Source organism: Astatotilapia calliptera, chromosome 19 (genome assembly GCF_900246225.1).
Source record: "Astatotilapia calliptera chromosome 19, fAstCal1.2, whole genome shotgun sequence".
Lineage (NCBI taxonomy): Eukaryota > Metazoa > Chordata > Actinopteri > Cichliformes > Cichlidae > Astatotilapia > Astatotilapia calliptera.
The window spans coordinates 20878857-21020636 of NC_039320.1; the positions used below are offsets into that span (position 1 = coordinate 20878857).

The 141780-nt window shown below is 40.3% G+C and overlaps 10 protein-coding genes and 3 long non-coding RNA genes across 18 annotated transcripts in view; 4 read left to right on the forward strand and 9 right to left on the reverse strand.

Moving 5' to 3' along the window:
- The first annotated feature begins 6086 nt into the window (after positions 1-6086).
- On the forward strand, positions 6087-42809 carry spred1 (sprouty related EVH1 domain containing 1). Its single transcript, XM_026151827.1, has 6 exons — positions 6087-7211; positions 25566-25830; positions 30861-31029; positions 34723-34769; positions 39884-40039; positions 40180-42809. Exons 1-6 carry the CDS (start codon positions 7180-7182, stop codon positions 40864-40866), a joined length of 1356 nt encoding a protein of 451 aa, XP_026007612.1. The 5' UTR covers positions 6087-7179; the 3' UTR covers positions 40867-42809.
- A 3816-nt stretch (positions 42810-46625) lies between these two features.
- LOC113011798 (uncharacterized) lies at positions 46626-47655 on the reverse strand. The gene is made up of 2 exons (XR_003270614.1): positions 47593-47655; positions 46626-47226 (listed from the first exon to the last, which is right to left on the reverse strand). It is a non-coding gene; the product is annotated as an uncharacterized LOC113011798 (long non-coding RNA).
- A 31-nt stretch (positions 47656-47686) lies between these two features.
- fam98b (family with sequence similarity 98 member B) lies at positions 47687-50991 on the forward strand. The gene is made up of 8 exons (XM_026151548.1): positions 47687-47837; positions 47973-48121; positions 48214-48336; positions 48421-48593; positions 49179-49259; positions 49347-49463; positions 49570-49737; positions 49824-50991. Exons 1-8 carry the CDS (start codon positions 47800-47802, stop codon positions 50136-50138), a joined length of 1164 nt encoding a protein of 387 aa, XP_026007333.1. The 5' UTR covers positions 47687-47799; the 3' UTR covers positions 50139-50991.
- Positions 50992-52443: 1452 nt separating this feature from the next.
- Positions 52444-73804, reverse strand: ptpn21 (protein tyrosine phosphatase non-receptor type 21). Of its 2 annotated transcripts, XM_026151546.1 has the most exons (20): positions 73478-73804; positions 72503-72804; positions 70858-71027; positions 70401-70498; positions 66907-66974; positions 66747-66817; positions 65768-65855; positions 65593-65681; positions 65035-65122; positions 64728-64807; positions 64498-64605; positions 63702-63762; positions 63266-63347; positions 61651-63173; positions 55356-55496; positions 54040-54255; positions 53643-53771; positions 53318-53552; positions 53035-53195; positions 52444-52913 (listed from the first exon to the last, which is right to left on the reverse strand). In XM_026151546.1, exons 2-20 carry the CDS (start codon positions 72680-72682, stop codon positions 52785-52787), a joined length of 3717 nt encoding a protein of 1238 aa, XP_026007331.1. In that variant the 5' UTR covers positions 72683-72804; positions 73478-73804; the 3' UTR covers positions 52444-52784. The 2 variants fall into 2 exon arrangements, with proteins under 2 accessions (XP_026007331.1, XP_026007332.1); XM_026151547.1 differs by lacking the exon at positions 64498-64605 and having other exon boundaries at positions 73478-73801.
- A 635-nt stretch (positions 73805-74439) lies between these two features.
- spata7 (spermatogenesis associated 7) lies at positions 74440-80586 on the reverse strand. The gene is made up of 12 exons (XM_026152912.1): positions 80441-80586; positions 79572-79634; positions 79394-79483; positions 78192-78239; positions 77446-77543; positions 76838-77292; positions 76680-76725; positions 76145-76263; positions 76004-76054; positions 75824-75901; positions 75586-75643; positions 74440-75487 (listed from the first exon to the last, which is right to left on the reverse strand). The coding sequence occupies exons 1-12, from the start codon at positions 80454-80456 to the stop codon at positions 74882-74884; spliced, it is 1728 nt and encodes a 575-aa protein (XP_026008697.1). The 5' UTR covers positions 80457-80586; the 3' UTR covers positions 74440-74881.
- A 1673-nt stretch (positions 80587-82259) lies between these two features.
- kcnk10b (potassium channel, subfamily K, member 10b) lies at positions 82260-99553 on the forward strand. 2 transcript variants are annotated; one of them, XM_026152621.1, is made up of 7 exons: positions 82260-82330; positions 85919-86334; positions 93310-93427; positions 95077-95237; positions 95481-95673; positions 95769-95911; positions 97596-99553. In XM_026152621.1, coding segments are annotated over exons 1-7 (1680 nt in total). In that variant the 5' UTR covers positions 82260-82329; the 3' UTR covers positions 98244-99553. The 2 variants fall into 2 exon arrangements, with proteins under 2 accessions (XP_026008406.1, XP_026008405.1); XM_026152620.1 differs by lacking the exon at positions 82260-82330 and adding an exon at positions 82338-82931.
- Positions 99554-109504: 9951 nt separating this feature from the next.
- On the reverse strand, positions 109505-111740 carry gpr65 (G protein-coupled receptor 65). Its single transcript, XM_026152901.1, has 2 exons — positions 111648-111740; positions 109505-110656 (listed from the first exon to the last, which is right to left on the reverse strand). Exon 2 carries the CDS (start codon positions 110644-110646, stop codon positions 109681-109683), a length of 966 nt encoding a protein of 321 aa, XP_026008686.1. The 5' UTR covers positions 110647-110656; positions 111648-111740; the 3' UTR covers positions 109505-109680.
- A 590-nt stretch (positions 111741-112330) lies between these two features.
- LOC113012486 (G-protein coupled receptor 4-like) lies at positions 112331-113545 on the reverse strand. Its single transcript, XM_026152732.1, has one exon. The coding sequence runs from the start codon at positions 113372-113374 to the stop codon at positions 112433-112435; it is 942 nt and encodes a 313-aa protein (XP_026008517.1). The 5' UTR covers positions 113375-113545; the 3' UTR covers positions 112331-112432.
- A 5785-nt stretch (positions 113546-119330) lies between these two features.
- Positions 119331-122941, reverse strand: LOC113012573 (B2 bradykinin receptor-like). 2 transcript variants are annotated; one of them, XM_026152856.1, is made up of 3 exons: positions 122880-122939; positions 122579-122666; positions 119331-120977 (listed from the first exon to the last, which is right to left on the reverse strand). In XM_026152856.1, exon 3 carries the CDS (start codon positions 120947-120949, stop codon positions 119960-119962), a length of 990 nt encoding a protein of 329 aa, XP_026008641.1. In that variant the 5' UTR covers positions 120950-120977; positions 122579-122666; positions 122880-122939; the 3' UTR covers positions 119331-119959. The 2 variants fall into 2 exon arrangements, with proteins under 2 accessions (XP_026008641.1, XP_026008642.1); XM_026152857.1 differs by lacking the exon at positions 122579-122666 and having other exon boundaries at positions 122880-122941.
- LOC113012574 (katanin p60 ATPase-containing subunit A-like 2) lies at positions 122897-126353 on the forward strand. Of its 2 annotated transcripts, none has more exons than XM_026152859.1 (5): positions 122897-123186; positions 124429-124499; positions 125658-125820; positions 125964-126066; positions 126147-126353. In XM_026152859.1, exons 1-5 carry the CDS (start codon positions 123136-123138, stop codon positions 126284-126286), a joined length of 528 nt encoding a protein of 175 aa, XP_026008644.1. In that variant the 5' UTR covers positions 122897-123135; the 3' UTR covers positions 126287-126353. The 2 variants fall into 2 exon arrangements, with proteins under 2 accessions (XP_026008644.1, XP_026008643.1); XM_026152858.1 differs by lacking the exon at positions 122897-123186 and adding an exon at positions 123805-124076.
- A 5766-nt stretch (positions 126354-132119) lies between these two features.
- On the reverse strand, positions 132120-132779 carry LOC113012296 (uncharacterized). Its single transcript, XR_003270679.1, has 3 exons — positions 132532-132779; positions 132384-132449; positions 132120-132233 (listed from the first exon to the last, which is right to left on the reverse strand). It is a non-coding gene; the product is annotated as an uncharacterized LOC113012296 (long non-coding RNA).
- Positions 132780-133552: 773 nt separating this feature from the next.
- LOC113012350 (uncharacterized) lies at positions 133553-135592 on the reverse strand. The gene is made up of 4 exons (XR_003270687.1): positions 134778-135592; positions 134023-134475; positions 133806-133911; positions 133553-133656 (listed from the first exon to the last, which is right to left on the reverse strand). It is a non-coding gene; the product is annotated as an uncharacterized LOC113012350 (long non-coding RNA).
- Positions 135593-141159: 5567 nt separating this feature from the next.
- The window catches only part of LOC113012647 (B2 bradykinin receptor-like), a 3550-nt gene continuing 2929 nt past the window's right edge, over positions 141160-141780 (reverse strand). For both annotated transcript variants that reach the window (XM_026152949.1, XM_026152948.1), the window contains one exon: positions 141160-141780. This exon is cut by the window's right edge and continues 1025 nt beyond it. The gene's annotated coding sequence lies outside the window, so the exon portion shown is untranslated.

Genomic DNA, 141780 nt, shown 5'->3' on the forward strand with positions numbered 1-141780 from the left:
ATCATCAAATGTGAGATTTACAAGGAGGGAAAACAGTACACCTCTCTGAACAGTGTCTGGGAGGCTGTGGTTGCTGCTGCACGCAATGTTGATGGTGAACAGATCAAAACACTGACAGAATCCATGGATGGCAGGCTTTTGAGTGTCCTTGCAAAGAAAGGTGGCTATATTGGTCGCTGATTTGTTTTTGTTTTGTTTTTGAATGTCAGAAATGTATATTTGTGAATGTGGAGATGTTATATTGGTTTCACTGGTAAAAATAAATAATTGAAATGGGTATATATTTGTTTTTTGTTAAGTTGCCTAATAATTATGCACAGTAATAGTCACCTGCACACACAGATATCCCCCTAAAATAGCTAAAACTAAAAACAAACTAAAAACTACTTCCAAAAACATTCAGCTTTGATATTAATGAATTTTTTGGGTTCATTGAGAACATGGTTGTTGTTCAACAATAACATTATTCCTCAAAAATACAACTTGCCTAATAATTCTGCACTCCCTGTATACATACATATATTTACACATATATATACATCTGTATAACAAACAAAGGGATGAATAATAGATTACTCATTCACCAAACCATCAGCCTACATGGGTCATTCGTTGCCCTGAGTGTACTGGAGACTGTATGGCTACTAGGGGTGGGGGAAAAAATCGATACTGTGTAGTATCGTGATATTTTGTTTGCTAATAATGTATCGATACAGGGACAGCAGAAATCGATATTTTGTTACAAAAAAAGTTTTTGTGGACTGGAACATGCTCTGGTTTCAGAGCATGTTGATCAGCTCCTTTTTCTGAGCAAGAATCCTGACATTCCTTCACTGTCCAAAAGTCCAAACTTTTTTTTGGGCAGCAATAAACATGACAGTTTACTTATTTTAATTTAAGACATGTTTTATTTTAATTAAGTTTAAAACTTTTTTATTTAATGTAAAATTATATTTTGTTTTAATTTACTTTCAAATTCTTCAGTTGCTGAATGGGCTGCATACTTTTCATAAATTGCATAGTTCAGAATAGCTATAATTGTACCAGATGGTTGCATTCAGTTAAGTTGGACTAGACTGTAATACAAACCGTTCAGTTTGTCAACAATAAAACTGACTGAAATGAGAGAAAGACTGATTGTGAGACTTTGATATTAGATAAAATGAATATTGATAAAGTTTACCTTTATGTACAGAATCTGAATATCGCAAAAAAATTTTAAAAATTGCAATAATATTGTATCGTGCGTTAAGTATTGTGATAATATCGTATCGTGGGATGTATGGTGATTCCCACCTCTAATGGCTACACAGTTATAGTTCTCCATTTCTAGAAGCTGCTGTGCTTCTGAGATGATCAGAGCAATATGTTTGGGGATAGACATCTGATTCTCTCTCTTGGCCAGGCCAGAAACTATAGATCTGTGGTTTCCAACTCCAGGCCTCAAGGTCTGGTGTCCTGCAGGTTTTAGATATCACCCTGGATCAACACACGTGAATCAAATGATTAGTTCATTACCGGGCCGTGTTGAGGTGGTCATTTAGCCATTTAAAACAGCTGTGTTCGATCAAGGACACATCTAAAACCTGCAGGATGCCGGCCCTTAGGCCTGGAGTTGGAAACGCCTGCTATAGATGAATCTCCCATGCTCAGTGGTACAGTGCTTAGTATTGCTGGAGCCCTTTTTTTGTAGTGTTTTCAGGATTAGGTTAAGTGGCCATTCCAAAATTAGCTATATAGGTGCAAATGTGGGCCTATGTGTCTATCTACTTAGCCCTGTGAAGCATTAACAACTTGTCCAGGAAATGTCCAATCACTCGCCCAGTGTCAGATGGTCTCACTGTGAACCGGATGGATGGTACAGAATCACAGGTTCCCATGTGATCCTAGGTGCAGTTGATCACATTTTGCTGTCCAAATGCTTTCTGATGCTGCATTTTAAATAAAGGCATTCAAGGAGAGAAAATCTCTTTCATGTCATGAGCAAGTTTGTTTATCTACTGAAGTTTAGATTCTGATTTTTTGTGCAAACACGAAAATAATAAAAACGCAATGGAAACAAGTTTGTCTGGTAGTTTTATCATTTTTGTTCACATTGAATTATCACATTCTTTTCACATTACAAGATACATCAGACGCTTCAAGTAAATAAAAATTTGTGCTGCAAAGTCACTGAAAAATAAAGGAACATGATTTAACGGAAGTCACATCAGACTGCGGTATGTAAATCATTTCACTCCTCAGCTTAGATCTGATGAATGAGGATTGTATCGGGCTAAAAATATCATCCATTCTGTAGTTCCTTGTTGGCAATACAGGAACGTTATCTTGTTTACTGCCTTGAAGAATATTATGATGAGTCTGATTGCATTTAGTGAGTAAAGTTAAGGATGCTTCTATCAGCTAAACTTCCTGTTGGCCGGTTTAAATATGCTACATTGTGTGGTATGTTCAGTGTGAAAAACACAGGAAATGGACTAGGGTCATCCATATTTGTGAGATGAGAAAGAAGGCTGACTTCCTGAACTCTAAATACTCTAAAGGATAAAGGCATGCTAGTAGGAAAAATAAATCATGTTCATTGTTCTTTTCTGCTCTTTAAGAATCAAGGGACACTTCATTTGGACCTGATCATGGTAACTTAATCAGAAATAAGTGAAGAGGCCATGTTAAATAAAACAAAGATGCAGTATCCTAACCTGATTACCCCGTTTATAATACAGACTGCTTGTATAAACATTCATGTCAGCTTGAAATCTTTTTTTTTTTTTGAGAAAACACTCCCAAGAGAGCTTTTGCTCTCAGGCAGTCTGTTTTGGAATTATGGCCATTTTTCTAAATAAAATCCTTCATTTTCAGAGGCTCACTGGACAATTGACTGACAAGCAGTTTCATGACAAAGAGAAGCCTAGTCCACAAATTAAGCAGATAAAAGAGCTGATTCTGAATTTTGAACTAGAATTTCATAGCTCTCGACATGACATCTTATATGAGGTTCAAAGACATGCTCATGCAAGTGAATGAGGCCAACACAAGGCTGGAAAAAAAGACAAAATAAACCAATTGGAGAGATAGCAAAAATGTTGGGAGTAATCAGATTAATAATTGGAACAATATGTAAAACAATTCATTGGCCAATAGACCTGGAAGATCACAGAATTCATTTCTAGGTTAAGAGAACCTCTTCAAAACATCTAGAAAAGTTAAGCACATTCTTGAGGTTGTAGGTGTATCCTTGTCATAGTCTAAAATCAAATGGAGTCTTAATGGATGTAAATACAGACGGTTTATAACAAGGTGCAAAGCACTGGTTGGTTACACTCAAGAACAGCACAGCCAAATTAGACTTTGATAGAAAACTTTTAAACAAGACTGCCCAGCTCTGGTGCAACCAAGATTAACTTCTGCCAGAATAATGGTGAAAAAATAAAATAGCTCATGAAGTATTTCACGTCATCTATCAGACATGGCGGAGGCAATGTTATGCCATGGACGTGTATGGCTGCTCACTGAATCAGGTTACTAGTGTTTATTGGCGATATGACTGCTGATAGAAGTAGAAGGAAGAACTCTGAAGTGTATAGGGGTATACTCTGATCAGGCGGTATTTCAGGGTATAAATAGATAATGACCCAAAACATGCCGCAAAAGCAGTCTTTCCAGGCAAAGAAATGGGATATTCCTTAGTGGCCAAGTCAGTCACCTGATCTCAGCCCAATAGGGCATAATTTTAGTTACTGAAGACAAAACTGAAGGTGGCTGCAGTAAAAGCCTGGCAGAACATCTCAAGGGAAGAAACAGGATTTGATGTCCGTGGGTTCTTCAGTCTATTTCTACAGGATTTCAATTCAAGTATTAAAAACAATCCTTGTATCCTAGGTTATCTTTACTCTTTCCCACAGTTCAGTGACATACCTGGATTAGATTAACGGGTGAGTCTAAATTAGACATAGTTAACTATTCATGAATAGTTACCTGTCTCTCTGGTGTTAGCCTTGTCAAATACTACACGCCCCCAAATTGGATAAGCAGAAGAAAGTAGATGAATGGATGGATATTTAAATTTTTGTCAGCAAGTCCAATAACTTTTAAACCAATCTGCTAAGTGAAAAGAAATGATAGTCTATCATTACTTTAAGAAGCAAATCTCAGTCAGTCTGGAAAATTGCAAAAACTTTAAATTTGTCCCCGAATTGCAGTTGCAAAGAGCATTGCCGTGACAAAACTGACAAAAGCCCGAGTGTCACCACTTCTGCTGAGGATAAATTCATCCGAGTCACCAGCCTCAGAAATCGCCAGTTAAAAGCACCTCAGATTAGAGCCCAGATAAATGCCACATAGAGTTCCAGTAGCAGACACATCTCTACATCAACTGTTCAGAGGAGACTGCGCGAATCAGGCCTTAATGGTCAAATAGCTGCTAAAAAAACACTACTAAGGAAAAGCAACAAGCAGAAGAGATTTGTTTGGGCCAAGAAACACAAGAAATGGACATTAGACCAGTGGAAATCTGTCTTTGGGGTGATAAGTCCAAATTTGAGATTTTTGGTTCTACCTGCCGTGCCTTTGTGTGACATAGAAAAGGGTGAACGGATGATCTCTACATACATGGTTCCCACAGTGAAGCATGGAGGAGGAGATGTGATCGGGATTTATTCAAAACTGAAGGCATACTGAACCAGCACAACTACCACAACATCCTACAGTGGGATGGACCGCAGAGAGAATGCAAAAGGGCGACCGTGGCTCAGGGGGTTGGGAATTGCATCTGTAACCGGAAGGTCGCCGGTTCGATCCCTGGGCTCTCTGTCCTGGTCGTTGTGTCCTTGGGAAAGACACTTTACCCTACTTGCCTACTGGTGTTGGCCAGATGGCGCGATATGGCAGCCTCGCTTCTGTCAGTCTGCCCCAGGGCAGCTGTGGCTACAACTGTAGCTTGCCTCCACCAGTGTATGAATGTGAGAGTGAATGAATAGTGGTATTGTAAAGCTCTTCGGGTGCCTAGAAAAGCGCTATATAAATCCAATCTATTATTATTAACAAGTACTCAGAATCTCTGGGAACTCCTTCAAGACTGTCGGAAAACCATTTCGGGTGACGACCTCATGAAGCTCATCAAAAGAATGCCAAGATGGTCAAAAGCAGTAATCAAAGCAAAGGGTGGCTGTTTTGACCAATCTAAAATTTGAGTTATTTCAAATTTTTTTGGTTTACTACATAATTCCATGCGTTTTCATTCATAGTCTGGGTGTCTTCAGTGAGAATCTACAATGTAAATAGTCATGAAAATAAAGAAAAACCATTAAATGAGAAGGTGCGTCCAAACTTTTGACTGGTAGTGTATGTACAGTGACACAGAGGGATGTTTCATATGGCCGTCAGCATAATACTGTAGCACAAGCTGTATGAAAGCCAGAGAAATACAAAGAAACTTCTCACACAACATGTTGTCACTATGACAACCAGGCAGAATCATTTAGCCTGATCTCTTGCCTTTTCCACACAGCACAGAAATCCAATAGCATTTAAGTCTTATGCAACCAGGCTGCCAATTTGCTCTGAAAGGATTTTAACACATTTGCAACTAAGATTCATACTAGCACACATGGATTTTTCTGGCAACTTCTTTGACTGTTTTATTCTGGAGGGAGTTTTAGCTGCCTGGTACAGTTTTAGAAGCTAGGTAAGGCAGTTTTGGCAGCACAACTTTGAGCCATACGCAGTTGTTTTAGTGCCATACTCTCTAGTGATCACCCAAACCCCCTTTTTGTAGCTTATAGTGTAATCCTAATGCCTTTTATTTACATTTACGGCCAATTACAGTTCTCAAAAATCCCACACCGTGCCCTACTCAGATTTTTATTTCTACATTCCAGAGGAAAAAAATCCTCATTTTCTGAATTAGTCTTTACAGTCTTTCACTTTTCACTCTGCTATCACTGAATAATAAATAACCCTGGCCTACGCTCAGAGATAGAAATACCATCTTGATTTGAAACACTTAAATCGTGAAGAGGGTCTGATATAATTCCACGTGCTGCAGCACTCTCGGTTGTGTATATTTGCAGCACTTCCCCGCTATTTTGCATTGGGATTTTAAAAGCGGTTCGGAAGGGAGGTAGATCACAATAATACAACTGAAAAAAGAATATACCAGAAATTGTTAATGACCAAGTCTCCGTGTCAGCTCAGGTCCTTCCTCTAGGTTATTTTCTAGCCTACTTTGCGTGCTATCACACAGACGCTTCCCTCTTGTTTCAATGCGTGATTGAAGGGAAACTTCTTTTGGGAAGTGGGGGGACTACTTTAGGTCAACTTTAGAAAGAAATCTTACTAACTTATTGCATACGCTTACGGGGGAACGCGGTTTAGTATAATATACGCTACTCTTTAAGCATAAAGAGCAAAGTGTGAGCTGAGTTGGTATTTTTTCTATCACAAGTGTTATGTTTTTACTACGTCGCGGAAGGATCCTTTTTTCAAGCGAGGGTCGACATATCCGCCCATTTTTCCGATGTTTCATTCCCCCCCGAGTTGAAAATGGAGTTCGATTAAAGCAGATGTCCATCAAGTTCTCAAGGAAATTTCAAGTCTATGTATTTTTACTTTAACTGTCGGTGCTAATACTGAAAACAGTCGGACCATTTTGGGGGGCATTGGATGCCTTTACTGAAAATTACTCGGACACGTTGACGGAGCAACGCTGCACAGCGCTTTTTCAAGTGTTGTCCTGGACCTGAAGTTGGCGAATGGATGCTCGACAGCCAGCCATAAATAACCTGCCAAACGATACAACCTACAACGATTTCTACATTTTTTGAGGATCTATGCACCTTTTTGCAAGCCGGGGATTTGTGTCAGTTGAAGAGGATGCTCCAGATGGCCCATTTGTTGTGGTCGGATTTTACTTCCAGGGAGGATAAAATGAATCAACGATTGTCATTCCTCCTCGCGATTTAACGTTACAGCCCAGCCAGCAAAAGCTAACGTCCAGCTAGCTTCACTTGCTTTTCATAGGGACGCTGAGTTAGGCATGCCCCTTGTACGCCGTTTATTTACTATCCGAAATAGGGGTTATTTCTGTATGTGAAGGAAAATGGTGATATATGTGGTATTTTATCCCGCCGTCACTGCGTCGTCGATGCTATTGCTAGGATTTGGATCCCCGTGAGGAAAAAAATGAGTGAAGATTCAACAAATCCAAACAACGAGTGAGTCCTGTTTTACACACACATTATTTTATTATTATTTTATCATTTACATCTAAACACACAGCTAATCTTCAATATGTGCTTATATGTGTAGATATTAACACACCGAGCATCGAGCTACGTTAGTTCCCGGTGACATTTCTAACCGAGCAACGTTGCCATTACATCGTCTTGGTTTACTAATATCAACAATAAGAAACACGTTGTACTTTCCCCCCGTGTTTGTTTGTTTATCAAGCTAATAGAAAGGATTGCCTTGTGAGATTAAACAGAACCGTGCCGGGGAAACAGTGGCATCGATCCATAGTAAAATATTAATCTCGTTGCTACTTTTTTGCAGGCTTATGATACTGCTAACCAGTATATGCTGTGAGAATTCAAATTAAAGCCACAACATTGTACACAACATGTACTAATCTTTGCTCATTTACGAGGCACTTGCTTGGTGTATTATTATTTATGTTCGGGAAATGTATTCATTCACGAAGGATCGTTCGGAGCAGACGCATAGATGGCAGTAATCTAAATATAATTTTATGTGAGTGCTTTCTCAGTACATCACGATCTGAGTCCTCTGCATTGACAGCCCAGATCTGTGTCTAACTGCTGTCCGCCATGATTTCGGAACATAATCATCGATTAAAATATTGCGGATTGTATTTGTCTTTAAGTCTAGCCTTTCTTTAATGAAGGCTCTTCGCGGTTAATGCGGCAAAGTCGGCATTGAAAAGCCGAAGATGCCATTTTTTTTTCTCAATCATGCTCATTTACATATCACAATCCTCCATTCATAAAAACGCTTAAAAACGGCATCGCATTCACGTCCAGAGCCTCACAACCTACGGGCATCGATTATAATATGTGCAAGCTGTGTTTTTGTACACGTCGCGCCCATTTCAGGTCGCATTTTGGTATTGTTTTAATGGGCTGATCCCTTGTGTGCGCTTGTTGACAGTCAGTGAGAAATATCTGCTTCGGGAGGTGCTGCGGTCACATGATCCCCTCCATTCATAAAGTACCTGCCTGCCCATTCACAGCACTGTACACTGTTTCGCATTGCACCGACGGTCACACAGTGATCACATATTCTGCATTCGCGGTACAATACATCGCATATAAGCGCCTGTGCTCGTTTTCAAGTCGTTTATTTTACATGTTTTTTTTCTTAACCATCTCGACGTGATTTTTCTTTCACAATGCGTTTGTCATATGCTCTTTTCAGCCATTTACAGTGTCACTGTTTAATGTCTGAAACACACCCATGTTTTTTGTTGTTGTGGTTGTTTTTCCCCATTCAATCTTTCTGGCCTTTGTGAGACTGATTGATTTAATGCATGGAGGTTTTGTCCTTGAACTACACTGCTGTTTTGTTTTTATGTAACATGTGTCATGGATTTATTTATCTTTCCTCATGTCAAAGCACAGGAGCTCACACATGAATTCATTCCAGGCTATATTTGCTTTAAACCTTGATTCAGCTTGAATTGTGTGAATTTGTGAAACCTCATCTCCTAAATTTGATTCGGCTCCCTTCAATAATCTCGGGAACTCATCCATGCCCCAGATCCCCAATTTTTCAGAACTACTGCCACAGGCTAAAAAATAAAAATCCTCAGTTCCACTCAGCATGATGGCAGCAGCTAAAATGGCGAAGCGATCCAAACATTGTTGCTAAGATTTCACCACCTTTCCTCTTGTATGATTCATAGTAATGGAGTGAACGGAATACTGAGCGCTGCCTGAGCCATTTATTTTTGCTGAAAAGCATCAATTTAATGAAATATTTTTCATGACACGTCTATTGACCAAAAAAAAAGAAAAGATTTGGTGTGCCACTTATTTTATTTTATTTTTTTTAAAGAGTCAAGGATAATCATTCCCCCCTCATAGTAATCTTCACCATATTACATTGTGAAATAGAGCCACTTTCCACTGATGAATTAAATGTTGGTCTTTGAGCCTCTGAATCCTTAATCAAACTGCCTTTTTTCTCATATGTAGAACAAGCGTAGGATCATTTACAAATGTAACTAGGGATGTATTATTTATTTTATTATTAATTTCTTTTACATTTTGCTCTCACAGCCTCGATTTTTAAACATTTAATGTGAAAGTATCCACATGGTTTGTGAACAGATAGCCCTGAGGTGGTTTAGTCTAAATGATAGGTGGTAAGCCGAGCTGGTTTACACACAGCACGCCCTTTGCTGAGAACATGTTACTTGGCCTTGGTGCAACAATGTTCACATGGCTGAAATGACAAGAACGCACTTAAAGCCTTGTGAGATTTTGGTTTGCGTCTCGTCTGGGATGTGTGCTGTGATGTAAGGCTAATGTGAATTCTGTAGACGAGGACTGTGGTCTTCCTGGGAGACGTGGGAGATTTATGCAAGCACAGTATGTGCAAGCAGTCTCTTTGTGAATGTCACGTTTATCTAAAATATTCATCTCTACCAAAGCGGCTGCCTTTTGAGGTGTACTGTGCTTATATCTCTTGTTTTCCAAATTACCGTTTTTTATTATCCTCCTCCAGTTTTTAATAAACACATGCTAATATTGCTAATATAGTTTAGCTGGTCCAAGTATATAGTCTGATTCTTTCTTTTTTTTTTACTTAAAAAGGATGAAGGACTTTTTTTTTTTTTTTTTTTGTCTCATCAGTGAAGGTCAGTTGCCTCCGTACCTCACCAAACATGTCTAGGGTATAGGCTCATTGTTTTAGATTCCTGTAGTGCTGTGGTATTGTCTGTTGTCAGTGTGATCTTTTAGTGATTCCTCTCCCTGTGTCCTCTTCCCATCTGTGTGATTGATTTGACAGCTCAGCGTTTTATCTGCCATTGTTGTGATCTTATCACCTGTGGGCTGGTTTACACTCCCATTCCTGTTGCGGAGCCTTCCAAACACATTCCTCCCAAACAACCCCCATCATGTCCTGAAACGACAAAGGGAGACAGCTACTTCAGCTGTTAGGGCTAGTGCTTTATGGCCTGGGTAATTGCCTATATCCTGTGGCCCTCATGTTAAGCTAAACAATTTCCTGGACCTTTTTATAGATAGTATTATTTGGGGTTACTGCCAGTTGTTAGTTCTGACCTCCACCACCTACTCCTCCAAAACCTTTGTATTACTAGTCTAAGCTTGCAGACACACCTTACCTTTAACAAAGTCTGCTGAGCTAACCACGTCTTTGGTTTTGCTTCTGTATTCTTTTGAGGAAGTGATGGTTGTGGCTGCAGTAGTTAATAGGCTAATGAAATGGTGTTATTTGACAAATATGTGTATATATAGATATGTAAGGGCACTTATAAAAGTATTGTACTTGACTGGTTAATGGTTGCATTCTCATATTTCATTAGATGCATGGCAGATTTAGGACGTACATATATGTCTTATATGTTAGGCTATAATGGGAAGTTTACAATGTCTTTCTACAGACTTTGACACAGTGTCCACCTAATAAAATGTTTTGTAATCCTAAAACTTATCTTGTGTAGAGAGTATCAATGTCTGAACGTCTGCCTGTTTTATTAGAACCTGCTGCTTTGTCTCAATAATGACAATGAACCTTTGTACAGTCAGTGGGCTTTGGCTGTAACCGAGACATGTTAACATACGAACAGGCCTTGTATAGTGTTGGGCTGTTCCATTCCCATGGCCAGATTTGGTCCTGGATTCTGTGTATTTAAAACCCAAGCCACTTCCCTCTTTTAAGTTTTTCATTTCCTCTTGAAGTATTTTAGGAGCACACATACACTGCTGACATTTATGGCAGTTTATTTGGAGGCTATTTCAAACCAATTTACAGACTTTTAAGAGAAAGACCTGATGTGAATGTATGCCATGTGTAGATATATACATATTAGGGCTGCCACAAACGATTATTTTGATAGTCGACTAGTCACCGATTGTTTTTGCGATTAGTCGACTAATCAGATCATCATCCATTGGACGTACAGCGTACAACTTATTGCACCAGCAGCATCTGCTCTTATATAACTATCATTAGCTTACAGCTGTGTGTAAGGTATGTGCTAACTAAAAATAAAGACAAGATGATAGTTTATTAAATTGTAATGAAATTTGCAGATTGTTTCGGTGAAGTTTAATAAACTCCTTGCTATCTAAAATATAACAGGACACCGGAGTAAATTCTGGAGCATCTCACACTTCTGATAATCAGCTGTCTGCTTGACGTTTATTCAGCTGAGTAAAAACTATAACTTTAATCTCAGCCAAACCGATTTACTCCGGAACAAATAAAATAGTAAAAAAAGCCAAACAATAACATTGTTAAGTTATCTAAGTGACCTATATATGTTTAACCTGAGCAGCGAAAGACTGCGGTGGGTTTGAAAACGATTTGCCGGGAGTCCGGTGTTCTCACGGCTCTAGTGAGCCTAGCCCCCGGTTAGCTATCGAGCTAGTGGGTAACAGACGTCTCCGAAAACGTCGGAGCGCTTTTGAAAATATGTGGTGTCTTGATAAACTGAGCAGATATTTGAGGTTTACACAGCTACATTCTCGCCTGAAAATATCTTAAACGTTTATTTTGTGACCCAGAAAGAATAATAAGAGTAATATTAAAACTAACTAGCTGCCGCCATTGTTGGAAACTGAGCTGGGCTGCGCTATGAATTCTGGGACAGAGCTACTTCTTCTTCTTCGGGGTTTAACGGCAGCTGGCATCCTTGTACATGCAGTGCTGCCATCTTCTGTTTCAGTCTGTTATTACACTCTTAAATCCTACTACTTATTCCTGCGTCTTTTGTGATCTTACAAAGCTTCAAACCACGCGTCGACTATTAAATTAGTCGTCGACGATTTTGATAGTCGACGTAATCGTGACTAGTCGACTAATCGTGGCAGGCCTAATACATATACTGTTAAGCCACCAGAAGAGAGAGAGAGAGAGAGAGTGTGTCCGTCCGTCCGTCTGTCCGTCCGTCACAGCATCCACATAGCAGTGATTATCTTTATTTCTTTGTCAGGATGGTCCTCTGATGTTCACAGACCATATCCTAATGCCTCTAAGAAGTGCTTTTAGCACTAAGTGTCTGAATTGTGGATATTGTTTTTAGTTTAGTTATGCTGTATGCGGGAGCATGAAGGCTGAGCCTTGTAGTGAGCTCTCTGCTGCAGCTGGTCTAAGATGGTTCTTTCCTGTGAGGTCACAGACATAAAAGGGCACAGATGTAAATCCTAAACCTTGTGTCTTTGATTGAGTTTGCAAACGCTTTGAAAACAGGAAGGGGTTTCTGTGTGTGCGTCTGTGTAGACACACTGCAGTGTTTACGGTATTTCTCTGGAAACATTTGGCGTGTATATGGGTTTCTGGGAAAGATCGAGCCAGATCCTAGATGAGGGAATTTATGTGCACATAACGTGTTATCAAATAAATTGCTTAATGATTCACATTTTTAAATAGGATTAAAATGAGAGGCCTGTAAGGATATGTATTTTTATCTCCTCAGGAAAGTTTTGATCACATTTTGTGCTGTCTAGAGGCTATATTTAGAATTTGGAACAGACTTTTATTGAGAGGAAGAGGTTCATGTAAGAGCTGCTTGAAAAATGCACGATTCATAATGATGATAATGTTATAGTACTCCTAACAACTGGGCGTGCTGCGATGATGTACAACATGTCATTGCAGTTTCTCTTAACCTTCATGGGCCATCATCTTGGTTTGGTGGTTTGACCTTCCCAAGTTCCTCCTGAGATATATCAATAGTTTCTCCCACAGCTAGATGGCTGCCTTGTCCCCTTAGCTTCCTGTTTCCCCATTAGTTTCAAAGTAGCTATGACGAGTAGATGGTTGGTCTTTGGGGACTACTCTTACATCAAAGCAGCCCAGAGACGCTGCAGCAGTCGAAATTTGTGGTTCCTCTTTTTCCTCTTTTTGTTGTAATGGCAGGCACGAGGTTTTAATTTTCCAAATGCTTGTGGTTCAAATTAAGATCATCTCAATATGTGGCTTTGATTGATGTTTGAGAATAGTTTTTTTGGCTTTTGATACACATACGGGAATCTTTTGATTTATAGTGCCAGAGTGCAGCGGCACCTACAACATTGCTGTTGGGGTTGTGGGCCCAATCCAGTAATGGAGGGGTTGGTTTGAAAATCAGTGTTAGAAATGCCGTCTGAGTGAGTAGATCTGACATTCGTGCACTGGTTTGGTCTATCTTTGATTAGACTCCAGGGTAATCCGTGCCACTAACGGATGTATGTGACAGATAACAACAGACATGACAATGAGCGGTTAATTTGTCGTATGCATTAGGTATTTATTTATTTTTTGTATAAAAGAATGGTGAGACATTTTGAAGTCAAGATTCACTGTGTGGTGCAGCAGCAGAGTAAGCCTGTTTATTTTATTTTATTTTTTTTAATTTAAAAATTTTTTTTCTTTCTTTCTTTCTTTTTTTCCCCTGAGTCAGTTGGTAGCTAAGCTGAATGTTCTTGTGAGCGAGATGACTCACCAGCAGCCTGAGGTGTTGAGAGGAGATAGGGCAAATTTCTCTTTCACTTCTCTTTCTATAGCAAGCGTATTGGTTTTCACTGCAGTTAATGTAAGCAGGCTTGTGATGCTGGTGGTTCTCTAGGCATTGTCCTATTGTTACTTCTGTTAATGAGTAACAAGATGGGCTTTTTAAAAGTGTTTTGCTCTGACCTTATGTCATAATTTGCACTGCATCCATGTTTGGCCATGTTGGTGTTTGTTTTGGGGTAAGTCTGTGCCCTTGAGTTTGCCTCTGGTTATTTGGGAGATTTGAACCATCACTAATTGGCTAGCTAGTTTGCACCATTCAGATTAGATGCACTGTTGGAATCAATGGCTGAGTCCCAGATTGCATGTTATTTATTTCTTCAATGAGGCATGATCCTAGTGAAAGAATGTGTGCCATTAGTTTGTCTTTTCAGCCTTGGAATAACATACTCTTTTGTTTTATTGCATGTACGAACCTCTCATTCATGAAATGGTGAAGGAGATGTGTAAAATGTAGATTTTCATCAACTTTTAACACACTTTTGTGTCTTCAGTGAACCAAGAGATCCATGAAACATGAGAGATTCCCATCCTTTATTTTTTTTATTTATTTATTTTTTCCTTTTCTGCATGTATCAGAAAAGCGCTCTAAAAAGCCACTCAGATTTGCAGCCCCCTCTCACATTAAAAGGAGATAAGCGCAAACCCCTGTCTGGTGAACAGATTCGTCTGAGTAGCACAGACCTACCCTTATAAATTCTGAATGACTATCTGCAGTTGGCCATTGTTATATCCTTACAGGAGTCTCTTCTGCAAACTCCCAACTCTGAAATGTCTCATTTGTGAGCAAAGCAGACCAAGTGCCTGTTGTTAAAGCACATAAAAGAACCTTTAAATTGGCACATTACAAAGGTCATAAAGCAAATGTCACTCACTCATTTTGAATGTAAGGCCAAAAACTGGCCAGAATGTCTTTGAAATGCTAAAGAGCATAAATTGAGGAAGACCCAATTTCCAATGACTAAACAAGGACTAGGTGTGGTCTTAACTATGCTAGGTCTCTGTTCCATCTTTGTACCTCTCATATATTCTCAGTCCTCACATTTACTTTGTTTTAGTAAAGCTGAATTCTAATAAAGTTGTTACCATGTAAATATTTTTGTATTCCTGTTGTCAGACAGCAGAACGACAATGGCATGACAACAGAAACATAGCCCTTCAAGCCATTCCAGTTGCTTCTTGGCACGGCTCTAATTATTATTTCTATAACCATGTTGTTGTCTGACAGACAGAATCGCAATACACACTGCTTCAGTTTTATAACTGACATTGCAAATTCCTGTTATAATTACATGATTACACTTAGAGATGTTTGAAAAGAAGAAGATATCTTGTTCGTGTTTGTCGACTGCCATGCCTTCACCTAAGGCTACGTCCACATTAGCCCGGATAGATTTGAAAACTGCGTTTTCGTCTGAAAACGCGCCGCGTCCACACTAGCGTTTTCAGTCGTTTTCACAGAGTTGTGCGTCCACATTGAAATGGCCGAAAATGCTTATGTTCCAGTCCTGCGCATGCGCAAATGCGAGTGAGAATTAAAGAATTGGAAGAAAAGCTACGTGGAGCATGTACAAACTGATATTAATCTTTTTTAGGGCTGTCAAAATTGAGAGCAATCAAAACAACTGCTGTATAATGCACTCCGCTATCTTTGTTTAATTGGTCACGTGACTGCATCACATGACTAAAATGCGTCATCGTTTTAGAAAGTCTGCGTTTTCCAGTGTCCATACTGCGACGGGACAGCTCTGTTTTGAAATGGTTTTCGAGAGCGTTTTCAAAACGCTGCGTTTTCCCTTGACAAAAACGCCGTCTCAGTGTAGACGGGAGGACAAAACTGAAAGAAAACGATGCATTTTCAAACGAAATAGCATTAGTGTGGACGTAGCCTGAGTCGTGTTACTTCCACTGGCTGCTCTTCTTTCTCATTCAAACTCTTGCCGTGGCAGTAGGCCACCTGGTTTCAAAGATACAGGTACTGAATTGATCTTTAGTATGGCATTAGGTGGGGATATACTGGCATTTAGAGCAGGGCGATATGGCCAAAAATATTTATCACGATATATATTTGAAAATTTGCGATAACGATATAACTGACGATATAATTGATGCGAGACAAAATACAACTCCACAACATTACTAGCGCAAAAAGACAACCTTTCATTTATTTTCACTTAAACAAGAAGCTGGTTTTTATGTACATTAAAGCTTTATAAAAATGTAACAGTGCAAATGCAAATTCCTTGCTGAAAGTTTAACCAAAAGGCATTTCCAGTAGAAATGGGCTGACATATCCTGAGCATAACCATGTATAATATCCACTGAAGTTAAAAAGAGGTGCTTTGCAACATTAAACTGCAGTTTGCAGTACGTATTTTTCGGACCATAAGGTGCACGGGATTATAAGGCACATTAAGTGAAACAAAGCAGTCAGATAAATCAAACTTTATTAAACTCATTCTTCTTGCTTCCTCCACTTCTGTACCATTGATTCATTAATGTTGAATTCTCTGGCAGCTGCTCTATTCCCATGTTGTTGCAGTATCTTAATGACTAACCTCGTATTGTGGATGGATTATCTCAGTTGTTCTCCTGACTGAAGTTTGGTGTTTACAGCATCCTGCCATGCGATTGCATTTGTCTCTAACTATCAGGAACGTTAACTTTTATAAGTGGAAAAGTGTTAGTGTTCGTCCTCCAGCTTCACTGTTTGTTATGCTAACATAGCTGTGTCGCTAGCGATCACGTAGCACATGATTATATACCAGCTAGCCCAACTTTAGTAACCCTACAAACGTCACTGCTGTTTAGTTTCCTGTCTTCATTTATGTTGGAAGTGATAGCAGAGCTGTACGTTTGAATTTTTTCAGAAATCTCTCAGTCAGAACATGCAATATCATGCTTGGGTAACTAGCGAAACTAGCGAGCTAACTTCCGCTAGCTTCCTGCTAACTTCTAACTCTGTTAAATGTAATAAATTTAGTTTTCATGGATGCCTGGAAGTTAAACTTCATAGTTACACCTGGTAAAGCAGCAATGCTGATCGTTTTATTAAAGATGAAAGAATTTAGACAGTTTTTAACTCTCAGTGATGCTGCAGTGTTCGTTTGACCTGAAGCATACGGAGTTTAGGACCCAGATTACTCCCAGATTTAAGAGCATCTTAGTCCGACAAATACGACAATAATGACGGCCGCTTGCATCTTCTGCAAAAAAATGTGCTTTGTCATGTATCTGACGGACAAACACCAAACCAGTTCCACATCACTGAAGTTGCACCATTTTTACAAACCAATTCTGTTTTCAGTCAACAATCGGCCATGTGCGTATGAAAACAAAGGCACTGGGCATGCGCGTTTTACTCTTATTCTATCGCGATATTTCATTTTCCTATCGTTGCCTAACATTATACCGGTATTATCGTGAACGGTATGTAACCGAGGACAAGGGATGAGTAAACGGGGCAAAGAAATAATTGATCATTTATTTATTACATAAGTTAAACATACAAATTCCCAGTCGTTTCCAGACAGGACTTACAACACATCCTGCCGATATCCCAGCTGCGCATGAGACTTACCACACAAACTGTGCGAAATAACACTACAACCCGTCACACCCCGCTTAGTGACACTGCAATCGTGGCACACACTGCAAACAATTCGGGTCTCAGCGCAGCTGGGAATCAGTGCTATGTATGGCCTGTGATCTGAGAGATAAAGGGAAGTGGCACAAACAATTAAAATAAAAAAAACAAAAGAGAGGTTAGTCCGCCCTTACAAAACTTACTCTCAATCAATAACCGCCTCTACGGCTGGACGGACTAACCAAAACAAAATTACAAATCAATCAAAAGAACAAAAAAAAAAGGACAGCAGAGACAGCACAGCTGAAAAACAAACAACATTATCAATTAAAATATTACCCAATAAAATAGCAATTTTATAAAACCATTCAAAATCATGAAACTAAAACAAACACTCAATATACCTACAATATTGATCAGTTTCCCTGCGCGCAGTCGATCTAGGGCTTGATCAATTCTTCTATTAAAATTCGTGGTCACACTAAAAAAGTCCAATGACACATTAAAAAAATAGGCACATGCAATAGCAAAAGATCCAAACAAAAAATGGCAAAAGTCTCTTACCGACAGTATACCCACTGGCACCTGAGTGAATTAATTGCCTCTGGTTTTTTCCACAGAAGAGCGCTGACTTCACCCCACACACCCACTACCTTTTCACAGCTCTTCAGCCAATCACCTGGCAGCGAGCAACAAACTGCCAGGTGACACTTGTTACATCCATAATATGGCCCAGCCCTACTGGCATTGCAGAATGAATGATTTGTGAGGTATTTTTATTAGAAACTTGCAATATACACTCTGAAGACTCGCCTTAACTTGTTAAATAAAGGTAAAATATTTCCCCCTTCTTAATACTACTACACTTGGTATATTTTAGGTCAAGTACTTAAGGAAATGTCAAAATATCACAATTTTCCTGTGATAACAGCCTCTGAAGTAAAGCAAGCGACTCAAACGGCCAGAGTTCCTTTTTGCTAAATCTTCCATGTCCCACCCACTTTCCTAGCGATCACTTTCTTCTCAGAGGATAAGCTATGGAATCGGATTGGCATAAGTAGCTTGTGTTTATTTTCCCAATGGTATTTTAATGACCTCCCACCAAATAATATAAAAAGTCCTACAAGCCAAAGTGGTCTAGTGGAGCTTGACTGTGCTTGATAGCCTTCCTCCAGTTTTGATATGGAGGAGAGATGGTGAGGGAAAAGGGGTGATTGGGGGGAAAAAAATAAAAGAGGTGGTGTCGAGGGGGCTTTTCTCCCCTTTTCTGATGCTAATGAAAGGAGGAATGGTTTTCCAGCTTTTAGCTTGCAGAGTGTGTCTCCCCTGCAGCATGCTCCGCTGCTTGGACATTGTGGGAGGACAAAACTCCAGGCCCGGGATCCAATAACGTGAAATTTCAGCAGAGAAGCGGCCATTGTGTAGAGTGAGGCAGGCCAGGGAGGGGCTGGGCTGGAGGGGGAGACGGAGTGGAAAGGGAGGGCGACTTGGAGAGCACCCAGGGCTCAGGCCACATCCTTTCTCTCTCTCTCCCCTCGTCTCTTGCTTTCGTCTTCATTCTTCTCCTTCCCTTCTTCTCCCCCCTCCTGTCTTTCTTTCATGATCCCCCCCCACCAAAAAAAAATATCCCCAATCCTCCTGCTCTCTTCTCTACCACTCCCCTTTGGGGTGGGAGGCCCAAAGCTGAGACAGGAGCAAAGCATGATGGCATGCTGGAGTCCAGCGAGCCATGGGCCAGAGGAGCAGACAAACGGCCACTTTGTCCACTTAGGAAATGGTTGTCCCAAGATCCCCCTTCTCCACCACACTGGAGCAGCCGGCCTCGAGGCCCAGGCCTGCCCGCCTGCCTGCACTGCACATGCTCCCCTGTTCTGTTCTGTTCTGTTCTGTTCTGTTCTGTTCTGTTCTCTTCTCTGTGAGCAAGTGATATCTGTAATTTTGTACACAATGTATAAAGTATGTAAATAGCCATTTATCATGAGTGACATAGTTTTAACTCTGAGACATAGCAGATGAATAAAAAGTGCAATTATCGATATTCTAGTTCTCACAGCAAGTAGGAATCCAAGAGAGACATTTACTTGTTTTGGTCCAGACAGTTACAGTACTTGCTCTATTCTCTAATGGAGAGTAGGACGGCCAATCTGCCTGATTTGGTCTTTTGCATTGTCACATACAGATCGTGTCTAGAAAAGTTCAGAGGTGTATGCGGATGTGTGAAAACAGCTTTAGTTATTCCTTTATGTAGTAACAAAATACACTCACATTTACATATTCATGCACTAAAAAATAGGGCTGGACTGTATATCAACTCCTTTGCTCCTGACCGACTGATTCATTTTTAGTTGTTCAAATAGCCGACTAGTCTAAAAGTAAGAAAATAGTCAAAATTAAGGAAAATCAAAATATTTTGTGCATATTTGAAACTGTTAATTGTATTCTTCAGTAATCAAATCATTTTTCAAATGCCACTGCAGCGCTTGTCACGCGGACAGAAGTGGCTATCAGATTGTGATCATTAACAGTGTTAACACAAGTAGCCCTCTTCCTCACAAGCTAATGTCCACATGTCTGTGTTGTATGTGGTTCTTGCTTAATCTTGGTGTTTACATTCTGTTTTACTCTGACACAGTTGTTCATCTTCTACATCTGCAGAACTCTGTTGGTTTATGTGGCTATCTTCCGTCTTTGCTACACCTTGCTTGTGTAGGCCTTCCTGTCAAGTAGAAAGAGGTGTGCAGTTGTCTTCTCTCAAATAGTAGCAAGTGGTGCTGTAACTTTTCAAACAGCTAGCTGCTATTGTACGTTAATAAATATGAATAAGTAGTTTTGCACTATTAGTATTTCAGGTACTAGCTAGCAGGAGCAGCAACATTTCATTGTCTAGTCTACTAGTTATGCACATCCCTAGCAAACTGATTGGAGAAGATGTGGAAAAAGACTGTTTACATAGCCTTTTTTTTTTTTTATGTATTTTTTTTTTTTTATTTGTTTATTTATTTTTTTAAATCCTTCCCCTTTAGCTAAGTCTGTGCTATAGTATTTGGATCTCTTGAGTCTGTGCAGCCCCATCCACATTCCTATCTCACTCACTCTCACTCGAAAGATCTCCTTATTTTTTCCAGTTTTATTTATTTTTTTGTGATTTGTTTAGCATGCTTTTTGAAAAACCCTTGGCTGGCTAGTTTCAAAGAAGAGAGTTTCTAGTGCTGCGTCTCTCTATCTACTAGGTTCTGTGAGCAACAGGAGCACATTCATTGACTTCACTGTAGCAACATGCAAGCTAACTTAAGTTGCTGTTTCATGCTTATTATGCTTATAAACATGGAAAAAGCTACCACTAAAAATAATGCAAAATGTGATACAATTACATAACTGTATTGTCATTCAGCCAAAAAAAGGGTCTTTTTGTTGTTTTTGTATTGCCCATCTATTGTCGAATTACAAACACAGTACACATATGTATTTGAATACATTTTGTGTGCAGTGTTGTTACAGTACTGAAACTACAGTTTGCGTCAAGTGGAAGCTAAGTTATAATTTTAGACCTTCTGTGTGTTCTTTTCGCAAATGAGGTTTGATACAGTGAGATACTCGATTATGGCTTCCTCTTTATGTGTTGGTTGTGGGCTGTTTATTGTCACCTTGGTCTCCAGCAATCATGCTCATCACCCCCACCAGCAGTCCTCTGTTACACTCTCACCCCTCCCTCCTTTTTTTCCTCTCCTGCTTCGGTCGGAAATGAAGTCAGTCATCCAGCAGAACAACTTGGAATAATTCAGAATTGGGGGGCTCTTTTCTTTTGCCCCCTCCCCTGCAGGCCCAGGCCAGCTGATCTGCTTCCGCTCTCAATTGTGTGTCCAGTCGACTGTGTGCTCTCAGCAAGGGGCGTGGGGCTACTCTGAACTTTGTACGTGTGTGCACCTGCATATACGCATTATGTGTTGCAGCAAGTTGCAGTGACATTTGTTTTGGGGCTAGTGTTCCTCTTAAGAATGAGAGGGGTTGAAAGAATGAACAGAAACTGCTGTGAAAAACTGATCTAAAACTTGTTGGCTGAGTTTTGCTTTTTCTTTTTTTTTTCTTTTCTTTTTTCTTTTTTTTTCTTCTTGGTCTCCAGGATGTAGGTGTGTCTATTTGATTATAAATGTTAAGTAAGTGCAGTAATAACAATACTTCTTGTTCTGGAGTCTCTCTTGGGTGACATGGGTGTTTTAGACCAGATGCATAAATGCATGTATGCAGTTCAGTTAACTTCCTTTCTGAGCCTTGCCCCCCTCCCTGTGAGTGTCATGGTTGCTGGCATGTGTGTGATGGTAGGTCTGAAGGGTCAGGCCCTGGTCATTGTGCCCTGGTCATGGCTGAGCGACACCACCGCCTGCCTTCTGTTCACCCCAGGGACCCCTTCCTGACTGACAGTCCCTTCTGCACCCATCACCCATATCCTTTATTGGGGGCTGTAGAGAGGTATAACACCAGCAGCATATTCTTCTTACTGGCTGCTCAGAAGTACATTGTGTGTCTGTGTGTGTGGCATGGGTTCTCATGCACAAATTTAGTGACACTGCTGTTAAACTAAGGTTAAGCCAGAAAAGGGTGTTTGTAGCAGATTGCAAAGAGGAAATTAGTTGTGTTTGCGTTTTGTCACCCTGCATCCTCCCACGGCCAGTTACTGTCTAATAAGCCTGGGGTGGGCGTTAGGAACAGAACTGACAAGTGGTGTGTGTGAGTGTATATGCATATTTTATTCAAATATATCTAAATACACTTTTTTTTTTTTTGGCTTGGTTGAATCATCAGGTGAGGGGGAAAAAAATCACAAATTCACAAAGTAATATTCATAAACTTGACAAAATAATATTTAAAAATATCTTTGGAAATTAGATAACTTCAGTAAAACCTAAAAATCTTCCTGACATCAAGCTTTGCACCTTGATCTTGAATTATCAGGCCCCATGTTATCTTAAAGACCTCATAATACCATATCTCCCCCAATAGAGCACTTTGTTCACCGATAGCTGGCTTGCTAGGGTATTTTAAAAGTAGACTGGGAGATTCCAAGCCTTTCAGGCCTTTCTTCTGTGGAAGGAGCTCCCAGTTTGGATTCGAGAGACAGACATGTAGTTGTCTAATTTTAAGATTGGGCTTTAAAGTTTTCATTTTGATAAAGCATATAGTTAGGGCAAGATCAGGTGACCCTGTATCCTCCCTTAGTTTTTCTGCAGCAGACCTAGGCGGTGCTTCTTCATGCTCACCATTTTCACTCGCTGTGTGTTTATACACTGTCCATCCATCCATCCATTCGCTTCCGCTTATCCTTTTCAGGGTCGCGGGGGGCGCTGGAGCCTATCCCAGCTGTCATAGGGCGAGAGGCAGGGTACACCCTGGACAGGTCGCCAGTCTGTCGCAGGGCTAACAACCATTCACACTCACATTCACTCGCACATTCACACCTAGTGGCAATTTGGATTATCCAATTAACCTATCCCCACAAGTGTATGTTTATACACTGCTCTTCATTTAATCTTCCCTCAACCCCAACTGGTCGTAGCAGATGGCTGCCCCTTTTTGAACCTGGTTCTCCTGAAGGTTTCTTCCTGTTAAAAGGGAGTTTTCCCTTTCCACTGTCGCCAAGTGCTTGCTCATTGGGGATTTGTTTTGATTGTTGGGGTTTTCTCTGTATTATTGTAGAGCATTTACTTTACAATAAAAAGCACCTTGAGGTGACTGCTGTTGTGATTTAGTGCTATATAAATAAAATAAAATTGACGTCAGATACAGACAGAATGTGCTTAATTTAATATCACAGAAGAATTTGATGTAACTTTTTCAGTTTGATGGAGAGATTGTTTGTTTGAGTAGTAATTGAAAGGTCTATATTTGAAAAGCTAAGGATATAAAGGGCATTTGATAGATTATAACGTTAACAGGGCTAGAAATTAACACCTGCCAGATGCTGGTACATTTTCCTTTTGGCAAGTGAATATCAGGAAGCCATTGACCACACTGGCTAGTAAATGTTTGTACCACAATAGCAGTTTAAGTTAAAGCGCTTTGAGCCTGTTTAGGTTTAAAGCCTGTTCTGCTGCTTGTGGTCTACACCATGTGTTTGGAGTCTAACATGTCCGCACCAAGTTATTATTTTATTTATTTTTTCATTTTTGTTTTTACCCACCAGTATTCTGCAAAGTGAACCTCATTTTTCGTCTGATTGACTTTGACTGTGACATGTTTGTCCAAACAGAGAAGGAAGACAAATCCTTAGATTTGAAGCAGTAGTAGAAGACTCAGCTCGGCTCACACTGATGATGACGACCAACAATTATTGATTGCAGATGTCTCATCCCCTCATGCACTATGAGCTGTTGTAGAACCATAAAAGTGTAAAAGGAAGACAACTAATATTTGGCAGCTAATTCTGTTGTTTTTCTGCTAGTCAGAAATTTCTTTCTTTGGTTTTCTTTTTTATTTCTGATGGCAGACAGGCACTTATCTACACAACCAGCAGATTTAGAACACGCATGTTTTTGATCACCTCTTGAATGTATGCTCTTTATATAGCATTTATTTCTTTAAAGCCATTACCCCACTCTCAAATCACTTTCTGTATTTGTCTCTTGTTTTGAGTTTCTCTTATTTGACATACTCATCACTCTTTTGAGGAAACTTTGGTCAATTATTACATGGTGGCAGGTCAAAGCTTTCACATGAAGAAAAAGATGGCTTCAGATTTAATGCTCACTGGCTCTTAGATTAATTACTAACCAATATCCTGAACACTGAGATTTGCCAAGGGTGGGGAAGGAATGAGACCAAAGGTTGGCCTCATTGAGTTAGCCAAGAGGGAAGCCAGGATGATGCTATTCCTCTTTTAGAACAAGAGCTAAATGTTAACTGTTTTCATATTACATGTTCTTCATAGTGACATTTCTCTGCCTCTGTCAATGCTTGAGATTTGGCCGCTGATTGAAAAGACATTCTTTGCAAATGTTTCAGACTCTGATGTCATCTTTATTGGTTAACCCGGACGTTGGCCAGAGAGCAATGTGTCACAGGGAGACATCCGGCAGTTATATACTTCAGTTCTTTGACTATTTCTGGCTGCGCTCTGATCTTTCCAAGTCTTTAATATGTTACCAGTAGTTTGTGCAAAACGCTGCCCTCAACACCCCCTGACCTTTGTCATTTCCGGTGGCCCAGTGCTGTGTTATCTAATCACGGAACATCTGTCTCCAAGTGAGAGGACAGAAAAAGACATGGAATGAGAGGCGAGCAGATTTAAAGTTACATTATGTAATTGGGATAGTAATCTCTTATTACTTTATTACTGATACATTGGCACAAAATAGCAATTTGTTCTTGTGAGTTGTGTTTCTGATTTGAATTTCTTGTTAATTTAGAGTTTGTGACTTATTGATATTTCAAAGAAGATGATTTTTTTTTTTTTTTTTTAGGTACTTTTCAACCATCTGCTTCATGTTAATTCTCTATAAATTATCTGAAACTTCTATAATACAGTAAATGATCAACACCATGTTTTATTTCTGCTTCATTTAAAAAAAAAAACAAAAAAAAACTAAACTTTTTATTAGTGTGTTTGCCTTCTGTTACATACACAGTGTTAATTATCTTAAACGGCTATCTCATAATAGTCATTTAAAGGAAAGCGGATGATGTTGTTTGGAAACCAGGTCATGTGCTGTCTAGTTTAAAACCACCTGTTTCAAGAGAAAGGTTGGGAATCAGCTGTGGCCAGACTTAACTTGGCCACACGGTCAGTCACCCTCTGCCTGGGGTTAAACACACACACTGGGCGCTTCAGACAGTCTGTAGTTTTGCTGTGTACTAAAACCAAAAACGTATCTTTAATGCAAAATTTAATCTCTTATGTTCAGTTTTTTCGAGTAAGTAAATGGCAAATAAAGCAAAAGACAGACATTGGCCCAGAATTTCCTAATTGCCCCATCCCTAGTTTAAATTGTAATTTTCTCACGTTATCATTTGTGTATGTTCTCTTTGCTCAACATTTTGTTTGTGCTGCACTTAAACTGTATTACTGGTCAAGGCTGAGGCTGTGTAGTTCTGCTTTTGTAATAAAGGAGATTTAAGCAAAGAAAAGAACCCAGGAGACAACTGAAAATATGTTAATGATTCTAGATTATGTTCACTAACACCACTGGGTTTTCCTTCTTCTTTCTCTTCCTCCTTTTTTTCTCCACAGTGACAGTTATGCGCGTGTGAGAGCAGTGGTCATGACTCGGGATGACTCCAGTGGTGGGTGGCTTCCCCTGGGCGGTGGAGGACTTAGCTGTGTCACTGTCTATAAGGTCACCCGGGCGGAGGACACCAACAGCACCCACAGTGGAGGCAGTGGAGGAAGCAGCAGCAACCTTAGCCCCTGTAGCCCTAGTCCTAGTCCCAGTCCAAGCCCTAGTCCCACCGCTGTGGAGTTCCACATCAAAGGCGAAAGGCTCAAAGACAAATTGGTAAGAGAACCTCAAGTTCATAAATGCGATTAGCGTTTTATGCTACATGGCCAGACATCCAAAGTTGTTCTTTTTTTTTTTTTTTTTCTTCATCTGAATGAGATCACTGCAAACCCTGCTGTTCTGGACTCCACTCAAATGCTTTGTCATTCATACATGTACTCACACAGGAAGTGGTTATTAGGCTTTCCTCCGTGGCACAGGTATCGGAAAATGGGAGCAAACTGCGTATTTCTGTGATGAATCATCAGGAAGAACAGGAAATTATTATTTATTTATTTATTTTTTGCGCCTGTCCTGTTTGGTTCTTTAGCCATCAAAATTGTTGTCTGAAGGCCAACAAAGATGCCCAACGGATTTACTTTACCAAGTGGATCATCACGGCCTTGCCGTATTGGTCCATTTGATCGACCTTTGTTGTCCTTGTTATTTATTTATTTTATTTTTAGTTGTTACAGACGGGACCCTCCACTGCTTTGTCATTCATACATGTACTGACACAGGAAGTGGTTGTTAGGCTTTCCTCCATGGCACAGGTATCTGAAAATAGGAGCACACTGCGTGTTTCTGTGATGAATCATCAGGAAAAACAGGAAATTATTAAAGAGAATAGAATGTGAGAGATGGAAATGCACATTCACTCTGCTTTTCTATCAGTACTCAACTACTTGCCCCCCCCCCCCCCATGTTTTATTTTTTATTATTATTATTTTTTTTTTAGAATTCTCTTCCTGACTGTGATGTAAAGACTGTTTAAAGTTAATCTGTCCCTTTTTAACCCATAAATACTTCTTTGTACAACACACTCCGTAGTTAGTGTGGTAAAAATAAAAGTAGAATAATTTTTGAAAGTTCTGATAAATATTTCATTTCAGATATATGCAAAAATATTTATTTTTTCCCAATAAAACCATTTACAGTCAAGCTTCTCCTAACAATTACTTTTATATTTTCCTTTGTAGCCAGAAATGCTAGTTTTCTAATAGGGTTGTCAAACAAAAAATCAGATCTTAATTGATACAGTGGAATTAGCTACTCATTTCAACAGTATTGATACCAACAGTGCCGTTTCTGTCTCATGCAACTGACACAACTTCACATAACACCTCCCCTCACTAGTTACTGAACACATGAACATTCATCCAACACTATTGAGAGGTCAGTAAAGCTCCAGTTTCAACATCATGAAGTACTGAACAGTTATCATAAATGTTAACCTGGCTGGTGCGCACGTTACTGTTAGTTGCTTAACTATTAGCTATTATCCGATAGCCACACACCCTGCCTCACTGGGCATAAACTAGTATACTCTCAGTGCCGCTCCCAGGCTCGGATAAATGGGAGGGTTGCATCAGAAAGCACACGCTGTGGAAATAAGGTACATTTATCGGATAGCCACATCGGTTAAGTTATCATTAAAGTTGTGGCTAGCAGCTGGAGCTAATAATAAAACTATAACGTTAATGTTGGCGCAGGCAAACATTAGTTCTGCCTGTTTGTAATGTTATAGTATACAGAGTTGGATTAATAGGGTAGTACAATTACTTGTGTCTAAAAAGTATTCTCTTAAAGTCCCAGATTGAAGCTAAGAAAGTTGACCAGCAACAGTGGCACCCTACCTTAGCCACAGGATTCGTTTAACAATGAATATATGAAGCTGTGTCAGCAGGCATTGCCTAAGATGTTCACAGGAAATCGCTAGACCTGCATTCTACATGTATTGTCAGATTCTTCTTCTTTTTTTTTATTTTTTTATTTTTTTTACCTGACCCGTTTGGTTCTTTAGCCGTCAGAATTGTTGTCTGAAGGCCAGCAAAAATACCCAACGGATTTGCGTTACCAAGTGGATCATCATGGCCTTGCCGTATTGGTCCATTTGATCGACCTTTGTTGTTATTATTTAGTTATTTTATTTTTAGTTGGTATTGTCGGCTTCTTCGTAATGAAAGTAACAATGAGGCCCTAATATCAAGTGCTGTGTTGTGGCTTTAATCTGTTTGGCTTATGGAGTAGTTGCTGTAAAGCTCCTGAGACTCATTCTGTGCTGTAGATGTAAAACAGACCCAGTAGATGCACTGGGATAATCCTTGGTCTGTGGTAATCGGGAGTGTAAATCTATTTGTCTGTCAAATGCCAGATGACAAAAGGCGGCCACCATGATGCACAGAATCTGGTGCTTTCTGGCAGATGGTTATTAGAGCCTTCTTACAGCACTGTGCCTAAATGACCTTTTTTTTTTCTTTCTTTTTTTTTTTTCTTTCACTGAACACATTTTATGTATGTTTCGTATTTACAGTCCTTGTGTTTTGTGCGTTGGTAACCCAGGATGTGTGTGGCACAGAAAAAGGGTGTGATGGGAACAGCATTGCTCAGACAGGGTATAGACATGGTTCAGAGACCCCGACAACTGTTCTGGGATGTGGTAAAACACCCCTATCACCACCAGAATCCCCAGCCACCACAACAAACACCCAGACATATGTAGGTCTGTCAGGATACCACCCAGTGCCAGGGTGTTGGCATCAACCACTTTGCCACCGGCAGTGTGAGGGCATCAGAAGCAGCGTCCAAGAAGAAAACAGTGCCCCCCCCCCCCCCCCCCCCCCCCCCAAAAAAAAGGACATAAGAATATGAACTGTGTAATTATGTTGTATGAGTGACGTTTAGACTTAGTGATGAATATCACTAAGGCTCCTTGGTTTGGGTTATGTCTAACATACAAAATAGGACAGTGGTCTGCAAGGTTTTAGATGTATTTTTATTTAGACTTTTTTTTTTTTTTTTTGAAGGATACAATTTGGGTGTTTTAATCCAACCAGAAATAGACACAAAGGGAAAAAAGGCAGTGACATCACCGATCCCTGATAGAAACCTGTGAGGAAAATGAATCATAAATGCAGCTATTTTGAAATAAAAAAGACAAGGTTTTTTTTTTTTTTTTTTTTCCTGAGGTGACTGGAGATGTGGGGGGTGGGATTTAGAGGAATTCGGGAAGCCGAATGTAGTCAAAGAGCAGGAAATGGAGGTGGAGCCAGATAGATGGGAGACGGAAGAGGAGAGGTGGAGGGGGATCTGTCTATAAGCGCAGTGATGCGGCACAGAGTGTACTGGTGATGACTCAGCTGGCTCTCCATATAGCTACCAATCACTCTCCTCCTTGGCCCCCCACCTCCCCTCCGTCTCTCTTTCTCGTTCTCGCTGCTATTCGGTGACTCTCTTAAAACTACAGCTCTAATTGGTTGATGATTACTTACCATGCTGGCTCTCGGATTATGACAAATATCCAGTTAAGCTCTTTCACTCCACCTTGCTTCCTGTCATTCATAGTTTGCAACTCCCTGCAGATTGGTACAGCCGTGCATTCCAGGCTTACTCTAAATGGCATTGCCTTGGAGGCAAGGCCCTATTTGACTGTTTTTTGTTTTGTTTGTTTGTTTGTTTGTTTGTTATTTAAATAATTGTTAACACTGTTTGTTTGTTTTGACTTACCAGTAACATTTATAGCTTTAAGTCTTGGAGGGGGTGAGGGTGTGCTGGGTTATTTCACTATGAATCAATGCACCCTGTTGCATTATTCTTTACAATTTTTGTCTTAAAATAATAGCAAGGTTGGAATCATCATTCTGAAAGAAGCCTGATTTCTTGCATTCATGTGAGCATAGTCTCCATCTGTTCCTCTTTTCTTCTCTTACACACTGTCTTGACTGCTCTCTGTCTGTCTGTCTCTCTCTCTGACACTCTCCTCCATTAACATCACTTGCCTCTGTTCCCTTTCTGTCTCTTTTTCTGTCAGCAAGGCTCCTCCTCCTCTCTTTTCTCTAAGCACAATATGGAATGCGGTGTTAAGTATCAACCTTCCATGCAACTGTGATACTTCCTCCTCAGTCGGCCTTGCTGTGCGCTCACCTTACCTGCTCCGGCTCCATTCAGTCTCGCCTCCACAATCGCCCCCAGAGGCACAGCGGACCCCTCCTCCCTTCCCCTGTCCTTGTCACCCCAGCAGCCTCTCACATCCATCCTTCCCTTCTTCTGTGCACTCATCCAGTAGCTCTAGGGTAGTCACGCAGGCTTAACCCTCGCTGCCTCCTTTTCTTGTTAGAGACATGTATGAAACAATGATATGGAGACAGACGCTTGAATTATGTGCAGCACACTTGCAAAGCGACTCACACAGACAGAATGAAATTCAGACCTGAGCACCCCCCCTCTGACACACATACACACATATCATCAACCTCTTGTACAGCTGCCACGTATTAGCCTCTTGAAGTGTGCATGTTGACTGTTGTCCAGATCCACGGGGAACGGTGCCATCTGCTTTCAGCAATCGAGTACTTTGTTTGTGACCGTTATCCTCCGACAAGACATTTGAACCGCAAAGATGCACAGCGTAGCACTTGGGTCATTGAGCTTTTCATCGCACCAGCTCCTGCGCTCACGCATGCTCTCACGCAGATCGCGGTGCGCACAGTCACACATTCACACCCCATTAAGCCACCTCTCGTGCGCGTCAGTAAAAACCTCAAAGACTTTAATGGCCGTCTCTCATTTCATTTAATCTGCCTAGAGGCGGCCCAGTAGCCCTGATTAATAATAGGCTTTGGAAACGCAGCCTCTCTCTGCCATACACTTGGGCTCCCTGGCTCCAAAACACCTCCACACACTCCAACTCTCAGGCCACCACTGCTCTTCAAGTTTAACTTTAAACCCCACTATTTAGAATGTGTTTTACAAATTATCTAAGAAGTATGTTGAGTATTGGATTTGGGGGGATTTTCTTTTTTTCTTCTATTTTTGATTTTAGAAGCTCTGGAACTGCCCATATGTGTAGTTCAAATGGCAGAAATCTTCTATGTCTTTTCGTTATATTCCTGTTGTGTTGGAATAATTGAATTTGACACATTACAACAGCTTATGGGGTTGGATTAAACCACACAGGTCAAATTCTGTATCCAGCTATATTAAAACATCTCAAAGAGCACCAGCATGCCTTGGTTCACTTTCAAACTCTTCTGTTTGTTTCTTTTCAGGTGGTACTGGAGTGTGTGCTGCAGAAAGACCTAGTATACAACAAGGTCAACCCCATCTTCCACCACTGGAGGATCAACGACAAGAAGTTTGGACTGACCTTTCAGAGCCCTGCTGATGCTCGTGCTTTTGACCGGGGAATACGGAGGGCCATTGAGGACATTAACCAGGGTGTGTTTTGCCTTTTTGTCTGCATGCGTGTGTGTGTTTGTTTTCTTTTTGCTAGTTTAGAACAGGTCAAACCAGATAACAAAGCCAATAGAAAGCCAACAGAATGCACCTTAACTTAACAGTCCATCAGCCAGCATTGGCTATTGTTTCCATATCAAGAAATCAAGGCAGCCCACAGATTTTTTCCCCTCTACTACCCTCACCACCTTTCAAACTCTTACTCGATCGACAAAACATCACATTTGTTTAGAATTCCCACCTAGAGTTTGCACTGTGTGTCTTAGCAACCATTCAGTACATGTAAAAGTTGGATGTAGATGGATGTATGCACATGAATGTGGTGTGTATTCTACTGGTGTGCATTCACAGCCTGCATTCCTGCTTGTTTATCTTGGCTTGTAAAGGCTGACCTAGCATCTGTTCTAGAAGAGATGTGTGCCGTTGATTACCTTTGATGACTCCTCCGCCAATGCTACCTGCTCTCTCACCCAAGCTTGAACCCTCCTGTGTTATCTTATCAAGCCCAGCTGCCCAGATAAGCTTGCCACATCCGTAGAGACTGGCAATGCAATGCTTTGCTCAGACAGTGGGTGATAGAGGGCAGGAGAGGGTTGGTGGGAAAGACAAGAAACTCATAGAATGGATCGCAACCTGAGATATGGGCTGAGCTTCACTCAGAAGAAACTTGACCAGACTGGGCTTTTGTCCTTCTCTGTCTTGGCAAGATAGTTTGAGGACTGGCTAGACTAGTCTAACAAAATTTTGTATTTGGACTGAATGTGGCATTTATATATTTTAAAGCTAAGATAGGTATTTACTTTATGCGTGGAACTGAGTGGGCAGGTTTAGGTCCTAATAAGCATTATTTTTCAGCACAGTGCCAGAGGTTGCAAAGTCATCCAATTAGTAGGAGAATTGCCAACTCAGCAATCTGCTATCCAGCCCTGTGTTATACAAGATGCTGGTCGACCGGCTGGCTGGCTGGCTGAGGAGCTGTAATATCCTTTACACTCTAGACCCAGGAATCATGGGGAGCATAGAGGAGGTACAGCGGAACATTTGTAAAGGTTTATCGCCACTGAGCATCAGTTGCTTCTTGCCCACAGCCGTTTATCTGAGATTTGAACTTCCTGGGCACAAGTCCACACCATCTAGGTAAAAGGTAGTCATGTAGAACTTGCTTTGCAAGCTGCTTTTCCTGTAAATTTCACATGAAGATAACGAACCGGCAATAATAGCGTACTTCATTATCACAGGGTCATCTTCTAGGATGATTAGTGTCTCTTTTAAACAAACCAAAATTCGCTCCCAGTTTCTTAAATGTCTTCTATTTTGGTACGCTAAAATGATGTGTGGAAACCTGAGGGGTTTTGTTTTGAATGGGGTGTTGGCATTTGAAGATGTGAGCTGGGAAGCTGTTATGGTCTTTTGTCACAGTTTGACAACAAAATATCAGTAACATATCTGATATTCATGATTTGAGGCCGTTTCAGTACTGTTCACATAATCAGATGGCAAAGAGGCATGGATATCTCATGTAGCAGGGCCCGGGTGATTGTGAAGATTCTCATTCAGAGACTGTATAGTCTTGGTGTGCTAATAAATGCTTCGGCTTCTTCCTGTGAATGTCAGCTACAGCAGGTGATGGTGGGGTTTCATTCCCTTGCCTTTCTCTCTCTCTCTCCCCCCTCCCACCCCTGCTGTCCTCTCCTCCCTCCGTTCTCCTCTCTCTCCTGGCATCTTCTGTATTCTGCCAGTGTTGTGTAATGCCTCTCCTCAGTTCTTCTGTATTCCAGTTGCATCGTTCTGCTGCTGGACTGCTGCGTGAATGTGTGTGGGGGAGAGAAGAGGCAGGAAGGGTGTGTGCGTGTGTGTGTGTGTGTGTGTGTGTGTGTGTGTGCGCGCACGCGTATCTGCGTGCACGCACACGTGTGTATCAGTCTTGCAGTCCTCTGTTGCCATGGCAACGTCAGGCACATGGCTCAGGCAGCTTTGTGGCCCAGCGCTGCCAGAGTTGGGCTGCAGGAGGCCTCTTTCTCTCAGTAGTGGAGAAATGCATACACACACACACACACCTTTCTCCATGTGACTCAGCGACAGACAGACAGACTGATGGACAGACTGTGTCTAACACAAGCTCAGTGAATTCTTCTGTCCTCTCTGTGACAGAGATCACATTACTGTGTTTTTCTGCATTCTCTCTCTGAATGCAGACAGGAAGATTGATGCCTCAGTGCTTTAAATAAAGCCTCAGCCTCAGCCTAAATAAGTGAACCAAAGTTGAAAAAGAACCTATTTTTCCCCCTTGGGTGCAAATATATTCACCACCCCCCCCTCCCCACATTCAGATAGTTTTGTTCTTGCTTTCTACAGCATTGCCAAACTGAAATGTCCTTAAACATTGATTCTTTTTTTTATTTATTTTTTTCAATGTATAAGCTGGTGCTTTCATCAGTGGTTTTTATGTGTTAATTTAAGCTGACTGAAACCACAATAATTTGATTGGCACTGATATTTTTTAGTAAATGGCTGCATTTTATGTTAATTCTGACCATATGCTTGGAAGTGCATAGGTATAACTCATCGTTCTGAACTCAGCTTTTAGATTTTATACTTCTGATGATATTACCTGGTGAATATTATCAAATTATTAACTTTAAATGTGATTTAACAGTTCTTTATACAACGTTATGCACATATTAACTCAGATTTACTTCAATTATTGTTCTGTAAGAGTAAATGTCTGCTGTCTGTAAAGCAACACACACCTGCACGAATGAGTGGTTAACTGGTGGCATCTTTTAGTTGTGTAATGCTTTATTTTTGGTTATTTTTCTTGGATTTGGTTACATTAACAGCCATATATTACACATACTAAAAATGTAGGTTTATTCCAAGAAAAGTTTTTATCTTATGTCACAAAACGGTGGCGTTGCATTCTGCTTGTTGTGATCTGACAAACCTCAAGACTTCACTGGACTACGTGCAGGGAAATTGGCAGACTTTATTCAATTACACCTTCACCAAGCTTTAAAAAAAAAATTCAGACTGCATACATTAAACAAGTTATTTCACATTGTTGACATAAGCACCATTAAAATGTTTTCTTTTTAAAAGTGATGTTTGTGACAATAGTGTTCAGCAAAACACTATGAAAATATAAGTAGTGTACGTGTCTTTCTTAAGATTGACTTCTCCTGTAGATTGTGTAATGTGTGCAGTGATGAAAAACGTTAGCTCTTTCCTGCACCTTGGTAACTGAGGTGTTTGGGGTGCGAAAATGGCACGTGGGTTTTTAGCCGAGGTCACGGTTACATTATTCTCTGCATGCTTATTTTATTAACTTCTGTGAACCCCACTAACACAAAGCAGCTTTCATTTCCCCATTAGGCCACAGGCAGAAGAAAGCAGAAGTCTTGAACTATTCCGGCCCGACAAGAGTCAGCGTGGTAACTTTAAACCATGCTTAGGGGGGAACAGTTTGAGAAACAAACAAACAAATAGAAATATTTTGTTGGTAGAAGGAAGTTGCTGAAAGATTCAGACTGACGCAGGTTGTCGCCTGGGTTCTTTGAATTTTTACCCTCTAGTCTTCCCTTGCTTTTGTCAATCAAATTTAGCTATGAGAGTTTTGTGTTGTATACTTTGCCTCTTTGAGCTGTTGTTGAGTTCTCGTACCTTTCTCTCTTTCAGGTTGTCGACCGTTTGGGGAGGGCGATAATCCAGAGGATGGACTACCGGTGAGTGACATTAAGGTTTAGTAAAGAAAACCTGTGTTGCTATGACTGAAAAGAGTGAAGTTCTCTCTGCTTTGTCACCGACTCTGAAATGACATGATCCACATGTTTGGTTGGGGTCTGATCTGTCCCAGCCAGGTGCTGACACCTGCCTTTGTTGTCTCACAGTTGTTCTTAGAGATTTACAGATGTTTAACCAGTGTCAGCCAGACCCTGAGGTGAAGCTGGGTGTTGGCCAGCAAATGTGGTGTACTCTAACTCTGCAGCTGTCAGTCTTGTCGAGATTGAAGATGATATATTATCACCTGGAGCATTCATCTTTACTAGTCAAATAAGGCTTTAGGATGTTGATGTTGTCTTAGCTGAAAAAACAAGGTACTTTAAGGTGCTCAGTAGATAGTTGTGAACTCGCGTTTAGCCTGTTTAAGCTAATCTCTCCATGATGCTGACGTCAGGGTCGCATCTCGTAAGACTCTTTATTCTTCCTTTGCGTGAAGATAGGACTCTGACTTTAGCTAACTAAATTTGGGACCAACTAAACCTGTACACAATAACTGCATGCACCATGTATTGTACCAACAACAACACTCAGTGCCTTTGCACAGCGGTTGACTGTCACCATGTGTGTTTAAGAATGTCACGTTCTCTTTAGCAGAGAAAGGCAGCAGGTGTATAGTTCAAGGCAACACACCCTTGGTAATTTGTTTTAGATATCTGTCCTTTTACAGGAAAGCCAGCCACCCACCTGTTCTGCTTCTGATTGCAAATTTGATAAAGGCACATTAGTAGGAAGGGCAGCTCTTGTAGGACACATTTAGTGACAGTATAGAAGCCTCTGACACTGTTAAGCAATCCAATGCGCCAGTGCTGTAAAGAAACCCTACACATAATAATGATTAACTGTTGTGCAACACTGAGGTGTGTTGATTCACCTCTGATCATTTCCTCCACTCTGCACACTGTATATGGAATAGACAGAACCACGTTTGTGGTCTCTTGTTGACTTCATGCTGGACCTCATGTGCATTAAATTTTTAGCTATGAACCTCCCAGAGGCTTATACTTACCTCTGATCTGCTCTGTACTTGCCCATCTGCATGATGCAGACTAGAAGAGCAGTGATGGAGAAGAAAGTGGTGTTCCAGTTCTTGTGGCAAAGTTCCTCTTTAAGGAATCAGCCTGAACATACAGGAAATCCAATGGCACCGCTGTTGCTAGGCAGCGGGGGGGAAGGAGGGGTAAGGGGTGCAGCCAGAGAGGGGTAGAAAGGGGGTGTTCAGCAAGCCACCGAGGGTGTCACCATGGTGATTTGGCATCCGAATGTTGCGGTCAGAGACCTGGGCTACAGAAAAAGAGAAGTGAACCAGAGGCTGCGGCCAGAGAAGCAGCAAATACCACCACACAGCAAAGTGTTAGCCGAGCTGTGTGGCTCCAAGCTCCATCACGAAGTCACGTCAGTGTCTGTGCAGATAAATGATGACTTTCAAAAAAAAAAAAAAGTACAGAAGCTTTGCTGCATGTCACCCCCTCCCAACCTTTCTGTGGCTCCCTCCATCTGCCATGTGTGGGTGTGTAAAAGGCAAAATGCAAAAAAAGCATAAAAGAAAGAAAGAAATTGTTATGACCACTAGAGGTGGGAAATGGATAGTAATTTCATTCACTTCACACAGAGTCATGAAATAATCACTCTAGTAAGTCAGATTAGTTGCTGTATTTGGAGCACGTGCACTTTCTGCTAATATTTGGCACCAGAATGTTAATAATTGTATCACAAGAGGAAGCGGTGTGATGATGCATCAAGATTTCAAAATGTTGTCCCACCCCTGGTTGACCACACGTGTAGTTTTTATTAGTGGTAGGTCTTTTTAGAAGCAGTAGCAGCTCTCTATGGATTTGCTGTGACCTTGTGCCAAAAACAGATGCCAGAGGTTACCGGTACCATGAAGCCTTGTTTTTGTTCCTTGATTAAATGGCTCTAAAAATCGACGGGTATCAAAATTTGCTGGAATTCATCCTAGCCTTGCATTGTTACAAAGATTTGTGTGCGTCGTGTATGTGCACGCACACACGCGTGAACTGTCAGTGTTCGTGCGCTGAAGATGGTCTTCTCCACCCACATCCTGCCCACTGAGGCTGAGCACCCACATGTATGCCCTTCACAAGCTTACCACATTCTTCCTCTCACTCAAAAAACACACACACACACACACACTGAACATGCAACATATTTCACCCATAGAGAAAAGTGGTTGCACAACACCCTACTCAGCTGTGATGACCCACTGCCAGGAATTATGCTGTACTGCTACAGTCCTTCCGCTAGTACTAAGTAAAATATGTATGTGAGGGTTTTTTGTTCTTTTGTTTTTTTTCTTTTCTCGAATACCACAGGAAAACATCCACATCTAATTTAGAACTGGCAGGAAGTTTTCTCTTATCTGTTTTGTACACATGGGTTTTGTTGGCCAGTGAGTTTCACAGCCTCATTCTGACCGATGATGTCGTTTTCTATGAGACATCTCTAAGCTGTGAAGAAAAGTAATTTAAAGTAGCCATTTGACATTTTATGAAATATGCCTTTTATTCTCTTTTGCTGTGAATTTGACAAAAATCTACAAAAATGTATTTGTAGATTGATGTAACTCAGCAGGCCAGAAGTTGGTTACATACATCTCACCTCATTCTTACAAATAAAGACTCACTTCCGAAAACAGCCAACCACTCCTTTAGGACACATCAGGAGTGGGCTTTTTTAAAATGTTACATTTTTTTATTTTAAGCTGGCAGGACCCAGAGATGAGCACCCATCAGGCTTCTTTCTAGCCTGTGAGAAACAAGCTCATAGAGAAGTAAAGCATGTATTCATGTTTGCATTCAAATATCCAGGCACGCACACAAAACGTTCCTTTGCTTTGTTGAAGTGTGTGTCGTAAGCTTTTAGTATGTGGGCCAGCCTTCCCTGTCCTCAACCCCTGTGCCTTTGAGGGCGGAAGTGCATGGATCCCTGATGTTGGTGTGGAGCCAGGTTGCCCGTGGCTCCGCACCACCTACAACGCCCTCTCTGCATTCCTCCCCCTTCTCGTCTCCTCCCTCAAACAGCCACATCTCTAGGGTCAGATCAGCTCCAGATTGGCCCCCACGCATGCCTTTGAATAGTGGGGGCTTGGGCTAGCACTTTAAAAGGAAGCCCAAGTCTGTTTCCCATTTGCCCCGCCGCCCCTCGCTCCTTTCTCTCTTTCTCTCACATACACATACAGCTGTCATCTGGCTTTTTAAGTTCTCTGCTGCATTTCTCCAGCTGGAGCTGGTTTATGACATTCCCTCGGCAGACTCTTTGGCCTCTCGCTCCCTCTCCCCCCTCTCTCTCGCTCTAGCTCTCTCAGACGCGCACACACAAATACAACACAATCTCATTTTTTCCTGCTCTGTTCTTTCTCTTCCCTCTGCCTCCAATGTCTCCTGTTCCTCACATTCCCCTGCAGACGCTGTCGATGTGTGTTGCACCACTTGGTATGTTTGGAGGCAATGAAGGAACAAAGTCACACACACGCACACAGACCATGTGTTAGCAGTCTGTGGGGTGGGTGGGGTAGGGGGCTAGTGGAGGGAGGGGGGGGGGGGGGGGGGGTCAAAGGAAGCATCTCTTAGCAACCACAGGACAGTAATTACTGTAGCAGCAGCTGGGAGCAAACCAGATTTCCGCTGTGCGTTAAAGCACTGGCGTGGGCTACTTTACACACGGCACTGACTAACTACAGCCAGCACCACCTCCACACACAGAAAAGAGAGAGGGAGAGAAGGTGGGAGAAGGAGAAGAGAGGAGGACTAACCCTGCTTTGATGAGGTCGAGATGTGTGTGGGGGGGGGGGAAAAGAGGGTCAGCTAGCCAGTGCATACGAGGCTCGAATACGGTCCGATCGAACTCGAAGACGCCTCGGCATGCATCCATCTGTGTTTGTGTATTTTCGGTTGCGACACGCAGAGAGAAAGAACCTTCAGTTTAGCGGGGTCACTTTGAGACATCACAGGAGCGTTTAGAAATAGGCAGGCACGTCCGTGAATGTGAAGTTTAGCCTCGTTTTGAGGGCGACCGGTACACAGTTCTGCTTATTTTCCCGTATCTCGCGTGAACGTTTGAATAAGCTGGAAGTTGTGAACATAGTTGCACTGAAATCAAGCTCCACAAAATATCACAAGGCTCTTAACATAATAACTATCCTCCCCCAACTCTCATCACCTCTGCATGCATGAATCATGAAAATCACTGCTGCTTTTGATTTTTGTTGCCATGAGTACTTAAAGTATGAGGCTATTGCTGTTGGAGGCTCCTTTTTTAAATATAATTTCTGTAGATGTGTAAAAATATTTTTCCTGCATTTGATGTCCTCTGTGTCATTCACAAGATGTTATTTATAGGCCGATTGATGTCAACAGTGAGCTTTCTTCTTGTAATTGTTGGAAGGAATTAATTGTTCGCTTTCACGTTGCAGCGCATGGTTTCCAACATCTCTCTTTTTTTCGGCATTGTCAAGAGCCTTTTTAGGCCAGTGTTTGTAGATTTTTGCATCAGCTAAAATGTTTGTGGGAACACATGCAAGGCTGATGGGAACTCTGAGTTCTTAACAGAAGGGTCTTGAGTCATCTACACAGCTCAGTCATTTGGACAAGCGTGGGTGCAGGATGCCCCCTGGTGGTTAAAGTGGAACACACACACACACACACACACACACACACACACACACACACACACACACACACACACACACACACACACACACACACACACACACACACACAAACGACAGCCTACACACACTGAGTCAAAGCTGTTGTAATCATGAAAACTGAACTGATTGACCATTAGAGCTTTTAACAGTGAAGCAGTATCGTGAAAAGTGAGAATGGCTTTTTTCAGGGGGGATTAACAAAAAAAAATTGATAATTTGCAGATTTTTTTGGTAAGCAGAGTGACTAAAAATAATTACAAAAGTTGTTATTGCATCATCAGAGTGTTAATTCACTAGATTTTCTTTGTGACGTGTTACTAAGGAAGAAATTTGAACATGTTTTAAGTTTCATCCTGTTTCGCATACTTACCTGATTCTGTATACCTGTAGGTGTGTGATGAGCCTCCTTCCATCTGTACCCCGATGAAAGAGCCCTTCTCTCCTCTGAACAATGTCGTCTCCACCGAGCCATTCAGGGGCTGCTACGTTCGCGCCCAGCCCTTTGACGAGTTCCCCTCCAGCAACAGGCGCTACCTGCCTCCACAGGTTTGCCTTTGCCTTACTGGCTTATATCAATATATAATTCTTTAAATTAAGGTACTTTTTATGTAGTATTTTCCACAAAGTGTTGATTTCTAGTCTTTCTAGCAATCTGACTTATTCCTCTTTTGATTTTCTTCTTTAAGTCAACTCGCCGTGTCAGTTTTCGCATGGATGAAGAAGAGATCGTCCGCATCAACCCACGCAAAGACGTGCTCATCCGTGGCTACGAGGACTACCGTCACCCTGTCATGTGGAAACCTGAACCTGACCGTGAGGACCTGGATTTCCCCACTGCATTTCACAAACTGGACAGTAAGAAGTGCGAGTACCTCTTCCCCGATGGCCCCGGTGGAGACTCCCACTCAGGCCCCGGAATGGGTATAGGAACAGGTATAGGGCTTGGGCTGGGCAAGGACACGGCCATCAAGACTCAGCCGTCGCCCCTCATGAAGTCCAAAAAGAGCAGACGGCGGCGAGAGGACGGCGAGCGTTCACGGTGCATCTACTGTCGGGAGATGTTCAACCACGAAGACAACTGGCGGGGGCAGTGCCAGGATGCCCCCGACCCAATTAAACAGTGCATCTACAAAGTCAGCTGTATGCTATGCGCCGAGAGCATGCTGTATCACTGCATGTCTGACTCAGAGGGTGACTTCTCAGACCCCTGTTCATGTGACACTTCTGACGAGCAGTTCTGTCTGCGCTGGTTGGCCCTGGTGGCGCTCTCGTTTATCGCACCCTGCATGTGCTGCTACCTGCCTCTGCGCGCGTGCCACCACTGTGGCGAGGCCTGCCGCTGCTGTGGGGGCAAGCACAAGGCCGCGGGGTGACCCGACACCGGACACTGGGACGCCATCAAAGCTAGCAAACAAAGGAAGTGGATAAAAGCGGAAAATTATAAGCTGGCATCCTTTTTTCATTCCCCTCTCAGACGGGGTGATATGTTGTTGATCCCCACTTTGAGGGCTTTTGGAGATTTCAGTTTGTGTTTGTCGCCGACAAGCAGCAGCGGAGGACAAAACCATATGCTTTGTGGGGGGTAGGGGGGCTCTGAGCATCAAGCTAAGCTCAGGAGCTTAAGCTGAGGAGAAGAAGAGGAGGAGGAGAAGTCACGATTAATAGACTTGGAGATGTTACTACACACATCTGCACATGCAAACACACACCTCTCTCACATTCACACTCATAAGCCAGGCCACAAATATCAGACTTCTAGTACAAGTTATGTGTAACTTCATGAAGGAAAATTGTCTTTTGTACAGAGAGCGACGACTTCACGACAAAAAAAAGAAAAAGAAATCAAAACTATTCTGCGCTGAGGAAAAACCGTACTTGCTGTTTGGGTATGCTAAAAGGGATATGTTTTTGCTTGTTTGTGAATTTGCAGTTAGGTAACAGTGGCCTTTCCTTCATGGCTTAAGCATTCGCTGACAATGTAATTATTAGACAGAGAAAAGTGCACTATAAAATGATATTCCCCCCGAGTAAAGGTAATCCTCTGAAATTCTTGTGGTATATTAACCACCGTGTTCTATTGTAATTTTAATGCTTGAGAGTAGTTGCTGTGGTGGATGTCTGGCCATTTGATTTCCTTCTTTCCTTTCCATCACTTTTTTTAAGCAGAGTAACAGATTGATTTTGAAGGTCCACCTTGGCACAGCTTGCACAGTTCATTTAAAAGACGTTAAAATGACTAACTCGCCTTCCTGAGGTGATTTAGATCGTTTGATTGCATTCCAAAATAAAGGGATCGATTCTACGATTAGAAGGGAAAAATATGGTAACAACTTCACTACATTAAACACCCCCTCCCCCCCATATATTTTTAGTTCCTCATAAGAAAATTGCATTTTAGAACCATATAAATAGAAACCAACACACAACAGTTTCATTTACTTCAGTGAATCTCAGTTATAGTCCAGTTATTTACTGCTGTAGTGAAATTGGTGGGGTTTTTTGTTTGTTGTTATTTTCTTTTCTTATTTTCCTGCTCATTTTTACAATTAGTTCCTAATCGAGTGTTAAAATGTTGCTCAACCAGCAAGTTTTGTTTTGGTGAGGTAAGGGGTTACAGTGCTCCTTGGTTAAAATGACATGGCACTTAAATTAGACTATTCTTTGACTGATAAAACTCCAGATTTTGGAATTAGCCTGTTCAAATATTAAGTTAAAATCCTGTTTTTGTTTTGTTTTTTTAGTGGGTTAAAAATAAAAGAGACAAAACCAAAAAAACAACCCTCTTTTTAAAGCACTGCTCTCCAAGCTTTGGTTGCAGCACCCTCTTAAATTCCCTTGTTTGACCTCTGAATCTTTCTGTTTTTCCCCTTCAAATGTTGTGCAAATGTGGTTATTACATTGTTCCTTGAAAGTTAGTCCACTCCTTCCATGAATGAATGAATGAACGAACGAGTGAAGGAATGAATGCATTGTTTTGGGAACGCTGAGCATCTCAGCTATTAAACCCTGAGATGTTCTGTGTGTGTGTGCATAGGTCTGCATACGCAGAGGTGGTTTTATGTTACGTAACGTCACCAGTGACTACGTGATTCAGGCTTTGACTCATAACAGTACTGACCACCATCCTGCTTTTGGAAGCCCTGGCTTCAGAGTAAACAAAGTAATGAAATGCACTCATCGGCTTTCTTGCCAAGTTAGATTGAGAAGAGTGACGCTCGTTCTGTTAATATGAAGACCGAAAGCAGGTGGAAGCAGCTAACCGATATCTCTAAATTGCATGAATCCCTTTTCCCTTTAAATTAAAAAAAAAAAAAAGTAATCAAAAAGCGCATTTTTAAAAAAATGAATTACATATGGATGCACGGATGTTTAAAAATAAATTGGCCAACGCCAGCATGATATTTTTCCACATTTTAATGTGTTTTTTGTTGTTATTTATTTCCGTCTTTGTCCAGGGAAACAAAGAAATCTTCACCCTAAATAAGACTGTTAAAAATCTTCTTCATCACATTGGGGGGTTTTTTGTTTTGTTTTTAATACTCACAAGAAGAAGAAAAAAAGGCGGCGTGGAGACCAGGGATTATGGAATGTCAGTGAAATTCGGAGTCTTGTAGTGATGACAGATGGAATAACAGTTAGCGGTGCAAAATGGCTAGAAGCAACAATTTGAAACAACTACCAATGGGATGGCAAGGGATACTGCTGACTGACAAAAGATGGGGCAGGAAATAAGGTTTCCTATGCAACCAGTGTCTGAAAAGTCTGCTAGCAGCTGTCCGCTGCAAAGCGAGAGGTGGCAAGCGAAAATCACTTTATATATGGACAGGGCTATAGCCAAAATTAATGACCAGAAATATTGTCCAATTGGATTTCCTGGTAGGCCAATATCGGTTGACGAGGGCAGCATGTCGACATCTGTAGTCCACTGCACAAACATGGTATGACCTGTAAATTGGTAACCTCAGGAGATGGATTATGTTTGCCTCCGTTTCAGTCTTAACTACACTTCATATTTTGTAAACAGATGTGAATGATGATAATCTTCTGGTCTAACTCTTGGCAAGAAAGACACTATCCTGCACTCCTCACCCAAATGTCCAAATTTAAAACCCTTTGGGAAACAGTATCTACATGGACTGTTTGGCAGTCTGACCCAACAGAATATTCAAAATTGAACTTTGAATAAAAGTCACTACAAGAACAGCTTAGTTTGGACATCTGGCTGCAATAACCCAAATGCTCCCTAACTGCAAAGTGTAATCCACCTCAGTGGGGGTTTTTTTAAAATAGCAAATTTGGTACAACATCCAAATGCTGTTATTATCAGATATGCATGTTTTCCCACCTCCTGTCACTCAAAAAAGGAAAAAAAAAAAAAAAAAAAAAGAAGAAGAGAGAAACCACACCTCACTTAGTAGTACAAGAGAACAATTTATCTTCCAGATTCCTCCCTAACCAATGCTCCCTTTACTTTCTATGCAAACCTTCGAATGTGGGGAAACGCATTGACCTCTTGGCGGACTGAGTCAGTGACTAGACAGGACATTTTAAATACTATATATAGGTAGACGACAAACCCCTGGTACCAAACTCCAAACACCTGTAAATATGTAACACTATATTTAAGTACTGATAATAATCCCAGTTTTTTGTTTTTTCGTTTCTTCTTTTTTTTGTCTTTGAAATTTTAAAGATGGAGTTGTATTTATCGTTGCTGTCAGCATATACCGTAGCTTGAAATGACAGCATTTGTACATAGGTCACCTTTTAGTATTATTTCACATTGAAAAGTAGAGGGCGTTTGTGATGGAAATGACTATTGAGTTTCTAATAGAGTTCCTCTCTAGTTTTGTATGGTAGAAGGAAGGATAGTGCTAACACGGTACAGTAGTGGCAGTCCACTTGTTTTTTAAGTTTGAGATATATATATATATATATATATATATATATATATATATATATATATATATATATATATATATAATTAAAAAAAAAAAAAACACACATACGTATAAAGCTGCTAGATACAATCACTAATTTTATTGTGTTGACAGAGAAAATCAGCTATGAACGACTGTTAAACCTTAATTCTCCAACAGCATATAACGACAACGGTCAGTTTTGCAATGTTTGATTGCTCTGTGTGATGAAGTGGACACTTGTGCATGTGTGTGGGTGCGAGAGTGTTACTATATTGTGCCCACGGCTGTGTGTTTGTATGTGTGTGCGTGCTAGATTCCAGGTAGGTTGGCGATGTGCGTTGGTGTGTGTGTAACCAAATGTTTGGTTGGTTGTCTTTTTCTCCCATTGTAATCTGATTACCCTGCATTATTGCAAGCTGAACCAAGGTTTGATGAACCTGATTAAAACTTGCTGGCTGAGAAGCAAAATGTAGGACGTGCATTTATACAAAGTGTAGAGAATGCTGAAATAACACTTCTCATTCTGCATTAACCAGCACAGTGCAACTTCCTGTCATGTACTGTATTATATATGCAACATGTGTCTGTCCGCTTTAATATATATATATTTTTTTGACCTGCATTATATAAAGACTTCAGTTTTAACCACTTTGCTGCTAGTCTTTTATCCTCTTTCAATCTTGGAAACTGTGCATATCTTTGGGAATGCATACAAGTGTACATTCTTGACATTGTGTAGATTAAGAAAGATGAAAAAAAAGCTATATAAACCTGTTTCTCTTCAGTGTATTGTTTTAAAAACGGTTACTTTTTACAGCAGTTGAGTGGTTATGTTTCAATTCTCCGATGCTTTGGTGCACTGATGATACTATACGTAAGCTTTTTTTCATCTTACAGCGCTCGATGTAACATTTACGTGATTAGTTCTAAATAGTGGAAGACATTTGTGTTTTGAAACTTGCAGTATAAATGGTACTATTCTTAACTATTCTGTAAAACACTGCCTGTTTTCTTACTTTTCGTTCTTTCACTTTCTCTATTTGTGCACATTTCTTTTTCCTGTGCATCTTTTTTTTTTTTTTTTTTTTTTTGGTTTCCCTTTAGTGCCATCTGCTTTCACATCCTGACAACCTCAAAAAAGTGCCTCACGTCCATCCTAGTTTCCATCTTAACGTCTCTTGTTCTGGTTTTATTGGTTTCTACACGTCTAGGTATTATCATGGTTCGAGAATACCAAGTATCTGTTGTAAAATTTATAGTACCAATAACTCATGTCATAGTTGTATTTTCTTTATACAGATGTAGCTTGTTACTTTTCATAAATATAATGTAAATATGCATACATATGTTTGTAACTGTTTTTATGTTACATCATACACTTGTAATTTGACATATCAAATAACATTATCATAATAAAATGGTGAGTTTTAATCTTTTTGCCTGCGCTTGATTGATTTCTTGATCACAGCCAACATATACAATGTTGCATAGAGAAAGACAAAATATAAGAAGACATACATTTAGTGAACCGCAACATTAAATGGGTGGGGACCTCTGAAGATTGACAACCAAGACTTCAGCAACAGATCCTTTAGGTTCTATACGTTGTGAGGTGGGACCACAAAATGTAGAACTAGTTCAAGCCCAAAACCCATCTAGCCATCGATTCATCTGTCTTCTGTCACTTATCTGGGGCAGTGTTGATGGGTCAGCAGTCAAAGCAGAAATGTCCAGACCTCACTCTCTGCAGACATCTTCCCCAAGTCTTCCAGGAGGACACTGAAGCATTCCCAAGCAAGTTGAAAGATATAATCTCTCAAGCATGTCCTGGATCTCCTCCCAATGGGACATGGCCAGGAGGCATCCTAATCAGATGTCTGAACCACGTTAACTGGCTCTTTTCGATACAGAGGAGTAGCTGTTCTACTTTGAGTCGATGCCAGTGGTTGCAAAGGACGCTGCAGAAAAGACTTTATCAACAGCTGAGAGATCCAATGTGCTAAATTCTTACAAAATTCACAGCAACGTCTGCCGATAATGGTATGCAATAGAAATGTGAGCTGTTTCTCAGAAGCCATGAAGGCAGAATTTTCTGTCTATATAGAGGGCCTTTTAACATCGTGTTGTCTTCAAAAAGATTCCTGATTTTTTTTTTCTTTTTTTTTTTAAATCTTTAGAACTTGCTAAGATTTAAAAAGAATTATTCTCACTTAGATGGGCAGTAGTATAATTAACAGTGATGTTGATAGGATTACAGACTCATCATTATCCTGCAGAATAAGGTTTCCACTATCAGGAAAAGCAGTTGTCATAAGTGGTTGTTAGTGGTCTAGAACATTAGGTGGGGGGTAGCACCCACATGGAAGTCCGGACAAAGTTTCCCAGCAGAACATTCCCTAGAGCATCACACTGCCTCCATGATGTTGGCTGCTTCCTTTGGTGCATCCAGCCGTCATCACTTTCATCATACCAGTCGGCTGACAGTTCAGTTCTGATGCTGATGGCCCCATTATAGATGCTTTCATATGTTTATCTACACTTTAAAATAGAGGATTTAAGTGTTCACCTTATATAATTGGATAAATATCCTCAGCTTTAATAATAAACATCAATAAAAGTGACTCAGAAATGCACTCATTGTGAGCACAGCGATGAGAGGGCCCTGCAGCAGTCCCACCAGGACGTCGCCCGGGTGGTGTTTGTAGTCAGAGACGCGCGTGTATCCCACATACAGAACGACACCAGGAAGAACTGGATGGTGGTTCGAACCAGTCTCGTCCATTTCCCCTGCATCCGGGCCTGGACATAGAGCTTTACACACAAAAGTACAGATTCGAGCTAAACTTAAAGGTTACACGCACATAAAAGAACCAATTTTTGTGAAAAAAAAAAGAAAGAACAAGAAAACAAACAAGACAACCCCCAGGTTAAGATTGGAGCCATTTATCTATAGCTACAATCTTTTCGGACCATTCCCTGTAAACCCTAGACATGGGTTCAAAGTCCCTTAATTGACCTTTCTCTTCCATTCTGATGCGAAATTTGGTCATAGGTCTAAATGCCTAAATGAGCTGCTGCCATATAATTGGCTGATTAGATGTTAGCATTTGTATTTGTCATCTATTTTCCGACATCAATGCACAAAGTTTATTGTTTTAATAGACACGCTTTACTTACAGTTTTGCTAAAACTGGCGGAACCTAGGCGGAACCAAAGTTGCGGAACGTAGTTCTGAAATCCGCCCGTTTCATTCCGGGTCATTGTCTTGGTCGGACCACAGTGGAGGCGGATATCCACGATAACGGAATGAATGGATGCTAAAGCCCCCTGTGCCGTCATGTTTTTAGTTGATACACGCGCGTGAAACAGCTCGCGGCTTCAGCGATGGAGTGTGACATTTTGGACTCGTTAGAGCAGCTTGGGTAAGCGAAGTCATTGCTAGCATAACTGTTTAGCTTCCACATCCTGCGGCGTGTTTTCAATCAAAATAAAGCAGCCAAGACCCCCGTCTAACTCCTGGATGTGTTTGACTTTTGGTGGTGTGTGCTGGTCCGTAGCTATGACGGCCCTCTGCTTGAGGAGAAGGCGCTGCTCAGAGCCGCGGAAGGAGGCCTGCAGTCGCTTGAATATGTGGATCTCTGCAAGTGGCTGTCAGCCAGGTTAAAGCTCCTGTGTGACCTGGAGGAGAGCATCACCTCAGGCCCAGGTGAGCAGCATCCATTCTCACCTTAATCTGATCTAAAAAACAGTGTCTAATCTTTGCGCTCACATCTGTTTTGTTTGCTCTTCTCCTCCAAGACGATATGGACAGCCTCCAGCTGGAGATGAGTGGTCTGCTGAGGGAGCTGCACTGCCCCTGTGAAGTTTCAGGGATTCTCAAGGGCACTGGGCAGAAAACAAAAGACCATCTCAAGTTTGTCTGTATGTATCATTCTGTGTAATCCACTCTGTGGGCTGTAAACTGTAAGTAAGTAGGAAGATTAGATTTTTGTGTCTGTTTTTCAGTGTTTTTAAGCTCTGAGCTTCAGGCCGCCCAGATTGTGAGAAGCAGGCAAGTCTCTGATAAACAAGGCCAGAGTCCAGTGAACCAGGAGCTCACAGCAATCTGTGAAACTCTGAAACTACCTGTGCCAAAGGGACAGGAGGCCGCAGGAGTTTTCTCTCAACTTCAAAATAAGGTGAGGCTGTTTAAACTGCACGTGATTTCAGTTAGGATGAGCAAGAATAAGGCTCAATTTACTGATCAAAATGTATGTATAGTAGTAGCAGTGTGCGCAATTCTTTTACGGTAATTGCAAAACGATCAAACAAAAAAAGAAAATGAACAAAGATCTGCTCCTCCTTCTTTAACACAAGGCATGATGCAATCTTAAAAAAAGTATTCTATAAGCTGTAGATAAGAACCCACTCGGACACAGTGAGAACATGCAAACTCCACATAGAAAGGCCTTGGGGAGATGGTGTGGTCGAACCCAGGACCTTCTTGCTGTGAGGCAACTACCGTCCCACCCATTCCAAAATAATCAGAGTAACACATAAAAAAAACCTCTTGGCTGTGTAATTTAAATGTGTAGCACTCTCTGCTCATTATTATTAGGTGGCACAGACAGACATCGACACATTTTCTTCCTGCATTGCTTCATTAGCTGTCAATACTTGAGATAGCAAGTTAGGAGGAAATTGTTGTGTGTGATACATTAATCATTGTATTTTTACATCACTGTCTCTCTTTGATCGTTTTGTTGTTGTTGTTTGTTTAACAGGTTGAAAACTTGCTTAAAACCCTTCCTGGTGCCTCTGTTGGAAACCCAGTGCTGAAGAAATCACTCGGTAGTGAACAGTGGGTATGTATATGATCGGCTAGTAGCTACACTGTACTGTGTATGTATCTGGTTGTATTGTTGTTACAGGTCTCTTTTTAATGCTTGCAGGAAAAATTACAAAGCATCAACGCAACTCTATCGTCTGAGTACGAATGTCGCCGCAGGATGCTGATCAAACGGCTCGACGTCACTGTTCAGTCATTTGGGTGGTCAGACAGAGCCAAGGTATGTTTACAGTCACACTTCAAACTAACGTCTGCTTGTTTGAAGAATGTTTTGTGGTTATTTGCCGAATAGCGGGAAGCATTCAGATAGTTGTGTTGTGTTTTAGGTGAAGGTGGACAGCATGGCAGGAGCCTACCAGCCTAAGAGACACTCTCTGAGGCCTCAGTCCTTTGTGGACATAGCGGCGCTGCTGGCTGCCAGAGAAGATCTCTGCAATGTGATGAAGACCAGCAGCGGCTCGAGCAGGGAGAAGACCGCTTGTGCTGTCAACAAGGTGCAGCAAACGTTTCCCACGGTCAGAATAGTTGGGCCGATTTGGACGTTTTCTTCATAGACGTTCTGTTTAACCTGTTTTTGCAGATCTTGATGGGAAGAGTACCAGATCGAGGAGGACGTCCCTCAGAGATCGAAGCCCCGCCTCCTGAGATGCCCCCCTGGCAGAAAAGACAAGATGGCGGAGGTGGTGGCTGGGGAGGACGTGGCGGTGGTGGTGGGGGACGAGGTGGAGGAGCCTGGGGACAAGGAGGACGAGGTGGTGGAGGTGGATGGGGAGGAGGAGGAAGAGGAGGGGGTGGAGGTGGTTGGAGAGGAGGTGGGTGGAATCAAGGAGGACACGGCAGACACGGAGATTACGGAGGACACAGTGGGCACGGAGGGAAGCGAGGACGGTACTAGTATTAGCTTCCACTCATTGTCCTTTGCTGGGTTTTGTTGTTGTTTTTGTTTTCTTGCGACACTAGACGTAGTTTTTCACATGACCTCAACTGTTTGTTTGGTTTTTATGGATGAAAAGCTGATGGATGGTTGTCAGTATTGGGTGGAAAACCTTAAGCTTTTATCTGTGCTCATCGTTCCCCCCCCCTCACTATTGTCATCAGTGTTTTTAAAGTGAAAGTAGCACTCAGTACATGAGTTTTCACTCATACAAAAGTGGCAAACACAAACACTGTGGCCATAATATTGCAGTTACACTCCAAATGAAGACTGCATTCTAAACACTGGCAAAGTGACTTTAAATGATAAATCCAGCTGAGATCCTTTTATATACTACAAAAACAAAAACACATTCTGCAGCGTTCAGGTGTTAAGTATTTAGTGTTGCAGTAGTTGGACACAGCCTGTATCTTTAACATTGCTCAGCACATATACCATATCCATGCTTCAGAACAAAATGTAATGTCGTGCCTCTTGTGCATATTACTGTAAATTTGCACATCTGGAATATTAAGAGGCAGATGGATTGAAGGATTTTTAAAATGATGACTGCATTTTAAATGTGACCTTTATAAATGAATAGCTCCCTATGCTGCATGGACTCTGATGACTGAAACCACTACTATCTGAATAACCTGATTACAATGAGGACAACTACACTGTAGTTCCATTGATTGATACTTCAGTATGCCCCTTTAAGCACAGGAGACTGTTTTTATTTTTCCCCTTCCAGGATCCTGTAATAGTTATTTATATAATGGTGAGAAGCCTTTTCTTGTTGTTTTTAATTAATAAACCTCTTTCAATTCTACAATCATGTTGTATTGAAATGATTAAAAAACAGCAGAAGTGGTATAGCACATTTCTACCACAAGGTGGCAGCCTGGACTCACATAAATTGAAGCTACAGACGACAATTTATTTCCAAGTTTTTATTCTTGGCTGAAAATAATTTTTACACTTTTTTTGTTTTTGTCCAATGGCATACCAAGTTCAGTTCAATAGATACAGTTTGTACAACAACCAATATTCATCAAAGCAGACTTTTACATTGTGTACATTATGAACAACCTGTACATGGACAAAACGCTTACATCATATTTTCAGTCTCCAAACTAAGACTCCGTCTTTCTGCCAGAACCAAACAATCAGAAGGAAATTATGGTCATCCCCCACCCCCCAAAAAAGTTCCACTTAATAAATCTCAGCAACATTTCACCCCCTCCTGTTGAGTAACATGTTCCTTTGATGCAAAAAATCCCCCAAACATCAGGTCAGTAAAACTAGTATTACTTTGGCATCCAGAACAATTTTGTTCTGCACAGGGAAAAAAATGGATCTGGATGCAACTCACAGCTGCAGCAGAGCAGCTAAATCCAACTCCGGTTTAATATGACTGCACAAGTGTTCATTAACAGTCTGGCAGCCATTTGTGGAAGCAGGAAGTGTATCTACAGAGTGACATTTCTCATTGGAGTCGGGACAAGTGTGGCAGCCAGAATACTGAAACTAGAGATACACCATCCATACAAGTTTGCACTTCAAACCGAGCACCATGGCCATGGCCAACAGAGGTGATGCAAAACTCAACACACTGCATGCACTCTTATGGTAACACTGTTGCAACACCACCTCCTTGTTTTTTTGCCTTTCATTAAAACAAAGACGCTGCTGTCATGATATCAACCCTCGTGTTTCTGAAGGCATCACTGCACTCCTTCATATTTTACCAAGCTACGGCGGCCCGCCAGCATTACAGCGCAGAAACGTAACACTTCATCTTCAGTTTAAGATAAAAACAGACGAATGTATTAAAAAAAAGATTTTCCAATTTTACTCCAAACCCAGCATTTATTTTAGCTTTTTAAACCCATGCAGCAAATTTCTACTTTGATCAGTCCAGTGTGTGTTTTCTTTTTTCACCATTACTTCCCATGCCTCTTTCAGCAGGTGTATTGGTTCAGTAAACAAATATTGGGCAGGTATGGCGTCTTTAAAAAAAAAAGTACTATTAATAATACAGATGACTACACTAAATCACACAGCCATATCTGTGTTTATTGCATGAATTGTCATCCTTCTGTCTGCACCAGCAGAGGTCACTAAATAAAGTTTAAATCCATGGATTTCATATCAAACACATTTTCCAAGCTTTTCCAAACTTAAAAAAAATAAATCCTTCATTATCGGAATTAATAAAGCAACAGCAATTCAAAACATACTGACAATAAAAGTGTTCTTAGGCAAGTTAAAAATCAACCAATGATTTTTGATAGATATCTAAAAGAATTTAATGCAGCTTAATATTGGTTCTTTATGTACAGCATGGTACTCTGAAAGTGCTGGGCTTTATAAAGTAGCCAATATATGTAAGAAATAATATATAATACTGTTTAGAGACAGGTCACAAGTCTTTGTGCCCCTTCATGTGGCACAGCGTCTTGCACATCTCAACAATCGGCACCTCCCGGCTTGCCGGCTCTAATACACGGCCAGAACAGAATGTAAGCAGCCACCTTTCAGAACAGATTCAAACATCTGCATCACTGCAGTTTGGCACAACTGTGGAGCAAAATCCACTGCAATCATCTGTGCTGATGCCCGTGGTCAGATCAGCCGGGAGTTGCGGAGGTACTGGATGAGGACCCTGTACACGAAGGTGTACTGGGACAAGGTCTGAACCATCAGCATCCTCTGATTGCGTAGCGCCAACAGGTGCTTGGGAACATCCAATGGCTGAAAGAGAAAATATTCATTTTTGATAATACAAAGATAATACACAGAAACCCCCCCAAAAAAAATCACTTAAAAAAACCAAACAAAACAAAAAAAACCTTCATTAGGGTAAGAAAATTACCTCATTGTGCTCTAGACACGCTATCATGATCTCAGACAAGATGACAACTCCAGTCCGACCCACTCCTGCGCTGCAGTGCACCAGCACAGGCTGGTTGGAGTTCTTTGGGTCACTGATGCTATTTGTGTGTCTTCTCACAGACTGGATCTCCTCCAAGTAGGCTGGAGAAAGATGAGAACGCAAACTTTATATTTAACTACATTTCTGGAAACCTGAATGTAGCAGAGGTTATTAGGCTCAAAAAGGTAAAGATCTGATTATAAACTGATACTGATCCACTCACTGAGGAAGCCTTTGAAGTCCTCGGGACAGCCGTGGTCAGGCCAGTCTGTATACTGCAGGTGCCAGACAGTCCTCTCTTGTTGCGTCAGGAGGTGTTTGATCTTTAGCCCAGTGGTGGCGTAGCAGCCGGACTCTGTGCGGAACCGCGTGGTGATCTTGAAGCGCCCGTACGTCACTGTGTTGTGCCGGGAGCCAAGTCGGGGCCAGTATCTAAAGCTCTTTTCTCGACCGCTCTCCTGAACAAAGGAGATGATGCGCATATGTAAGTGCGCATAGAGACAAGGAGGGAAAAAAATATGAAAGGGTTTAAAATTAAATCAACGTACCTCTTCGGCAGTGACCATGGCAATGATGGAGACACCCTGTTCCCACACCATCTGCCAGAAATCCTGACACGTGTGCGACATGGGACCCTGCGAGGCAATGTAATTCCACTCCTGCCCACCTACTGTCATCTAATGAGAAATAAGACATAAGGAGCATTCTCAGTCATTTCTTTTAAAGAGGGAGAGCCAGTACAGCAGAAAATATTATTCATCTATGGAAGATGTTATGTTGTCATGCCTGAAACTCCAGAAAGAGGAAGTAAAGGTGACTAACACGCTGCCTTACCACAAACCATTAAGCACGACTGAAATTTAAGAGTCGCAGAAATCTATTTGCACAGTATTTCTAGTTATCTGGTTTGCAAATGTATGTACATACATCCCCAAAACAACTTACTCTAATGTGTGATGCATTGATGTAGCCCGTGTTGTTCTCTTTAGTGGGAACCAGCTCCACTCGGGTATCGTCATAAGGCAGGACGTCTTGGAAGCGGTTTCTGTCTCCGCTTTCTGGCAGCTGGGCGATCGTGTACTCCCCTCTCGGACGTTTTGGGATGCTCTCGTACTCCTTCAACACTTCACCCTTCTCCATGTGCTGCTCCAACACTTCGCACTGACAAATGCAAACGGAAAATATGTCACTGTCATGGACAATGCTGTCAAAGAAGATATTTTGCATGGAAGTGAAAATATATCAAATGCTTAAACTGAGAAAATGCATTCTTTTAACAAACAGGTCACAACAATGACTGTAAAATCAATACTGGATGTCTAATCTGCGGTTACACTCGTGTGGTGCTGCATGGGCTCAGGAACACATCCAGAAATTTTTGCCTGAACAGAGTTCACCGTGTCTCCCACAAATTCAAAGAAGTGATGTGTAATCATAATCCACAACCACCACTGTCTGTTCTGGGACAAAGCTCCTTTTCACAGACTAATTGGAAATGCAAAGTCTATTTTTCACATCATGTCCTCCAGACTAAAGAGGAAAGAAGCCATCATGCTTGTTATTAGCACTCAGTTCAAAAGTCTGCATCTTTGATGACAAGTAGCTGCATTAGTGCCTATAAAAATGGCATCTTGAATATTTCTAGAAAGCCAGCATGAATGCTGAAAGGCATATGCATACTGCATCTTTTACAGTAGCCTGGCTTCGTGGTAGAAGGAGCTGATCTAGCCTGCCTGTAAGTCCAGATATTTCACCAACTAAAAACATCTGACATCACAGCATCAATGAAAAATATGACAGAGAAGACCTGTTCAGCAGCTAGAAGATAAAAGACAACATTCGTCTCCCAAAAGTCCAGCAGCTGGTCTCCTCAGTTCTTCAGACACTTACAGACTGTTTTTGAAGAAGAGGAGATGCCCCTGTCCCTGCCTTTTTGACTCGCATTGCTGCCATCAAATTCAAAACATTTTCTTTTTCTCATTTGATGTTTTCTATGTTCCATTGTGAATAAAATATGGGTTTATGGGATATGCAAATCATTCCGCATTTATTTAGTGTCCCAACTTTTTGGGTTTACTTTCACTGTTAGCGCAACAACCATAAAGATTAGCAATCCTTACGAGTTCAGTTGTGTTTCAAAGCTCTGAACAAGAACACGTACCCTCTCCATAAAAAGTCCTCCAAGAGTCTAAACGAAGTTCAAACACATCCCATTCACACAGAAAATCACTCACGAATTCAAACATTTTTATATGCCATACCCTTTCATCATTCGAGGCTCGTTCAGGCTCATCCTTAATCTCGCTGTGGACTGGCTGCCTGGATATGGACAGGCCATTGAGGTGGGCAACTTTCAGAGGGCCCATCTTCTTCACCTCTGACTTGGCTCCTTTTTTCATGCCCTAGAAAGACGTTAAAGTGGTGACAGAGAAGAAGTGAGAATGACAGCGAACCCCAGAGAACAGACGGACAAGAGGCGGGGACAATGCAGCCTCGCTGGGCGTTTCTAGAGGAATGTCACCTATCTGGTTTACCAAGGTAGACCGACCGCATTCTTCTCAAATACGTTTGCGTCATTACATGCTGGCCACTGAAACTTCTTCTAATTCTTTCAGGATCTGGACTCATGTGATGTTGATGTAGGGCAGAGGCATCAGGTTACAGAGAAAGCAGTTTTTGTTTTCTGACATTAACAGTGCAGCAACCGGCCAAAACAGAAACAGACTTAGGCTTGTACTACTGGCAATAACACTGACGATTCAAGAAAGAAAATCTTGTATGTTTTTCCCTTATTGGTGATTATTGTTAATAAGCACAGGTGACTGCGTCTTCAATGTCATTACAGTCTTACATTACAGTCTGCTGCAACTGCACAACTCCAAACCACTTTGCTTTCAAATGTATTCACCATAAATACATAGTGTGCTTAGCGACAGTAACAAGTCATTAGGTATACAGTAAAACCAGTTTTATGTGTAGGTAATTATTATAGGAACACCAACACAGGAAAAAAACCCCAAAAGACAACAACCCTCGTCTCAGACAAACCAAGCTAGTGTCACGTAAAAAATAGTTTTCTTGTTAGTAATTTGTACATCATTGTGAAATTATGACAATGTTGTTAAAAATGAAGCAATACACAACAAAATTAAATGTCTAAAATAAATAACAAATAAACCTAAAATAACTGCATATTGTAGAAAATGATATTACCATGTCTTTGTTGATCATCAAGTGGGTCTAGGAGCTATTTAAATACCAAAAACACTTGATACAAAGAAATGCACACAGCCCATATTCAGGAACTTTGCCTGTAAACATGCCATCAGGGCTTATATAAGGCTGTGTGTCACAGCTATACAATTATGGCTATCCAGACACACCTTCCAACCTCAGGCAGCAGCCTTGCAGCCTGCCATTATTATCTTCTTGCAAAAGATGCTCTGCGAGCTCTAAAATGTCTGAGCTATGAGCAAATGCTCTGTTCTTTGTTGTAAGTGCGAACACAAGTATCTTTATGCGATTCTGCCATCTGAGGCACTGAAGACCCAGCAGATTACTTTGATTTTTTTGAGGGCAATGTCACCACAACAACAGTGAAACACTTGTGGCTAACATTACATTAGCTCCGATTGTACTCCCACAGGCCAGAGCTATGTCGTAATTATAACCCTGAGGGATAATCAGAAATTGTGGAAACTTTAAAACCGATCTGAATCCAATAAACAAGGACTGGGTTGGGTCACTGGTTTTCATGTCGCCTTTCATGCTTCAGAACAAGCCAAACTCAGCTGGCTTGTTTTCCCCGCGGCCCGTTAGATGTTTGTTTCTCTCCTGCTCTGTGCTCCTATTTGCTGTGTTTTAATGCAGTTGAGTTCCCAATAAAACTATGGGAAGAGTATAAAATGGGGACACAAACACAACCCATTAGCTGGGATCTGTTTAATTTTTAAACCAGCCACCTCTTACAAGCTATTTCCCAAGCCGTTTCTCTGCATTAAATTTATTTTATTTTTTTATAACTCTCTTGTTTGCTGACAAAATCAACATTTGGGTTAGTTCCAAACAACTACTGTAATTAGGGCTCTGTTTAAAAAAAAAAAGTTAGAATGTTTAATTCACGTCTTTTCTATCAATCAGGTCATATACATGTGCTGTACTCCCATTGGCCGCTCCTTTTGCTGAAAGATATGTGGCTTCAGCTTCAATACTTTTAAGGCTATCCGGTTGTTCAGTCTGACGTCACTAGCCGTGTCTGGGTCTAAACTCCGCTGCAGGTCCATATATCAAACGATCACTATGGCATTACTGAGAGTTGAAAAACTGTCTAAAGTCTTTCATCTTTAATAAAATGATCAGCGTTCTGCTCTACCAGGTGTAACAATTGAGTTTGGCATCAAGGCATCCATGAAAACGGAATTTATGACATTTAACGGAAATATGTCTGTGAAGGTTCTCAGTCATCCAGGTCATCGTAGTCAAAGGAGCTTGCAAAGAAGTACCCAGCCACTGGTACAGATATGTGGACGACACTTGGGTCAAAATCAAGACACAAGAAGTGGAATCCTTCACTGCGCACATTAACGCTGTGGATAAAAACATCAAGTTCACCAGGGAAGACACAAAGGACAACTGTTTGCCTTTCCTGGACTGCGCCGTGCACATTGAAGAGAACGGCAAACTCAACATCGAAGTTTACCGGAAGCCCACACACACGGACCAGTACCTCCTCTTCGACTCCCATCACCCTTTGGAACACAAACTTGGAGTAATTAGTAGAGCAGGGCGATATGGCCAAAAATATTTATCACGATATATATTTGAAAATTTGCGATAACGATATAACTGACGATATAATTGATGCGAGACAAAATACAACTCCACAACATTACTAGCGCAAAAAGACAACCTTCCATTTATTTTCACTTAAATAAGAAGCTGGTTTTTATGTACATTAAAGCTTTATAAAAATGTAACAGTGCAAATGCAAATTCCTTGCTGAAAGTTTAACCAAAAGGCATTTCCAGTAGAAATGGGCTGACATATCCTGAGCATTACCATGTATAATATCCACTGAAGTTAAAAAGAGGTGCTTTGCAACATTAAACTGCAGTGTGCAGTACGCATTTTTCGGACCATAAGGTGCACGGGATTATAAGGCACATTAAGCGAAACAAAGCAGTCAGATAAATCAAACTTTATTAAACTCATTTTTCTTGCTTCCTCCACTTCTGTACCATTGATTCATTAATGTTGAATTCTCTGGCAGCTGCTCTATTCCCATGTTGTTGCAGTATATTAATGACTAACCTTGTATTGTGGATGGATTATCTCAGTTGTTCTCCTGACTGAAGTTTGGTCCGTTTACAGCATCCTGCCATGCGATTGCATTTGTCCCTAACTATCAGGCACGTTAACTTTTATAAGTGGAAAAGTGTTAGTGTTCGTCCTCAAGCTTCACTATGTTATGCTAACATAGCTGTGTCGCTAGCGATCACGTAGCACATCATTATATACCAGCTAGCCCAACTTCAGTAACCCTACAAACGCCACTGCTGTTTAGTTTCCTGTCTTCATTTATGTTGGAAGTGATAGCAGAGCTGTACGTTTGATTTTTTTCAGAAATCTCTCAGTCAGAACATGCAATATCATGCTTGGGTAACTAGCGAAACTAGCGAGCTAACTTCCGCTAGCTTCCTGCTAACTTCTAACTCCGTTAAATGTAATAAATTTTGTTTTCATGGATGCCTGGAAGTTAAACTTCATAGTTACACCTGGTAAAGCAGCAATGCTGATCGTTTTATTAAAGAATTTAGACAGTTTTTAACTCTCAGTGATGCTGCAGTGTTCGTTTGACCTGAAGGTACGGAGTTTAGGACCCAGATTACTCCCAGATTTAAGAGCATCTTAGTCCGACAAATACAACGGCCGCTTGCATGTTCTGCAAAAAAATGTGCCTTGTCGTGTATCTGACGGACAAACACCAAACCAGTTCCACATCACTGAAGTTGCACCATTTTTACAAACCAATTCTGGTTCATTTGTTTCACTCAACAATCGGCCATGTGCGTATGAAAACAAAGGCACTGCGCATGCGCGTTTTACTCATATTCTATCGCGATATATCATTTTCCTATCGTTGCCTAACATTATACCGGTATTACCGTGAACGGTATAATATGGCCCAGCCCTAGTAATTAGGACCCTACACCACCGGGCAGAACATGTTCCCTCTAAGCCTGAAGGAAAAAAGAAGGAACACACACATGTAAAGGAAGCACTCAAAACGTGCGGCTATCCTAAATGGGCGTTCTTAAAGTCAGCAAAGAGGCACAGAAAAGAAGACCAGACACCAGCGAGGGAGGATAAGAAGGACAGACGCAACAACATTGTCATCCCCTATGTAGCCGGTGTATCAGAGAAACTCAGGAGAGTTTTCTCCAAGCATGACATCCCGGTGTATTTCAGACCCAGCAACACGCTCAGACAGAAACTGGTTCACCCGAAAGACAAAACGCCAAAACACAAACTTAACAATGTGGTGTATGCTGTACAGTGCAGCGAGGAATGCTCAGACCTCTACATTGGAGAGACCAAACAGCCACTTCACAAGCACATGGCACAACACAAAAGAGCCACCTCCACAGGACAAGACTCAGCAGTCCATCTGCATCTTAAGGACAAAGGACACTCTTTCGAGGATGCCAATGTTCACATTTTGGACAGAGAGGACAGATGGTTTGAAAGAGGAGTGAAAGAAGCCATCTATGTCCACTGTGAGCGACCATCTTTGAACAGAGGCGAGGGTTTACGACACCAACTCTCTGCCATCTATAATCCAGTTTTGAGATCCCTTCCCAGACGCCTTAAAACGCCCACTCACATCCTGGGCCAGCTGACCTCAGGAATTCGCATGATAAGGTAGGGCCAGGTTTCACAATGAGCTCACCCGAAACCCTGGCTGATTGGGACCCACACCCAGTTTCACACCTTGGCTCATGTGATTAGAGGATCATCAGGGGGTCCTTTGGTCCCTCTTTGGGGGAAAACTCCCACTGGGTTTAAATCTGGGACTCCCCACCATTTGACCTTAGAACTGAAGAAGCTTCTCGGATGAGAGGTGAAACGTCTTCAAGCAACTTAAAGAAGTCCAGACGCTTTTCTTTGCAAGCTCCTTTGACATTTAACGGAGTTAGAAGTTAGCAGGGAGTTAGCTCGCTAGCTTCTATCTAAATACAATATAGCATGTCCTGACTGCGGGGTTTTGGAAACAAATTAAAACGTACAGCTCTGCTATCACTTCCAACATAAATGAAGACAGAAAACTAAACAGCAGTGACGTTTGTAGGGTTACTGAAGTTGGGCTAGCTGGTATATAATGATGTGCTACGTGACCGCTAGCGAAACAGCTATGTTAGCATAATATAAACAAGCTAACTTTTTTTCCCACTCGATAAAAGTTAACGTGAGTGTTCTCGGTGGTCAGGAACAAATGTAATCGCATGGCAGGATGCTGTAAAAGGACCAAACTTCAGCCAGGAGAACAACTGAGATAATCTATCCACAATACGAGGTTAGTCATTCATATACTGCTGCATGGGCTGGGCTGTAGTTCCATCCTAAGGTTTTAAAAACTGAGCTTAAATAAATGATTAGCGGTAATAAAAGCCGAGGGAGGTCAACAGTGATCACTGACTGTTTTAGGAGCTTTTTGAGATCAAATAGAAGAAAATACAAAACATTAAACATGTTAACAACACAAAAGCCATATTAAACGCAGACTACTTTAGACCCGGAAGTAGGAGTCGTCGCGTCATCACTGAACAACCGGATAGGCACCAAAAGAGCTAATTTGGAGCAAGGTGGAGTGAGAAGAAAATTGGTCTGGAACGATGGCCAAAAAAAGAAAAGCCCAGGAAGAGTGCTTTTCCAACTTTTTTATTAAAGCACTACCGTACTATGCTCCTACTGTAAAGAAATACATTGATCCATTCATCCATCCCTCTCACCAGCTAATGTGAGGGAGTAGCAAGACGTTCCCAAGCCAGCTGAGAGATGTAATTTCTCCAGACTGATTCTCATTCCTGCCACTTTGTCCTCGGCTCCATTGTGACCTGGAGGCCACCACCTGATGAAGTCAGTGGGACCATATCAGCTGCCAAATGCAGAGGTGAAATCCTGAGGCCATCAAAGTGGAAGCTTTCTGCCACTTGGCTAAACCTAGAAGTTCTGTATAAAAATTATAAACAGAATCTGTGACCAGGGCAGCCCTGGCGGAGTCCTACATGCATTGAGAACGAGTCTGACTTATTTGCTGGCTCCAAGCTCCTGCAACAGTTATAGTGTTCAAATGGCTTGTAGTAACAGGGCAGTCAGTCCATACTCATGACGCATCCCCACAGGATACTACAAAGGACGCAGTCTCCAAGTCCACAAAACACATGTGGACTGGTTGGGAGAACTCCCAGTTAAAAAAAAAAAAAAAAAAATCAAAAAAGAAACAGCATATTATTAAAATACTCTGAACAACGGGGGAAATTTGGAAACAAGACTCACCGCAGGAGGTAAACCTTCTACTGCTTTCTTCCCAGGAGGAACATCAGACACAGGCCTCTTCTTGAAGTCTTTCTTGGGCCTCGGCTTCTCCTGACCACTCAAGTCTCCCTCTGAAACCGAAGGCATAATCCTGGGCTGCTGTAACTCTGATACTAGGTACAGTGGCTCACGTTCATGGATCAGGGTATGAACCTTATAGGTTAAGTTGCCGGTTATAGAGGGGTCAAGAGAGGAGCCTATGGGATATGCAGGAGGAGGCTCTGTCGGAGTCTGCTGCTGCTGAGGTGTCAGGGAAGAGAGAGATGTCAGACTGTGATGCTGCTGTGGCGGCTGCTCGGGAACTAATGCCTCCTGAGAAAGTGGTGTGTGACGTCCACTGTCATCCTCAAAGTCCTCTTCTTCTCCGCTACTGTGAACTAGCATGGTGGCGTCTGAAAGGGACTTTTTATGTCCGTACTGCACATCTTCCTTAATGTCTTCAATGTCTTCTGGATTTTTTTGTTCCAAAAACACATTGAGCTGGGATCCCTGAGAGCGCCCGCCATGCAGCACTGGAGGAGGTGTGGCCATTTCAGCTGCTGAAGAAGACGCCGTGCGCTCTTTGACCCTTATCCCCTCAAAACTTTGCGCCAACCCAGCAATTTCAATGGAGTTACGTTTCTGAGCATGGTACTGCTGCCTTTGTGGAGGTCCGCTGTAAAGAGGCTCTGAGACCTCTTGCAAAGAGTGTGCAACGGGCAGGCTGTCCTCCTGAAAGGTCTGGACTGAGTGGTGCACACGCCTTGTTATAATCAGGTCTGGATTGCTGCTGCTGACGTACAGGTGACGTGACAGATCAGGTGTGCTGTTAGCTGGTCTAGGATGAGCGTATGGGTAAGGTGGAGGTGATCGGTACACGTGTGTCTTCATGATGTTGGGGGCTGGATACTCTTGTGCCTGTTGTAACTGGACATTTGTGAGCTCTGGGACACTTACTGCCCCCACCACAGATCGCCTCTCTGTAGGGTAGGGGTATGGAGAAGGGCTGTGGAAGCTGGAGCCCAAATGCAAGAGATAGTGGTGGTGCTGAGCTGCCCCGCCATGCTCCCCCCTGATTTCTGGCTGGCTGTAAACTAGAGGATCTGGTCTACTGTAGGCATAGGAGTTTCCAATATTTAGGTTCCTCATAGAGTGGCTTTGCCTGTGCTCTTGAGACAAAACCATTCCTCCCCCTGCACCTCGGTTCTTCTGACGCATCACTGTCTCATAATCAGGAGTGGCACGGTAAGAAGGTGGGATGAGAGCGCTGTGCCGGTGAGAGGGGACGTAGTCTGGTCTGGTTATGTCGCTTGTAATAGAGGGGTTGGAGGACATGGGTGAAGGCTGAAGGTAGTGCTGGGGATTGGTTAGGGAGCTGGTACTGTGGGCACTGTACACACTGCCATTACGTAAACGTCCTCCACTACTGTATTCTAGAGGAGAGCAGTCCAGGCTGGTCTGAGAGTGGTAGTAGAAACCGTTCTGACTGTTCATGTACAGGTTGTCTATGAGCAAGTGAGAAAATTCCATTATAACTAAAGAACAGTTTAAGCATTTAGACGTAACCAAAACAAAAAAGACAAGAAGAAGAGTTTACCTTGTGATGATGTGTAAGGCTCTGTGAAATGGCCATTGTAGTGCATTTGTGGAGGGGGCATCATGTAGGTCTGCGGCTTTGGCTGGAAATCAAAAAAGAAAAAAGGAATAAAGGGATTTAATCAGTGCTAATATGAGCCAAACGCTGCCAAGGAGCAAAGAATCAAACACTGCTTCTAAACAATGATTATTCATTATAACAATACCCATGAGAAAGAGTGCAAAAATTTGTCAACTTTTCAATTAAAAACAAATGCAGAATTATTTTTCTTAAGGACGCGTTTCAAAATAAACTACTGTTTTACAAGACCATTATGTTGTAAGCTGTATGTATTTTCCTTCCCCCCACATTAAATACATTTTCTTTGTTTGTTTTTTTAATAAAGCAAAGATGCAACTTTTTAAATCTGTGTGTTTTAAGTGAGTGTGGGCATTACCAGAGATACCCTAGTAGAGGATCTCCGTCTGACTGGGTTGACAACTGTGGGCTGGGGTTGGCTAGCAGAGGAAAAAAAAACCCAAAACAAAACGTGAGTCAGCAAAGATGAACTTACCCACTACTGCTGTTACAAAAAAAGTGTTTTGCAATACTTGATGTTGTTCTTGGACACTGATATGGCACACCTGGAAAGGTGCAGACCAGGTTAAGTCCATAAAACATGTCGTGCTATTCTTCTCCAGCACACCAGTGTACATGCTTGATGAGTCATGTTTTGATTTTACATTCACTTTTCATTTACCAATTGTTAAAGACAGTTTAGCAGAAGTTAGATTTTGTCTTAACAACAACGCACTGCCCAAATAAAATGCAGTCTAACCTTGTTTTAGACTTGAAAATATGCAACACAGAAGTGAAAGAACGTGACTAAGCTCTTCGTCTCATGAATGTATCTGACTCATTACTCAACACGTATAGAGTTCTGACACTCTTAATAGTCCCTTGATTCAACCCAACGCAGTTCAGTTACATTACTTTTAGATTCACAGATGCTGAAATTCATCTAAAAGTCAATAAAATGTGCAACCCTGTGTACTGGCTCTAAGTAGTAACTCAAATCTAAAAATGTATTTCACTTAAATTAAGAATCACTGTGTGGTTCAAAACCCAAGGCCCATTTCAAATATGCAGGAAGCGTATTTGTGGTGGCACTGTTGGGTAAGCAGCTGAAAGGAATGAATAATGGCACTTGTCTGGCAGGCATACTGTAGGCGTTGGCTGACTGTGTTCCTCACCCCTTATTAGAAGGCAGAGAGGGACGAGAGAGCATTGGAAAACGAGGAAAGGATAGAAAGAGAAGGGACTTCTGGGAGCCCTCAGAAGGCAGGGGGTCACACTCCTCTCTGAAGAGAGAGGAGGAAAGGAGTACAGACATGAGACTACACCAAAGATGACACCCATGCATGAGACAACGATGAACAAAGAGACAGCTTGGGGTAGACGGGTGGAGAGAAAAAACACTCACAGGCTACTCATGTTAATCTTATAAAACTTGAGCCTGGCCAGACACATCCGGCACACATATTTGGAGGTTTCCATGTCTTCCTACACATGAGAAAGAAAAACAAAAATTAGATGGCTAAACATGTGGTACAGACTAGTATTTGCTTAGTTATGGACAAATAAAGGCAATCCTGGGAATGCCAGTGTGATTTCATGGCCCCACATACACACTATGCTAAGGTTAATGATGAAGGCCATCTCCAAATTATCAAAATCCAATAACAGACAGCAATGTCACTAGGGATGGAAAAGACACTGCAGTTACTCACGGTCTGATACTGAACACTCTCTTCTCTGTTGGCTAGCTCCAGGGCAAAGAAAGACCTGTTGTGACTCATGTTGTTAATATCATGCCACCTACACAGCCAATTAAAGCACAGCGGCACAGAGGAAGAAAGGAGGGGGGAAGAAAGGAAAAAAAAACAACACATGATGTCATGGTGGTCACAAAACCTCAGGGCGTTTTTACAGACATGGTTGCTTTAAAAACATGCATATGTGGGAGTCAATCAAAAGCCATCTAGAACTCATACTGGTACATAGCTAAATACTTTAATGTTCACATACTTACAAAACTGACAGATAACATTCCCAAACATCCTCATCAGCTATCACAGTCTACTTGACCCACTACCTCCTGAGCCATATTCAAGGCTGGAGAACATTAAGGAGACAACCTTAACCAAGAATAGCTTGTAAGTAAGCTGTGCCACAAAACTCTGTCTTCCAGATTGAGTTGTGTGGCCGTCACACTCCCCCCCCATTCTTAGAAGTAAATCAGATTTCAGTTCTTTAGGTATAATTGCAATCATTTTTCCTAGGCTCACCTGTATAAAACAAGCGGACGCTCGCTTTTGTGCTTGACAAAGATGCCGTCAAGGCAGGAACCCAGGGTAACATCTGCACCTGTATTGTCCTGGTATGACCAAAGGAGAATTTTGTAAGCCAGTGTCATACTTGTTAAAGGATCCAGTGATGATCCAGTGGCTTTCACAGACCTACCTTGGCTTGAAAGGTTTCTTGGCCATAGCCCTCCATTTTCTCAACCTCCTGCATGTACAACATCTCTGCCTCTGGAACTGGCAAACCCCTGAAAAGATTTTTAAAAAATATCAAGAAAATGATAACAGTACTGTGATCATATAAACATATTAATCAGAAGAGATGTGTATTAATCGAAACAGGCTTTATATGTATTTGCTTGTGCATTTGCTCCAATTCTGTGTGACGGTGGGGTTGGAGCCAATCCCAGCTGTCATGAAGCATGAGGCCAGGCACACTCTGGACACACACGGAGACTGATGACCACTCACGCTTAAGTTAATCTAACCTGTACATCTTTGGACTGTGGGAGGAAGCCATTGTAGCCACAGGTATAGGAAGAACATGCAACCCAGTGGATTCAAACGCAGGATCTTCTTGCCGTGTGGCGACAGTGCCCAACCTCTCACCTCTGTACCACTACTAAAAGGTATTTTTCTCCTAACAACAGCTTTGTTGTTAGGAGAAACAACATTTAGCCCCTTATTGTGCATCCTCAGTCAGATATTTAGGGAACCCTAGTTTGTAAAATGGTCAAGGATCAACAGAAAGGCTTCGAGTGTAAAACAGTTTGTTGTCCTCTGAAACTTTCATCACCTCATGTTTCCTAGGAGATACTAAAAAGTTAATGACATTATAAGTAGAAGTGACACAGCTTTATTAACAATTTGTTTACTTTTTTTTTTTATCTCATGAGGTAAAGATAGTCATTAAAATCTGATGAATGACAGTTTGTTAAATTAACTGTGTTTACCGTTGTTACAAAAATCAACCAAATGCGTTATTTGCCTTAAACATTTACATTATACATTCTACTCAGAATAGAGACGACCAAGAACCAAAAGCCCCAATCTCCAAACAGACCAAATCAGAGCCAGTGTGTTTCCTCTGCTCGCCATTTGTGTGACCGGGTAGACTGATACTTCGAAATCTGGCTTACTTGAAGGACTGATAAAGAAGAGCCACTTTCTGAATGGCCTCTTCCAGCACTCGCTCATCCTGAATCCAGTCCTGCAAAGACAGAGCGAGAGAAACGTGTTTGATCCAATCCACACAAAAGAACATCTGAGTTTAATGGAGAACAAGTGGAGAATGCTTACAATGGGGAACAGTTCAAACTTCTGAAGGAATTCCTGGGAATCATATCGATTAAAGTCTCCAAAGTCAGCTGTGGGCAAGAAGAAACAATAGAGCATAAAGTACAGACATTTGTAGCAAAGCAGACTCCAAGGCTCTCTCAATAAATCCTATGTCTATTTCCGCTTGCAGTACAATTCAAAATAGACATTCAGGACTTGCAGAACACTGTAATGCCTTCTGGAAAGCTGTAGTGTATGATGACATGATGGACTAAATTTAGAAGGGGAGATGTTTGTTTGTTAGCCCGCCAGCGTCTGATAACGTAGAGGTCCTAAACTGTTACAGCCTCAGGCTTCCTTCTGGCAACATTAACAGCTTTTCTTTTTTTCCCCAGACATCAGCTGTGCTTAAAGGCTACAACTGTCCTCCATTCCCAACTCTGCTGCACGTTACACAAAACAGCTTTACTCGCGGCACACTGCACAAGTTTTCATTGCAAACAAAGCACAGACTAAATATGAAGGGCAACTGCAAGAAGATTCAGTGTGCTTTTCTAAACATTGAATGTTAGTCAGGCATTTGAATATGGCTGCAGCAGTAAGTGATCTCAGCAGCACAGCTATGCTGTAACACCCAGGCAAGTAAGCTGCAGCGCCTGATATAACTCTGCCAGCACTGTCTGAGATTCTTCCAGCTGAGCGAACGTTACAGGAGCTCAAACTCAAGCAAAGAGTGTTCAAATTCACTCACTGTTGATCAGTTTCATAGATATGTTTAGGATGTAGAGTTCTTCTTCAGTGTTTTTTTAATATATATATATATATATATATATATATATATAAAAACAAACACCCAGCACGCCCCTGCGGGCGGTTTATCCTTCAAGCTCGGGTCCTCTACCAGAGGCCTGGGAGCTTGAGGGTCCTGCGCAGTATCTTAGCTGTTCCCAGGACTGCGCTCTTCTGGACAGAGATCTCCGATGTTGTTCCCGGGATCTGCTGGAGCCACTCGCCTATCTTGGGAGTCACCGCACCTAGTGCTCCGATTACCACGGGGACCACCGTTACCTTCACCCTCCACATCCTCTCGAGCTCTTCTCTGAGCCCTTGGTATTTCTCCAGCTTCTCGTGTTCCTTCTTCCTGATATTGCTGTCATTCGGAACCGCTACATCGATCACTACGGCCGTCTTCTTCTGTTTGTCTACCACCACTATGTCCGGTTGGTTAGCCACCACCATTTTGTCCGTCTGTATCTGGAAGTCCCACAGGATCTTAGCTCGGTCATTCTCCACCACCCTTGGGGGCATCTCCCATTTTGACCTCGGGACTTCCAGGTTATACTCCGCACAGATGTTCCTGTACACTATGCCGGCCACTTGGTTATGGCGTTCCATGTATGCCTTGCCTGCTAGCATCTTGCACCCTGCTGTTATGTGCTGGATTGTCTCTGGGGCATCTTTACACAGCCTGCACCTGGGGTCTTGCCTGGTGTGATAGACCCCAGCCTCTATGGATCTTGTGCTCAGAGCTTGTTCTTGTGCTGCCATGATTAGTGCCTCTGTGCTGTCTTTCAGTCCAGCTTTGTCCAGCCACTGGTAGGATTTCTGGATATCAGCCACCTCCTCTATCTGCCGGTGGTACATACCGTGCAGGGCTCTGTCCTTCCATGATGGTTCCTCGTCTCCCTCCTCTTTCTTGGGTTTCTGCTGCCTGAGGTATTCACTGAGCACTCGGTCAGTTGGGGCCATCTTCCCAATGTATTCTTGGATGTTCGTTGTCTCATCCTGGACTGTGGTGCTGACACTCACCAGTCCCCGGCCCCCTTCCTTCCGCTTAGCGTACAGCCTCAGGGTGCTGGACTTGGGGTGAAACCCTCCATGCATGGTAAGGAGCTTTCTTGTCTTTATGTCAGTGGCTTCTATCTCCTCCTTTGGCCAGCCTATTACCCCAGCAGGGTACCTGATCACGGGCAGGGCGTACGTGTTGATGGCCCGGATCTTGTTCTTACCATTCAGCTGACTCCTCAGGACTTGCCTGACCCTCTGCAGGTACTTGGTGGTTGCAGCTTTTCTAGCGGCCTCTTTATGGTTCCCATTCGCCTGTGGGATCCCCAAGTACTTGTAACTGTCCTCTATGTCTGCAATGTTGCCTTCTGGTAGTTCAATCCCCTCAGTTCTGACTACCTTCCCTCTCTTTGTTACCATCCGACTACACTTCTCCAGTCCGAACGACATTCCAATGTCATTGCTGTATAGCCTGGTAGTGTGGATCAGTGAATCGATGTCTCGTTCACTCTTGGCATACAGCTTGATGTCATCCATGTACAGGAGGTGGCTGACAACTGCTCCGTTCCGTAGTCGGTATCCGTAGCCAGTCTTGTTAATGATCTCACTGAGGGGGTTCAGGCCTATGCAGAACAGCAGTGGGGACAGAGCAGCTGGATAGCGTAGTGGTTAGACTACACGCCTTTGGAACAGAGGATCGCAAGTTCGATTCCTGCCTGGGGCGTCTGTATCCAGTAAGGGTCCTAAGGCTAGACCCCCTATGCTAAGCAAGCCTACCGCAGACATGAGCGAGACAGATAAATATGAAGGCATGCCGGCTCGGACGTCGCCCAGATCAACAAGGTCCGCGTCAGGTGTTGAGGAACCAGGGCACCCTGACGAAAAGTGGGCTACTGGAACAAGAAGGCATCGGTGGGCAAGGGACGAAAACAGGGCGTTGTTGGAATGCTACTACGCAAGTAACCCCGGCGGAAGGGGCTACATGAATAGGATGAGGGACCTATGGATTCTTCGATAGATATATATATATAAAAGAAAAATTGTAAAAATGTTCTTATAATCTATCCGTTAAACAGCTGAACGGAGGTTTCTGACAAACTACTGTGAGGAGCAAACCTCTAAAACAAGATGCTGAGATTTAAAAAAAAAAAAAAAAAGTACCATTAATCCCAACAATTTGTATGCAACTTGATTTCAATGTTTTTTAGCTGTGCTTTAGGTGGAAAACTAGACTTCTATTCAGAAATAATTGATGAAAACTCATTTCCAGTACAACTCCAATCTCTTTGCTTGAGGCTTGAGACCCCTTTATATTCACAGCACTCGTCGTGTTTCTCGCAAAAATAACGTCGCCACAGCTTAAAGCGGACCATGGTTAATGTTTAATCTGTCCTCTTGCTTTTTTTCTTCCTGGTACAGGAGGAGCAGTCTTGTACCAGTGCTGATGCTGTAACTTCTATGCTTCTGTAATGACACATCCATCATTAAACTGGTAGTGAAAACTGACATGAACACATACTCATGTCTTCTTCCTGGCTGCAGTATCAGCAGCACTGTACCAGGTCAAAAAAAACCTGCAATGTGCACAACTGAAACAACACAGAGCAGCTTGCACCAGAAGACGTGACACCACACTGAACACGTTGTGCCATCTGTGAGGGCAAGAAGGAACACAGGACTTACCAAACTACAAATTCTGCCATCAGGCTAGTATAATACATCCACAATACCTTGCACTGCCAGGCTGGCCAAACGTATAGCTTGTTCGAGTGAGCACGATATCCTGCCCTCTAAAACATCTTTCTTCAGTTGCAGGTAATACTGATATCTGTAGAGAGAGGAAGCAACTGTTAGGAGCAGAAGACTGGCAAACAAAACAAGAACTATCTTCATGTTTCAGATATAACATCATTAATTACAAAACATCTAGCATACAGCACCAGATAAATTAACACTCAATGTTTAATGGCCAAATCAATAAATAAAACAAAAAAACTGTACAATCAAGTAAGAGTGTTTTAACTACTGTAGCTGATAGTCAGTACAACTTTTTAATACTTGATGTGGCGGCACTAAATTTTGTCTAAAATTCTCTAAGGTCTTTCTTGCCAGTAGTCTTGAGCGACAAACAGTAAAAGAGAAAAAAAGAGCAGTGGCTTTGTAAAGACACTTCCTGCCACTGATCACCTTGTGATCTCCTGTTGCAGTTGGGTGACACTGGGTATGTAAAACACGACTCCAAAGTAAACGGTGGGCTCCAGCCCATACTTGTCCAGCTGCTTCTTCAGTGGCTTCTCCAAGTCAATCCATCTCTGCTGGTTCTGCTTGTTTAAGTACCACAGGCTAAAGTATGTTATCTAACAAGCCAAAAAAAAATTAAAAAAAATGCAAGAGGACAGATTAAACATTAACCATTCTAGGGTAAACGGTAATCCAGGCAGGCACATTTAGACTTATATTACATATTAAAGACTAGACCAATAGGTTACCGCTTAAGAGCTCAGTGCCAATGTAAATCTGCTCGTCTTCTCCTGTTTATAAATATAACACAGACCTTAAAATCCAAAGTTGCAATGTCTGAAATTCTGGCAATGTTGGCGTGATATCCACAAATGTTTAGAAACTGTATTTAAGAACACATTTCCATTTGACACTTTCACAGTGTATATGTGGGTCACAGCATAGAACAACGAATGAAGGCAAATGCTTAATGGCAGTACTACTTTATGATGGGGAAATAAATCCAGTAAAACGTGAGTACAATTTGAAGACTGGCTAAAAATCATTTATGAAAACTACTCAATGGAAAGATTGCCATTTTTGTTATAAGCACAGCAAGATAAATTTACAAAATAATGAAACGCTTATATCATCCCACTTAGGAAACTTAGATTAACTAGAAAGGCTAAATTATATAATTACCAATATGAAAACAGACAGAGGAGCTTAAAAACTTATCTATATAGAAATAAGACTAGAGACACGAGGTTCTTCTGTTTTAATTTAACGTCATCAGTGAAATGAAATTTTCTCAAAAAAATAGGAACATTAATACGAATTGTCTGGTTCTTTTTATGTAGCTGTTATGTATCATCTAAAATAAATCTAAAATCGAAGACTTCTCTAGATTGTGCTGCCCTCTCTATCCGAATATCCCACAATGAACACTGGTAAGAGAGCAGCTGGAAAAAACAACTAGAAATGTGTTTACTGGCATTTTACACTGGACAATAGCTGCTGTCTATGAGTAAGCACTGTGTAAACATTACAGAAATTTGTTTTTATAGCAATACTAAAAAGTTATATTCAAAATAAAGGACCTACTAACCCAGATACATCCATGGTTGAAATGCAACAGTGAATTGTGCTTTTTGTAGTTTAACAGACTGACTAGTTCACCACATGATTCGCCTAGTAACTCTACTAACACTAAAAAAGCAAACAATGTGACATAAAGTAAATGAAGGTGGAGGCCTTGCATTAGCATCACTAACCAAACATGCTAAATAAATGCCAGACTTGGACATGAACCTCAGTACATTATCTTTCATGTTTCTCAACGTGAGTTACATATATGTGTATGTAAAGCATTTAACTGGGAAATGATTGAGTCATTACATCTTGGGAAATATTATGGGAAATGACATTATATGAGTAGACAATGACAAACTGGTTATCATAGTTTCTGTTGTTCTGCTTACTAGTTTCAAGTAAGAATGTGACCAGCAGACAATGGTCACAAAAATACTTTGTTGCTGAGATGGCAGGTCTTAAAGAGTCCATATAAGAGAGAACAATCAGCACTTGTATTGCGTGAAAAACACCTACATACCTCTCTTAACTCGAGTCTCTGGGCTACTGCCTCCAAACATTCCTGTCCAGTGCTCTCCACTGAGAGTGTAAACTCAACAAACTCTCCATTGAGAAGCTGAATCCGTGTGACAAGACAGCTCTTGCTTGAAACAGTATACCTTCGAGTCCTTTTGAGTTTTAAGCCAAACGGCAAGGGCATGTTTCAGGCGTCTTAAACAGTGGAGAGGGGGTCTCCACTCAGGCCAGAGGAAGTATTCTCCTTGATGTCCACAAAGTTGTGATAATGTAACAAGTCAGGGGGGTCATCATCAGCACACAGGTCTGAAAAGTCAGACGGAAAAATCAAATCAGATGAGCATCCAAAACCCACAACCATATCTAGCTTTAACAGCGTGGCCTTACTCATCACTAAAGAATATATTACGATACTTACCCTTAAAGACTAGACTAACACGGGGATTACCGTAAAGTAATCCCCTTAATGCTTCATTTTGACAGCAATTGGGTCTCAGTAACGTTACAATTCCTCCACCTCTTGAGTTGTTTAACAATCTGGGCACAGCAGAAAGGGCAAATCCTACGGATATCCCCTCTGACCTGTGCACTTACTGCTAACTACAATGGTCATTTTTACTACGCCTATGGCTACAGTAATCACTTTCCGGCGAATAGTCTGATCCAAACACCAACAAGTGCGACCGATTCTATAAGAAGCAGGCACTTCAAAATCATAAACCATGCATCCATTATATTTCAAATTATTGATAGTTACAATTGGACTTTCTTTACTGCTACAATTAAACGCTTGGTCTACATATTTGGTATTATCTAGCTGCTTTTAAGTCACTTTAAGAAAATCCATTACATTCACTACAACTGGCTTGGAATTAGCGTTTACGCTAGCCCGCTAACTTCCAGCAAATAGACGACACCCTTGGGAAGCTGACGTCGCCCCCGGTAAATATTTTTTTGGGGAAAAAAACATCAACGTTACCGTTAGCCACCAGATGCAACTTGGTAGTCCAACTATTGGTCAGTCCTTAGGGATTCCACCACCAAAGTCAATGGATGCTGCTTACTGGATATTAGATTAACAGGCAGTTTGTTTGTCTGTAGTTTGTTCTGGATCCAAACTAACAGAGCCCACATGCCTTTTGGTCCAAGTGTTCACTCCAAGTTCCAAGCGTGTTTCGCTTCCTGGGATTAGAAGAGCAACAAGTGTTTCGGTCTTCATCCGCGGCGCTATTGCTTTGGCGTTTGTTTGATCAGCCTTCAATACATTCCTGGACTACACTGAAATCAACACCAACTCAACTAAACATTTATACAAGCTAGCTGGTTAGGTGTATTTTCATAAGCAAACTGTTTAAAATCTATTGTAGTTCCTCTGGAGCGGAAGGATACATGCAGGTTTTCAGAGCGATGACATCAGACAGCTGGAATGCCGAGCAGTGAAAATGCCAGAAATGGGACAGCTGTCAGGCACTGCTGGCGAGGACCTGTCTGTTTACTTTTTACATCGACCCATAGCTAATGGCAAACACACGATATTGCAAAATAAATAGTTTCAAGATTCAAGCATAACGAAATCCCTGACACAGTGCACGAAAATTAAATAACAGATAAATATAAAACCTTTACTGACAGAATGTGTGTGTGTGTGTGTTTGTGTGTGTACATTTATTAAGCACCGTAAACATTGGTACGTATTTAAAAGATTTAAAAAATAAGAATTTACTTGAGGATGTTGCACATTAGCATTGAAAATGAGTTATTAAAATGAATGTGTATGAGGATGTACATGTATAACTGAACAGCAGAATATTGCAGATTACCTGTGAAGTGTACATAAAATCTATTATATACATATAATAGATTATTTTTTATAGTTTCCCAGTTGCAATATTTCCCAAGTTAAGAACCTCAATGATAGTCTCAATAATCAGAAGCAAGCAGTGAATGAAAAGCAAATTTTATTGCAGTTGTAAAGACACTTTCTGGTAACAGTGGACTTTTCAGGTTGAACACACTTCACACCTTATCTGAAAATGTTAACTTGTGCTACATCATACTTAAAACTGACAGGGCAGTATACTGAAACTAATTGCAGAGGTAAACTGCAGCTCAGCCACTACAGTGATCAAGCTTATCCCCATCCTAAATGAGAACTTTAAAGCTCAGACTTATTTTTGTGACATTTTCATTGTGCTTTTGGTGTTAAAAATTCATCGAAAACAAAGCAGAAGTACAACACTCTTTAGTGAGGCTCGTAAATAACCAGTGTTATTTCTTTTTATATGACACCTTTTAAAAATGTGAAATATCACTTCATTCTCTGGAACACACTTCACTCGGTAAAAATGTAGATGGACATAAAATCCCACAGTACAATAAAAACTTAAAATTCATCTTCGCTGCCAGAATCCCCTGCATTTGAACGCTGCTCACTGGCAGCACTTTCACAGTGTGTGTTGCTGGACACATGCAACAACTCTGACAAACTTTTCCCTAGATCCTCAAGCTCATTAGACTGTCCATCAGCTTGCTCTTGTTCACTGGCTATAGCAGAATTCTCCTGGGTTTCACTGTGGACGCTGGTTGTAACAGTTGTGCCTACTATATGGAAATCCTCTTCACTGGCTGTTGTATTATCAGGGACATGCTCACTGACCAAAGAAAAGTCAATAAACTTTCCCTCACTGTCACCCTTCTTATCTTTTTCAGTTATTTCAGTTTGAGAAGGAGTTCTTGTAGGAGAGTGTAAGGGCGTAGAAGCCAATAAGGGATCAGTATAAGCTGGGAAATCACAGTGTTTAATTGGGGACACATAAGGAAACAAGTCATTGTCTTCTTTGGTCTTTACATGTTTTCCCGCTGATTCCGGACACGGTAGGAGGCTATCAAGCAGATAATTCTTTTTTTCAAGCTCTGCAGTGGAGCTGGATATGTTGGTTGGTTCTTCAAAGTCTTTACACAACACTTCCAGCAGGTGGCGCATTTTACCCTAAAAACAAGCAAAGCGGGCTTATAAGAACAGCTTAAAAAGCCATGAACATGACTTGCCTAAAATGTTTTGTATTATGCATGAAATTACATGCTGACCTCATCTAGTTGATGACGATTCATGTCGATGTGCCGATTTAACACACGGTCTAGGACCCTTGCAGAGGACACAGACACTTACATGTCAGTAATTACTCAAAATAAGACTCATAGCTACTATTTAATCAATAACTCCTTTATCAGTCACATACAAATTTATTAAGAAGCTGTGCAAACGTCTGTACATCTGTCATCCAACTATGGCACAGAAAATGTAAAAGAATTAAAATGTTTCAACCTGTCAGAAATGTGTCTCCTGGACAAGATATCTTCTGTCACAGCAGAAATGAATTCAAGGTACATTAATTCTTCTTCTCTATTCCTCGACAAAACACAATAATTCATTTATTAGATAATGTATTACTTTAGATTGTTAAAATTTGTCTATGTCTACTAATCAGAAGGTCGGTGAACTTACTCTGTGGATACTCTCATCATATTGGGAGATTTCCTATTTTCTGGTGAGACCCTAGAAGATGAAACACTTTAAGAATCTTACTGAACAAAGTAATTAAATAAATAATAAAATGCAATGTCCTTTTCTACTGCATGAGCTCACCTGGACAAGGAGTCGAAAAAACCGCACTCTCTGCCCTTGGCTGCTCGACTCTTTTGTCTTGATGATGAATATGTGCCATTAAGCTCATCCTCAAACGACTCATGCTCTGTAATAAATCCCTGTAGAAAAAAAACAGAAAAAAGAAAAGAAGGCTGGAAAATGGGAAGTGTAATTCGATTCTGTCAAAGCGTTCTTGTGATCAAAGTATTACTGATAAATTGTGATATGTATGGTAAATGGACTAGTTCTTATATAGCGCTTTTCCACTCTTCTGAGCACTCAAAGCGCTTTACACAACTTGTGCATTCACCCATTCACAACTGACATTCACACACATTCATACTCCGATGAATGCATCGGAGAGCAATTTCGGGTTAGTATCTTGCCCAAGGACATTTGGCATGCAGACTAGGGGAAGCCGGGAATCGAACCACCAACCTTCCGATCAGTAGATGACCTGCTCTACCACCTGAGCTACAGTCACCCACATGTATGCATGTATGCATTATTAATCAAATCAAATTCTCCAAATTACCTGAGATGGCTCATCAACATCCAGCATGCAGTCCTTGTTCTTTACGCTGTATGAAAACAACCAAAAGACACGTGAAGACACAAGCGGCACATGCTGAAAAAAAATCTCCCAAGACACGTCTTTAGATCTGCAGTCTCATCAAGACATTCAGCCGTTACCTTCCATCACACATCTCCTGTTGAAATGATGTTGAGTTGCTGCAGTCCTGAGTAGGTTTTCTCTGTGGTGCTCTGTAGTAGCGATATTTTGACAAGTATGAGCTCTTATCTGATTTTAAGGTCTTAGGAGTGAAAGGTTTGTCTTGTGTAAAGTGCTGTGAATGTTTCAGTAGCAAGTCTCCGCTGTATGTCTTCCGGACAGGGTCCTGGAAGGTTTTGTAGGAACTCTGATCTCCAGAAGCTGCCAATGAACAAGCTGACGACTTTCTTCGAAAAGTTGCCTCCGGGCTCCGATGCTTCAATTCTGATGCTGGGCGAGTGTGATGAGAGCTGACATTGAGCGATGGATAAACCATCTCATTGACTTTAAAGGTGGTGTTGAACCTAGGGCTGGAGACCAAGGAGCTCCTCGAGCAAAGGTAGGTGCTGTCATCATACTGCACAGATAATCTGCTCTAAAAAACACACATGGGGTGAATCTGTTGTTGTGTAGACTGAAAAAGATTCCAAGCAAATAAAGTTGGCTTTGTGTTTGCTTGAAATCTGCTAGTAAAAAATTGTTAGCATCACATGAAGCAGTGATTAATGACAACGCCAGATTTTCTTACCTGTGATGAAGAGTATGAAGTTCTGCTATTCCTCTGTGCAGGTGCTGACTGAGGACGGCCATTTTTCCTCAACCTATCCCGCTTGATCTGGTCATTGTCTGTAAAGAGGTATTAAAACAACTGAAGTAGCACAACAGTTCACTACTGGAACTTTAACATTATGCACTCCATACTGTACAGTAATGCCACTGTTTTGCACATGTCTCAACTCTGTATATTTTTATATATTTTATTTATTGTTTACTCTATTTAATTTGTAAAATATGTACACACACACACACACACACACACACACACACACGTAGAAAAATATTTAGTATACACATCCAGAAATGCATATACTATTATATATTGTACATATATTTATTAGTTTCAGATGTAGCCATTCTTGAATTTTGCTTGTTTACATTATTGTATTTTGCACAACTCTGTTGCTTGTGAAGCTCGCACACAAGAATTTCACTCACATGTGCTGTACCAATGTACCTGCACATGTGATGTGACAATAAAAGTGATTTGATTTGAACAGATACAATTCTCTGCACTGCAGAACTATCACCAGCAGCAAAGCATGTACTTTACTTTATTTGCCTATTATTTACTTATTATACGCACTGCTAATTATGGCATTATTTGTCTAATTATTAGCTAAACTTATGACACAATCTAAATTTATTTTGTCCCAACATCTCCTGCTGTATGAGTCATAAGAACAGAGTATGGCCACCATATATATGTATACTTACACTTCACACTACACAGCAAGCTTTTGGGTACTGAGGTATCAATGGCAGCTGGTGGATAAGATAGAAACTATTAGTATTATTACACAACAGAATTAAACACAATACTTAGTTTTGGTCTGAAGTATACAGACAGGCTCAAATATATACATAAATCTACACCAGTATTTGGTTAAATATCCTTTAGCATGTTGCACCTGGACCAGATCCTTTGGGTAAACACAAAAAAGCTTTGGGTACAATTCTAGGTGGATATTTGACTCTTCCTGGCAGAATCAGTTGAGGTCATTCACATGTTGGTTTCCTGGTACAGAACCAGTTTTTATACAAAGTTCACACATTTAATATGAGACTGGGGCTTTGCTTTGCTTTATCCATTCCAAAATCAGTTTTGATGTGTGTTTTAGATCATTTTCCCATTTGAATACCCAATTGTGTCCAAGTTTCAATCATCAGGTTGTTGATTTGAGGTGAAGTTGAAGAATTTTGAGGTAGTCTTCCTTCTTTATTATTCCATCCTCTTTGTGCAGTATACCAGTACCACTGGCAGCAAATCAGCTCAAAAGCACAATGCTACAGCCATCATGTTTGACAAATGGTACAGTGTTCTTAAGTTTGAAAGCCTCACCTTTAATCTTCCAAACCTAAGTCTTGTCATTGTGGCCAAATAGCTTAATCTTTGTCTGATCTAACCATAAAACCTTCCTTATAACTGTTTGAACTGATGATCTTGGAATCTGCAGTTGTTTAGAAATGGCTCCAACTTGTGTAAATCTAGAGTAAACTCCTATTGTTCTTCTTAGATCTTCAGTGGGTTCTTTGGACTTTCCTGTTCTGAATATCAGTCTAATGAGTCCTGTCAAACCAACCTTCTTATGCTCCAAAGAAAAACTACCAGTTGTCAATCATGATCGCCAATGAGATGTTAATAGGCTTTGACCTTGTCAAATTAAAAGAACCTTAAGCACAAGTTATTAAGAAATTTAAGTTAGTGTATGTATCTGAGTGTATGCAAACTTTTGACTTTTTTGAGACAATCCAGAACAAATCCATCCTCAATGGGTTTTAATGGGTTTTTAAAAAAGTAATTAAAGATGTATGCTGTAAAATCAATGCACCCTGAAAAAAGAACAGTTCAAATAAATCATTAACAGCCCCAAATTACCATGACCACAACTGTAAAATATACCTGCCATGCAGCTCACCTTTAGCTGAGTAAACCTTTTTGTAATGAGACACCATGTGGTCTTTAATGATGGATTGTGTCAACTTGCTAGAGGAGAGTGGACAGAAAGCTAAAAACACAAAACAATATATGATAAACTGTTAAATTAAGCTCTTCTTACAGATGACCAGTACTCATGAGCATGTAATAATACTTACAACTACTTTTCAAAGCCTTTCCTCTCACACCAGGGCTGTACCCCAGTCCAGATGACACACTTCCTAAAATGTAAAAAAGTGTTATGACTCACACTTTATCAGTTACAGGTTTTTTATGATTAAAAACTTTTCATTTATCATTTCATTTTATAAGTATGTGGTGCACAGCGCTTCTCAAGACTAAATAATTTTTAGATAACTAAAACAGCAAGTTTACCACAGCAAGACACACAGTAAGGCAATGCTAATTTAGTTAACAGGAATCTATGCGTTTCCTAGTATTTTTTTTTTTTTGATCATTTAACTAATAACACATTACAGTACAGAGTATTTTCTTTTGGACCTGGCAATATACTGTTAAGGGGTTCCAAGACTTTCGGGGGTAAATTCTGTGCTATAGGTTTTAATGTTCATAACACTGACTGTTTACAAATAAAAATAGTAAATACTCAAAAAGTGGTAACATAATTTGAAGTAAATGTTTGAATAACACTGAAAATAAATAAGACGAAGCTCCAGCAAACAATAAGAGTACATACTGGTTTAAGTTTATAGAGGGCAGTACTAAGCTGATATCGTGGATCTCTTCAAACCAGAAACAAGAAGAAACGAATAAAGATTTAACAGGTTAAAATGTCACTAAACGTAAGCTGGCTTTACTGAAGCATCGTTTTACAAGCTGTTTTCGGTACAGACAAGGGACTAGTAACCACTGTGCTGACCGACTTGAAGCCATATTATTAACAGTAAATACGGTGGACATGAGCTTATCTTTAGGTAGCTGCTTAAGCAAAAAAGCTAAATGTGCTAACGTCTCCCGACTCATTATCCAGCTACATGGCTAACCAATGCTAATAGCATTAGCATACCTATTCTTGAGTCCATAATACTACACTCAGCATATCCCAACCTCGGAAATATTCTGAGGGAGAGATGGCAGAGCTCGGATCCATCCAGAAAATTCACTGTACTTAACCGTAAACATGCTGACGTAGTGATACAATCAAATATCGTACAAGTAATAACCTATCAAAGGTTTAGCAAATGAAGAGCGAAGAAACGCTTCCCCGTCGCCATGCTGGTTGCTATGATTGCTGTCGTCATCACGTTGATGCACAACAGGAGCACGCACACACACAACATGAATGAGAAAATTGAATCGAAATGACAACCTAAGAAAAACGCCCTTAAATCCAAACTTGATTAAATGAAATATGTCAAATAGTTATCTCAACAGTCTGAAGAGTACAGTACATATGATAAAGATATGACATGCACAACATAATAATAGACAACCTGACAAAGATCTCCTGTGAATATTTGTGTTTCAGTACTTGGATTTCTGGGTGTGGAGTTGCAGACTAACAGGGGGAGCAAGTGGGGCTAGTGTAAAAATCAAAACAAAACAGGAAAACATATACAGCCGTAAATTCAGGACCACTTGACCCTCTCAAAGGTCATCAAGTGAGAAATCATCCTTGAAAGCCCATGTTTGGTCTCCAAGAATAAATCCCCCATCTCTCCACAGATCCCCCGGTTTGAAGTATTTCTCTCTAATAAATAACATTTTGTTAAATGTCTGGCTGAAAAGGCTTAGGTATTAAAATAACATTTAAGTAGTAGTCTTAACAGTGTGACAGTAAGAAGAGCAGGAGCAGGAACTAGACAGATTTCAGCCATAGGTTTTCTTTCTTTTTATTTCAAAATGCATTATCTGTTTATATAACTTTTTTTTCTACTTTGGTGGGTGAGGTTAATGTGTTTTGTGGCTTTGCAGACAGAATACTGCCTCCAATGGACTAAAACAGCTTTCTGGTTGTTTATGTGGCTGGTTCAAGAGCAAACATTATAATTTATTCACCGTGTGGGTCACTAGATCCTTTCCAGTTGCACCAAAATCATCAATAAGCATATCATTAATGGTAGCCGTTCTTCTTCATTACTGCAACAAACTCTGACCATGGTGTGCTGTTATCATAAAAAGCCAAATCCTCAGTGACCTAGTTTTACAGTAAAATGTGGGAAACTACAGTACCACAAATATAAGTTATGATTCATCTGAGTACGTGTTGGCCACGAGAACATTCTGTCAGCATCATATTGTTAATTCTCTTATTTTCCTTGCATTGTTTGATTTAACTTTTAACCCCTTGCGTCATTTACCAACAAAAGAATATAGTGTGACAGGCAACACATTTTACTGGCACTTGAATTGGGCATAAGTTCAAAGGAGAACTGGTCAATGACTACATTGGACAATAACTTTATTGTAAAGTGATCAATATTTTTGATGCTCAAAGAGCTGACTTTGATCATTTAGGATCGTAAAGACGTCAGTTTACAATAATGTATATTTGTTTATTTGCAGTGTATCCACACGATGATCTATTTTGATTTTACCATAAGACCGCATCTTCTTTTATTAAGTGATTCATTTCTGATCTTGTACATGTGTGTGTTGCAGGGCGCTTTTACATAACAAATAGATAACGAGACAGTTCATTTCCCCCCTGTCTAAACTGTCATCCCGCCAAATCATCAGATCTATAGTATATGATTTGGGGGGGGGGGGGGGCTGCCGGAAGAGGTGACCTCCCTGTACCACTGAAGCTCATAAATAATACAGTTTTCCTCACATGCGTGAATGATGTAATGGGTTAAGTCTGCCTCTGATTTGGTGATCATCTTTGCGCCATGTGGTCAGACGCTGGTTACGGTAACGATAATAGGATCATCTGGTTTTGGGGGAAAATATAAGAGTGAGTATTGAAAATCGGATTCCACAATGAGAGAAAATGCCTCTGATGCAAAGCTCGATGCACATTAACAATGAAGGCAGGTGGAGGAGAGCGCTTATTTGAATTAAAGGGAGGGGACAGCATCCTCCCTCGTTGTTCTCGCTGCCGGTGTAACGCGTGCGTAAAGTTGCTAGGTTGGGCCACACTCCGGCTGTGTTTCTGGACCGGACCATTTGCGTGCGTGCTCTAGTGTGAGTTTGGAAGTGGTTTGGACCGCGGAGTGGAGCCACTGCTCAGTGCAAGGTGCCACACGTATCTCTGTCAGTCTGTCAGGCGAACACCACGCGTCCAGGCGAGGTGGAGAAGGAAAAAAAAGGAGGGGGTGCAAGAAAGGAAGACAGACAATGCGGTTTTGCGATGCCTTTATTCCTTTGTGCAATCCACTCCCACTTCGATGAAAAGATGATGTGTCCAACATGAATTTCTTGTGATTTGTCCATTTTTTCCTGTATTTCTGCGATCACGCTGACTGAATTTACCTGCGTTTTCACTGAGCCAAACCTAGAGATGAAATTTCCAATAGAAAACCCGAGAAAACAAGTTAACTGGGATCCAGAACAAGGTTGGTGAATATTGCTGTTTTACTGTGGAATAACTTCAGATATGCAATTAAATAGTACTCTTAATGTCAGTGGAAATACTTGATACACAATCTCATCAGGCTGCATTATTCACAGATTCAGTATACAGAAATTCATATTTTTGCTTCTTTTCATTTAATTGAGCGGTCCCTTTATTTGCTTTTGTGATGCAAAATTACCATTCATATACGACAACGCGGCTTTTCTAGTTTGCACTATCTGTCCGCTCAGACGTATAAAGCAACGTTGCTGGATGCGGAGCTCTGGTAGTGACAGGCTGGCAGAAATAACCAGTATGAGAGCGGAAGAGATTTCAAAAGAGAACTAGGCTGTAAAATGTGTCTACTTAAAAATAATGTCGCCATCTAAAAGACATCATTATACTTAGGAATAGAATTTATAAGAATTTCAGACATGCGATTTTTATTTGAAGAGAAATGTTGTTGTTGTTGTTGTTGTTGTTGTTGTTTTAAATAATATCATGGCTCATGTACCCCTTGCCCTTTCAAAAGCATATAAGAGTCGTGCTAAGTCTCCAGTCACTGCTGGAAAGGAATTCTGCTTTAATACACTATGCATGGGTATCGTGTTGAGGAAGCTTGCGCCTCCCTTAACAGAGGTTTTATTTTGAAATCAGTCACTGCCGGAAGTGTTTGGGGTGCACTGGGTTTGATTTAATGTTTGAAATTTGAGGCTCAGCTGCCGAATTAAACGCCTACAACCTGCCCAGTGCCACAGGGCCTAAAGCTTGCCTGAGCCTTTATGTTTAATACCACTAGACTTCTTTTTGTACACTTAACTGTACATCAGATGTAAATATGATAGATACTGTCATCAAACTCCTTATCTGTATCCACATGCTCTGTATGTCCATCTTTGTGGGGCATCACTACATGAGAACATTTCCTCTGCTTTGGCCAGACATACTTGGATCCAAAGGGAGGGCTGAGAGGTTGAGATCAGATAAAAAAAAGAAAAAACACCACTTTCCACTCAAGCCTTATTTAATTTGCAAAAATCAATTCGAAGCTGTTGCATGGTTCAAAAAGGATTTTGCATTAATGGATCATAGCCTCAGAAAGGTGAAATGCAAACCTTATAGTGCTCACTGCACTTCTGGTTTCAACTCTAGCTGTAAAATATAGATTATAGTTTCATATTCTCTGCTTTTTCTCAGAAGTGCATGAAGTTGACTTTGAAATGAACCAAATAAACTAAATATATGACATTCAGTCATAGTTAATTTATTTAATTTCACGCAGTCAAACACTGTGATAAAAAGAAAATTAAAATCTTAGTTAGATTAGTCATGGACTTGGCCTAGTTTGAAATTCACTAACCAGTAACTGTTCCACTTCATCTCTAAAAAAACATTGCACCAAATATAGCATACTATACTGAGTCTTCCAGCTGATTCACCACCCAGTCTTTTTTTTTTTTCTAATAGATTTGTGCCCTATTGCAGTCAGCACCTTTAAAGACAGATACTATAAACCGAAAGTGTTTTTCTCCACCTTAAGCTGACATCACATTGGTGTTATTGATTCAGTCTTTTATATAAGAATTGACTCGGAAGATGAATAGCTCTTAGATCAGGGAACAAGCCACTTCCTGGACATTCTTTGACTCATGGGTCGATGTGTGTGTGTGTGTGTGCGCGCGAGTGCATGATCATGCTGTGGGGACCTGAATCTGTTTAAACACTCACACTACGGGAACAGAAAGCAAGTCCCTTATGTGTTAAGTTGAGGTTTAGGCAAGATGGAATAAGTCTCCAGGAAATATTAAAGAAATACATGTCCCCTCCTCTAAAGTCATAAATACTTGATTAAGCATGTGTGCATTGTACTTAGCATATCCCAAAAGTAATATCACCCCATTTAAAAAACAAATACATTTCTCATCCCTACCTTCAAAGGTTACATCACAGACAACAAGCTCCACCCATGGCTCAGAGGCACTCCATGCTTTCCCTTTTTGGAGTTGTGGGGGCGTCAGGGCAGGGGTGAAGTCTAGAGCTCTGAAAAAGCTCACGCAGTGCTTTATATACATTAAGGAAGTCGAAATTTGGCTATCTCCATAGGTGATGTTTGATGGTTGACCTGCTACAGTACACATGCATTTGTTATGAAACCTCTTTGGAAGACAATAACTGAAAGTGGCACTTATCCCTCACTTACAGTCTATTAGAAAAATTGGATCCTGCTTCCATTCAAAGAGAGTAACTCAATTTTCACCTTCACCTCTGCCAACATTACTGTAAGGTTTTCATTGGTGTGCTTTTTATATATCTGTGTCCATCCATCCATCCATCCATCCATCCATCCATGTGTTGTAACAGAGCAGGGTTGAAATCAGATGTTAAAATGAGAGTACAAATTATGATCTGTAAGGCAGATGTGAGGCCAAGTGATTGTGGACCCCTTTTCACAAGTGAAATCTGAAATACATTTTATATGAAGAAATTCTCAGGATAACAAGCTTCTGAGATGACAAAGGAGTCTTGTTATGTTTGGCGGAGCTGTAGGCTGGATAACTAGATTTTTTTCTAATAGTGTTTGACTTTGCAAAAAGCCTTTTATTAGCCCAGTGTAGGAGGTATAAAATGTTTTCAAAGCTTCATAAAGGACACATAATTTCATTACAACTGTTTAAAACCTATGTTAATGTCTCCACAACACAAAATTCGAAATATAAACCAAAAGAAAGGCTGAAGGTGAGAGAAAAGGTGAAAAGAAAAAGAATCTGCGCATAAATCAACAAATGAAATGTCCAAATGCCTGTTGATTTAGGTAAAAGGTTCTTACAAAAAGAGCCTTTAGCCAATTATTATAACACATCATAAATGACCATCAGAGAGACAAACGTGCAGTAAACCACTGGTGTTTCCATCTTTGTAATCTATATTAAAAAAAAAAAAAAAAAAGTGTTACAACAGCCCTTTCTTCCCTCCTACTTTCTTTGCTAGTGGCAGTCCAGACCAACTTGGTCCCTCCCAAAAAGGTCCAGCCTGGCATGGTGAAGTCAACCCTGGTCCAGGCAAGTGTTGCCACCATGCAAAACCCAATGGGCTGCGACCCGAAAGCCAGTGGTCACTGTCCACTGCCACGTTTGTCCATCTCATCTCGCTCTGCCAGTGTTGTGGCTAGCATGGACACCAACTCTGATGGCTCGACAACAGGGCTCCACTCAGTGATGAAGTGGAAGACGGTGCTGGCGGTGTTCATTGTGGTTGTTCTCTACCTGGTTTGTGGAGGTCTTGCCTTCAAGGCTCTGGAGCAGCCATTTGAGAGCAACCTGAAAACTAGCATCACCCTGGAGAAGGCCTCTTTCCTCGAAAGGCACCCATGTGTTACTCCCAATGAGCTGGATGCCATCATCAAGGTAAGCGCTTGAAAGTGGACATGATTGTCTGGTGTTTGTTTCCTTCTTCCAGGCATTTTGGCAGCCTCTGTGCACTTTATTATAGTACCGAGCAATTAGGTAGAGGTAAAAGGATGGGGAGCTGGCGCTATTCCCAGTTGTCGTAGAGCAGGAGGCAGGGCCCCCTGGATCGGAGCAGAGTTTAAAAGGATGGCAAAGCATGGTATCCTTTACAGTGGGCCTATTTTGTGATTAAGAAGTAGCTACGATAAGACTGCACAGTGCTCCTTTCTGTTAAATAAAGGGAATGTGGAAGTGCCAAAAACTGCAGTTACTCTAATGGCCTCTTAAACTTGGCTCCAAAAGTCAATCCTCACAGACTCCCATGGAAAAATGCCCAACTTTACAGCGTTAAAGAACACATTTACAGCTTGGCACAAAAATAGTTTTGACCTCTTAATAAAAACTACAGTGGGTGAACTCCTTCATTTTTGCACTAAAGTAAGGGATTTGGAGCCACTGAATTTTATACAATTTAAAAATTGTTTGTGCTCTCAGGGCTTTTTGAGGCACTTTTAATCAAATTATATGGCTGCTGCTTGCTACAGCCTGACCAAGACATTTGTTCTGCCCTTCCCATTGAATGACGGTTTCCTGAGTAACAGCTGATAACTGATAACAATCAACCCTCCCGTAGAAACCTAAATGCATTTAGTTTTCTAATAAACACGGATCTTTTAGAACACATACACCAGTACATGCAGCCTGATATTACATAACAAAAGACAGCATGATCATTGAGAAGAGGGCAAAAAATGTCTTCACAATGACCTTTATGCTATATTCACAACAAACATTTTTTTTATTTAATTGCAGCTCTCTCTAGTTTTCTTGCTGTGTAAAGACAGAGTAATGATAGCAATAAGGCCAATTTTCTCCCATTTTATTTGACAAATAACTAACTTGTATTTGCATAGCTAAAAAACCTTCAATAATAGATGTGTTAGTGTGATATGAAATTCCAGAGTGCAGCTTTAACAACGCCCACATGTTTTAAATAAGGAAACAAGCTCATGGCTGTGACAGCGCTGTTATATTTACTGTGAGAAATGTCAGGAACCAAGTTTTTTTTCAATGTTTTCTTTTTAATACTGTGTGATGTTGCTCTATTATGACATACAAAAATTGTTAAAATCTTTAAAGACCCAAGAGAGATTTCAGAAACTCAATATTCTAAACAGTCTCCCCAAAATCCCGTCACTATCTGCTTTCCCCCTCAATACAGCATCTGCTGCATAGAAGCAGGGTGCCGGTGTTTTACTGGGCACAGCTGTTTGCCCAAAAAACTCGCCTGATAACTCTTAAACCTGCGGCATATGGTCTGACGCTGTCTTTAGAGTGTTCCACATTTTACCAAGCCAGCTTGTGAAACTTTTTTATAATTGTGCGCACTATCAAGCAGACCCACAAAACAGAACCATTCCCATCTCATTGAAACTTAACGGCGCATTTTACAATGCATTTTTATGGTGTCAGCCGCTTTATAACACACTATGGCAGCAGTTCACATTGCTCTCTAGCACCACATCCAAAATTATGGATCAAGATTTAAGGTCACTACACCCAGCTGACACTTACAACTGCAAAGGGGAGTGGAAAATGATTTGAGATGTATGAGTGGGTGAGTGGGAAGTTTGATTTGTGAGGGAGTGATGGGAAAAAGCAATCAGTTTGCAGAAAACATCTAGAAATAAAAGAAAGAAACATTCTGGACAATCAAAAGAACTGAGTAACACAAGAGCTGAAATACAAACACAAGCACACAATTAACAGGAATCAAAAGAGACTGAAAATAGTTTTTTTTTGGCAATGGAGAGAAAAAAAAACAGCCTTTTAGAAATCTTGTGCTTTCCTGTTTTTCGAATGTAGCTTGAAAATAGTAAAGACTTGGAAACAACCAAATGGCAATGCTAATGGTGTGTTCCACTTTCCACTAGGATGGCTCCATTTGACGTTAATATCTTCAACACTACTCTAGTGAATATCGGACTGCCTCTCTCCTTCTCCACACCCACCTCTGTTCTTTTCTTCTTCTGCTTCTAGCTTCTTCTTTTATTTCTCTAGCAGTGCTCAACCTTTGAGCCACAAAAGCCCTATCAAGAGCTTTCAAAAATCAATAACAGTATGTCTTATGGAGGAGTGTGTGGAAATTAGAACCTTTAGCATGGAGTGCCTGGGGTCCGGAGGGAATCAATTATTCATTACACAGACCAGCAGGCACACACACCTCCTGCTGCTCAAAGTAAAAGTGCTGGAATCATAGACATGAGATTCTTCTAGACAAATCATCTAATTCAGATAGATGAGAAAATGTTTAATGGCATGTCAAGTCATTGATCTGATATAGTTAATTAAGAATAGTGGCAAATTAGTCATGCTCGGTTTGTGCACTTATGTGTATAATGATGCGCTTTTTACTGCTACTCCTCTCCTTTCTATCGTAGCTTCATAAGTGATGTACTAACATAATCAAAACATAATATGTAAATTTCTGTAAATCAGTAGATATAATGTTGATCTGCTGAGTTGTTATGGGATTCCAATACTAAGTGTAAGCCATGTGTGAAGTTCATATGAACAAATAACACTTTTTTTCCCTGGTGTCTCAAGCAAAAGCCTGGAGGACATGCTGCTTCACAAGTACTCCATCAAAAAGTATGCCCAGTCCTCTAACAGTTTCCATTATCGGCCTGTGTGTGCTATGTCAAGCCTGTCACTCAGCCGAAGCCTTTATGCGGGGACACAGCAGCGGTGACTCACTGTTGTCAAACTGTTTGGTGGAGGAGTTGACAGAAAAATGGCAACCTTGGGAAGCATGTGCATGCCTGAGATGGAAGCAGACAGTATATCACATCGCAAGCTCTTGTTAGGGCACAGCGTGTGTTGATTTAATGTGTGTGAGTGTGTGCCCATGCACGTCTGTTGACCTCCTCGTGTCTTCTTCAATATTTGTGTCGTCCACGCACCCACTGTGCGCCCACGAAGACAGCAGACCTAATTGGCTTTCCTGTTGCTGTTTTGATGACTCACACTATGGCACGATGTGAAGCCGTGCTGTTACTGACACCAGTCAGGTCTCATTTATTGATGAGTCACTTATTTAAAATAAACTTTTGTATTCACTGAGCTACCTGCAGTAGAATCTACGTCAGGTTGTGCTGCCATTTCCGTCATAATCTTATGTAGCACAAATTGTGCTTTTCCGGAAAACGTCAAGCAAATTCTACATACTTGATCAAATGCGAAATCAAAATGCTCCACTAACTAGTGAAGGCTAAGCTCTTTAGATGGCTGCACTGAAAAAGAAAGGCAAAAAAGATTCATTTCTACTCATTTCCATTTCAGGTTTTCCTTGAAAATACCCCCACAGCTTAACACTGGGCTTTTAAGCATGAATAATAAACTTTTTTTCCCCCTCACTATTATATTGCTATTTTCATTTGAATCTGATCACCTGTTCCACATGAAAAGTCAATCATAAAAACCAGCCATATACAACCATTCTGTGAAGACATAATGAAAATCACATGATATTTTGCACAATGCTATTATTCATTTAACATAATCTAAAAAAGTGCATTTAAATTAATTAATCAGGAAAAAGTGTGAGCACATCTATAAAAGCAAAGGTTTTGGTAGTTTGCTTATGTGGAGCATTCTGATGTGTGCGCATTCAGGATTAAAGACATCAGCAATGATCTTAGAGAACCAATTGTTACTGCTCATCAAGGGCATTTCCAAACAATCTGAGATCGATCATTCTACAGTGAGAAAGATTATTCATACGTGGAAAGCTTTCAAGATAGCTCCAAAGTTTCCGAGGAGTGGAAATCACAGCAAATTCACAAGTTTAGACAATGAGTCAACAGGCCCGAAGTTAACAGGTGAAATGTTAAAACTGGCTTACGTTTGCAAAGTTGCATCTGAACAAACAACAACGCGATTTTGGAACAATGTGCTTTGAACAGACATGCACAATGCCCCATTTGGCAAAAACGAAACTCAGCATATCAGGACACCTCATGCCAACTGTTAAGCATGATAGTGGAGGCGTAATGACTTGGACTTGTTTTGCAGCCACAGGATCTGGGCACCTTATAGTCAGTGAGTCAAACCTGTATATATCAATTCTAGACAAAACTGGGTCACGCAACAAGATTTGATTACAAGCACAGCAACAAAACTACAACAGAACGGCTAAAAAGGGAAAGAGTCAATGTGCTGCAATGGACTGAAGTGCTGTCCTGGGACCTTAAGAGAGCTGTGCATAAAGGGACACCTGCAAACCTCAATGAACTGAAGTAATGTTGTAGTTATATGTATCCCAAAATTCCTCCACAATGATGTGAGAGACTGATGATGATTACTGAAAAGGATTACTCAAGCTACTGGTGCTAAAGGTTCTGTAACCTACTGGATCACTATATGTAATTAGTTTAAATCCACTGTTTCTGTATTTTGGCTTAGTTGTTAAAAAATATGGTATAATATATCATGTGATGCTGTTCATCTGAGCTGGAACTAAAATAATTTTAGGACCTGGTAAGGACCAGATGATTTTATATTATTATTATACCGTGATACGTAACCTTAGAAAGAGACCGTGCACTTTCTTTTTACCCTGATTGTATATGATGGACCTCAGTGTCCTTCATTGCAACAAGCATTAAGTCTTCAAGGGGGTTAGGTTAAAGCTTTAGATATTAGTAATGTTGAAAGTGCTGCAGAGGACAGTGCTTGGCAATGTATCACAATGAGGTTGGGTGAAGGATAGAGCAAGGCACCGTGCTGGCAGGATCACCGCTGTCCCCCGCTGTGGGGTAGAAAGGCACACCGAGAGGATAAAAATCTGCAGTGAGTGTGTTTGCTCTGTAATGATCCTGCACTGAAGAAACAGAAAACACATTAGCCACGAGGACTCGTGAGCACTCTGCAGTGATTCTTTGGTGAAATCAAAATAGAAAGGAGCACGAGGCGTGAAACGAAAACACCATTTGTCTTGCTAATTAATGTACTGCAACACAACACAAGTCACCATCCTCATGGCTCCAAAATGCATGTGCAAAAGGAGGATTTTTCTCTCATGAAGCATGAACATGGCTGAGAAACAGACAAGTGCCAAAAATAGATCTCCTCATACAGTATTCAGATACATTGTGCGGCTATATATAGCTCTCCCTTGACTCCAGAATTAGGTTATTTGGGGTTTATTATATAATTACCACTTTGATATTGCCCCCATAAAGCAGCTGTGTCTGCTAAAACCTATGAAGTAACGTAATTGAAACTGCCTAATTATAGATACAAAAAATCTGTCTCATTAGGGAGAGAGGGCACTGATGGAGCCGAGGTAATCACATGTAAGATTCTGAATAGGCATGTGCAGCTATGTGTTTAGTGGTCCCAGACTCTCTGCTGTAAAATGTGTATCACGGCAGTTCATACATATTTTATTATACCGCTCTGCACTCTCTGAAAGGTTATCTCACATCTCACTGTATAAAATGGGGGCTGCTCTGTGTGACTTTCATGTCAGCAGAAGTTTTGAGCCTAAAGATAAAGAACTATAAATGCTTGTGTAGAGAACACAGCATGCCCATAAACAGAAAATGTAGAAAGACCAAATGATAGTCAATTAACTTTTCATGGCAGCATAATGGAGCACAGAAGGCAATCAATGAAAATAATGAAGCAGTAAATGTTTTCCCTGCACTAGACAAACTAGTCGATGGAACGCAGAAAAAAAGGCTGACGTGAACGAACAACAGGGAAACAGCAGTGTTTGGGCTGCAAGTGAGAGTCTGTGTGGATTTGGTCCATGTGAACTGTGAAAACATGGAAACTGGGTGTGTGGAGAAACAGCTCCTCGAAGAGAGCCAGACACTGAACAGTTTAAACGCATCCTGTGGTCAGATCAACTTGATGTGCACACGATTAGTAATTCGAAAGGCTCAGAAGAGCCTGCTGCACCACCTTTTACTTAAGTTTCACTGCCTTTCTCTCATTTAAAAAAACAAACAAGTCTTTTTTTAAACTCACAAGCCAAAGATGATCAAGAGGAAATTAAAAAAAGAGCAACTATACATGTTTATTGCAATGCTTAGTTATTGAGTTTCCAATTACAGTTCACAACAGTCAGAAAACGGTAGCTCAACACAATACGAGTCTGGACTGAACTACAACAGTTATCAGCTGATTTAATTAAGTGTAACTCAATCCACAGCCTCAAGGCCAGGGACGTCTCCAGAATTTCTTCATGGGGGTGGCCATGTGGGCACCACCAAAAATATTGTGGTGGCACACCAAAAGCAAAACAGTGCAGGAGTGCCGAAGGTGATGGGGTGATGACTATAAATTGTGAGGGACCTACAAAGTGACACAATATGAATGACAAAAATCACATATGCAGTAATAAATAAATTATTTATTCCGCTACCAAGGACCCCCCTTGGTAGCGCCCCTGCTCGTTCCACGGATATAAGAATGATTCAGACCTCATTTAACTTGCATTCCCTTCCTCTATTGTTCAGAGCCTTTTTTCTTTGTATTCAGGTGGTGACCTTCTGGGCTGATGTTGGAGATCGTTGCACTGGATCTAATCTCAGTTTCCTCACGAGTGTTACGCAATCAATTGCAATACATAGAGGCGCATGTAACAGAAACAATAGTAGGACGTTGTTACTCACTCTGTTCACACCATTGGGGCTGTGTATAGTGAAATCAAAGCAGACACGTGTTTGTTGTGTTGTCATCAGCTGAGCTGGCATACAGTCATAGCTTTGATTAGTTTGTAAAAGCTCAGCGGCAAAACAGGAGCCAGCTGCTATTAAGCATTTTGGCATGACTTTCACTAATTATGTCAAAGTACACATTTCAGTTTTAAGCAATTTTAAATACTTTTAATCCATATAATTTCTATATTTCTCTACTTTCCAGCATGCTATAGATTCTGTGAGTGGAGGAGTGAGGCCTACTGGAGACACATTGTACAATTCCAGTCACTGGGACCTGGGCAGTGCCTTCTTCTTCGCTGGAACTGTCATTACAACTATCGGTAAAACTATTAGATAATGCTCTCTTTATTACTCTAAAACACGATGAACCTGGTATTGCTGACAGTCCATGCAATTTTCATTGTACGTGTGAACCATCAAAATTCCTTTTGAACTCAATTTTAACAATCTAAGAATAATGTAGACTGAGGCGAACCTCAAATCTCATAAAAAATACATGCACGAGGTACTCTCAAAAGCACAGTCTTCATTTATACAGCGTGAACAGATGTAAGAGGATGTACGAGAAGGAAAAAAAGTTTGTAGTAGTGAGGACTACTAAATGGCATCAATGTTAAGCCTTGCCATTCTTAAGTATATATGAGAGAGAGGGAGTCCCCTTCACGAGAATTCAGTCTGATGTAATTTTGTTGAAGATGTATGTGAGACCTGACTCATTATTCAGTGTATGATGAAGACACTGTTGAGTTTTTTTTAATTGTCTCATTTTGCCCTTTGTTGCTTTTTAAAGAGAAACAGTAAATTGTGACTCACTGAAATTCTTTTTAAAATGAAAGTAAAAAGACTTTGGGTACCTGGCTTTGATCAGATGGAACATTTTGATATACAATCACAAATCAAAGCTGAGGCACTACTGTTTGTATTCCCTCTATCAGCTGTGGGTACCATCCTTTAGGTGACTGGAAAAACAGCATGTCCCTGACCTCCTTAATGGTGTAGTCTAGAAATTTAATTAACCTGGTAGCTTGCTTCATTTAATCTAGTGCACAAATAGAAGATCAACACAAATATCACCCCATAGGACCCCCTCCATTAATAATAAAAAAAAGCAAATTATATGTATTTTTAATTAAGAGAAAAAGAAAATATTTGAGAAGACCTTCAAAGATAGCAGGATACGATCAATATTAATTAGACATTCCACAGAAACAAAAACAGGGAGGCTTTAACTCTACAGATAAACAGGATAAGATTGAAGCCTCCTTAAGGACATCATATTTTTCCTTTGATCTATTATGTCCAGTGGCTTGAATAATTGAAGACACTCATTTTAAAATTATATGAGCAATATATATACTGTTAATGTGTTTCTCTTAAAGAGACTGAAATTTGAAATAGATCCTTGCATGCTTTCTTTTTCTGATGCTGAAGCCATTGACTCCATTTTCTTTTACTAATATACCAATATTTTCTGATCCAATATCCACAATTAGAAGTAAAAAGCAATGAGAGGTGGCTTAAGACTTTTGCACTGTACTGTATGTTGTCCAACATGTGTAAACATATTACTTCTCTCAATAAAGGTAGTATATTCTACACAAAGAACAGGTATTATGCTAATATTCTGCTTTTCAGCAGGTTAAAACAGGAGATAGTGATTTGTGTCTCCTGCCTGACGCTCCTCAAGCTCCTTCCTTTTACCTCCCTGTATCATAGTATGTCATTATTAATTCAATTTTCTTTAAGGGGAATCTAATTATTGCATTACTTACCTCAAGCCCTGCTCCTGGAACTGAAAGGTATTACATAAGAGCTTCAATTGATTATGTTGCATAAGGAGGTCTTGATTGTCTTCTGCTTCTCATCTCACCACTCACTCTTCTCAGCCCTGCTTTGTTTTTTGACCTTCCTGTCCTGTTTCTTCATTTCTTCTCCCCTCCTCCTCATTCTGCTTTCAATTGTTTAACAGGTTACGGAAACATAGCTCCGAGCACGGAAGGCGGGAAAATCTTTTGCATCCTTTATGCCATATTTGGCATCCCTCTCTTTGGCTTCTTGTTGGCGGGGATCGGAGACCAGCTGGGGACCATCTTTGTAAAAAGTGTCTTAAAAGTTGAAAAGATATTCAGGGTGAGATACAAGTAACACATTGTGATGTTTTCTTCTTTACTGGCTGTGTAAAAAAGTCAAATATGCAGATATCATTCTAACATTTAGCTGCATTTTTATTCTTACCCTAATGGCATATGTAATGGTGTCTTCTTTTTTGTTTGTGAGCCATGTTTCATTGCTTTTTGTGGCTCACACTGTCACTCTTACATCATCTTTTTAGTTGCTTATATTGGTTCTAAATGCACCTCCTGTTCTTTTCAGCAAAAACACAAGCAGATTAGCCAGACGAAGATAAGGGTCACATCTGTTATCCTGTTCATCCTGGCTGGCTGCATTGTCTTTGTCACCATCCCTGCTGTCATCTTCAAACACATTGAAGGCTGGACCACACTGGATGCCATCTACTTTGTCGTGATCACGCTCACTACAGTGGGAATAGGAGACTACGTGGCAGGTAGAGCTACGCTCCAAAATTCGGGCACAATAAGCTGTTCTGTTGAAGTTTTGGGCTTAATTTCTGACCATAACGACATTTTCCTTCCTCTTCAGGTGGAAATCGCAAGATCGATTACATGAAGTGGTACAAGCCTCTGGTGTGGTTCTGGATCCTCATAGGTTTAGCGTACTTTGCAGCCGTCCTCAGCATGATCGGAGACTGGCTCCGAGTACTGTCTAAAAAGACCAAAGAGGAGGTAAGTCTTGTATATGTATTATTTTACAACTCTACTCTGGATCTGAAGGTTCAGAGGCAGCATCTTATATGTTATAATTATTAAAATATCTATAGTGAGTTAAAAATGATCTGTGGTTTGTGTCTCAATTTTTTTATTTTTAGGATCTCACTACGGTGCTGCAGTATTCAGAATTAAAAGCATTCTTATTTTCCTTGTATTGTCTTGTGCTTCCATCTCTTAAAGACCTCAGTCGCACAAGCTTAGAGACCAGGTGGCATCCCCCTGGCATAGCAGTGTTTCACGATGGAAAAATATGTATTTCCCCAAGCGGTTGGTAATGCTTGCTGGAGGTTGCTGTGTGCCACTAATTAAAATCTGTTACAAAGAGGGTGCTGCACCAAAAAACTCCTTGTGATGTCTTTGGTTGAATGCAGATTTCCACCAACATCTGTAATTTTGCAAACCCTCGCCATTTACTTTTCAGAAAGACAACTTTTATTTTGAAGGCAGATGCTTTCTCTTTTCAATATGTTCCACTTTTCAGTTTCACCACTGCTTGGCAAGTAGTTTACAAGTATTTGCAAATGACTCAGCAAACTACTTGTCACCAAAGCAATCACAAAGAGGTTTGCCATGCAGCATTGTTTGGGTGTTTGCAAATGTTTTCACTCTATCAACTTCCAGCAACCTCCAGCAACCAATCAGCAACCAACAAGTGGATATGCATGTTTCCCTAGTGACCCTTCTCTTTAAAAGCATCTCGTCTTTTCATGAACATTTAAGAAAATCAATATTAACCTGATGCCAGCTGGGCGTAAGAGTAAGAAGAATAATTGGAAATGAAGCATTTAAAGCAAGGGCAATGAAAATGGGGCATAGGTCAATTGAGTCTAACATTCATGAGTGCAGTCTTTTAGACAGTAGCTTTTCTTTAATATTTCCAAGGCTGATATTGGTAAATGTAAGATCCAACCTTACTAATGGCTACAAAGCTATAATTTAGCACAACAGTTAGAATGAACAAAACAGGTTTCAGATATTAAGTAAAAGCAACACACAAACTTAGTAATTAATGACTACTAAATCACAGACCTGATGAGGGTTAAACACTTTTGCTCGAGCGTACATTTATTACATTACTAAACTTTTGTGTTAAACTGAAAACAGGCTTGTGCCAAGTTAGTAATGAAAGGACCTTTTGTGATATATTGGAAAAGTTCACGCCCAGCAGTGAAGCTCCCTGACAGCTTAATGTTCAATTAACAAATTATTGGCTTTAGAATTATTTTGATGGGTTCGTTTTTTTCTCTCAACAGTATGCTGGCTCTCTGAAATGAATGAAACACTCTTCAAAACTTTGAGAATCAATGTTTCACTGGAACTTTTGCCACATTAAATATAAGTATTCAACAGTGTAGTGGTATATATATATATATATATATATATATATATATATATATATATATGATAAAGAAAAGCATAATAGGGCCTCTTTAGAATAGCAAATACAGTTGAAAGTGGCAGGGAGACTTTGCCTGTAAAAAGCTACTTTTGACCACTTTCGTAATTATGAAATTACGTTTTCTTTGTGTCAGTAGTAGATGTTATATGGTGCTATATTGAATGGTATATATGGGATACTGTTGCTAATCTGTATATTATCCTTTAACTGTTGCTTTGTTTCCATGTTCATATTTCATAGGTTGGGGAGTTTAAAGCACATGCTGCTGAATGGAAGGCAAATGTCCGAGCAGAGTTTCGTGAAACTCGACGACGTCTGAGTGTTGAGATCCACGACAAGCTCCAGCGGGCAGCCACCATCCGTAGCATGGAGCGCCGTCAGCTTGGCCTAGAGCAGCGAGCTCACTCCCTTGACATGCTGTCACCAGAGAAACGGGCTTTGTTCGCCAGTCTGGATGCTAGCCGCTTCAAGACGTCCTCCCAAGAGAGCATCGACAGCAAACTGAACAACCTGAGGTTGAAGGGGGCATGCGAGCCGTACGATCATCAGGGAAACGAGCAAACGCAAGAGACCGCATCATCTTCAGAGGAAAATCTCTTCAACCTACGATTCGGATCCCTCAGTAAGCTGGCCAGGCGCAACAAGAACCGTGAACTGCGGAGGAACATACCTGAAGATGTTCGGCGGGCAAGTTTAAGCATAAACAATGGCAGCGCCATGCTCGGGGAGGAGGGAACGGAGGAAGAAGAAGATGGTGAGCCAGATGAGGAAAACAAAGAAAGAAAAGAGGGAAACACCAGTCTGACAAACCTCTCGCAGTACACAATGGAGCGCTCAAAGTTGAATGGGTTCACACCGGCACTGGCCAAAGACAGTGAGAATAATTAAGTATTGAATGCACAAACACTTCATCCACATACAAGGAGTGTTGAGACAGGAAGAGTGAAAGATACTCAGACTGGGAGAGTGCACAGTCCTTTGAGATGTCAAGAAATGTGCCTTTCTGTTTCCTATGCTTAGATTGGAACTGCTCCCAAGAAGTCAGTCATCATGCCATAGCTATGGGAAGAAAATGTGTTGCCAAAAATGAATAAAACTAACGGTGCAGAAGAGGGTGTAGTAGAAATACCTCATTGAGATGTTGCTGTTAAATAGGCTACTTAAGAACTTTGATTTCTACAGGAGCAGTATTGAACCGCTCTGTTGATTTTTTTTTAGCCCTCAAGGCTCTTCTTCCATCTGTTCATGCTGAATCTTATTTTTTTAACAATGTGGGCAGGACCGCTTGAGAGCTAGATTCATGCCATTCATTCAGTACTATTATTGATCTATGGGTTGTCATCTCATACTCTAGGGGTCTATTTTTAGCCCAGCAGCATGCTACAAAGTGACTTTAATATTTATCGAACAGAGGAAAGTAGGTTGTGTTTTTGCTGGATCAACAGGCCGTATTTACCTAGATGACATGTAGAACGATTGCTACATTATGTTTGGCTTTGAAAATGTAGCCTGATGCGAAAAACTACAATATGTTAACAGCTTAAAAAAAACAATCTGAAGTGCATGGTACCAACCATAACCATTCATTGCTGGCATAAACTAACTGGAAAGCTTGAATTTGCAGCTATCATAATGAGCAAAATACACTTCTTTCATTACTACTCTTCTCTCAACAGACAAACAATGTGTCTCTGTAATGATTGTTACCATTTTCTGAATTGTGAATCAACACAGACAAACATACACAAACACAGACTGTCGGTAATGTAAAACACAATTGCATTTTTTTAATGACATTCAAATGATCACAAACACGTTGAGAGTGTTTGGATGGATTTTAATTGATGAATGTGATGCTGTTAATTTGTATTTGCCAAGCATGTTTACATCTATGTTTACTTCTTTTTTTAAATCACCCAAGTTGTATTTTTCATTGAACTGTAAAATATACTGAACGTGTTTCTTTTTTGTATTGCTTTTTTAACAACACAACTCACAAAGCATCTTGACACTGCTATGTGTGGACGGGGGCATTTCTTAAAATTTTAGTCCATTTTCACTTGATTTGTATTTTGCAAACATTTACTGACACTCAAAAACAGCTTTAAATTTTACAGGATTAAATGTACCACTGTTGTACTTTGCATGCATTCCTTAAGGTGAACATTACACACACACACACACACACACACACACACACACACACACACACACACACACACACACACACACACACACACACACACACACACACACACATTGTTCCAGTAGCCTGCTTGTCTGATATGATAGCATTAACCTTTCCATGACCCTAACCTGTGACACACTGAGCGGCTGTTTGTTGTGTGCAGTTTATTTTTGTCACATTAAATGTAGTGAGTGCCTTTTTAAAACTGAATAAATGAACAAAACATAAGAGGTATATTCATTATGTAAGTACTCACAGAAAATGAATGCAGTATCGACAAAATTTGGACTAAGATAAAGTAGAGCCTGACCAATTTATTAATGGGCCAGTATTATATACAATACATAATAGCATATTTTATTGCCTTTCAAAAAAAGGCAATAAAAGATGAGAGAAACACCCTTCAACCATGTCGCAAGTGTTGACATTGCATAATTTGTCCACCAGAGGGCACACTGCAACTTCCTTTAGGACGAAGCAACGTGTTTGGAAGGCAACACCATGTGATCCGAGCAAAGCTGGGTGTAAGCAAGTAAATATGTTTATATATATATATATATATATATATATATATATATATATATATATATATATATATATATATATATATATATATTGAAAAAAATGTAAATATTTTTAGATGATTGGAATATCAGATTTTCACATCAACAAAATATCAGTATTGGTCTTCACGATCCTAGATTGGTCAGGCTCTGGATTAAAGGTAGCCATATAAACATATAATTCAGCCATTCTTCTTCTCCTCCATAATGTGCTCCTTACCACATATTCTATTGATAACTACAGTTAATGATGCTTGCTTTAAAGGTTTTGCACCAATAAAAACAAAGAAATAGCAGCACTGTTGTGATAACTACACCAAAGCTGGAAAAATAAAGAGTGAAAATGGCAGTGTGTGAACACCAACAGCCTCATCAGCACTGCTGATTTACTCTTTTTCTTCTTTTCATTTTTTGACAGTTCTTATTTATAATATATAATATATATTTAAGTTACATTTTCTTATTTCCATTTAACATTTAAACTTTTTATTATAATTGTTTAAATAACATATGTAATGATAGTGAATCTTCCTCTGTGAAGCTTTTTGCAGTTAATATTATGCACATTATGCACAGAGCTTAACAAATTTATTTAACCACCATCTAATGTGGGGTTTACGTCAAAGCTGCCCTAATTAACGGCACAAAATAATTTTCTTCTGTTTTTGTAATTGTCAGTCCATCAGTGTGCACAAGTTCTTTCATTCAAATTATATTTTTAATGCTAAATATAATTATTATTGTTGCCCACAGCACATTATTTTCAAATTAGGATGTCAAATTACAGTTATTTACAGAACAGAAACTGCAGTTTTAGGCACTGAATTATTTTTTGTCCTTTGTGCTGATTTATGTTTGGGCATTCAGTTTTATTTGCCTTAATAAATAAAACAAAACTTTTAAACTAGTTTTTGACAAATTTCTAAAATGTTTGTATATATTGTTTTTATGATGGGTGGTTTAATACAACACTATTTCAGAAAAGTGTTGCAGAAAACTGAAGGCCATGGTCTTCATGCACATGCACCCTGCTTTAAAATAGCTGACAGCCCTAAAAGAAAGAAAGAAAGAAAGAAAGAAAGAAAGAAAGAAAGAAAGAAAGAAAGAAAGAAAGAAAGAAAGAAAGAAAGAAAGAAAGAAAGAAAATGCCATGGAGACAGGTCAGTGAAGAAAGAGAAATTATCTGCATTTAACAATTGGTGTTATCTGTGGAACTTTCTTTCAGATAGTGATGTGATCTCATCCTGCTGCACTCCTTGTTTTCTCTTTTGTCTTTCATTGTCTCTCTGTCCCCTTATCTCAATGGCTTTCCTACACATGATGAATCACCAGCAGATTTTAATCTCACTCTTGAACATTATTGCTCTGTGTCAGTCATTAGTCTACTTACTCATGTGTTCAAACAATTAATCAGAGTCGTCTATATTGTAGAGGACGGTGAACTCATTTGATGGACGCGTCTGTGTGTGATTGAGCTGGTAATGAAAATGCCCTACAGTAAGACTCACAAACCAAACATATAAAGTTAGGTATGTAAAATCTGACACAGCAAAAATGCTAAAAAATAATATGCAGCATACTTTCACCCCACACACACTTACAACACGAGAGAAACAACATCGAACTCAACATAAAACTATAAAAAAGAAAAGAAAGCAAAGAAAAAGATCCTCATATTGTCTCACTTTTAAATATTATAATATTTTTAACAAATTCTTAACTTTGTGCCTCAATTGAATATAATGAGGATCTGACGTGGGTACGGCAGCATGGTATACATGTACACGCTAAGGTTAATATGCCAAGTCACACATAGAAAACTGGATGAATAAAACACAATTTACCAAAACACAGTGGAAATAACTGTCAAGAGTTGGGACATAATAACTTTACAGTAATTTTACATTGACTCTTGGAGGGATCAGGTCACTTCCTGAAAGTAAATTTTATTTCTAAAGCTAAACTAAAACTAAAGTGCTTTAAACTCAAACAAACAAACAAACAAACAAACAAACAAACAAACAAACAAACAAACAAACAAACAAACAAACAAACAAACAAACAAACAAACAAACAAACAGTTTCCCCCAAACTTAAATAAATAAGTAAACGTTCTTAGCGTGATGCTTACATCTACTGACAGTATACTTCTAAATCTCGCAGTTGGGGCATCATGATGAGTGGATTCTTAAATCTGGCTTCACCCAAAGGCCTCCTTTGTGTAAATGGTCCTAAAGGTAAGTAAGAATAAGGTTGTGGGGATGTTTGACTTTGATGTCTATTGAACTGATATGTGATTTATCATTTTTATCCCTCAGAGTCAAACAGTCATGATGCTGCGTAATTAAGAGTTAAGAGTAAATATCATGGTTAAATGATATACCTTTGCCAAGCTTGTGACTCTGTAAACTACTACACCTCATTTCCTGTTCTGCTCCCCCTATCCGGTTGTTCAGTGATGACGCGACGAATCCTACTTCCGGGTCTAAAGTAGTCTGCGTTTAATATGGCTTTTGTGTTGTTAACATGTTTAATGTTATGTATTTTCTTCTATTTGATCTCAAAAAGCTCCTAAAACAGTCAGTGATCACTGTTGACCTCCCTCGGCTTTTATTACCACTAATCATTTATTTAAGCTCAGTTTTTAAAACCTTAGGATGTAACTACAGCCCAGCCCATGCAGCAGTATATGAATGACTAACCTCGTATTGTGGATGGATTATCTCAGTTGTTCTCCTGGCTGAAGTTTGGTCCTTTTACAGCATCCTGCCATGCGATTACATTTGTTCCTGACCACCGAGAACACTCACGGTAACTTTTATCGAGTGGAAAAAAAGTTAGCTTGTTTATATTATGCTAACGTAGCTGTGTCGCTAGCGGTCACGCAGCACATCATTATATACCAGCTAGCCCAACTTCAGTAACCCTACCCTACAAACGTTACTGCTGTTTAGTTTTCTGTCTTCATTTATGCTGGAAGTGATAACAGAGCTGTACGTTTTAATTTGTTTCCAAAACCCCGCAGTCAGGACATGCTATATTGTATTTAGATAGAAGCTAGCGAGCTAACTCCCTGCTAACTTCTAACTCCTTTAAATGTCATAAATTCCGTTTTCATGGATGCCTGGATGTTAAACTCAATTGTTACACCTGGTAGAGCAGAACGCTGATCATTTTATTAAAGATGAAAGACTTTAGACAGTTTTTCAACTCTCAGTAATGCCATAGTGATCGTTTGATATATGGACCTGCAGCGGAGTTTAGACCCAGACACGGCTAGTGACGTCAGACTGAACAACCGGATAATGGCCACTAGATGGCGCAGTCAGGGTTAAATTCATTGAAGGTTAAATTGAATTTGCACACACAAATGTGTTGTTTGTTTTTGATGCTGCAAACATTAATGAGTGGGACTAATGAACATCCAAGCTTTTAAACCTTCCCTCATGCCAAAAGCATTTCTTATGGCTTCAGTTTTCCCTCATGCACAATGACATTTAAGGAGACTGTGACTGATGTCATCCATCAGCGTTAGTGCGTGTATGAATGTCCATGAGAGCATGCGTATCCCATCCAAAGCGGCCAATAACATGCGTGGGCACACATCCTTATCTTAGCAAGGGTAATCAATGGGAGGATAGCGGGTCTGAAATAAATTCACACACTGTTGTAAACAGATCCAGAAGATGGATTATAATGGAGAAATCTGCTCAGTTTCCTTCCCGTTTGCAGATGTTTAAAATGACCATGAATGACTCACAATGAAAGCATCAGTGGAGGTCAACACTTTTTATTTATTTCTATTTATGTATCATATCTTTACAGTCATTTACAAAAAGAATCTGCAGTCTAGACTGCGGCTTTTCTCCAACTTAAAATTTAGCCCAGCAAACTATGTGACAGAGACAGGCCTGCCTCATGTTCATTATTCAGAATGGTTGGAATATCTATGACATTTTTGGTAATTTCCCAACAGCATGAGTGAGAAGATACAAACAACACTGCAGAAAAGAAATTGCATAATAGCTAACACAGCCTAAATTGTAATAATAACTTTTTAGAAAAGCTTACAGTACAGTGTATTTAGCCTTCTATTTCTGGTCTGACATTTGGACTAGCAAAAAGAAAAATTCCCGATAGTGATGTGTGAGAATATTATCACCACATGATGGCAGCGTACTACATCTTGTGCTACATTATCTGTAGACCAGGTGCAATGCACAGGCACTGATAAATGCTAATTAGTAACACACAAGTGAAGTAGGAGAATTTCACCCACCATGAGCACAGACTTCCTGGATGAGCTGCACATCATGCCAAATTATTTGTGAGATAACTGCAGTACAAACTCTCCAAAAAGCACAATGCTACAAAGCTTTTAAAACGGGAGTCCATTGACCCTGACGCTATAATAATGCTCTCCACGTTATGAAATAAAAATGTTTACAGATTAGAGAAATTATTTTAGGTGACAATAACTGGCTAATTTTAACTGAAATGCCAGCTAGACGGATCCTCAAGTCCATGTTGGTGTAAGTGCACTCTGTCTCCTAATTTAAATGCTGCATTGATGAGCAAATTTCATTTTACTTGAACTCAGTGTGATTAAACCAGAAGATAAAAACAAACAAAAAAAAAAATGTAGTGAAGTGAAAACAGCGAAATAAAACTTTAAAAAGAAGTAAACCACCACTGAACATTCACACACACCCTCAGCACAATTTAAATTTGGGAACTGCACCTGATGACCTGAGAGGCCTGATTGGTTATAGACACTGAGAGAGTCAGAGATGTGTGATCTGTATTGAACTGGGAGCCTATCAAGTGACTTCAATACTGGGGTAATGTGGAAATGACTGTGTATGTGTCATGATTCTGGCTGCAGCATGCAGAATTCTTTGAAGTTTTGGATAATCCTGCAAATAGACCTTTACAGTAGTGTAACTTACTTAATATAAATACACGGAACAATTTCTCATAGTTACTATTACAGTAGACTTATGTAACTTTTGATATATTTTTAAGTGATAGAAAGCAGCTATGGCAACCTGAGATAATGGTCCAAAACAATGCCATGGTTTTTGACTTGAAAATGATATGCAGAATTTAATTCCCAAAAAGAAATTCATTCAAATTTAAAGCACTAAATTTATCACAGTGAGTAACCAATACCAGCTAAAGGAATATGCAAATTTTCCGACATTTGAATTGCTGGTTGTTTCCTCTAACACGCTTTCATACAAGACAAAAAAACCTAACCTAACAAAAACTACTATTTGATACATATTTCATATGTTGCTGATATATCAAATATGTAGTGCATACAAACAAAGTTTCATTTCAAGGAAAGAAACCTGTCACCTGTGACAGAATTTCATCAAATACATTAAACTAATACATAAAGAGGGCTCCACTACAGTACTCATAGGTTCTTTCCCCTACTTGGACATGTGATTATATCTTGCCTCCAGGCTTTGTGGGGTTGTTTTCAGAACAAATACTTGTGAGGAAGAGACAAGTGTGAAAGTGCTAAAAGCGACAGGAAGGATAACACAGAAGAAATGTTGGAGGGAGTGTCAGACAGGGCCTAGAGGAGCAGAGCAAGCTTGACATAAAATATCACAGGAGGGAGATATGAAACCTGCATAACAACTTGCTTGACAACTGAAATAATGAAGTAAAGTGTAATATGATGTCATTTATACAAGTCAAGGAAAAAAGGTGCATCACAGAGATAGCTACACTCTGTGGTTACTTACAGGTACACCTTGCTAGTACTGGGGTGGACCCTTCTTTGCCTTCAGAGCTTCTGTCTTCATGGCATAGATTCAACAAGGTAATGGAATCATTTCTCAGTTTATGGTCCAAACATGTGTGGAAACAATTCAAGAAATCAGTTTGAGATGAGTGTACCCATGATGGGCACACTGTGGTAATAAAGGAATAGGCACGGTCAGCAACAATACTCGGGTAGGCTGTGGGGTATAATTGGTGCTCAGCTTGTATTAAGAGGGCCAAAATCTGACAACATTGCACCAACACCACCAGCCTGAGCAGCTGATCCAAGGTCGGATCAATGTATGCTTTCTTCTAGTTTACGCTACATTTTGATAGTATCATTTGAACATTGTAGCAGACATCAAGACTCATCAGAGCCGGAAACATTTGCCCTCTCTTCTGATGTCTAGTTTTGGAAAGCCTCAGTTTTTTGTTCTTAGCTGACAGGAGAGGTACCCAGTGTGGTCTTCTGCTGCTGTAGCCCATCTGCTTCAAGAGTCCACACACTGTGCATTTAAAGAAGCTCCTCTGTATAGTTTGGTTGTAACAAGTGGTTATTTGAGTTGGTGTCATTTTCAGATCAGGTAGAAGCTGTTTGACTGTCCTTTGACAACAAGAAGTCATTTTCACCATTTTCATTTTCTAGGTGAAAATGGCTTTTGCTATTTTTTCAGATCCTCTATGAACCTGAGTGATGGTTGTGCAGGGAAATCACAGTAGATAAGGAGGTTTGAATTTCTCACATCAGCCCACCTGACACCAACAACCTTATCACATTCAAAGCCACATATGTGATCTACTGTCCAGATGCTCAGTGTGAACTTCAGCAGGTTGTCTTGACCGTGTCTAAATGCCTAAATGCACTGAGATGTTGCAATGTGATTGGCTGTTTAGATTAATGATGACTAGATTAATAAGCAATTGAACAGGTGTACCTAATAAAGTGTCTGGTGAGTGTATATGATGGGTTTAAGTGACACTGCGCGAGCTGTCTAAGCCAATAGTGCCAAAAGAAATATCTAAAAAAAAAAACAACTCCAGGGTTTGTCAGGTGGCCACAGGCTCTTTGTCCGTAATGAGTTCTTTCTTTTTCCTGTCACTGACTATAATGTCAGCTGACATCAATCAAGCAGTACAGAAATTTATTTGTTAGAAAGCACAAGACACAGACCAAAAAAAAAAAAATTCTTCTGCTTGAAAAAACAGCTAATGGAGCACGAGTCTGTGAGGTCATGTCAGGGGGGCTCATATCAAACTGAGAGTGAGGTCACATTTTTAAGTGAAAAATTCATTTCAGTTCAATTTTATTTCTGTAGCTTTGAAGAAAATGTGTCTGAGAAAGATGGACTAATTAGGGGTAACTGATTTTACTAATTAATGGTCTAAATAAGTACCAAGAAAAAGAGTAACCACGAAAAAAGGAGACCTATCTCAGGACCTGTACACCTCCAGGACATTGCGGCGTGCAGCTCGGATCTCAGCTGACCCTTCTCACCCTGGACACAGTCTGTTTGACCTGCTCCCCTCAGGCAGGAGGCTCCGGTCCATTCGCACCAGAACCTCTCGCCATAAGAACAGTTTCTTCCCCTCTGCTGTTGGACACATGAACAATAACCATATGACTGTTCCCGCTACTAACACATGACCCTACGCTGTGTTCACTGCATCATTCCATGTTTGGAACTGATCACCACCTGCACTCATGTATATATCTTTCAACGTAGCACTCTTAATTCTTATTCTCATGTATATATCTCACGTATAGCTCATGCACATATCTTTCTACGTAGCACTTTTAATTCTTATCCCTACTTTTATTTTTTCATGTCTATTTAAGTGCTATTTATGACACTATGTTTGCACTGAAGCACCGCAGCAATTTCCTAATGTTGTAAACCTGCTCAACATTTGGCAATAAACCCCTTTCTGATTCTGATTCTGATTCTGAATAGAATAGGATCGAGTGCATGTACATGTATATATTACCCTGAGTACTCCCATAGTACATCTGCAAGCCACAGCTTCCAGCGCTAGGATTGGTCAAAGTGTAGTTATACTTCCTGACACACTGATTCAATGCTAGCTTTCCAAATGGCAGTAAGGTGGACCCTCACATAATGGGAGCAATTTAAGCCAAGCTGTCAGCGGTCTTCATTGCAGCACCATATCTCAGTTTGCACTGCTTCATCCTGTTACATTTTTGTACAGTCAGACCACCAGTGCAATTTACTGCCTCATTCATCCATCATTCCTGAGAGAGCAGGCTGTCTGACACGTGCCACTGCTGAAACGCTGCCAACATCCAGGCAGAGGAAGGGCTTCACTAACAAAACCTATTGATCCAGAGGTACTTGTCTTCTCTGATGTGCTTACTTTACTTACAAAGATGCCAGTCTGTTACAGAGTCAAGGGGAACTGAAGGTGAAGGCTATTCAGTGATAGGCGATGCTTATCTGATAGTCTGGATGGAAAAAAAGAGGCAAAAAGAACACTCAGGTGGAGCACATGCACTTTCCAGCCTTTGTTGTTGTGTAACAGCAACCTGAGGAGTGTGTCACTTTAAATACATGTGGGAAAAAAAAGCAAAGCCTTCCCATCGAGCACCTTTGAGTTTTTTATAATTTTCTTTTCTTTCTTTTGAACAACACTTACCATCGTTTTTTATTTTATTTTAAGATTTGTCTGTGGACATGTGGATTATCACCATCACAATCTTGTTTTTCTGAAGTTTTCTGAAACACACAAGTGAAGTAGGAGAATTTCACTCACCAACACATGAGCACAGACTTCTTGGATGAGCTGTCAGGACAATGAACTGCATATCATGCCAAATTATTTGTGAGATAACAACAGTGCAAATTCTCCAAAAAGCACAATGGTGCAAAGCTTATCTCTTAAAATGGGAGTCCATGGATACCGACTCACTGTTGGTTAAGAACTCAAGCGGTCATTTGGGGGAGCTGCACTTCTTCTTTTTTCTTTCTAAGTTTTCATGCTCACATTAAGATGACTCAACTCCCATATGGATACCAGCAAATCTGCCAGAGACTAGGATGCTAAGAGAACAAACACTGACAAATATTTCACAAAGTTCTTTTATTTACAGTGCTTTCAGTTAAAGTTTAAGAGTGCAAACATGAATATATCATTCACTCTGACAATTGAGAAAAGTGCATTATTTGAAAAAGAATCATTTTAGATCATAATGTTGTGTGCGTGGTGATGGAAAGAGCAAATTTATTTTGGTTTGTTAAATGCAAATGTTCTTTCCACATGGCACCTGACCCAGACAGTTGTCTGACAGAAAATACAAACAACGTGACTAAAAAGCTGAAGTGAAACCACTCTGACCAGTAACTCGCTGATAAGAGACAAAATCAGATCAGCAGTTGCAAATAAGCACAGGCATTTAAATATCTCTTTTCCAGTCTTGTTGTCCACTCACGGAAGTAGTAAGTCACTGCTAAGGATTTTTATGATTTTAATGAAAATCAGAAGGTGCGATCAAAACAATGTAACCATTTGCACTGAGTAGTCACTGAGCTTTATTAAAGTAAAGAGCAAACATTTCATCAGTTTTCTGAAATATAAGTTATAGGATAATAAAAAAAAGCTCCCGATCATTTCCTCTAAAACTGCAAAACTGCACTGAACTCTGCAAAAGATGTGCTCTCTGAATGCCTTTTTTGTTATTTTTGGCCATGCTCCACCAATCCACAAAGTTCAGTGAAATTCTGCTGGTATTTTTTTGCATAACCTTACTGACAAAAAGTTTTATATGCCTCAATCCCTATGGTTAAATAGGTAACAGAATTCCTCTCTTCTTTTCCTGCAAAAAGAGGACAATCTGACTGGCACATGCCTGTCCTGTGCTAGTAATGAAGCAGTAAAGCAGTGGGTCGGCAAGACAGTTAAGGCTTGATAGGGCAACGCTGATCTTGTAGGGATAGAGGATCCATGTAATGTTCCTGCAGTCATTAACCAGTATGCGAAGAAGCATCATGACATGAATAGGTCCGAAGCAGAACAAAAGGCCAAGAAGAACCAATGTTAATAGCTTTAAAATCTGCTTTTGTTCCTGCTTGTCAGTGGCCTGATTGGATTTTACAGCTGTGCAAATCCTCCAGGTGGAAAAGAACACTAGGAGAACTGGAATAATAAACCCCAGAAAGAAGCGCATTACATTAGCCCGGAGGAGAGTCGCTGACAGTGGACTAAAAATGTCAAAGCACACTGAAAAGTTTTTCTTTTCATGGTATGAGTCCTCCCAGGAGATGGTGCTGGTGTTGAAACAGACCACCAACAACCAAATGGTAACAGTGACTGCTGCTGCAGTGCTAACTTTCCTCCACCATCTGCACTTTAATGGGTGAACCACTGCTAAGTAGCGGTCAACTGCAATGCAGCAGAGGAGAGCTTCGCTGGTGTAGAAGTTGGTAAAGAGAATGTATATGGACAGCACACAAACATAACGCCCATGGATCCAAACTCCTGGCCACAGGAAGTCCAACCAGAGAATAAAACAAACAGTGAAGGTTAGGTCACTCAGCGCCAGACTGAACAGATACACACCGAGCTCGTTCCTCCTTCTAATGTGCTGCCAGGATACGTAGAGGAAGAAGGTGTTGGAAGGGATGGCGATGGCAACGACAGCCATGTAGAACAACAGAAATGAACTTCTCCCGGCTGCATCGTCGACCAGGTTACATTCTGAATGATTACTGGTCAAGGTTGAGTTTTCCATTGTAGAGGTTGTGTTCATATGCTTACACCTTGTAGAAAAATAAGGAAGCAATACATGAATGGATGTAAATACACAATACCTGTAAGAGTCTCTACCAAGTTCACAGACCTGCCACATGACTACATCTCAACTCATGAAAGGACTTTTTAAAGTTGGCAAGTCTGACACCACTGGGAACTACAAATTATCAATGGAATGTGAAAATGGAGAACTCTACCTATGCACTATTTTTTTAAAAAGAGGAAAATTTACTACTTAGAAAGAATAGTTGAAAGATGCTGTTTAGTGTAAGCCCTTTTGTTTTGGTAGTTTAAGATTAAAAGGCAGAGTGTTTCAATTGTGCGGATTGATTTGACATTCAGCATGAGTGTAAGTCAACCTTATGCAAGTGCAATTAAATTGTTACAATAGCCTCGCTTTTGCAGCATTGGGTTGTTTACCCAGTGTTTTGAGTTCATGGAGTTTTTAGTTATATTTGAATATTTTCTGTTCGCTCTTAGTTTGCTTTATTTGCCCCGACCCCACTTTTTCCTTAGTAACCATTTATTTTTGTTTATATTGTTCTATATATATTTCCCCATTTAGTCTTGTTCTCAGTTCCTGGTTGCTTTAGAGTTTTTTTTTTCCTATGTCAATTCCCCTGTAACAAACTCATTCGTGTCTGTTTCCCTGTTATCACGTTTCACCATATACCTTACTGTAAAACAATTTCCTGTCATTTTTACAAGATTTGTTTAGGCTTTGGTTGTGTGCTATTTCAATGAACAAGCTTGCTACACTGGCACTGTGTTTCACTTTTCCTCACAGTTACATTTCCTGATATTGTCTACCACGAAAAACATGTGAAAAGTTGCAAATACAACTTTTCCTAAGTACTCTAAATTCTCAGTTATATTGCAACATGATAGAAAATCCTAAGGTCACATTTTTATTGCAATGGAATTATTTGATAGGGGCTTGTTAAATTTTTTTTTATAGTATTCCTTTAAACCATAAAGTCATATTAACAAAGTACTTACTCTGTATCAAGTTGTATTTCCACTCAAATTTCTATAAATTCTTAGAATAAAACCAATAAAACAGATGAAAGGCTGACGTATTCTGTTTCTTCGTCTTCACCGCTTAATCAATCTGCTAGAAAGAAGAGGAAGGGTCAGCAGCTGCTGCATTTTATCCTTAACAACTGTATCATTTACTGGGTGACAGGATATGACAAAACAAACTACAGGACCAGGTGATTTTAATTTAAGCCCATATGAAAGTGTGTGTCTCTGTTTGGCGTGTCAACAGACATGAACTCAGGTAGAGGTGATGCCAATAATCGTCCCATAAAGTGATAGATGTCTTTTCAGCTCGTTGTTTGAACAGCGCAGATATGTCTTTATGGTTTTGTTTCAATGACTGCACGCTCTAAAAGAACAGATGCTTTTTTTTATTAGTATCTCATGGAAGCATGAATAGCTGTCAAGTGTTATAAATACAAGTGGTTAGTAGGAAAATTCCACAGTGTGCTTCTCTTTGTGCAAAAATACACTCAAATATTCAAGTGCAGTGATACACAATAATACTGAACACTGGATCAAAATGAAACTATTAACACCACAGCCAAATATTTCAAATTACACAAATCACAGTTAAAATTAAACATCACATTAAAGACAAATATACAGAAGAAATAAAAAAAATAATTAATATGCCTAAACTTAGATCACATGTAGGTTACATATAGGTTGCACAGCCCCAAATAATAGTTAGATTTTCATTATATTTACATTTTATGTTGAAAGAAGGGGAAAGAAATCATTCAAACAGAGCTATCACTGTGCTTTCCACGCATAAAAAGCCACCTCACATTTTGTGCAGTTTTCTTAATCTCTGTCTTTGCGCTCTCATTGATTAGACAGTATATTATAGGATCCAGTGTACTGTTTAGCGTTGTGGTGGCAACTGTCACCATGAATGCACTTTTGAGCCTAGTTGCCCAGACGCAGGACCCAGGCTCCAGTATAGCCCTGAGCAGCATGACCAACTGGTAGGGCATAAAAGACACTATGTAGGTTAGAAGGAGTAGCAATAACAGCCATCCCACTTTCCTGCGGTCTTCCACTTGGATGGAGGTGTTACATTTGATAGAGCGCATGATGTTATGATAGCAAAAAGTCATGATGAAGGTAGGAACCAAGAAACTCAAGGCGAACCTTGTAAGGGCAACAGCGGCATCTTCTTGTGTCATGGGTATCTGCTGATCACACAAGTATCTTGAAGCTTGCAGCGCCCCCATGTGGTGAAGTAAGACAATGTGGATGGCAATCTCCAAAGCCCAGACAACTATACTCACAAGCACTGCTGTCCTCACCTCCCTGATCCAGTTAAAGTGGAGTGGGTAGACCACTGCCAGATAGCGATCAGCACAGATGCAGCAAAGGAGACCAGAACCAACAAAAAAGCTGTTGTACATGATTACAGCCATGAGGTTGCAAAGTTCGTCACCTATGTGTTGCCCCATGGCCTGTACTATCCAAATAGGCAGAGTGACTGTGTATAGTAGGTCAGAAATGCACAGGCTGACAAGATAGACTGCCATGCTGTTCCCCTTCTTCATCAGCATCCAGGCCACATACAGAGACAGGCAGTTGGCTGGAAAGCCCACACTAAAAAAAAGAGAGTACGCCGTTGGATACATGTACCTCTGCACCGAGGAGTTAGCCGTGCATGAGTTTGTGTTGTTGGTGATCGTCGAGTCCATCCTGACACAGCGGTGACTGAAGCCCGAATGGGAAGCTCATTCGATTCGAGATCTGAAAATGCAAATAACGGGGAAGTGTTGTTGTGCTCAAAATAAAAACAGTGTTTGATGATTTACGGAAGCTGTCCTGTTTTTACAGTACTAAGCAAAATGTGCTCATCAAGTTTCTTAATTCCGTGTCCGAGTACTGGTGAATGTAAAATCCCACAAATGCAACAGAATTAGAAAACACTTCACAAGTATATGTTTGTGTTTTTTAAACCGTGGAAATGTGCCAAAATGTATCATTTACTTTATTAGAGTGTCCCCATTCTATACACTCTGTATAACTTTCCAGGAACAGCATATATTTGCATGTCATGGCGTTCTGCCAGTGTAGCTCAGAGGATTAAAGTGGGATATGGCCACTGTAAACACTGCAACAGTTACATCCTTTTTGCACACGCTCTTTTCTACTCTGTAATATTCCTGTTAACGTTCTTGATATTTATTTATAATCAACTCCGTCAATCCTTGATATTTATTATTGAGTGATCTGTGTATATTGGGCTATTGCTTAAATGTCTTAAATGTGTAACATATGCTATTGTTAAATAGTGTAGTCTGTTTCTGTTACTGTTATTTATACTGCAGCAACTGTAACCCACATAATTTCCTTAGGGATTAATAAAGTATGCTGATTCTGGTTGATTAATTCAACTTCTGAAAGTGAAAAAGAAAATAGGAATACTGCGTTTATTTAAGTCTAAAATCTAATTTTAATGTAGTGAAGTAGATTTTGAGTAGGATTTTACGTGATGTCCGCGAATGCAGCACTGACATCCACACCTTCCCAGCTGATAATTAGCGGCCTTATAAGAAACAGCTGCGCTTCACTATGCACGGAGGCATTTGGTAGTCTGTTCTATCCAAGGTGGCTAAGCGCGTTAAGTGGTTAAGCGTTGCAGAGCGGTTTGATTTCTTCAGGAAAGCCGCTCATTCTAGTACTGCCCTTAGAGAGTGTTAAGTGGGACTCAGTCGTCAAGGGTGGAACTTGACGACTGTTTCCCTCTTTTGTTACAGAATTGTGCCATACTGCTGCTGTCTTGTTCAGTCTTGTTCGCTTTTATTCTGTCTTGTTGTGGCCTGTTGTCATCTTATGGACTGGCCTTGACTGACTCCTGGCTTTATAGTCTTTTACTCGGAATTGTTTGATATATTTTAATCTTGCGTTTATAAATAACTGTATCTTAGGGTGTGTTTGTTTTATTTCTCTTTTATTAATTTGTTTAACGTTTTATGCTTTGTTTTGTTGCTTTAGTGGAGGTGCGGCCGCTTGTTGAGGGGCTAGGCACGTGAGATGGAATCCCCTCCCCGATGCGTGAGAGTGTACACACCGGGCATAGGTAGACTGCACCATTTAGATTTCAGTGTGAGTGACAGTGAGGTTTGCAGTGGAACTATACGGGTCAGTAATTGGTGGCACCCTTGGGAACTCCTCTAGGTTGCCTCCTCAAGTCGTCGTTCTCCACTATTTGTTTAGTTATTTTATTGAGCTGTTATTGTTCTAGGGTAGCATCGTGACAGCGAGCCTGGTCATTTTAATCACTGTTTGTTAATAAAGTCTTCTAATTGACAGTCTTGCGGTCTCAGCCCTGTTACCTTAAGAACTTTTCTGATTTTACAGTTCTGTTTTTTAGTATTTTCCGTAATAAATTTTGATTTGTAAAATTGATCAGCCTCACCTCTGCTATTAATAACGAGCCTGTGGGCTTTGATAGCTAGTGTAACATTTACATTGGCTATAGAAATCTTTCCTGGGGTGTAACTCCCTCCCCAGGTGGCGTTGTCAACATCCTGTGGTCTCCTTAACTAGTTATCCTCCTTCGCGCCACCACATTAACAAAGGTACTCGGCTTGAATCAGTAAAGTAATGAAAAAAAGCTTTATTTTCTGTTGCCTATATTGTGGAGGGTGACTTTGCTTCTAAACGGGAAAATGAGTAGGGAAGAGGTTTGTGGGATTCAGTAGGCAGCAACTCACAATCATTTCTATTGTGGGCTCCAGTAGATTTTCTTAGTGTACAGGCTCTGATAACCTGATCTGCTGCTGTTTGTGGATGTACACAACTGAATTCAACAAGATGTCTGCAGATGTTTCATGAGTTGTCCTGTATTTCCATTCTCTATGCTGACAGTACACTACGTGCTGTCTTTTTTTTTTTTTTTTCCTCTCCTAGGTGGCATGAAGGTGGAATCATTGATTGAATCTAAGCATCATCAGCTTAACTTCAAATTCATCTCTGCTACACTTAATGCAACTTAACTCTGACCATGAAACCACAGCCACACAGCAGTCACACACTGCACTTTACTTTGAATTCACCACAGTTCCCTCTGAACTGGCCCCTGCAGGGCCAGCTGGATACTGAAGTTCTGCAACCACAACTTGTGGACACCTGCAGTTGTCATGGTGCTGTGCCATCTCTTTGTGTGCCACATACCCTGTTGATTGATAGGTGAACAGGACTGCCTTTCATGTGTTACTGTTTAGGCTTTAATCTGTTTCCTGTTTGAAGTCCCACAGTGACCTAAAAATAACTGCCTTCAAATCTGTTAAACCAAAAGTAATGAGCCTGTTGTAAACATATAAAAAGTGAAAGAACAGAAATTTGTTTAAAAATGTAAGGAGTAAAAAGCTGTCAGAAAAATAAATACTCAAGTGAAGTACAGCCTCCTGAAAATTTTAAGTGCAGTAACAAAATATTTTGTTCTTCGTTACTTCCCACCTCTGGATATTGCAATGTGCACTCTTGAGACAAAGCAGGCATAGACAGCCCACTAACCACATATCTTGCATAGAGAGCTGGTTCCTGCTTACCAAATAAAGGCTTGTTGGAGTTGCTGCTATCCAGTGTATAAAACTCATGCCATCTCTGATTTGTGGCCAGATCTGCTCTAAATGTCCCATGTAGTGCAACACAGACATTTAACTGTTGCAAAATTTAGGAAGTGCATTTTATTTAAAATGTTTTGGTGGTTTTTAATAGAATTTGACATTGACATTGCACAGATATAGAGTAACTGCAGACCGCTTATAAATCTGCAAAATGTTAATTTTTCCTACTCAAGCTTTGTTTAATTCCATACTTTTTGTCCACATCCTCACTTGTAGTGGGTCACTGGCCCACCAGGGGGGGCTCATGCCACAGATTGAGAACAGCTACTTTTAACAGCTCACTGAACCTGAAGTATACAGGGAGTGCAGAATTATTAGGCAAATGAGTATTTTGTCCACATCATCCTCTTCGTGCATGTTGTCTTACTCCAAGCTGTATAGGCTCGAAAGCCTACTACCAATTAAGCATATTAGGTGATGTGCATCTCTGTAATGAGAAGGGGTGTGGTCTAATGACATCAACACCCTATATCAGGTGTGCATAATTATTAGGCAACGTCCTTTCCTTTGGCAAAATGGGTCAAAAGAAGGACTTGACAGGCTCAGAAAAGTCAAAAATAGTGAGATATCTTGCAGAGGGATGCAGCAGTCTCAAAATTGCAAAGCTTCTGAAGCGTGATCATCGAACAATCAAGCGTTTCATTCAAAATAGTCAACAGGGTCGCAAGAAGCGTGTGGAAAAACCAAGGCGCAAAATAACTGCCCATGAACTGAGAAAAGTCAAGCGTGCAGCTGCCAAGATGCCACTTGCCACCAGTTTGGCCATATTTCAGAGCTGCAACATCACTGGAGTGCCCAAAAGCACAAGGTGTGCAATACTCAGAGACATGGCCAAGGTAAGAAAGGCTGAAAGACCACCACCACTGAACAAGACACACAAGCTGAAACGTCAAGACTGGGCCAAGAAATATCTCAAGACTGCTTTTTCTAAGGTTTTATGGACTGATGAAATGAGAGTGAGTCTTGATGGGCCAGATGGATGGGCCCGTGGCTGGATTGGTAAAGGGCAGAGAGCTCCAGTCCGACTCAGACGCCAGCAAGGTGGAGGTGGAGTACTGGTTTGGGCTGGTATCATCAAAGATGAGCTTGTGGGGCCTTTTCGGGTTGAGGATGGAGTCAAGCTCAACTCCCAGTCCTACTGCCAGTTTCTGGAAGACACCTTCTTCAAGCAGTGGTACAGGAAGAAGTCTGCATCCTTCAAGAAAAACATGATTTTCATGCAGGACAATGCTCCATCACACGCGTCCAAGTACTCCACAGCGTGGCTGGCAAGAAAGGGTATAAAAGAAGAAAAACTAATGACATGGCCTCCTTGTTCACCTGATCTGAACCCCATTGAGAACCTGTGGTCCATCATCAAATGTGAGATTTACAAGGAGGGAAAACAGTACACCTCTCTGAACAGTGTCTGGGAGGCTGTGGTTGCTGCTGCACGCAATGTTGATGGTGAACAGATCAAAACACCGACAGAATCCATGGATGGCAGGCTTTTGAGTATCCTTGCAAAGAAAGGTGGCTATATTGGTCGCTGATTTGTTTTTGTTTTGTTTTTGAATGTCAGAAATGTATATTTGTGAATGTGGAGATGTTATATTGGTTTCACTGGTAAAAATAAATAATTGAAATGGGTATATATTTGTTTTTTGTTAAGTTGCCTAATAATTATGCACAATAATAGTCACCTGAACACACAGATATCCCCCTAAAATAGCTAAAACTAAAAACTACTTTCAAAAACGTTCAGCTTTGATATTAATGAGTTTTTGGGGTTCATTGAGAACATGGTTGTTGTTCAATAATAACATTATTCCTCAAAAATACAACTTGCCTAATAATTCTGCTCTCCCTGTAGAAGATACAGACTTGTTTTTAAAAAGTGTAAGACTCGTGATGGACAGCTTAAAGAAGCATTAAAAATAACAAAGAACCACATCACAGGGGACAACAAGTCTGGAACGTTTTATTAATTTATTGTCTACAAGTGATTAATATTGAGTGTTACATTAAGTGCTGTGAAAAAGAGGTATGCATTTCAGTGTCCAGCAGTGATCTGTGATTTTAAACCGTAAATAAACTACTTAAAGCATTGTTAATTGTATTTAAACTGTAAATTTAACCTCCTAGGACCTGGCGTCCACATATGTGGACATCACATTTTAGGGTTGTCCAGACCACAATACTACATTTTTTTTTTCCTCTACAAGGGCCCGATATCCACTTGTGAGGACATATTGCTACTGTTCTATCAAAATTTAAAGCGAATGTCCTCATATGTGGATCTCATTTTTCTTAGAAATGAAAATCAGGTAAAAAAAAAAAAATCACATAATTCTTTTTTTTTTTTTTTTTTTACAATCATCAGGTCCCAATCAGCCCAAAGAGAAATTAAAAATGCATGCCATGAAAGAGTTCAGGTCTTAGGAGGTTAAAACCCTTACATATATACACGCAGAGTTTCTTTTTGATGCAATGGGAATAGAAGCACAATACTTTAATATAATGCAAAGAAAAAAAATCCCTCTTTGAACTTTAAGTTCATCACTGAAACAATCCAAGTTGGTAGCAGTAAATCTGCATCATGCCACAGCACAGAGCACTCCAACTACATAACCATGCCCACAAGTGAAGTGGAAAATCTAACCATGCAAATATTATGTTAATAGTATAAACACTGTTAAACTGCTGCAGTCTCTTTTGCATATTTGTTTCATTATCTCAGCTTGTGTTTATCACATGTGCAATATAAAATAAAGGTGGGAATGCTATTCAATTATGAAGCAGGGTTATTATGGCATTAAATCTGAAATTGTGTCTAATAGATATCAATTAGAGGATGAGCAGTAGAATGACACATTTGAAATTTGAGCCTCATATCCTGTCATGCTACGAATGTCAACAGGATGTCAAGAGAAAGCTATACTGGATCACTGGTTTTGAAGAACAACCACACCCTTACTTGCCATTGAATTTTAACTTCATTGAAATTTAGCACAAACAAAAGCTCAAATATGGCCTTAAATGTAATTATTTGCAATTATAGTTTTATAATTATATTTTTCAAAATGTGACATCTAAACAGATACGGGTTCATGGACGGTTGGTAAAACAAAACTTGTTTGAGGTATGAGGTAATGTCTCCTGTTATTCACTCCTCTGTCAGAGTCTGACGAAACATGGAACAAAGCCCAAGACAATAAAAAGGTCCTATTGTGACTTTTTTTCTAACAGTGTATTTTCATTCTTTAACTTCAGGAGTGTTGCATGAATCACATTTCAGGCGACTTGCTTGTTATCTTTAGCCTTTCCTCCATGCCAGCTGTCTTCTGCATGCTACTTTCTCTTAGCCAAAGCCAGGAGTTATGTTCCAACTGGAGAAACGGTCAAAGAATGCTCAGACTTCACTACACCAAGCAGAGTCAGACTGACAGCCTTTCAGTATCACCTCTAGGAAATAAACATGTTATGGCTAAATATCCCTTTCTGAAGAAAAAGTAATGCATGCACAATGTTAAACAAAAAAACAAACAAACATTCAGATTACAAAAACAACATTTTTCTCCTTGCCTGAGTAAATAATTGTCCATTTAACTGGGTAAACCATCACAGCACACATCCAAAAGATCGCAGTCATATCACTTTGAACTATGATCACAATTTAAAACTTGTCAGGCGTGTGGACAGTCGGCTGAAAGATGCTGTTTGAGTCTTGTTCCACAACATGAAGAGTTCCTTTGCTTGTTTCTGGAAAGTTTTCCCTACTAAGACGTAGAGAATGGGGTTAAGGACACTGTTGAAGAAGGCAAAGTACGTAGAGATCTGTTGGACGATGGTCAGTGTGATGTGGCATTTCAGAATGCCAGTGTTTTGGAGCATATCTAGTATCTTTGTCACGTGGAATGGCACCCAGCAGATCAGGAATGCCAGGAGAACTGCCAGGATGAGAGTGGTGGCCTTCTGATCCGTTTTCTGAATGTTTAAAACCTCCATTAGCCTCTTTCTCAGAGTTTGAATAATTTTGACAGTGCAGAACAAAATAATGATAACAGGGACGATGAAGCTGAATGTTATGGTTGTCACCTCAGATGCCAGATATTGATTTTGTGGCAAGTCAAGTGAACAGTGAGTAAGATTTGATTGAGAGTTGAATTCTAGCTTCCTGTAGATGAATATGGGGAGAGCAAAGACCAAGCCAAGACCCCACACAAACAGACATCCCAGTTTGGCATAAAGCGGCCTGCGCATCCTCTCATGGGAAAGCGGGTGCACCAGTGCCACATAACGATCTATGCTAACCATAACAAGGAAGTAAATGCTACAGAACGCATTCATGTAGATAACAGCTGATGTCACTTTGCACAGGCTTTCACTGAAAGGCCAGTCAAATCCCTTTCTTGTATATTCAGCCCAGAAGGGCAAACAGCACACCAGAGCAAGGTCAGCTCCAGCCAGGTTGCTGAGGTATATCTCAGCCACAGTGCAGGCCTTCTTGTGGAGGCAGAAAACCATCAGCACAAACACATTAAAGATGATTCCAAGCACACTGATGACCAGGATGTAGGGTGGAACCAGAGTGAAGACCAAGCTGTTGTCTTCAGGAATACAATGGTCTTCTCCTGTGTTACTTTGGTCTCCAGACATCTTGACAGAGTAAGAGTTGGAACGGATGCTGCAGAGAGAGGACAGCAACACAGGTAAAACATTATGAAATGCTATGTTATATGGAACACAGTGATATACTTCATTGTCATCAAAACTCATAATGCAAAAGCTGTTGCTGTATTTCCAGTTCGTTCCTAATAAATAAACACTGTGGCAAGTTCAGGCACAGAACCTGTTTTGGTGACTCCTGAAAGAAAATCATTTTTTAAATTTATTTATTTAATGAACTTTTCTCACCATCTCTAAACCCTCACTAAAATTCAAAAACAATGACAAGAGTTAATTTTCTTAGTTTTGTTATTAGGATTAAAGCCTCTCTTTAAAAAAAAAAAAAAAAAAAAAAAAAAATCAAATCAAAAACAACCCTTGCGATTAGGGTTGGTTCAGGTGACGGCAAACCATTCATACTTTTTTGCCATCACTTATTCAATTCAGGGAGTGTGGGAGGAACCCAGAGTACCCAGTGAGAGGATAGAAACACTATGCAAAAGGTCCCTGACTGGATTTGAACCCAATAGCTTTGTACTTTGAAGCAGCAGAGCTTACCACTGCACCACTGTACTGCCAAGCATAACACTGAAGTTGCTCTAGGCTCATCCAATTAGACAACTTACTATGACGCACAACGTATTTTCCTTCTATTTCTCATAAACTTTAATCTACTTTCTACCATAGTTTGTGTTTTCCTTTGCTTACCCATGAACCACTTGTTTCTCTTCTTTTTCCACTCATCTCCCAACTATTCACAGTAAAGATGGCTAGCCCTTCCTGAATCGGGGTTTGCCAAAGGCCTCTTCCTGTCTCAAAGAAGTGTTTCCCCCCAGGGACTTGTATGCGTGTCAGGTTTTTCTCTATCATAGTCTTCATCTTTCACTATAAAGACCTTAAGGGAACAGTTTGTGCAAACTGGTGCTAAATAAATAAAAATCAACTGATTTTCCCCCTTGCCTAGACATTTAAAATAGTAAACAAACAAACAAACAAACAAACAAAAAAAAACCCTCCTCAAAAAATAAAAAAACCTCAATCTTTCATAGAAAATTGATTTTCTATGAAAATCTGGTGTTAATGACAGATAATTGATGTCTTGAGTAACATCAACACCAACAATAACTCAAACACTCAATCCTCTAAAGGGTTGCTGAACTTTGTTTTTGTTGCTTTTAAAACTTTTTTGTATTAAAAGTACTTAATTCTAACACCCCCCTGTCCCCCACGCCTATGTAGTATTTTGTATTTGTTTTTGCACATAAACGATAACAACCCAAAGGTATTCACATTTTGAACTTACTGCGGTTCAGCAAAACAGAAACCACATTGAATGCAGAACTTTTCCATATCTGTCACTTAACGCTGCATAATATGAAAAGCAATTGCACAAAAGGATGATTAACGGTTATCAGCACCAATCCAACAACATTTTGCCTGCATGTCGCCTCCACTGTATAACTGCGGGGCATCCACAGTTTCTGTATGTTTTCTCAGCAGCTTTAAAACAATTTTAACTGAAATGCATGAACGCTTAAAAACAAAACAAAGTGGCAAAAAACAAAAACTCGTTATCATGTGTGTGTGTTTGTATTAGTCTAAATGTTTAATCGTACTTACTCGTTTTGGTTAAAGGTTCTCAAAACGCTAAACGCGTTGAGACAAATCCGGTTAAGAATCTGCAGTTACACCTGACAGGGTTCATAACCTGCACAGCCAGAATATTAACTCAAAACTTTGTTGTTATTTGTCACAAGTAATGATATAAAGCAGAAAACACTTTTTATTATAAATCATTATGCACACTGTTAAGTTGTAGTTGTGATTTAATTAACCTTAAACTGCAGAAGAAAAAAGGTTTTAAAAAAAACAAAAACAAAAAAAACACAGACAGAAAAGTAAAAAACAAGTTTGTTCATACCTTGTACGCAAGAGTCTGTCCTCTAGGTAAAAAAGAAAGCGTCCCAAAAATCAACTATACACATCCAACACCTTGTGCTACTGACTGTGGCTGTCGCTGACTTCGAGGGGAAAGTAAACCGATGGCTCGCGCTGCTGCCACACACTTCGGTCAATCCCTCCCTTTTCTCTGTTTAAGTACCGTTGTGGTACGGAGGGCCTAACGTGCCCCCGAGGGGAACGCGAACTACGCGGTGGACCAACTTCACCATCACTTAATGGAGCCCAATTATCAATCAGTGAAAGTCGCCCACCAGGCCCGAGAGGCGGTGAGTGAACACGGGCTTTTGTTTCTTGTTGTTTTACGCAAATTTGACGCACAACTGTTTTCAGATATCAGCCTGTGGCTATCTAACAAGCAGTGGCAGTGAACAGATGGGCACCGAACTGTCTGGTACTGTAAGCAGTGTTAAGCTAAAGGCATATGTATCCAGGTGTTGGTCGATTTATTTTGCACATGTGATGGGATTTCTATATTGTCGCTTTCACGAGCGTGGTAGTTAGCCGTCGAGCTAATCGTTAAGTTCTCCATGCACTGTGTGACAATAAAGCGGCTGCGTCCACTGGTTGCCTAGAGACAGCTCAACTGGTTGTTGTTTGTTGTTGACTGGCCCCCTCTGCTGGCAACTGTGTTTTCCCTTTATTTCCAGCCCAATATAAAATATTCCTCCTCCACATGTTTGAACCAGGGAAGAGAAGAGAACTGAAGCATTAAAGAGCACAGGCTAACTCGTTAGTTGATAATTAGTGGCTACTTTTAGTTAGACCACAGACATAAATACTTTAGGGAGTGTCATTTCCATCTTTATTGTCTGTGCAGGTTCTTAGTCATCCAGGTCATGGCAGTCTTTAAGAACTTGTAAAAAAAGAAAAGCAGTTGGACTTCTTTAAGTTTGATGATGTTTTTCATCTTTCACCCAAGAGGTTTCTTAAGTTCTAAAAACAACAGGTGGAGGGTGCAAGGTATTTAACCAATAGTGGGAATTTTCACAAGCTTAAAGAAGTACAGTTCTTGAGACTTCCATCTTTACTGAAATTAGGCATACAGTTAAAGCCCATGGGTAGCACAGTGGTAAAGAGTTTTGCCTCCCAAAGAGGTCTATCCACAGGCCAGCTGGAGTGTCTCTGTGTGGAGTTTGGATGTTCTCCTCGTGTCTGTGTGGGTTCTCTTCAGCTACTCTGGCTTCCTCCCACAATTCAAACACATGGACATTAGTTGAATCAATGACTCTTAACTTGATCATAAGATAGGAATGTGTTAGCCCTGCGTTAGGTTTTGTTTATCCATAAGTTGTGACACTTCATATCCTTCTGTTAAAAAAATCGGAATATTCTTCTAAAATATGTTGCTTTTGGGGGGACTGTATTGGTCTTTATTAGACCATATCTGTTCTTCATGACACCTGTGACAAATTGAACAATATTATTTGGTAGTTATTTCTCATATAACAGCTCCATTTGAATTCCCCTTTTGTCCTCTTGTTGCTGCTGTTCTTGTTGCTGTCCAACAGGATGAGCAGAAGACTGAGATGAGGAAGAAAAGTCTCCTCATCCTTATCTATCACCACCTGCTGGGGGAAGGGTCAGTATAAAATTGTGTGTGTGTGGATGCATCAAGTGGTGATCAAAAAGATTAACTTTTCTTTTAAGTACATTTTTAGCATCAGGTTTAGATACGGACTTTTAAAACAGGTGGCTGAGTTTCTTTGATCAGAGCAGGTAGAATACATAAATTCACTCTTTGTTACTTCAGAACAGAATGGCATAATGCAAAATGGCATTGCTGGTTTATTATTGGATAAGTGGTAACAAACCAACCAAAAGGTCATATTTGTATGTCTGTATAGAAAAAGTGAAGTGCAATTCATCAAGACAAGCACATCAAAAATCTGTTCCTTGCAATGTGTCGGTCCACCAGCTATGTAGCTGCAGCAGTGGCCTTGGATCAAGAGATAAATGGAGGTGTGAGTAGGTTCGAGGTTAGCGATAACATCGATCTGGAGATGGTGTTGAGGGAGTATGAGAGCTACCACTACGTCAAATTCCAGAAGTATCCCAAACTTATCAGAAGAATAGCAGAAGCAGGAAAAAGGAGTCAAGGAGGCAAAAGGGTTAAATTAAAGAGTTTTAAAGTTTCTATTAATACTAACTAAAAGAGACGGACAAGCCGCTATCACCATTTAAGAAAACAAAACTCAGGCGTTGGTCAATAAAGTAAAACATAAGCCAAAAAGAAAGAGCAGCTCACTAGCTGAAATCCGCTGAAATCCACCAAAAACACACACACGCGCGTGCAGAAACCCACCAAAAAAAATACAGCTCACTAGCTGTAACCACACTCTGGCCCAGAGCTCACCTTTCCCTGGGCTTAAATCTCCTTGATTACTGACGCGAGTCAGCTGTGTAAAAGGGAAAGGTGGCACCTCAGGCAGAAGAGGTGGTGGGACACCTTCTTTTGCATTTACAAATGAATGGGAAGACAGAAAAATACAACTCACTATTTTTGCTGTTTCAACCCTCCTCGTACATTTATTGCCAGCATCATCTCAGCCTGATTTTAACATTCATTTATTTTTCTTGCATTGAATGCATTTGAAAAAGACCCTTCATTTTCTTGACAAACACAAGATTATGATGTTATGATGTCATAGCTGTTTAAATAAAAAAAGATGACTACTAAGACAGCTATAAAATTATGACAGTTAAATCTGCCTTTGTTTGTTTCTAATAAATCTCTCAGGGAACTGGACCACGCAATGCTGAGGAGGTTAGAGAAGCGGATTCTAGTGAGTCTTCCCTCTTCACCAGCTCGCCAAGCCATGATTTCTCATTGGCTGCCTCCTCTCAGCTGCACAGGAGGGATGGAGCTACGCACTGTGCTAGACTACAAAGCACTGGCAAAAGTGTGTATGGAGTTTGTCAAGTGTTTAATCGTTATGCTTAACAATTTTTCTTTAATTAATATAATTTCATAAATCATATATGTTATCTGGAAGGAAATGTGTTCACTCATGTGCATCTGTATATTTGTGTGTTTTATTTCCAGGAGATGGAGGGCTACTCTGGCTCAGATATAAGATTGGCATGTAAGGAAGCTACCATGAGACCAGTTCGAAAGATCTTTGATGCTCTGGAGTCACATCAGGATGGTAGGACAACACACACACAATGTCAAGATTGACCCCTACAACAGCCATCTTCTCTGACTTACTGTGATTCTCTTTTACAGATGACACAGACATGCCCGCCATCCAACTGGAAACTGTAACAACAGCTGATTTCCTGAATGTGATTGAACACACCAAACCCTCAGCACGAAACCTGATGGACAGATACACAGCCTGGGAGAGAGAGTACCAATCTGTCTGACGCTAGTACACATAACATGAATGCAAAGACTGTCATACTAACGCAATAAAAGTGATGATAACTTGTTTTTACTGTTACAAATTTATCCTGCACTATACTAATAATTTACACTAATGACTATATATTTGCGTAAAATGTTTCCTATACTTTGGATATTTGTGACAAGCTACTGCAGGTTGGAACGGTGTACATTTTAATCACTGCGGAGTTTTGAAAAACTCTTTTTGACATGGAGGAAATATTTGTTCATTGATCATTTGTTTTCTTTTTTATTATTTGAAAACAAAAAGTATACAACCTAATACAATAAAACTTTGGTGACTGGTACTTTGAGTCAAACTACTATAGCATGACTATTTTTGATTCATCAGGATGTTCTGCGGAGAATAATTTCAAATCTTAAGTCTCTCCACTGTTGAAACATTAGCAGTGTTACTTGTGCAAATGTAACCGGAAGGTTATTTTTATTTGATGCTCAAAGCAGATTCTGCAGGATGTGTTCAACAGCATCTGGGAAACTGTCACATGTCAGGTGGGGAGCTGGGCTTATTTTATTGTCATTGCCTTCTCTGTATTTACCTAAAACATAACAGCAGAGAAGATGGTTAGCAACAAGAAAAAAAATTATGACAGATGAAGTTGCAGTAGGGAATTATTATTATTGGGAAGCAGGATGGGAATGCTAGTCTATCAGATTCCCCGCTGCTGGTTTAGCAATCAGATTCACAGTGCTGGGCCTTTACAAGTAATCAGCAGGAGGGTTTCTTAAAACAGGGCAACCTGCCACTCCTCGCCAGTTCGTTATGCACTCTTCGGTGGTAACTAGGCAGCTCTTTTTGGAAATTGTTTTACCTGTTTTCCTCATGTAATGTTGTCTTCCCTGCGTACAAAGGGTGTGGCTTCCTGTGATTGGTCTCACCTGGAGTTGACTTCTCATTCCTCCGTTCTGTAAACATCTATCTCCCCTCCTTGCCTGCTTGGCTGCCCCCGGCCTGACCTGCACCTCTCTCTCGTTCCTACATTTATCGCTGCAGTCTCCCCCGCCCCTCTCTCCAGTTCCCATCGTGATTGTTCCCATTGCCATCCCTACCCAGATCCTTACTTCCCTGTAGCCTTCACGGTTCAATAAAGACTCTTGTAAAAAGTTCCCTGGTGTGTTGTGTCGGGATTTGGGTCCATTCCTTGTGCGAACCTTTATTTTGGATGCAAATACTGTGTACTCCATGTCATTTATGTTAAAAGGTTCATTTGATTATTATTCATTATTCATGCATCCCAGCAGTATTTAGTAACAGACAGGTGTCTTTTTACCCTGTCTTTCAACTCTGGTTGTACACTATACATCTATTAATATTACTAATGATAATAAATAAATAAACACTAAAGTAAAAACCTTTTCCTACATAAAAAAGTAAATTGGCTAACAAGAGCAGACTATAGAGAGTTTATAGAGCTCATCTTGGCTAGGTAAATGTTTTTGGCACAACAGTGGATTCAAATCATGACAGGGCAGGTTTTCATGTCTTCATATAAGTTGATTTTTTTTTCTTTTTTTTTACTTTCTACAAGACTTATATAAGTTGATGGTTTTGCCACAGTAAAGTACATGTCACTGCTCAATCTTGCTGAGTCACGTAGCAGGACTAAAAAAAAGGCTTTTATTTTGGAAAGCAAAATCAGAATGACTTGAAATTGACATAGTACCATGGTGTGGTTGTACACTTGATCTAACATGGATTCATCCTGTGGAAACAGCAATTTACATTTTTAGAGCGTTTTGAAATCGTTAAAAGAGTAGGTCGTATATGGGCAATTTTAAAAGGCTTTTATTTTGGAAAGCAAAATCAGAATGACTTGAAATTGACATGGTAACATTGTGAGATTGTATACTGTTGATCTAAAGTGAAATTATCCTGTGGAAAGAGCAATTTTCATTTTTAGAGAATTCTGAAATCTTTAAAAGAGTAGGTCGTATCTTGGTAATTTGAAAAGTCTTTTATTTTGGAAGGCAAAATCAGACTGATTTGATATTGATATGGTATCACTGTGGGGTTGGATACTATTGATCTAAAGTGGAATTACCCTGTGGAAACTGAAACCTTCCTTTTTAGAGCATTCTGAAATCACTGAAAGTTAGGTAAATTATGGGCATTTTCAACAGGCCATTATTTTGGAAGGCAAAATCAGAATTACTTGAAATTGATATGGTAACATTATGAGGTTGTATACTGTTGATCTAAAGTGAAATTATCCTGTGGAAACAGCAATTTTCATTTTTAGAGCATTGTGAAATCTTTAAATGAGTAGGTCGTATCTTGGCAATTTGAAAAGTCTTTTATTTTGGAAGGCAAAATCAGACTGATTTGATATTGATATGGTATCACTGTGGGGTTGGATACTGTTGATCTAAAGTGGAATTAGCCTGTGGAAACAGCAAAATTCTATTTAAGAGCATTTTGAAATTGTTCCAAGAGTAAGTCAGATATGGGCAATTTTAAAAGACTTATTTTTGAAAGCATAATCAGAATGACTTGATATTGATATGGTATCACTGTGGGTCTGTATACTGTTGATCTAAAGTGGAATTACCCTGTGGAAACAGGAATTTTCCATTTTAGAGCATTTTGAAATCACAGAAAGTTAGGTAAATTGTGGACAATTTGAAAGGGCTTTTATTTTTGAAAGCAAAATCAGAATGACTTGATATTGATATGGTCCACTCGGGACTCCTCCTTTCCTTTCATCCTCAGAAAATTCCTAATAAAAATAAAACAAGTTTTTAAAATGTAGCCAGCATTTTGCTCTAAATAAAAAGAAAAAAACCCCCACAAACCAAACAACCCAAAACAGAAAATTTATGAATGATGAATACCTCCAGTTACGCATAACTTTCCTTTCATAACAACCTTCATTTCCAAGAGGGTCTAGATTGTGAGGAGATTTTGAGTTTGATTTTGACACAAAGACTAAATACACATGAGGGATGATCAGGGGAAGTGGCCACACATGGGAGCACAGCTGACACACATGAACCTAACGACAGGACAGGAGAGGTGAAACTACATACACTGACATTAGACACAAACTTACAAAGTAAAACGGTAAACATGGAGATTAGGCATGACATGAACTAAACATAACCACGCAGACTTGACACATGAACTAGGGAGACTTAGTACAGGGGGAGATGACATAAACAACTAAGGAACAAGACTAAACAGCAATCTAGAAATTAACTAGGTGAGCTAAACTAGGGCATGTTACGCCCCAGTCTAGGGGTATAGGAACGCAACATAAGTTTGAAAAGACTGCCCCGCCCTGGTCCCCAAAACCATACACAGAGGGAAACCAATTCCTTAGTGAATCGTGTTTTATTATCTACACTGCAAAAATGAAGCTCCAGGGTGAACAAAGGCCAAAATAACAAACAAAACAAGCTAAGTCAGGAGGAGGTGCTATCTAAAACCCTATGTGAAATCAAACATCAAACAAAAGACAAGCGCTACACCTAACTCTCTAACTGAAATAAACAGGAGAAAACAGTGCAAGGAAAAACAATACGGCAGCTCACCCCTTCTGTTGCAGTGCTATTTACAATGTGCTATGTACAATGAAAGCTAATATACACACTATATACAAAACTCAGAGAAGCCGCACAAATCACAAGCACAAAAGTCTCAAGTTTTGAAGGCCAGGGTTATGGCGTTATTTTTGTGCCACTATTCTGAGCGCACGTAAAAAAAATTTGCAGGTGCAAGTGTTGCATTTTGAGGAGAAATTTATTTTGAGCGAAGAAAAGTTGAATTTGAGTGAACAAAATTCATTGCTGCGTGCAAAAAATTTATTTCAGTGTTTGCTATTATCCACACGCACAATAGCAGCCCCTCTCGCTCAGTTTTTGCACTTGCGCTCGCTCGCAATGTGTCGCTCACGCTCTCAACATTTCAGCCCGTGCGCGCTCAACTCGTTCTGTACACCGTTATATTTGTGCCACAAAACCAGCCAATCACAGACTTGGATGCAAAAAAAATCTGATTGGCTGTTTTCGTCTCCAACCAGCTCGAAATGACGAAATGCAATATCCCAGAATCCATTTCGTCCAAAACTCAAACGAGGCAGTGGCGGAGGAACACAGAGTGGCGGAGTTTGAAATATTACTCTTTGTGGGTCACAAAATAAACTTTTAAGATATTTTCATGCGAGAATGGTGCTGTGTAAACTTCTAATATCTGCTCGATTTATCAAGACATCACATATTTGCATAAGTGCTCTAACGTTTTTGGAGATGCCTGTTACCCACCAGCTGACCGAATACCTGGACTGGCCATTGGGCATTTACCCGGCATTTGCCCGGTGGGCCAATGGTGATTTTTCATTTTTATGTTAGTTTGTTTGTTTTTGTAATGGTATAAACAATGAAAGGTGGTGGATTAGCCAGCTGGTAATAATCAACTCTGGGCTGGACCAATTACAATACATCCGTATTGAGGGGAAAAGACTTCAGCGAGAATAAAAAAGACACAAAGCTGGAGTTATTCTGTGTCTTAGCTGCCTCTTCTCTCCTCATTCTCCCTCCCTCTCCTGTTGCTACTTCAATCATGAAACTGATCAATGATCAGCTGATCGTCTCTCGTTTGTTTATCTCCCACTTTGCGCCAGAAACAGGAAACCAGCGGATGTTGCGCTAAACAACAACAGCAGCACGTTCAAAATTGATCAGCTGTTGTTAGAATTTATTTAAAATTAATTTCTAGTATCAGCTGATATTTGCTGGAGCCACAGCTGTAAAGCTGGAAACATGAAGGTGATACAAATCATACATATATACCAACAAAACAGTGCACATCACTGTCACAACAGCGTTTGTTTTCGTTCAAAGGCTTTATGGTTTTTCCAATAATACCTGGTGGTGTAGTCGGTGATTTTTTTGTCAGTTCAGCCTTATATATTATGTTTAACCCGAGTTCCCACCCGGTCAGCTGGTGGGTAACAGGCATCTCCGAAAACGTTGGAGCACTTATGCAAATATGTGATGTCTTGATAAATCGAGCAGATATTTGAAGTTCACACAGCTACATTCTAACATGAAAATATCTTAAAAGTTTATTTTGTGTCCCAGAAAGAGTAATATTTCAAACTCCGCCACTCTGTGTTCCTCCGCTACTGCCTCGTTTGAGCTTTGGACGAAATGGATTCTGGGATATTGCATTTCGTCATTTCGAGCTGATTGGAGACAAAAACAGCCAATCAGATATTTTTGCATCCAAATCTGTGATTGGCTGGTTTTGTGGCACAAATATAACGGTGTACAGAAAGAGTTGAGCGTGCACGGGCAGAAATGTTGAGAGCGTGAGCGACACATTGCGAGCGAGCGCAAATGCAAAAACTGAGCGAGAGGGGCTGCTATTGTGCGTGTGGATAATAGCAAACACTGAAATAAATTTTTTGCACGCAGCAATGAATTTTGTTCACTCAAATTCAGCTTTTCTTCGCTCAAAATAAATTTCTCCTCAAAATGCAACACTTGCACCTGCAAACCTTTTTTACGTGCGCTCAGAATAGTGGCACAAAAATAACGCCATACAGGGTCAGGTCTGCTGCTGCTGTCAGTGACTGCCCCGGGACAACTGCTGGTGAGGGATTTGAAGAAGATCACATGGCCAGGGGACCAATCAGCAGCCGTCAGCTCATCCACTCCGGGACCTGCAAAGACTTAAAGGCACAGACAACAACAGCCACCAAAACAGATTATGGACAGGGCCATAACAGGGCACAAATGAATACAAAAGATACATAAAACTCAAACACTGGGTCACTCGACCCAGGACCATGACAGAAAATTTATGAATGATGAATACCTCCAGTTACGCATAACTTTCCTTTCATAACAACCTTCATTTCCAAGAGGGTCTAACAGCAGTACAGATTGTGAGGAGATTTTGACAACCTAAAATAAAAATTGTATTTAGTAGAATATGTGTATTACACTCACTTAAGTAAACATAATCAATTGTAAGCATTTTCAAAATAAGAATATGCTGCTAAAAAGAACAGTAAAACAAAAAAGAGAAAAAACACATGAGGTGTGAACATGTACCACAAGGATCCAGTGTGCACCAGAGTTCAGTGGGCACAACCAAATGTCCTCAGCCGGAAACAACATCTGTGGAATATTTTTAAGTTTATAAAGGTTTAGATTTATTTACATAACATACACTATATAACCAATATAACATCTACATTACCTTGCTGACACATTTAAACTTCCCAGAAAACAGAGAGGTTGCAACAACGCAAGACAACTGATACACGGGTTTCTGAAAAATGCAAGATTTTTTTTTTTTAAAAAAGATTACAAAATTGTATAAAATACCTTTGTGAAATAACCGGCATACGTTCTTACTTGCCTTTTGTTTCCTAATGAGGCAGTGCAGGTATGCATCAATGACCTGTTTGGATTAAAAGATTATTTTTACAGACCACCACTAGGACCAAATAGTTAAATGTTGAAATGTGAATAGTTGATTTTTGTATTATATGATTTATTTATTACATTTTATGTGGAGTGAATAAATAAAAGTATATTTACGGTGGCCCCTAGAGACAAAGCACATACAAACTTCAAATCACGTACGAACTCTGAAGCATGTACAAACTCCAAAACACGTAAAAACACGTACAAACTCCAAAACACGTACAAACTCAGAAGCACGTAAAAACTCAGAAGCACATAAACACTCAAAACACGTACAAAAGACAACAGAAGTGCTCTAGGATGCTAGGCGCAGTGTTGAGCTTTTGTTATCTTGTGGCTACACAAGCCAGCAAGTACCAACGACCGGATTTGGTGTGTGGTAGTAACAGGTAAATTAATTTTTTTTTAATTATTTGAATATATATGAGTGCCTGTGTATACACAAACAATGCACACATGCTTTCAATTGTGTAATTTAAGTGATCTAGTAGCTCTGCTTTGGAAGTTCAGTTCATGCTAGAAATGTGTTTTGGAGTTTGTACGTGTTTTGTCTCTAGGGGCCACCGCATATATTTATATATAAACATATATAAATAAAACCACTTTTTTTTACGTTAGTAATTCCTTTTGTGCATAATTTTTTATTATTGTTAATAATAAATTAATTAAAGCAACAAAACAACCCGAAGAGCCGAAAGAGATTTCCGGATTTCCGGATCTTTTTAGAGATCTTTTTAGAGATCCGGCTCTTTCAAGAGCCGGATCTCTAAAAAAGATCCGGAAATCCCATCACTACTTTGTTGTGGTGTGTACTTTTGACCGGAGTGAAAACAGGGTGGGATCTAGATACAGATCCCAGTTATTCTGCTGGTCATTCACCAGTTTTCGGAGGGCTCTAAATGCAGGCATAGAAATATGTAAAGACAGTAAGTAAGACAGAAAGTTTAATTAGAAGTAAAAAAATTAATAAATTATTAAGTAACAATTAAGTTTGAATAACATAAGTAATGTTATTAAAAACTGATAGATAAAAATTAGGCATACCTTTTTATGTTGTCATTGGTCTTTTCATCTAGACCATTGGTCTGTGGATGGTATGCTGCTGTGACACTTCTTTCAATTTGCAATAATTTGAAAGATCAGAGTTGAGCTTCAACAGATAAGGACAAGGTTATACTTCTTATACAAGCACACAAGAAAAAATCTTTGACCCCAGTGAAGTAAAGTTACAAAATGTAACTGAAAATTATTTAACACTTACTTCATTCACAAACTCTCTGCCTTGGTCTGACAAAATCCTTTTGGGGCAGCCATGTCTATATATAATGGAGCACAAGTGCTGGGCTACCTCAGATGCAGATTTTGTTTTTAATGGGAAAGCTTCAACCCATTTTGAAAAGTAGTCAGTTGCAGTAAGTATATACTGGAAGCCGCTTGAAGTTTTAGGAAGAGGTCCAGTAAGATCTATACCAATAAGTTCTCACACTTCAGACACCCATCAAGGACAAATTAATAATTTGAATAACAATTTGTATAATGTACACATTAACATTGATGGTTAAAATTAGTTGGCAAACCCTCCTGCCGTTATGAATATGAGCTACAAGCATAGTTTGATGGGTAAACGGGACATAATATTTACCTGAATACACTGCAACGGTTGCACAGCAGTCAGTGGTTTCCCAACTTTTTGACACTGGTCACATTCCTGAATCTTTAAGGTAAAAATATTTATGGAGTTCACGTAAATGTTCAACATTCTCATTTGTAAAAAAACCCAAACAAAAACCAAACAAAAACACTTAATGACATATTCTCTAACGAACAAACAATTTAGCAACAATACTTTGTGTGCGTCTTCAAATCTCTGCCAGGCCTACAGGTTATTACTGTAATATCACTAATTAACCATATTTATTTATATTTTGCAAGTGTACAGTTTCTCTTTTAACTGATATCAAAAAATTTGCTTATTTTAAACGCTGTTTAACAACAGTACAAACAGTTAATACATACCCATGTTTTAATGTCAACTGTCATACCAAACCAGTAAAATCTGGAACACACTGCATTTAGCGTTTTGTGTGTGCCAGTGTGTCCTCCAATTGGAGATGAATGAAACTCATGAAATATCTTCCTGGCATCATCCATGGTTTGTACTACTCTCCTGGTTCCAACAAAGAGTTCTCCATCTGCAGTAAAACAATATATATTTAGGAATTAATTTAACCACATATATGAGTTGTTAGTATTAACAATAAATTACTGACCCTTTTGTTTGAATTTTGAGGCATATCGTCTGAGGTTTTGCCTCTGAGCCTTGTCATATCCTGAAGGGTAGGAGCCCGCAGAAATAAACGCGTAAATCTCTTCCCACTTCTTCTCCATATCTAGGAATGTAAGTAAACATTTTCTTATGAGCTTCAATATGTGCAGTTAACAATGCAAATAATTTAACTTATTAAATAACGACATTACCGAAACAGCCTTAAAACACAGAAGCTGCGGACTCAACAGTGTTGTGCAAATACCACGTGTCCAGTAACTTGACAGCAGACTTCACCGAAGCTGCAAATTTGACAGTTTTGTTCAGAAAGCAGATAGTTTAATATTGACAAACAATCACAAAGGCTTAAAAAATCAATTATCAACGTCAATAAAAAAATACTAAAACTTATTACTTACCTATTCTCCTGCAAATATGACAACGGAGTAGCGTGAAATCACAGCCGGATGCGCTTAGCTTCCCTTTTTGCGTTGTGCGCATGCGCGCACATGCTCAGGAACAACGGCGAGGACGGTTTACAGCAGGGGTGTCAAACTCAAATACACAGTGGGCCAAAATTCAAAACTGGAACAAAGTTGCGGGCTAACGTTAATATTTATTGAAATATATTTATTCCTCCAGATATAAGAATGAATTTTTCTTATGGACTCAAACACATTTTGCTGAAAAACTGAATATGGAAGAAGCAAAGCTTAATACTAAACAATGTATATATTAGCTGTATAATACCAGCAGGCCAGCTCTGATAGTAATTTGGTATGGCTTCGCGGGCCAAATGTAAGTAGGCTGTGGGCCAAATTTGGCCCGCGGGCCAGAGTTTGACACCTATGGTTTACAGGGTAGGAGAAATTCCCAGAACACCGGAATGAAATAAATAAACATTTCAGCAAATAATTTTGTCATTAATTCAACGGAAATTATATGTATATGTGTGTGTGTGTGTGTGTGTGTATTTAAATATATACAGGGGAGTGCAGAATTATTATGCAAGTTGTATTTTTGAGGAATAATTTTATTATTGAACAACAACCATGTTCTCAATGAACCCAAAAAACTCATTAATATCAAAGCTGAATGTTTTTGGAAGTTGTTTTTAGTTTTAGCTGTTTTAGGGGGATATCTGTGTGTGCAGGTGACTATTACTGTGCATAATTATTAGGCAACTTAGCAAAAAACAAATATATACCCATTTCAATTATTTATTTTCACCAGTGAAACCAATATAGCATCTCCACATTCACAAATATACATTTCTGACATTCAAAAACAAAACAAAAACAAATCAGCGACCAATATAGCCACCTTTCTTTGCAAGGACACTCAAAAGCCTGCCATCCATGGATTCTGTCAGTGTTTTGATCTGTTCACCATCAACATTGCGTGCAGCAGCAACCACAGCCTCCCAGACACTGTTCAGAGAGGTGTACTGTTTTCCCTCCTTGTAAATCTCACATTTGATGATGGACCACAGGTTCTCAATGGGGTTGAGCTCAGGTGAACAAGGTGGCCATGTCATTAGTTTTTCTTCTTTTATACCCTTTCTTGCCAGCCACGCTGTGGAGTACTTGGACGCGTGTGATGGAGAATTGTCCTGCATGAAAATCATGTTTTTCTTGAAGGATGCAGACTTCTTCCTGTACCACTGCTTGAAGAAGGTGTCTTCCAGAAACTGGCAGTAGGACTGGGAGTTGAGCTTGACTCCATCCTCAACCCGAAAAGGCCCCACAAGCTCATCTTTGATGATACCAGCCCAAACCAGTACTCCACCTCCACCTTGCTGGCGTCTGAGTCGGACTGGAGCTCTCTGCCCTTTACCAATCCAGCCACGGGCCCATCCATCTGGCCCATCAAGACTCACTCTCATTTCATCAGTCCATAAAACCTTAGAAAAATCAGTCTTGAGATATTTCTTGGCCCAGTCTTGACGTTTCAGCTTGTGTGTCTTGTTCAGTGGTGGTCGTCTTTCAGCCTTTCTTACCTTGGCCATGTCTCTGAGTATTGCACACCTTGTGCTTTTGGGCACTCCAGTGATGTTGCAGCTCTGAAATATGGCCAAACTGGTGGCAAGTGGCATCTTGGCAGCTGCACGCTTGACTTTTCTCAGTTCATGGGCAGTTATTTTGCGCCTTGGTTTTTCCACATGCTTCTTGCGACCCTGTTGACTATTTTGAATGAAACGCTTGATTGTTCGATGATCACGCTTCAGAAGCTTTGCAATTTTGAGACTGCTGCATCCCTCTGCAAGATATCTCACTATTTTTGACTTTTCTGAGCCTGTCAAGTCCTTCTTTTGACCCATTTTGCCAAAGGAAAGGACGTTGCCTAATAATTATGCACACCTGATATAGGGTGTTGATGTCATTAGACCACACCCCTTCTCATTACAGAGATGCACATCACCTTAATATGCTTAATTGGTAGTAGGCTTTCGAGCCTATACAGCTTGGAGTAAGACAACATGCATGAAGAGGATGATGTGGACAAAATACTGTATATATATATATATATATATATATATGTAGGTATTCACTGACCAAGTGCTCAGTGAATACCTCAGGCAGCAGAAACCCAAGAAAGAGGAGGGAGACGAGGAACCATCATGGAAGGACAGGCCCCTGCACGGTATGTACCACCGGCAGATAGAGGAGGTGGCTGATATCCAGAAATCCTACCAGTGGCTGGACAAAGCTGGACTGAAAGACAGCACAGAGGCACTAATCATGGCAGCACAAGAACAAGCTCTGAGCACAAGATCCATAGAGGCTGGGGTCTATCACACCAGGCAAGACCCCAGGTGCAGGCTGTGTAAAGATGCCCCAGAGACAATTCAGCACATAACAGCAGGGTGCAAGATGCTAGCAGGCAAGGCATACATGGAACGCCATAACCAAGTGGCCGGCATAGTGTACAGGAACATCTGTGCCGAGTATAACCTGGAAGTCCCGAGGTCAAAATGGGAGATGCCCCCAAGGGTGGTGGAGAATGACCGAGCTAAGATCCTGTGGGACTTCCAGATACAGACGGACAAAATGGTGGTTGGCTAACCAACCGGACATAGTGGTGGTAGACAAACAGAAGCAGACGGCCGTAGTGATCGATGTAGCAGTTCCGAATGACAGCAATATCAGGAAGAAGGAACACGAGAAGCTGGAGAAATACCAAGGGCTCAGAGAAGAGCTCGAGAGGATGTGGAGGGTGAAGGTAACGGTGGTCCCCGTGGTAATCGGAGCACTAGGTGCGGTGACTCCCAAGCTAGGCGAGTGGCTCCAGCAGATCCCGGGAACGACATCGGAGATCTCTGTCCAGAAGAGCGCAGTCCTGGGAACAGCTAAGATACTGCGCAGGACCCTCAAGCTCCCAGGCCTCTGGTAGAGGACCCGAGCTTGAAGGATAAACCGCCCGCAGGGGCGTGCTGGGTGTTTTATATATATATATGTATATATATATATATATATATATATATATATATATATATATATATATATATATATATATATATATATATATATATATATATATATATACACACATATATATATATACATACATATATACATACACACATATATATATATACATACATGTCCCTTGTTCTGTCTTGTTCGCTTTTATTCTGTCTTGTTGTGGCCTGTTGTCATCTTATGGACTGGCCTTGACTGACTCCTGGTTTTATAGTCTTTTACTCGGAATTGTTTGATATATTTTAATCTTGTGTTTATAAAGAACTGTATCTTAGGGTGTGTTTGTTTTATTTATCTCTTTTATTAATTTGTTTAACGTTTTATGCTTTGTTTTGTTGCTTTAGTGGAGGTGCGGCCGCTTGTTGAGGGGCTAGGCACGTGAGGTGGAATCCCCTCCCCGATGTGTGAGAGTGTACACACCGGGCATAGGTAGACTGCACCATTTAGATTTCAGTGTGAGTGACAGTGAGGTTTGCAGTGGAACTATACGGGTCAGCCACACGGCAGTCACACACTGCACTTTTCTTTGAATTCACCACAGTTCCCTCTGAACTGGCCCCTGCAGGGCCAGCTGGATACTGAAGTTCTGCAACCACAACTTGTGGACACCTGCAGTTGTCATGGTGCTGTGCCACAAAACATAAATATAAGAAATTAATAAATAAAAACGCCAGCCCACTTTAACCGTTGATTATGGCATGCAGCGTTCCCCTTTTCATCTCTTTGTGTGCCACATACCCTGTTGATTGATAGGTGAACAGGACTGCCTTTCATGTGTTACTGTTTAGGCTTTAATCTCTTTCCTGTTCGAAGGCCCACAGTGACCTAAAAATAACTGCCTTCAAATCTGTTAAACCAAAAGTAATGAGCCTGTTGTGAACATGTAAAAAGTGAAAGAACAGAAATTTGTTTAAAAATGTAAGGAGTAAAAAGCTGTCAGAAAAATAAATACTCAAGTGAAGTACAGCCTCCTGAAAAATTTAAGTACAGTAATGAAATATTTTGTTCTTCGTTACTTCCCACCTCTGGATATTGCAATGTGCACTCTTGAGACAAAGCAGGCATGGACAGCCCACTAACCACATATCTTGCATAGAGAGCTGGTTCCTGCTTACCAAATAAAGGCTTGTTGGAGTTGCTGCTATCCAGTGTATAAAACTCATGCCATCTCTGATTTGTGGCCAGATCTGCTCTAAATGTCCCATGTAGTGGAACACAGACATTTAACTGTTGCAAAATTTAGGAAGTGCATTTTATTTAAAATGTTTTGGTGGTTTCTAATAGAATTTGACATTGCACAGATATAAAGTAACTGCAGACCGCTTATAAATCTGCAAAATGTTAATTTTTCCTACTCAAGCTTTAATTCCATACTTTTTGTCCACATCTTCACTTGTAGTCACTGGCCCACCAGGGGGGGCTCATGCCACAGATTGAGAACAGCTACTTTTAGCAGCTCACTGAACCTGAAGTATAGAAGATACAGACTTGTTTTTAAAAAGTGTAAGACTCGTGATGGACAGCTTAAAGAAGCATTAAAAGTAACAAAGAACCACACCACAGGGGACAACAAAAGTCTGGAGCGTTTTATTAATTTATTGTCTACAAGTGATTAATATTGAGTGTTACATTAAAAGTGCTGTGAAAAAGAGGTATGCATTTCAGTGTCCAGCAGTGATCTGTGATTTTAAACCGTAAATAAACTACTTAAAGCATTGTTAATTGTATTTAAACTGTAAATTTAAGCTCCTAGGACCTGGCGTCCACATACATTTTAGGACATCACATTTTAGGGTTGTCTAGACCACAATACTACGTTTTTTTTCTCTACAAGGGCCCAATATCCACTTGCGAGTACATATTGCTACTGTTCTATCAAAATTTAAAGCGAATGTCCTCATATGTGGATCTCATTTTTCTTAGAAATGAAAATCAGGTAAAAAAAAAAAAAATCACATAATTCTTTTTTTTTTTTTTTTTTTACAATCATCAGGTCCCAATCAGCCCAAAGAGAAATTAAAAATGCATGCCATGAAAGAGTTCAGGTCTTAGGAGGTTAAAACCCTTACATATAGCCATGCAGAGTTTCTTTTTGATGCAATGGGAATAGAAGCACAATACTTTAATATAATGCAAAGAAAAAAAATCCCTCTTTGAACTTTAAGTTCATCACTGAAACAATCCAAGTTGGTAGCAGTAAATCTGCATCATGCCACAGCACAGAGCACTCCAACTACATAACCATGCCCACAAGTGAAGTGGAAAATCTAACCATGCAAATATTATGTTAATAGTATAAACACTGTTAAACTGTTGCCGTCTCTTTTGCATATTTGTTTCATTATCTCAGCTTGTGTTTATCACATGTGCAATATAAAATAAAGGTGGGAATGCTATTCAATTATGAAGCAGGGTTATTATGGCATTAAATCTGAAATTGTGTCTAATAGATATCAATTAGAGGATGAGCAGTAGAATGACACATTTGAAATTTGAGCCTCATATCCTGTCATGCTACGAATGTCAACAGGATGTCAAGAGAAAGCTATACTGGATCACTGGTTTTGAAGAACAACCACACCCTTACTTGCCATTGAATTTTAACTTCATTGAAATTTAGCACAAACAAAAGCTCAAATATGGCCTTAAATGTAATTATTTGCAATTATAGTTTTATAATTATATTTTTCAAAATGTGACATCTAAACAGATACGGGTTCATGGACGGTTGGTAAAACAAAACTTGTTTGAGGTATGAGGTAATGTCTCCTGTTATTCACTCCTCTGTCAGAGTCTGACGAAACATGGAACAAAGCCCAAGACAATAAAAAGGTGACTTTTCTTCTAACAGTGTATTTTCATTCTTTAACTTCAGGAGTGTTGCATGAATCACATTTCAGGCGACTTGCTTGTTATCTTTAGCCTTTCATCCATGCCAGCTGTCTTCTGCATGCTACTTTCTCTTAGCCAAAGCCAGGAGTTATGTTCCAACTGGAGAAACGGTCAAAGAATGCTCAGACTTCACTACACCAAGCAGAGTCAGACTGACAGCCTTTCAGTATCACCTCTAGGAAATAAACATGTTATGGCTAAATATCCCTTTCTGAAGAAAAAGTAATGCATGCACAATGTTAAACAAAAAAACAAACAAACATTCAGATTACAAAAACAACATTTTTCTCCTTGCCTGAGTAAATAATTGTCCATTTAACTGGGTAAACCATCACAGCACACATCCAAAAGATCGCAGTCCCGCATATCACTTTGAGCT

Coding starts and splice junctions, on each gene's coding strand:
- spred1 (XM_026151827.1), top strand. CDS start 7,180: ATGAGTGAAGATTCAACAAATCCAAACAACGA. Junction 25,831..30,860: donor AAAGGCTCAAAGACAAATTG/GTAAGAGAACCT, acceptor GTTTCTTTTCAG/GTGGTACTGGAGTGTGTGCT. Junction 34,770..39,883: donor ATCCAGAGGATGGACTACCG/GTGAGTGACATT, acceptor GTATACCTGTAG/GTGTGTGATGAGCCTCCTTC.
- fam98b (XM_026151548.1), top strand. CDS start 47,800: ATGGAGTGTGACATTTTGGACTCGTTAGAGCAGCTTGG. Junction 48,594..49,178: donor TCTCTCAACTTCAAAATAAG/GTGAGGCTGTTT, acceptor TTTGTTTAACAG/GTTGAAAACTTGCTTAAAAC. Junction 49,738..49,823: donor CCGCTTGTGCTGTCAACAAG/GTGCAGCAAACG, acceptor CTGTTTTTGCAG/ATCTTGATGGGAAGAGTACC.
- ptpn21 (XM_026151546.1), bottom strand. CDS start 72,682: ATGCCCTTGCCGTTTGGCTTAAAACTCAAAAGGACTCGAAGGTATACT. Junction 66,975..70,400: donor GGCCAGCCTGGCAGTGCAAG/GTATTGTGGATG, acceptor TCTTGCCCACAG/CTGACTTTGGAGACTTTAAT. Junction 53,553..53,642: donor CCATGGTCACTGCCGAAGAG/GTACGTTGATTT, acceptor TCCTTTGTTCAG/GAGAGCGGTCGAGAAAAGAG.
- spata7 (XM_026152912.1), bottom strand. Junction 75,644..75,823: donor AGGAGACACATTTCTGACAG/GTTGAAACATTT, acceptor GTCCTCTGCAAG/GGTCCTAGACCGTGTGTTAA. Junction 75,488..75,585: donor ATCGTCATCAACTAGATGAG/GTCAGCATGTAA, acceptor GCTTGTTTTTAG/GGTAAAATGCGCCACCTGCT.
- kcnk10b (XM_026152620.1), top strand. CDS start 82,877: ATGAAATTTCCAATAGAAAACCCGAGAAAACAAGTTAACTGGGATCCA. Junction 86,335..93,309: donor AGCTGGATGCCATCATCAAG/GTAAGCGCTTGA, acceptor TCTACTTTCCAG/CATGCTATAGATTCTGTGAG. Junction 93,428..95,076: donor AACTGTCATTACAACTATCG/GTAAAACTATTA, acceptor ATTGTTTAACAG/GTTACGGAAACATAGCTCCG.
- gpr65 (XM_026152901.1), bottom strand. CDS start 110,646: ATGAACACAACCTCTACAATGGAAAACTCAACCTTGACCAGTAATCAT.
- LOC113012486 (XM_026152732.1), bottom strand. CDS start 113,374: ATGGACTCGACGATCACCAACAACACAAACTCATGCACGGCTAACTCC.
- LOC113012573 (XM_026152857.1), bottom strand. CDS start 120,949: ATGTCTGGAGACCAAAGTAACACAGGAGAAGACCATTGTATTCCTGAA.
- LOC113012574 (XM_026152858.1), top strand. CDS start 123,975: ATGGGTAGCACAGTGGTAAAGAGTTTTGCCTCCCAAAGAGGTCTATCC. Junction 124,500..125,657: donor CACCACCTGCTGGGGGAAGG/GTCAGTATAAAA, acceptor TAAATCTCTCAG/GGAACTGGACCACGCAATGC. Junction 126,067..126,146: donor TCTGGAGTCACATCAGGATG/GTAGGACAACAC, acceptor TCTCTTTTACAG/ATGACACAGACATGCCCGCC.